This window comes from Humulus lupulus, chromosome 8, assembly GCF_963169125.1.
Source record: "Humulus lupulus chromosome 8, drHumLupu1.1, whole genome shotgun sequence".
NCBI classification, from domain to species: domain Eukaryota; kingdom Viridiplantae; phylum Streptophyta; class Magnoliopsida; order Rosales; family Cannabaceae; genus Humulus; species Humulus lupulus.
In genome coordinates, this window is record NC_084800.1 from 72,732,258 (window position 1) to 72,867,396 (window position 135,139).

The window sequence follows — 135,139 nt, forward strand, 5'->3', positions numbered from 1 at the left end:
CAGGAATATTCTCTTCGTTAATCTTCAATTGATGATAGTCTGACCTCAAATCAATTTTGGAAAAACACTTGAATCTCTGAGCAGATCAAACAACTCATCTATCCTTGGCAAAGGATATTTTTTCTTAATTGTCATCTGATTCAATTTCTGATAATCGACGCACAGTTGCAATGATCCATCAGCTTTCTTGGCAAACAAAACTGGAGCTCCCCATGGGGAAGTACTGTTCCTGATGTACCTTATCCATTAGCTCACCCAATTTCTTGTTCAATTCATCCAACTCTGCAGGTGCCATACGATAAGGGGTAGTAGAAACTAGTTGAGTCCCGGGAATCAAATCAATGCAAAACTCGATCTCTCTATCGGGTGGTAGTCCTGGCAAATCCTCAGGAAACACATCTGGAAAGCCACTAACCACTGATATCCAAGGAAACTTGTCTAGTACCCTAGACTCATCCTCAATTACAAACATACTCCCATAACACTCTACGTTTCTTTTCCCACCTAAACATGCCTTAAGGATAGGATTCTACCTTATTGCATTCATGTTGGCTCGATATACAATGAAATCTCCACTTGGAGTTAAAAGAGTCAACATTTTGCGTGAGCAATCAACAATGGTTTGGTACTTTACCAGCCCTCCCATAGGTACACTCAACTGCAATGTAGGACTAAAAGTTTCCCAACTCAAACCTAACATGCTAGCAAGCATTAATGATATACAAGAATGAGATGCACCAGTATCAAATAATACATGAGCCCAAGAGTGTGAGATAAGAACCACACCATCCACAACTCCCTGGCATGCTCCTCCTTGCACATCATCACTACTAAGAGCATAGGCTTGACCAGAGGATTTTCCCTTTGCTTTCCCTTTTCCTTGACCATATGGCTTGTGCTTGCACTAGAGCCTCTTCCGGGATTGAATCCTCTCTGACTTCCAGCAGAAATAGGAGTTTGAAAACTCTGCGAGTATCCCTGGTTGAATCCTGAACCTTGGGGCTAGAACTGATGTTGATATTGGGATTGTTGCCCTGGTGTGGGTGTGAAACCATAGGATGAAGTCTCAGACTGGTTACTCTTAGGTTGTCTTGTGAAAGGAGTAGACCGAGCATAACTCCCTATGGGTCCTCCAGGTGATGGTTGGAACCTCTATTATCGTGTGGGAAATTTTTTTTTTTCTTATGACCCTGCTGGCCACAACTAAAACACCCATACGACCAAATTCGAGTCTTTCCTAAAGATCCACTACTATTGCTACCCCCACTAAGTTATTGTCGTTGGGGTAACCATCGCCCTTGGTTCTTCTTGTTCATTTTCCTCTCTTTAGGGCTGGATTCTTTCTTTCAATTCCTTCTTGATGAGCCTCAGTCCGTAAGGCTGCTGTCACACACTAATTCAAATTTCCAAAGGTCATAGGGGCAAGTGGGCCCAATATCTAAGGGTTTAAATGACGGAGGAACTGCTCAATCAAAAGAGGTTGATCGACTTTACCGACATAAGCATAGGAAGATAACACTACAAACTTCATGTAGAACTCATTCAATCACATCCATCATTACCTAGTAATTCTGTGATTTCATCCACCTATCATTGATCTTGAGCAATCAAATGATCCAATCAAGTCCTCCTATGAGATGGGTTAAATTGTTGTTCCTTGAAAACCCTTCTCAAAATTTCCTCAAGTCATCCCATCAATTCCTCTTATTCTACTAAAGGCTCTCTACCAAATCCAGTGCGCTCCTTTCCAACTTGGACACATTAACCTTACCATGATACTCTTTAGGTGTTCCCACAATGTTTAAACTCTTCTTTATCTGCCTCGACCATCTTTCAGCAACCATGGAATCTTTTCCACCTTTAGACTTAGGCATTTGAATCCGATGGAAGATCTGGAAGTGATTGCTCTGTCGGGCAGTTGGATCCATCTGCTGGGCAGGAATGCCTCTTAAAGCCTCAAGAATGGCGTTCAAAGGAATGCAACTGGCGAAGAAGGAACCTCAACCTCAAGGACATCATTTGCAGGCCTTCTCCTTGTTGTCCTTCAATTCGGAGGCATTTGCTTAGGTCAGTAAATCAAAAGCTAACTAGTTAGTGAGGAATGGATGCTAGCTATATACATACGCCTTTTATAGATCAAAATACTTTATTTTAAAATAAATTTAATCTATTTGGTGACACACTCCGAGGTATTTGAACCCGGTGCTCTGATACCATTTTTCTGTCACGACCCGAGCCCTAGGCCGTGGCAAATTTGTAATATCCATAACTTGGGTGGTCAAAGGTCAAACTTTGACCCTCGTTGTAAAATAGTCTTTATAAATGATCATTTAATTTATATTAAATCATACTATAATTATAAGTCAAAATAATGAAATAACTCCTATAATTATATATAGAAAATATTAGTAATAAAAGTATGATCATTTATCATTATAGATAAAACAATAATATTCCCACAGTTATGTAATCACCAAATAGTTAAATTTAATAAGTCATAAACACCCAAAATAATACTTAGCATCCATCATTCCTCATCCCTAACTATTTCATAGCTCATTCAGATATATCGATTATTTGATTCGAAGTCGAATACATAAAAATGCTCAAAAGATAAGACAATGACACAAAATAGAAATAGAAATAGGCTAAACACATTGGCTCCATCGATAATTCATCATTTCCACGTTCGCGTCACTAGGCTCCTGGAATGGGAGAGATAGGGGTGAGCTTATATAGCCCAGTAGGAAAACAACTAATAACATAGGACCCAAAAGTTTAATACAACCCCTGCATGGTTAGCTTTGAAAACAAAACATACATCAACATGTATAGACCAAAATAGAGAAACCACAAATAATCATAAGAGCATAGCTACAAGTGCACATCACACCGTCCACTAGATCCCTAGTTCCCGTTACCCACCATAGAAAAACCGACATCCTAAACCGGGTAGTCGGGCCTGATAACCACCACAAGGGGAGGCTCAGAACACTTCCTGTATACAGATGCTAGGTCTTTACACCTATAGGTGAGTAGACACCTGATCTACCTATGATGACACAGAGACTAGGTCGTGAAACAACAACGTGCACCAATCATGATCACTATGGCTCTCATCGGTATAACCAAATGCAGGTAAACATGAAAAGAAAGAAACATATTCCTTTTATATTTTAGAAAATTGGGCAGCATAACAGCTGTATTTGAATAAACCCAAAAATCATAACCTGCATAAATAAGTGTACAAAAATATATATTTGGCACTCAGTGCCCTCAGAACAGATCAGAAAACATGCAGGTTAAGTTTTCAATTTTTCGAAAATTTTATAAATATCGAAATTGGAATATGTTGAATGCAATTTAATACGAGTAAAATAAGTCCAATAGCCTAGTTGAGTCCCTACCTCTTTAGAATTTTCAATCCAAGCCCAAAGCGACGCTCCTAAGTTTAACGATGATCTTAGTCCGATTTTAATATCACGTTTTTCCTACATGCACCAAATGAGCAAACGATTATCATCATTGCATTCCTTATTCAAAATCGTGTCCAATGACATATAATATGACCATATTTAAAATTTCAAGTTCCGGAACCTTACCCAAGCGGTGCACAATAGCGATTGGTGGCGGTACCGGAAACGTCGACGAATATATGCATGACATATATCAAAATGATCATCTTGATGATTACATCACGAAAGTACAGCTCCTTCGCCCAAATGACCTCCGGTGTCGCCGGAAAATGCTTCCAAAGGGGCGAAGATACCCAAAATCTCGCCGGAGAAAAATGGCGAGTTGACCGGAATGACTTAGTGGGCGACGATCCTTTCACGATGCTGATTCCAACGGTACCACCCACTCACTGAACGGTGGTCGGAGTTCGCCGGAAACTCACCTCAAAGTTTCGACGGCGAAACTTCGGAGTGATCGCACGAGCACGTCCTTGATCTGATGGTCACCAAACTTTGGGGTTGTCATCGTCGTCGGCCGGGAAAGCTGCGGCACTGGCGCGTGTCGGAAATGGAGCTCCGACAAGGTCTGTTTGGGTTGTGGTCGTGTCTGGTTTTGAAGAAAACGAAAGAAAGAAAGAAAAAAAATGAAGAAGAAGAATAAGAAGAGGAAGAAAAAGAATAAGCTCGGCATGTGGGAGGGAGAAGAAGAAAATAATTTGAATATATATACATTTGTTTTTTGACCGAGTCAAACCCCTTTTATTTAAAAAAATATATTATAAAAAAAATATGGGTTTTTACATTCAGTCTCCGCCTCCAAATCTTCAAGAGGAACTTCAGGAATTGGCTCGGTCAAGGAAGGGTCCAACTCGGGCAGTGAGTCTTCCATTTCGGGATAAACATCATCCGAGGAGGTGAAAGGAGGTGGGTTGATTTTTGCCTTCAATTTGAATCTAGATAAAGGAGATGAATCAGAGATGGAGCTGGTACCTTTTGTTGGAGCCACTTTGGTCTTCTTGGTTCTCTTTGTTTCAGCGCACTACAAGAAATTCAGCCTTTACCTACCAATTTTATTAGTGGGTAAAAATGGTGCATTGGTAGGTAAATCCCTTTACCTACCAATTTTAACCAATAACCTATTGGTAGGTAATAGTTAGCGAAGAAATGTATTATTACCTACGATTAGTATATTGGTAGGTAAAAATCGTGTGGACCCCACAAAAAATGAGTCAACGTCATTGACCTAGTGTTTGACGTGGCATTATACGTGGTAAGTGATGTGGCACTCCACGTGGCACATGACATGGCACTAAATGATTGGGTTACTTGTCCCTTTTATTGGTTACGTGGCACTAAATAATTGGTCCACATGGCATGAGCTGGTATATCTATTTTTACCTACACTTATTTATTTGTAAGTAAAGATAATGTCTATATGTAGGTAATTTTAATTATATCTTTAAATTTAATTTAATATAAAGAATAAATGAAAGTAATTAATTTTAAAAATATTTGGCATTATTCCTTAGATAAATTATTTAACATGAATAACAAAATAAACAAACATATATTATAAAATATTAATTGCTTATTAAATGATGAGTGTTACACTAATTACATTTCATAAAATAAAATATCAACAATTCTATACAATTCTCTTTTCTCTAACTACATTTTTCTTGATATTCTTCACTTTGGAATTATTGCACGAGCCTCCTTCCTCTAACTGAACTTTGAGAATGTCGATGATGGCTTTGAGAGGTGAGGTTTGGGTTGGCGATAGTGGAAATGACTATAATTAACTTCAACATAAAAAAATATCCCCAATTTAATCATCATAAGGATTTCAGATTATATATGACTTATTATTATGGGCATTTATGACACTTGACATACCAGCATATGTTAAAAACAATTATATGAGCACATCAAGTCTCATAATCACCAACATAGAATAAGTACACTTATTCTTGAACATCATAGGCAAAATAAATTCAAAGTAACAATGGCGAAAATCCACAAACTATAAAAATCAGATTATAGACACAGAACCAGACCCTACAGCCAACGAGCAACACTAAATCTTAATACAAATATCAGAAACAAAATATCAAACAAAATATACTAAAATATATCCTAGCTCAAAATAGATCCATTCATATATAGGCATTAAAACAGATTCCTTCCTCAAAACAGAACCACACCCTACACTCAAATAGCAACACCAAAGCTAAATACAAATATCAGAAACAAAGTACTAAACAACATATATTAAATCAAATCCTTACTCAAAACAGACCCCTTCATATATAGACATATTAAAACAGATTGTTTGCTCAAAACAGAACCAAACCCTACGATCAAAGAGCAACACTAAAGCTAAATACAAATATCATAAACAAGAGCAAATATAACTTGTAAGATGACACATTTAAAAACATTAGCATGTGTACCCAAAAGAACCAGTGCTTAACTATTAAAAAAACTTTGGAAACATAACAACAAATAAATAAATAGAATCAGTGCTTAACTATTAAAAAAACTCATCCTTTGTCAATTTCATCAGCTATAATACATAAAAGAAAGCTTGATCAATCAGATTTAGGACAGTGAAACACATTAATACTTGAAACATATTAGTTACTCTATAAAGAAGATACATTTAAGAATTGCCAAAAGTTTTGGTTATCTCTTAGCTCTGCTAGGGTTGTGCTATGGCGGGGAGACCTAAACTACGGAAGAATGCGACTAAGGCGCCGAAGAAGAAACAATCTGGTCCGAGCTCCTCGGATCCTGTCAAGAAAACGAAAATGATGGATGAGGTTTTGGGCATCGAAGAGTTTCTTTGTTCAGATTCGGAGCAGGAGGTTGAATCTACTGCTGATATTCCTCTAATTGTTATGAAATCAAAGCTGGATGAGGTTGATGAAGGGATCTTTGTATCTCCTCGCTCAACGGAACTAGAATTGAAGAAGCAATCAGAAATTCGAAAAACTTTTGCATTTGTTATGGGGGCTCGATCAGAGAACTGTCAAACAGGTATTAATATTTTGAAATCCCCTGTTCTGAGCTTTGAAAAGGAGGTAATGGGAGAGGTCGGGGGTTGTGCTAAAATTAGTGCAGAGGATATAATGGATGAGGTGCAGTTTTGGAATTCGGCTGTTGTTTGCTATGTTTTAGGAGCTAATCCTCCAATTCATGTGATTGAAGGATTTCTGAGGAGAGTTTGGAAGAATCAAAATTTGGATAGGGTGAGTTTACTTACTCATGGTATTTTCTTGGTCAGGTTTCATTCGATAGAGGATAGAGACAGAATTCTCAAAGGGGGATATATGTTCTTTGATAAGAAGCCTTTAATCTTGAAGGCTTGGGATCCTGATGTGAGATTTACCAAAGAGGATGTTTGGAAAGTACCTGTTTGGATTCAGTTACATAATCTTGAATTAAAGTATTGGGGAGAAAGATCAATGGCAAAAATTGTCAGCTCTTTAGGGAAAATGCTCAAACAAGATCAGGCGACACTGAATAGAGATAAACTTCAATTTGCCAGAGTGTTAGTAGAAATGGAAGTTACAACAGGGTTCCCTAATCAGATAAGCTTTGAAGATGAAAAAGGGAAATTGGTCTATCTTGAGGTTTTGTACGAATGGAAGCCTGAAAAATGTGATATATGTAAAGGAATAGGCCATACAAGATCTATGTGCAAGAAAGGGAAGATGATGGAGCACATCAAGAAGGTTTGGAAACCTAAAGAAATAACAGGGAATCGCCTTAATTTGGTTAATTCAACTGGTGTAGAGGATAACCAAGAGTTTCAGCAGGTTAAAGGAAAGAGAGTGATGATAGTTAGTCCATCTCAAGTGAACACTAAAATACCTTTGATGTGTTAGAAAATTCCACTGTTAAAGAGGTGTAGGTGGGAGAGGTTCTTTGTGAGATGAGGTCCATTATTGATGGAGGGGGTGACCCTCCACCAATAGATGGATAAAATATTCATATGGAATGTCAGGGGCATCAACAAACCTTCTAAACAATTGGATGTCATGAAAATGATTCATAATAAGCAAATAGGTTTTGTTGGACTCCTGGAGACTAAGGTTAAGGCTAGTAAGTTGGGAGCCTTATACCTTAAAAATTTTCGAGGTTGGTGTTTTTCTCATTATCTGACGCATCATTATAATGGGAGAATTATTATTACTTGGAACCCTGTGAGTTTTGAGGTTAATATTAAAGGGAGTTCTAGTCAGTTTATGCATTGTGAGTTAAAACCAAAAGGTGGGGATTGGTTTGCTTTAACTGTTGTTTATGCTGTCAATGATAGTAAAGGAATGGAGCAATTGTGGCATTACCTTGTTCAATTAGCGAGTGGAATGCATCTTCCGTGGCTAGTTGGAGGAGATTTTAATGCAGTTCTGAGTGCTGAAGATAGACTTGACTACAGGGGTAATACTAAAGAGATGGTTCATTTCCAGCAATGTGTAGCAGAATGTGATCTAGAAGACATCAAATACAACGAAAATTTCTTCACTTGGAACAATAAACAGGAAGGCAAGGATATGGTGTTTGCAAAGTTAGACAGATTCTTAGCTACTCGGCTTTGGAGGGACAAATATAGTTCTGTTGAGGTGAATTTTCTTCCTGAAGGTGAGTTTGATCACTCTTCTGGTCTTCTCACCATTTATCCTAATATGCAGAATATCAAAAAACCTTTTAGGTATTTTAATTTTTGGAAATACTTGAGAGGTTTTATTGAGTTAGTGAAGCAGGTGTGGTTGATTAAAATAGTTGGTACACCCATGTTTTGTTTGGTTTCTCGGCTGAAGTATCTCAAATCTGGGTTAAAAGAGTTGAATAGACAAGACAGAGGAAATGTAGAGGTTAGAGACCATGAGACCTATCAAAATATGATTCAACTTCAGCAGAGTTTACAGCAGCAGCCTGGTAATATCCAGCTGATTGAGGAGGAGAGCAAGGCGCGGCAGTTGTATAAAGAGGCTCATAGGAATTATCTGGCTTTTCTAAGCCAAAAAGCCAAGCTAGATTGGTTAAAAAGTGGAGATGACAATACAAAAATATTTCATTCTAGCCTGAAGAAGAGAAGGCAGCAAAACACAATTTATTCCATTCAAGATCAGGCTGGGAGATGGATAGATAATCAGGAGGGGGGTTGTTGCTGCATTTCTGAACTTTTATCAGTCTCTTTTGGGAACTTCTTTTCCTAATAGATCTAGAATTCACAAGCAGCTGGTGCAAGAAGGGCCTGTGGTTTCTCAATCCCAGGCAGATTGGTTGGTGCGAGATTATTCTAAAGAAGAGGTGAAAGATGCTCTATACTCTATCCCTGATGATAAAGCTTCGGGGCCGGATGGATATAGTAGTGCATTTTTTAAAGACACTTGGGAAATAATAGGGACTGGTTTGACAGAAGCTATTTTATCATTCTTGAACTCTGGAAGACTGTTGAAGCAGATAAATGCTACTACTGTGACTCTGATTCCGAAAGTGGTATGTCCTAAATCCGTGAGTGATTATAGACCAATTGCTTGCTGCAATGTGGTTTATAAAATTGCAGCTAAAATGATTTGTAAGAGGTTAAGAGAGGTTCTTCCTGACATCATTTCAGAAAATCAAAGTGGTTTTGTTAAAGGTTGTCACATTGCTCATAATATTATGCTTTGTCAAGACATGGTTCGAGGCTATGACAGAAGAAGTGCAAAATTTGCTTGTTTGTTCAAAATCAATCTCCAAAAAGCTTATGATTCTCTAGACTGAGATTTTCTTAGAGAAATGCTTGAAGCTTTAAAGTTTCCTCAGAAATTTGTTGATCTTATTATGGATTGTGTTGCCACTCCTCGATTTTCTTTTTTCATTAATGGTGCTCTTCATGGATACATTCAAGCTCACAGAGGTTTACGTCAAGGTGACCCTATATCACCTCTCCTTTTTGTGATTGGCATGGAGTACTTGTCTAGAATCATGTCCGAGGTGGCTAAGGAGGCTGACTTTAAGTTTTACCCTAGATGCAAGAGTATACAGCTCACTCATCTATGTTTTCCGGATGACCTCCTTTTGTTCTGTAAAGGAGATTACAAAGCAGCTACCTTGTTGCTAAGGGGTTTTAAGCAATTTTCTAATCCGTCTGGGCTCCAAGCGAATATCGGTAAATCTGCGGTTTATGGGGCAGGTATGGATACTAACTCTATTGATAGGCTTGTGGATTTATCTGGTTTTCTGAAATGTAGTTTGCCTTGTAAGTATCTTGGTATGACAATATGTGCCAAAAGAATATCTAAATCTGATTGTGTTTGTTTGGTGGAGAAGATGGTTAGTAGGATTCGAGTTTGGAGTAGTAGAAATCTTTCTTATGCGGGTAGAATTGTCTTAATTAATTCAGTTCTCCTTACTATTAATTCCTACTGGTCTCAATTGGTAATCTTACCAAAATCAGTTTTGCACAGTATTGTCCAAGTGTGTAGAGCGTTTCTCTGGAAAGGTGTTGACAGGATTAGTGGCCCGGGCTATGTTTCTTGGTCTGATGTTTGTCGCTCTAAATAAGAGGGTGGTTTGGGTTTTAAAGACATTGAGTTATGGAATTTTTGTGCCATGGGTAAACATGTTTAGGACATTGCTTCTAAGAAGGACAATTTATGGGTGAAGTGGGTAAACTCTATCTATATCAAGCAAGGTGATTGGTGGGATCATGAAGCTCCTATTGATGCTAGCTGGTATTGGAAGAGGATAGTGCAAGTGAAAAATAAACTTAAAGCTGTGTACTCATTCAATGAATTTCAGAGTTTCAATTTTACTATAGCAGGGCTGGTTTCTAAAATGCATTTGATTGCTGGCAGATGGAAGTTTAATATGATTTGGGATAGATTTTCTATTTCTAAACATAGATTTATCATTTGGCTTGCTCTTCTTGAAAGATTACCAACACTTGACAGGATTCAGAGATTCAAATCGCTTCAGAGTATAAATTGTGTGCTGTGTGGGAATTTTGCTGAATGCCATGCTCATTTGTTTTTCTCCTGTAGTGTGAGTGCAAAAATTCTGGTTGAAATTCTTCAGTGGAGTGATCTTCCTTACCATGGTCATGACCTCAAGAACCTTTTGAAGTGGATTGGAAAAAAGAAGCTCTCGCAAGGCAGAAGGAAGATAGTTTACAGTATTGTTTCGACTATGGTCTACTTCATTTGGCATAGTAGGAATAGTATGGTTTGGGACCAAAAGTTTGCCTCCATTGATGTTATTGTTAGAAATATAATTCATTGTGTGAGTAAGAGACTTCAGAATATGAATTTAAGTAAGCTCAATAGGGTAGATATTATATGGGTGGATACTCTGTTAAGAGTTTGTAATTAATTTGTAGGTTGTTTTAATTTCTTTGTAATTGTTGAGTTGGAATACAAATCTTTCTGATTTACCAAAAAAAAAAAGATACATTTTCTAAGTTTCCCATTAAAGTTTATACATGAATAAATAAAAGTTAAAAACTGCATTCAAGTATAATCAATCAGATTTATATAGAACTACATGTAAAACTAACTTTTCATCAAAATAAAACTAATGAAAGCATAGGGAAAACAATATCAGATATGACAAACTCCCTGAACATGAAAAAAACCCCAAAACCATGAATCACAACTCAAAGCTTAAGGACAATCAAACAAATAAACTAGAATATAGCAATGAAACACATAAACCAGATTACAACAATGAAACATAACTGAAAAACTCTACACAACTCAAAGCCAAAACACACTAATCATCAAAACATAAATTTGTCAAACCTTATCTCAATAAAACAATAAATAAAGTTTAAATATGCAAAAGAATCATAAAAACTAGTTTCTTATATACATATATAGATAGCAAGCATATAAGTTAGTTCAAACAAATCCAGAATTATGTCAAATTTAGCAAGCATAAAGATTATGATGTTACAATCAAAGAATCTCACCAAAATCAGTTTTTCACCCATACTCAAAATCTCATATTTCATTCAAGTCAATTAGTCAACAACATACAATATAATTTGGCATAAATCATTTAATAGATTTGAATAACCACATAAAAAACTAAAAAAAAATCATAGAGAACCAATAATGAATGAGCTGCTCTCATTAGAAACAAACATCATAAGCAAGCATGAGAAAAGAGTAAGACAATAATGAACTAAACCCCCTTTGGATGAGTAGATTTGCATTTCCCTACAGAGGAAACAATTAATCTACATAATAGTGGAATGAGCATTTAATTCGAAAACTTTTAATTTCAAAATCACACAAAATGCAAAGAACTGATAAATGTTCACCATCACAGTCGGCAATATTACACAAATAAAAACTCATCAAAATATCTAGATTATAAAAACTCATCAATATTAATAACTATTGCTTTCAAACAAGATAAAAATGAAGATATACAAGACATTCTAGAGCCACAAACAGTGACATTTAAAGCTTTTCAGAGACACAAAACAGATTAGAAACACACAAAAAAAACTAAATCTAAAACTAATATCAACATAACAAATAATCTTAAAATCTCAAATCCAAAAAAATTTCAATAAACAAAACAGAGTAGAAACATAAATTTCCTAACTCTAAATCTGTCGATATAAAAAATATATAAACAATATACTATGCAATTCGAAAACCTAAAATCCAAAACACATGGCAGTATACAAACATGGAAAAATATGCCTCAGATTAATGAAACATCACTAATCCTTCAGATTATTGGGGATTTAGTCATTGTGATCTCATACAAAATACCTCAATCCGAAAATCTCAAATCCACCAGCCAGTCCAAAAAATTCATAGCTTCCAAGCAATCCAAAACCCTCCATGCATCCAAGCAATCCAAAATCCTAAATCCAAACAAAGCAATCCAAAATAGATATTACTAACTACACATATTCTAAACAATAAACAGAAAAAAAAATTACTTACAGAGAACAGAGGGCCTCAAGATCAAAGATGTACGGACAGAACAAAGGGTCACAAGCATATACAACACATGATAGAGGCTTAGTCATGGACGCAGTGGCTTAGGTTGAAAGACGACAATCTAGGTTCAAGATTGGAGATGAGGCGCCTGAGTTCAAGACTATAAATGAATACATTTAGGTTCAATAACAGAAACAAGGCATCTGGGTTCAAGAAAACAGGTGAAGACATCTTGGTTCAACAATGGAGAAGAAGGCATTTGGATTCATCCATGGAGATGAAGGGTCTCAGCTATTCTCAGCCATGGGCTCAGAGAAGAGAGAAGAGAGAGGCGGGGCTTGGGGTGGGACTTGGGGCAGGGCTCGGAGAAGAGAGAAGAGAGAGGTAGTGCTCAAAGAAGAGAGAAGAGAGGTGACTGAGTGTTTGGAAGAATGGAGATGAGTTGAGAGATAAGTTAGGTTTAGGGTTATAAGTATATAATGATATTAAGTAATAAATTTATTTATGTTTTTATTATATTATATATGTATTGATAAAATGTGTAAATTATAAAATAACTATGGTCACACACTAGGATAATGTTGTACATGTCATCATTAAATTTTAATAAAATTTTAAAAATTAAAATAAAGTTGGAGGGAAAAATAAGCTCCAAAAGCTGAAAATTTTCCCTCCAATATACACGTAGGTAAAACTCTTTACCTACCAATTTTATTGGTAGCAAAAAATAAATTTGATATAGTTTATATATTTTGCAATATTTACCTACGAATAGTTCGTACCATTAAATATTGGTAGGTAAAACTCATCTTTACCTACAAATAAATATAAGTAGGTAAACAATTGGTAGGTAAATGCCAGATTTCTCGTAGTGGCGGCTTTGGATTTGCGTTTGCCCTTTGCCTTGGGGGTCAACACATCAGGGGATAACGAAGATTCAGAATCATGTTTAGATGGATCAGGCACAGCTTCAGTGGAGACTGATTGGGAACGACTTGTATTCAAGGTAGGATTGGATTTTACTTGACCTTTGGATAAGGCAAGTGGAACCACCGAGGCTAGGTTTTGTTGAACGTCAAGGTTGGGAAAGGTAACTCCTTTACTCGTAGCCCCAATCAAAGTAGCTCATTCAGGACCCGAAAGAGCAAGAACCTTCTTTCTTGCTGTGGTCTTGGGTCGACGGCCTGTAGGTGGTGAGATAGTAGGAATAGACGCTGGAGCAGTCGGAGTGGCAGTGGGAACTGTCTCAAGAATTGTCTCCTTTTGAGACTTCATAGATTTGGAGGTAGAACCACGGCCTCGGGTCTTCATGGCTGCTAAGAATGAAACAAATGAAACACACAAAGAACAAAACCCTAAACACTTTGATTATAAGTGAGAGAGAAAAAACAAGAAAACACTGAGAATGAAACAATCAAAGTGAATCTGAATATATAGAGTATTTGGTGCATTAATGAGGCAAGTTCGAAAATGGGTAACCAAAAATGGATAACCAGATTTAATGTGATAAATGCCAAAATATCTCAATTTTAAAGGCAAGCATATTTGAAGATATTCTTGATTGATGAAGAATTTCCTTTTTTAGAAGATGCGGATCCGACAGATACGATGTTGGTGGAGATAGCTCAGACCTATGTCGGATCAAAATGTTCAAGATAGAAATAATACTTAATGACATCAAAGATTCAGTTTCTTGATTTTTATTATCTTGAGCTACACGAAAATTTAAAGTCAAATATTTCATAAACGATTTTGAGTAAGTACTGAATATTTGCTTTAAATAAACAAGATATATCTTCCATTTATAATCAAATTGTGATAAAATTAAGCTAAATAATCCGAAAATCACAAGAAATGGAAAGTGAATTCCGAAAATTACAATAAAGGGAAACACATGTGGATCTTTTAAGTAAAAAAATATTTCTATAAAATATGTCAATTTTAGGATTTGCAATATATATATATATGTAGGGGAATTCTCTTATAGGTGCTTCACTTTAAGCCCTATCGGTAGGGCTCTCAGTATTTCTTGACCCTTGAACAGTTTTCAGCGCGATTTTTTTATGATCGTGTATATTGTAGCTATTTAGAGCATCCTCAAGATTTTCAGAAAATTCCGAATAGTTTACAGTACCGAAAACTTGGTTCAAACATGTTGATTTCCACGCGCATAAAAAAAATTAGTCACGCGTGCAACATCATGTTTGAACCAAGTTTTTGGTACTGTAAACTATTCAGAATTTTCTGAAAATCGCGTTGATGCTCTAAATAGCTACAATATACACGGTCATAAAACAAAATCGCGCTGAAAACTGTTCAAAGATCGAGAACACTAAAAGCCCTACCGGTAAAGCTTAAAATGAAGCCCCTATATAAGAATTGTCTTATATATATACACATCAAAGAATCATAATTAATTAATTACCTAAAAAAACCGTTATATTATAATTATATGTAAGAGGAAAAAAGAGTTGATGTGACTAACAATAGTTACATATCCAGCGTTGCCAAAATGTGAGTTGAGTTCTACTAAGAAATGCAGCGGATGTGCATGCCAATTCGAAGTGAGGGCACCTGTCCCTATGGTTTGATGCAAAAGCCAATCTTGGGCAACAATCCAGCAAATGATAAGCAATGTCTGTACGTACGTACGTATAGTACTTGTTATTCCACATAAACAAAAACATAATTAATTCTAGCTAATAATAATATTTGAAGGCATTTGAATTAAGAATAGGATGATTGATGGATATGGATCTCTTACCATATTGTTTCATTCTTATAGCATAGGTTAAGAGACTTGCCCCATTTGTACCTTTCTCCGGTAACAAGTCTTCCAATGATGTAACGGGGTAGAGATAGCGAGCCATGCTCTTGTTACCATATGCAAGAGCAAGCACAACGAGAATCATTCCAGTCTGGGTGGGGATACTCACAATTTTAGGGTTCTTTTCAACCATACACTTGGCTATATTTGCTTTTCCATTCATTGTAGCATCAGCAAGAGCTGTGAAGCCATCCAAGATTCCTCTTCGTTCTAATTCTTTTTCTTCCATTAACTCAACTAACACTTCAACAATATGGGCGTATCCCGCTACGCAAGCAATATGAAGAGCTGACTTGCCAAAATTTAGACTGGTTGCCCTCAATATGCCAGGATTTTTATTATAAATTTTCTTTGCCTTATTCCATTTACCTTCCTGGACTGCGTTGAAGAAACTGTTCTCATTGCTATGGTCTCCTGCCAAATAAATAGTAATAATCAAAGAATAAGTATTAATTTAGAAATTCTATTAATATAAATACAAATATTATAAAATATAGTTATTATAATAATAATAATAATATTTAATACCAAATATCTAATAATTATATTAGTATAACTTTAAATGTCATAAAATATCATTATTGTAAATATAGTATATAATATATATAATCTTAACTTTTATTAAAATATTTATCATTTATATTTAAAAAGAAAAATTTACTTAATCTAATTTATAAAAATATATATTTCTTCTATATAATAAGTATGTAAATAACCGAAATTCTTGGTTTTAATGATTTTTCATTTTTTTTAATGTTAAATTTAACGGAATATTCTTATATTTAGCATAATATCATTATATTTAACAATAGTTTGTAAACACTGAAACTTAAATAAAATAAAATAAATAATTAAAAAAATAGGTTATTTTTGAGATATTTTACAATGATAGTTATTTAAAAATTGTAAATAATTATGTTGACACCGTTTTTCGTCAACTTAAAATGTAGAGCGAATAAACAATAGGAGTTATGGCACAGATAAATAATATAGTCAAACAACAGGAATTTTACGTGGTTCAGCAGTTAACTCTGCCTAGTCTACGAGTCAATTTTATTTAGACTTGGGAGATTTCTGATTGCTTCTCAGATAATAATTGCTCAGAAATCCTTTCCAGAAAATCCCATTTTTCTCTAGAATCCAATCCTACACGTTTCAGGAAGTTATTCTGTAAATTAATAAATTTAATTACATTAAATTTTGTAACTCCTATATACAAGAAAACCCCCCTCTGAAGGTCAGGAAACGGATAACGACATCCCTTTAATGTGGAGGAGTAAATTACAACAATAAATATCTTTAATTGTGGGAGACACGTTACTTTAGATGACTCATCAAGTCTTTGAGGTCAACAACCAGCATTCTATCAACCAAGGTCTACAGGCAGGTTGCAAAGTGGCCTTCTTATTCCGAGACTTACGCGGAGCAAATAAATGCCACCAAGGCTGTCATATTTCGAACTCGTATCTCTTTTAGCTCGGACCGCCTAATGCGAAGGCACTCGACAACGGATGTATCCTGATGCTTGATTCCTTCGAGCTTAGAAACAATTTCGAACTTACATGTCTTCGAGCTTATAAAAGGAATTCGAGGCTACCTATCTTCGAGGTTGCCACCTGTTTTCGAGGGTTTGCATCTAGGTCATGAGGATGAACTTTAGCTATCGCAAGCTCACTCCTGACGAATCCAGCTTTCGAGGTCACAATCTCAGGTCTTGAAATCTGGGTGTAACATTTTTCCCCCTCAAAAGTATTAGTTCGAATCCCATGAGAAGGAAGCTTTTGAACTACTTTCTTCGGGAACCGTTCCATCGTACACTTGAGTCTGGACACGCGTCAGCCGGGGGTTGCTTACTCAAGGTACTTAAGTGCCTTGAAACTCTGCCCATGTCCATCCGCCTGCCCTCCTTTTGGGTGCCATCATTCCATTGTTCCCTGACCGTCAAATTTGATACAGAATCTGGCCAATTGCCCAGATTGGTTCTCTTTTCGTCCCCGTGGGCCTATAAATAAGTCTCCGGTTGTCTTCTCCATTTTCCCTTTACATTCAAAGTTTTAGAGAGAAAAGAATGCGACTAAGGCGCCAATGGGGGACCATTGCTTTCAAGCCAGGTGATCTTAAAGAATCCATTTTCCCTTCGCTTAAAGTGACCATTGCTTTCAAGCCAGGTGATCTTCAGTTTTCACTGATGGGGGAACCCTCCACCTCGCAGTCGATGAGGGAATTTTTTGAGGCCGAGCATTATTGGAGCTCGGTTACGTCACTGGGCCAGATATCTGATATCCTGGCCCTTCATGGTATAGGACTATCAGGCTCGCTAAGGTGCCGAGCCCCGACCTCCCATGAGTGAAGCTGCCACGCTCCAGGGGATGGAAATCCTGACAGCAAGCTGAGATACGCATCTTGGAGCCAGAAGCATATGAATAAAGGAGCGATACTGCCCTTGAAGTGTTTTTTCAAGGACTTCACAGATTTTGTTGGGTTGGCCTCTTTCCAGCTCAACACTAACTCTTACAGGGTTCTGTCTGCCCTGAGGTCGCTGTACCACGAGCTAAAGTGGGAAGGACCATCGCCAAATGAGATCTTATATCTCTTTTGTTTGAAAAGCAATCCCTCCCGAGCTCGGGGAGGGGCGGCTTCTACTATCTTTCGAGCTACCCGAAGGAGAAAAAGATGTTTGAAGATCTTCCCAATCATCCTCCCGACTTCAAGAAGGCCTTCTTCTGGACAGATGGCTTAGCCCCATCTCGATTCTATTCATTCAGACGGATTCGTAAGTATTTCAACCTCCTTCTTTAGTGCTCTAATATTTGCTTTAGGCTCGTGCTTAGCTAAAATGCGTTTAACTTTCCAGCCAACTACCATCGCCCTACTCCCACTGATGAAATGAACGAGCACAGAGAGACTCTGCTCCAGCTTCCTTACGGCAAGAGATCTCTTTCCTATCTCCTGCATGAAGACAAGCTCCGGGCATGTGGCCCTTAGGGGAGGATCAGTTTACATCACACTGGTCCAATAAGAAATATGACCGGTGGAGCTCGTTCCTCTGCCAACCGGCAACCTCCCCCCAAGGAGAGAGGCGAGGCCTCCACCTCCAGTTCGTCATAGGAGTCCACAATTGGGGAACGAGGCCAATGACGAGGCCTCAAGCTCGGGCTCGGATGATCAAGGTACAATCATCCTTAGCTCTAATATGTGGTCTCCCTCCCTATTAAAGCATAAACCCGATAGGTTAATATTATATAAGGACGATATGAACCATTTCTATGTATGGTCTTGGGTAGATGATAAGGTACATAGGTTCGATAGCTGGCTCGGGAAATACGACACCATGTATAGTCTGAACGAGGTATGGAACGTAATAGCCGTCCGATATGGGACCAATGACTATAGGGACCTTTCGATGCTGACATCCACCTATAGGGAAGGTACTCCCCCCGCCTCTTCTGAAGATGGGGGAATTTCGTGGTCGCCGAGCACAAGCTCGGGGGAGAGTTCCAGTTAGGGTTCTCTCCACTTGTCTTTTTATCCCATGTATGTTTGTATTATGCTGAGTTACTTTATTTTTAGATAACTCATATTGTGGTGTAACTGTGCATGCGAGATGGACTCCGATCTCGACAACATCCTTGAGAGTGGTAGAGCCCAGAGGAATAAGCATTCCAGGGGGTCACGAAAAATCGACCGGCCCCCCAAGGATTTTAAGAGGACCGAAAAAACTCCACCTCCCCCAGCTCCGGTTGCTCCGAACTCGGTCGAGACTTCCTCGTCGATCCTACCTCCTGCTCCTCACGCACCCCAAGTTAATCCCCCAGTTGGGCCGCCTCCGAAGAAACCCTCGTCCTTAAGGACACCACTGCTTTCGATCTCTACTCATGTTGATGAGTATGTGATCGATAATGCTGCTGGATCCCACTGGGCAACACTAGGCTCGGATATCCTGTCTCTGGTGGGCCAAAGCTTTGGGAGCTTCAACGCTCCTTATTGGCAGTTCCTCAACAATGCCAAAGACTGCAACACTCTTTACGAGAAGAGTGTTGAGCTCCACGATGCGGTAATCTTTCTTCACCCACCAGTTAGTTGCATTTACACTTAGTCCATATACTAAATTTGTGTGTTTTTTCGTATGTCAGGCTCTTGCTGTCGATGCTCAGCTTAATTATAGGCTGAACAATGAAGTTCACTCGAGCATGGCTCTTGCTTAGGAGCCAAAGGACCTTCAGCTTAAACTGAGTGACGAGCTTAAGTCCACAAAAGCAAAGGCAGAGGCAGGTGCCGAGGAGCTTAAGGCCAAGATATCCGAGCTTGAAAAGGAGAATGCTCGGCTCCAGGAGGTCAATGCCAAGCTTGAAGAAGAGAAGGCCGCCACGTTCGAGATCATGGAGGGTGAAAATGATTGTCTTCTCAAGGAGTTTAGGGAGAAGAAGGACCGGGCAGTCGACATGGCCATGTACAGAATCTGGGCCAACAACGTCGACCTCGACACCAGCTTCCTAGGCCCTCTTGAAGCGAAGCTCGTGGCCCAATGGCAGGCTCGGCTGGATGATGATGAGGCTGCTCGAGAGGCTCAAGAGGATAGTCATGCTATTCGTCCTGGTGAGTCTAGTGTTGCTGATGCTGAGAAGGCTAAGGAGACTGCTCCTTCTTAAATCTTACCTTGGGGCTACGTCCCTTAGAATTTTTTGTAATAGCCTTTTATGTAGTATCATTTTTTATACCCATAGGGCTGATACAATTTTATAGCTCGTGAAAGAGCTGGTATTTTTTTTTTTTTTAACTTTAATACATTTGCTTTATATTTCTTAAGTCGAAATATTTTGCACATTTCATATTAAAGTGTCATATATGCCTGTTTAATCACACAAACATAGTTTGGATTTAAGCTCGAGGTTCAATGCATTCGTGCACAGTTTACTCGAATTATCCGCTTTCGATCTCGTTATTTGTCAAGGTCGGATATTACTTTTACCATGCACCCGAAAGTACTTGTATGGAGTGTAATGCAAATGGTTTAGTTATACCTTACTTTTTAGTTACTTTTTCTCATCCTCGGTCAGCTCTCCGAGGTTATGAGGTTGAAACAATTGTTTTGTAAGATACTCCAGCCTTGACCTCGGCTTATACGAAGCGGGTTATGCTCCAACTTACTGCCGATTAGTTTTAGCTGGTTTGTTCAAAACCTATTAAGGTCGTCTTAGGTTTGTAGTCCATACACTTACATTTTAATCTAGTTTGCATGTTTGGTTATATCCAAACATTTTTATCTTTTTGCTAGTTTGGTTATATCCAGACTTATCTTTATTTCGCGCACTTGGTTATTTCTAAATACTTGTATGTTTTTCGTATATGCTATTTTATTTTTTCAAGTTGATGGTATATGTACCACTGATGCCCCCTTAATATCCTATGAGTGTGACCATAGGTTATTAAATTAAGAGAGATTGTAAAAAATACAGCATATTAAACGAAATCAAACTTTATCCAAAAAAAAAAAAAATAGTACAAATAAACAAGCATGGTTATAGGCAACATCCTTCCTACACTATTGATAGTAAGGTCGTAGGTGTTCGCCATTCCATGCTCATGGTACTAGACTTCCATCCAATCTTGCCAACTTGTAAACGCCGGGTCGGATGACTGACTCTATCTGATAGGGTCCCTCCCAATTTGGCCCGAGCACGCCGGTTGTTGGATCCTATGTCGCCAGAAATACACGTCTTAGCACCACATCTCCCATGCCGAACTTTCGACCCCGAACTCTTTTGTTGAAGTACTGGGTAGCTCGCTGTTGGTATGTAACATTTTTTAATTGAGCTTCGTTCCTTCTTTCTTCGATCAGGTCAAGAGTTTCTTCGAGCTGAGAGTGGTTCGAGGCTTGATCATAAGCGAGGGCTCGAATTGTGGGAATTTCGACCTCGATTGGCAACATTGCCTCGCAACCATACGCCAGAGAGAATGGGGTGTGTCATGTCGATGTACGGGTTGTGGTCCAATATCCCCATAGGACTTAGGGTAATTCTTCGGGCCATCTTACTTTAGCTTTTTCCAACTTTTTCTTCAGTGAACTTTTTAGAGTTTTGTTTACAGCTTCGACCTGGCCATTCGTCTGGGGATGGGTCACCGACGAGAAGCTCTTTATTATTCCATTTTTTTTGCAAAAGTTGGTAAACAGATCGCTGTCGAACTGGGTTCCATTATCAGATACAATCTTCCTTGGCATCCCATATCGGCATATGATGTTTTTTACTACGAAGTCGAGGACTTTCTTCGAGGTTATCATTGCCAAAGGCTCGGCTTCAGTCCAATTTGTGAAGTAATCGACGGCGACTATTGGATATTTCACTCCACCTTTGCCGGTCAGTAATGAGCCTATGAGGTCAATTCCCCAAACCGCAAAGGGTCAGGGGGAGGTCATCATGGTTAGCTCGGAGGGTGGTGCTCGAGGAATTGTGGCGAAATGTTGGCACTTATCACATCTTTTGACGTAGTTGAATGAATCTGACTTGATGGTAGACCAGAAGTAGCTCTGGCGTATGATCTTCTTGGACAGGCTATACCCCCCAGTATGGTCTCCACAAAACCCTTCATGGATTTCTTCCATGATTTTCTTAGCTTCGGGATGAGTCACACACCGGAGTAGTGGCATGGAATACCCTCTTCTATACAGACTTCCATCTATAATGGTGTAACGAGGGATTTGATACATCAACTTTCAAGCCTTGGTCCGTCCTTCAGGGAAGATACCGGTCTCGAGATATTCGATTATTGGAGTCATCCAGGTAGACTCAAAATCGATCATACACACGTCCTCTTGATCTAGCTCGTCAATACTAGGTGCCGAGAGATGTTCAATTGGTACGACATTCAGTTCGTCATTCTCGGTAGAGGTAGCAAGCCTTGACAGGGCGTCCGCATTCGAGTTCTGTTCTCAGGGGACCTGTTCGATTGCATAAAACTCGAAATGATCCAATGCTGACCTTGCCTTTTCTAAGTAAGCTGCCATTCTCATACCACGAGCTTGGTACTCTCCCAAAATTTGATTAACCACCAGCTGGGAGTCGCTGTAGCAATGTATTGCTTTAGCATTGAGCTCTTTGGCTATACGAAGTCCCGCCAGTAAAGCCTCATACTCAGCCTCATTATTTGATGCGCTGTAGTCAAATCTCAAGGCAGAGTGAAATCTGCTTCCTGCAGGAGTGATCAAAATTACTCCTGCCCCCAATCCATTTTCATTAGATGACCCATCGACGTAAAGTTTCCACAGCTCATGGGCTGGGGTTATAACTTCATCGTTGGTCATGCCAGTACACTCCACTATGAAGTCTGCCAAGGCTTGCCCCCTGATGGCCATCCTTGGATGATAAGTGATCTCGAATTGTCCGAGTTTGACAGCCCACTTAAGCAGCCGACCTAAGGCTTCTAGCTTGGACAAAACTTGCCTGAGTGGTTGATCAGTTAGTACATGGATGGGGTGCGCTTGAAAATAGGGTCGATGTTTTCGAGATGAGTGAATTAGGCTAAGAGCTAGCTTCTTATCAAGGGATATCTTGATTCTGCCCCCAGTAACTTTTTACTGTTGTAATACATGGGCTTTTGCACTTTTTCTTCCTCTCGTACGAGTACTGCACTTATGGCGTGCTCGGTCGTAGCAAGATACAAGTACAGAACTTCTCCCGTAATAGGTTTCGACAAGATAGGGGGCTCGGCGAGGTGTTTCTTGAGTTCCTGAAAAGCCAACTTGCATTCCTCTGTCCATTAAAATTTCTTGCCTCCCCTCAACAGGTTGAAAAATGGAAGACAATAGTCTGTAGATTTCGAGATAAACCTACTTAGTGCTGCCATCCTGCCAGTCAAACTCTGGACATCTTTGTGTTTTTGAGGTGAGGGCATATCGATCAAGGCCTGGATCTTGTCTGGATTAGCTTCTATTCCTCGAGCATTTACAATGTAACCCAGGAATTTTCCTGAAGATACTCCAAAAGAGCACTTCTAAGGGTTAAGCTTCGTGTTATATTTCCGGAGCACGGCAAATCATTCTTTGAGATCATCAACATGGTTATTGTTAAGTTGAGACTTGACTAGCATATCATCAACATAAACTTCCATGTTGTTCCCTATTTGCTCGGAGAACATCATGTTCACGAGCCGCTGGTAAGTGGCTCCAGCATTTTTGAGCCCGAATGGCATGACGTTATAACAATATAACCCTTTATCTGTTATGAAGCTCGTATGTTCCTGGTCAGGGGCATGCATGGCAATCTGGTTATATCCAGAATAGGCATCCATGAATGACATTAGTTTATGCCCTACCATGGCATCCACGAGCTGGTCAATTCGTGGTAAAGGAAAGCAGTCCTTAGAACAGGCCTTGTTGAGGTCCGAGTAGTCAATGCAAGTTCGCCATGTCCCATTAGGCTTCGAGACCAATACCGGATTGGGTACCCAATCGGGGTAAAAAGCGTCACTAATTAATCGGTTTGCCTTCAACCTGTCGACTTCCTCTTTTAGGGCCTTTTTCCTATCGTCATCCAGTTGTCTTCGCTTTTGTTGCTTCAGTGGGAAGCTTTTATCGATATTCAACGCGTGGCTCACTATATTTGGACTTATTCCTACCATGTCCGAATGTGACCATGCGAAGACATCCTGGTTTTTCTTCAAAAAGAAAATTAATTGCTATTTAGTTTCTTCATGGAGGTTTTTCCCGACCTTTACTATTTTCGGGGTGTCTGATTCTTCGAGCTTGATTTCTTCGGGCTCTTCCAATGGTTCGAGATCAACTATTTCCTCCACTCTTTGGTCGATTTCTTCATCTATCTCCAAGATGGTCCCGTCTTTATTCTGAATAACGATGAGCGCTTGGGCGCTCGCCTGCTTCTTTCCTCTTATGGAAATGATATAGCATTCCCTCCCTGCCATCTGGTCTCCCTTCAATGTTCCGATGCCACTAGAAGTTGGGAACTTGATGGCCAAATTGCTTACAGACGAGACTGCCCCCAGCCCTACTAGGGCGGGTATGCCGAGCAGCACGTTGTAAGCTGATGGCAGGTCCACTACTACAAACTCCATCATCTTGGTTGTCGAGACTGGGTAGTCTCCCAAGGTTACCGGGAGTTCAATGGACCCCATACAGGCAATCCCCTCTCCTAAAAAACCGTACAATGTTGTTGCACAAGCTTTTAGGTCTCGAAGCGTGAATCCCATCTTTTCTAAGGTGGCTTTATAGAGAATGTTTACTGAGCTCCCATTATCAATGAGAACTTGGTGAACTCTCTTATTCGTGAGCTGGAGAGTGATGACCAGTGGATCATTGTGGGGAAACTGAACATGGGACACATCATCCTCAGTAAAGGTTATCGGCTGAGATTCAATCTTTTGGCATTTCGGAGCTCTAGGTTCAGGTTCATAAGGGGACCCGTCCCCAGTTTTTAGCTCGTTCACGTATCGCTTTTGGGCATTCTTGCCCGTCCCTGCGAGATGAGGCCCGCCCGAGTTGGTTATTACATTTTCTCCATCAATCGGAGGGGGCCTATCTTCTTCTCTAGCTCGGGAATTATTGTTCTGAGCAAGCTGTGGCGCAGCTGCCCTCTAGCTAGTAGAAGCCTGATTAGTATTCTGGTTCCTGACATACTGTTTGAAGTATCCTCTCGAGATCAGTCCTTCAATCTCGTCCTTCAATTGCCTGCATTCATCAGTAGTGTGCCCAGTATCTCTGTGAAATCGACAGTACTTGTTGGAGTCTCTCTTAGACTTCTGATTTCTCATGGGGTCTGGGCGCCTGAAAGGGACATGGTTTTCATTAGCCAGGTATATATTCTCCCGAGACTCATTGAGCTCGGTGTACACTTTTGTACACAGAGAAATATCTTTCCCTTTTTTTCTTCTTTCCCCCTTCCGCCTCGGGGTTACTTCATTCGTTCTTCTTCCTTTTAGAAGGGTTTTCTGCAGGGGGTTTTGAGGCTGAGGGTCCGCCGAGGCTGAGGTAGAGTTTACGTTTATCGTTGTAGTTGTGGGATGAGAGGTCATATTCAGTGTTGACCTCGCCTCTTCTACATTGACAAACCTTTGAGCTCGCCTATTAAACTCAGTTATGGACCTCACAGGCTTTCGCTGCATATCATCCCAGAGGGGACTTCCCGGCATTACCCCAGCTTGGACGGCAATCGGATGACCGCTGTCGTCCACATCCCGAGCTCGGGCGACCTCCAGATTAAACCTTGTAAGGTAGCTCTTCAAAGTTTCACCTGGCTGTTGCCGAACGTTGGTCAGGGTTGATGCCTCGGGTCTTACCCTGATCATGGCTCTAAACTGTTTTTTGAAATCCTTTGATAGTTGATCTTAAGAAGTGATAGAATGTCTCTTATATTTCTCGAACAAGTTTTTTGCTAGTCCTGTAAGTGATGTTGGAAATAACATGCATCTGAGCTTGTAACCTACACTCCTTGCTCTCATTATGGTGTTAAATGTACTCAGATGACTGTACGGGTCAGACTTCCCTTCAAAAGGCGGGACATGAGGAATCCAAAACCCTTGAGGAAAGGGAGTGTTGGAAATATGGGGAGCGAATGGTTCGAGCTCTTCGTCAGAATCCTCATCTCGACTTCGACCTCACTCATTCTGCAGGAGCTAAATGCCCTTTCCAGCTGATCAATTCTATCCTGAACTGGGTCTACTGGGGCTCTCGCCTGAAATTGTCTATCATTGATCACAATTCCAGGCTCGCGTCTTTGCAGGGGATCTTTACGCCTATTTAGGTGATCTCTCAGGTCTGGGTTCGATGGATTACCACTACCCCGATTCTGATTCAGGTACTCCCGCAGGTCGGATCAGTTCTTATGGTTTCCGGTGTTTCTCCATCCTTGATCATACACGCTGACTGATATGGTGTCCCCTGAGCCGTCGCTAGCGAGGCTCGTCGCATGATTGTTCCGAGATGGATTTCTATCATGTTTCCTCGTCTCTACCATGCGAGACCGAGACATTTGGCTTCTCGTAGGCTGGGCGCCTCTCCGCTCGCTGACAACTTCTCTATTTCCTTGTTTCCGTCCTACTCGTCTTTCCTCATCACCTCGAGCTGGTTGAGCGTTCCTGCGAGGTGGTGAGGGGTATCTTATAAACGACAGAGGGAATCATATAGGTGATGGTGGCTGCCACCCATTTCGGGGTTTGGATGGTCCTGAGTTTGCCCGTGCTGACTCGGTAACATTCTGCGTGTTACTAGGAATCTGAGTCCGAGCCTTTGCAGGGGCTCGGTTATTCCCAGTTTCTGCTGGTAACTCTACAGTTGAGTTAACCGGAGCCCTAGCCCGATTACTTCTTCGAGGTTTCGAGGGAGCAGGTTGTTTTTCCGGTGGCGGAGGTCGTTCCGTTCTTGTGGCAGTATTTTTCCGAGGTCGTCCACGAGGTCTGCTGGGAGGAACATGAGCGTCCCGCAGAGGTGGGCCTTGGTTCTCCTGTGGAGGTTAAGGCTGAGTCGCCTGTGCCTCCGCAACTAACCTAGAAAACTCTTCGTTTTTTTTCTTGGCCTCAGCCAACTGTTTCCTTAACTAACGATTTTCAAGTTCTACAATGGGGACGTACCGTTCGGGATTATAATACATATCCTCATCGTCCCTGGGGGCTGGAGGTCCTCTAGAATCGGAGGATTCACTTCTCTCTTCAAGTTCAAGGTTTGTCATCGGCTCCTTCCCAGGGCGTCGTGGATAGTTTTCTTCAGAAATATTCTGATTATTCGCGGCCATAGCTAATCGAGGATTGTATTGCTTAATGCTCTCAATGAAAGCACCAAACTGTTGACACCATTTTTCGTCAACTTAAAATGTAGAGCGAATAAACAATAAGAGCTATGGCACAGATGAATAATATAGTCAAACAACAGGAATTTTACGTGGTTCAACAGTTAACTCTACCTAGTCCACGAGTCAATTTTATTTAGACTTGGGAGAATTCCGATTGCTTCTTAGAGAATAATTGCTTAGAGATCCTTTCCAGAAATCCCTTTTTTCTCTACTTATAGAGGAGATCTCAGAATCCAGTCTCACACGTTTCGGGAAGTTATTCTGTAAATTAATAAATTTAATTACATTAAATTTTGTAACTCCTATATACAAGGAAACCCCCCCTGAAGGTCAGGTTACGGATAACGACATCCCTTTAATGTGGAGGAGTAAGTTACAACAATAAATATCTTTAATTGTGGGAGACACGTTACTTCAAATGACTCATCAAGTCTTCGAGGTTAGCAACCAGCATTCTATCAACCAAGGTCTACAGGCAGGTTGCGAAGTGGCCTTCTTATTCCGAGACTTACTCGGAGCAAACAAATGCCACCGAGGCTGTCATATTTCGAACTCGTATCTCTTTTAGCTCGAACCACCTAATGCGAAGGCACTCGACAACAGATGTATCCTGATGCTTGATTCCTTCGAGCTTAGAAACTATTTCGAACTTACATGTCTTCGAGCTTATAAAAGGAATTCTAGGCTACCGATCTTCGAGGTTGCCACCTGTTTTCGAGGGTTTGCATCTAGGTGACTCCTGACGAATCCAGCTTTCGAGGTCACAACCTCAGGTCTCGAAATCTGAGTGTAACAAATTAAACAAATTAAAATAGGATATTTTTTAGATAATTTACAATGACAATTATTTAAAAATAATAAATAATTAAACAAATTAAAATATGATATTTTAAAGATATTTTACAATAATAATTATTTTAAAATAATAAAATCATACGTTTTATAACTTAAATAAAATTCAATTAAACTTAAATTCACTTATTAGAATAATATCATATTAAACATATAATATAATCTACTATGAATTAGCAACAAATTACTTTTGAAAAAAAACTAGCAAGAAACTTATATTTAAAATCCACATATAATATTTAATATTACACTAAATATATAATATATAATATCTTATTGTCACTCTCAAATTCAAAAACTAAAATATAAACATAATTAAACTTAAACAAAAATAAATAAATTATTTAATTAAAATAGAAAATTTATTTCAAAATTTATATAACATTAATATAAATTTAATAAAAATAATTTATAAATGTTATAAATAATACTACTTATATGTAGTATACAAACTAAATATTTACCTTAAATAATAATATTTATTAAAAAAAAAACATTTACAATATTTTTTGTTTATATTAGAGCACTCACATTGGATGAGCTAAAATGTGTTATTCTTTATAATATATAGAGAAAATAGTTAAGTAGTCTTCCATTGGATGATGTAAAGTTATATTTTTTTACCTAAATAAATAGTATTTCTTTATATGTAGTGAAATACTATTCATCAAGCTATAAATATTTTATTATTTTTTTTATAAACTTTTGTATATATATGAGTGTGATACTATTATTTTAATTATTTTATTTATTAAAATAAATAAAATATTTTTAAAAATATAATATATAAATAATGTAAAGAAGCAGATGTATGATATAATGTAAAAGTTTTGAGGTAAATTATAAAAATGTATGTTTTTGTGATATATTTTATACTACACTTTCTTTATAATATTTAGCTAAAACTCATAAAAACATCTTCCATCAGCTCATTTATACATATATTTATAATAGCTATGCACAAACTCCAATTAATTCATATCTACATTTACATAACATTTACATATCCTTTATATAATATTTTAATATTTTTTTTATAACTTTTCTCTCTCTATTTAGTATATATTTATTTTTTTTCTTTTTCAATTATATTATTTTACTTTAAGTAATAAAATATGTTTAAAGATATAATATTTAAATGATGTAAAGAAATATATAGATAAGCTGCTATATGGTATAATGAAAAACTTAGAGGTAAAATAGAAAAATGTGTGTTTTGATGAGGTATTTTAAAAGATGGAGTAGAGCACCCAATGTGAGTACTCTTAGCGAGATGTCCTTTACCTATTACTCTTACAAAAATTTATAATAATGAATATGAATATGAGTAGTTGACTTAATCTTTCAAGTAGTTGGCGTTATTATTAGTATACTTCAATAATGAGAAAAATATATATTTATACATAATGTTATTTTTTTTATAGGTACTTCACTTTAAGTTTTATTAGTGGGGTTCTTCACTGTTCTCGACTCGTGAATAGTTTTTTGCGTGAGTTTTTTTATGACCGTGTATATTCTAGTTATTTAGAGGATCCTGCAAATTTTTAGAAAATTCTGAATAATTTATAGCACCAAAAACTAAGTTCAAACATGTTGCTTTTTACACGTATAAAAAAAATTAGTCACGCGTGCAACAACATGTTTGAACCTAGTTTTCGATACTGTAAACTATTCAGAATTTTCTAAAAATCGCACTATGCTCTAAATAGCTACAATATACATGGTCATAAAAAAATTACGTCGAAAATTGTTCAAAGGTCGAGAACACTAAGAGACCCCTACAAGACAATTCCCCTTTATATATATGGAATTTGTTTTAGCAAAAAATAAAATTAATTGTTTAATTGTGACTTTATAATTTTTTATATATTTCATTGTTGGGATGCATAAAATATACATAAGTAAAAAGAAAATAGTGAGTCTGGGGTCACACTTGAAGCCAAGACCTCTTCGAAAGCCAGTGCTAGAATATGGTACGTAAATAATAATTGTTAATATATGAGTATGAGGTTTTTTCACCTCCGTACTCATTATTTATACTTTGCAACACTTGTGTCATAAAAGATGATTTTGTATTAGTTAAGTCTCTAATATTTTTAAATCGTACCATTTAGGTTTCTAATTGCTATTATTGTTTCTTTTTTCTTTGAAAATACATAAAAAAATACAAAATAAATAGTGAATCATTCTTAAAATATTTTGACATTTAATTTATGACAATAACAAATATGATATGAGAAAAAAATATTTTAATAGCATTTTTAAAAAGATATAATATTTTTATAAATTAAAATAATGTCTTATTAAAAAAAATATTATTGTGGATGCTCAAATGTCCACGCTTGTGACAGACCCGAAATACGTGCTAAGGTCCTATAAACGCCTAAGTACATACATGTACCATGCGAAGCCCTCGGGTCACCACCTTCTCGCGAGGCCACCGCGCCATCGCTTCGCATGCATGGGTCTGCTCCACAAAGAGGCCAGCACCTCGTGGACCCCCTCGGCGCCCCAAGGCGCCTCGCATGAACGGCCCTTCGCGAGGCCAGGCCCCGCGCCCATGCGCCCCGCTCATCGAGCCCCCGCGCACACCACACCTTGTGCCCGTGCTCCATGCACCTCGCACCCCTGCGCCTCGCCCCTGCACGCCTCGCGCCCGTGCGCCCGTGCGCCTCACGCCTGCGAGGTCATCAGCGAACCCTCCTTGAGGCCATCAGCAAGGCCCCTCCTTGAGGCCATCAGCGAGGCGTATCCGCAAGCCCCTCTGCGAGGCCATCCATGAGGCCCCTCCGCGAGGCCATCCACGAGGTCCCTCCATGAGGCCGTCCGTGAGGCCTCGCCTCGCCATGCTATGTCCCCGCTCCAACACAAGCATAGGCCCTGCTGATGAGGCCCTTCTTTACTTTCTTAGGAAGGTGTCACCAGCGGGGTACAACACCCTTCTGCTTAGCATACTCAAGGCTACAAGTGAACTTATATTTCGCGAAGTGAAAGGGGGTTGGAGCACGGGCATATCTTGAACACACGGGAGAGACCTCCAAATACGAAGCACGTGTATGGGAGCGGGTCGTACGACAAGGGGAGTGGAAGGACGTGATTTTGGGGACCATACTAGACCGACACTACAACAAAATAGAGATTTTACGACTTTAATTGGGAGACATTGGAAGTCTACAATGTCTCCCAATTGGGGAGACGTTGCTGCTAGGGTCATTGTAGGTATATTTCCCACGTCTCCCTCCAATGTCTCCCAATTGGGGAGACGTTGCTGCTAGGGTCATTGTAGGTATATTTCCCACGTCTCCCATTGGGAGACGTGCATCACTTCCCACGTCTCCCATTGGGAGAGGTTGAAAGTCAAACGTTGACTTTCCACCTCTCCCATTGGGAGATGTGGGAAGTGACTCACCTCTCCCAATGGGAGACGTGGGAAGTCCCTAGGAGACATCCAACGTCTCCCATTGGGAGAGGTGAGTCACTTCCCACGTCTCCCACCTCTCCCAGTGGGAGACATTGAAAGTCTACCCCATTTAAAAAAAAAAATTAAATAAATTTATAATTAATATTATTTTAATTTTATTTAATAATTAATTAAATTGAAATTATATTAATTTAAATTGAAATTATTTTAATTTAAATTGAAATGATTTTAAAGTCTCCCCTATTTAAAAAAATAAATTAAATAAATTTATAATTAATATTATTTTAATTTGATTTAATAATTAATTAAATTTAATTTATTTTAATTTAAATTGAAATGATTTTAATCTAAATTTAAATTGATTTAATAATCAATTAAATTGAAAGAAAAAAATATATTTGTTAGACATATACAAGAAATACAATATTTGTTAGACATATTCAAAATGAACAAATATTACATTGTGTATGAAGAAAGAGTTAAAAAAAAAAAAAACATATCAACGAGGTCGGTAACTTTGGATTATCGGCAACATATATGTCGCCCATTCTTGTCGCAACTCATCAATTTGTGCCTCTGTATATGATGTGTTTGTTAGCTGCAAGAAATATAAAGTAAAATATATTAATTAATTATTTGATTACATTTATAGTTTCAAAAATAATTTGTAAATTTTAATTAATAATACCGTTCTCAAGTAATGCCCGGGACTCGCATGTTCAATCAAATCCTTCAACATCCTCATTAAGTAGTATCCACATGCCACATTGTCCGGTTGGTGTGGACACTAATTATTTAAAAATATGAGTAATTTATTATTAAATTGAAACTTTTTAAAAAATTCATACATATTATTCTACTTAATTATTATAAATGTTCAAAAATTTCTGCTGAAGTTACTTACCTGAGGTTGCTTAATGCGTAGAGTATCAGGGATCTCGACATCAGGAAGATTCATAGAGAAAAAAAGATTGAAAGCGCTGACGATCACTGATACAATCTCCTCACGGTTATTTAGCTCTGAATTCACCGAATTACAACAATAAACATGATATGCATATGGTGCCAAAATAAGCAACATCCAATGTTCACTATATAAGAAAAACAAAAAAAATAAAGCTCAAATGTTAAACAAAGAAATTATTGATATGGGTCGAAAAAATGACAACTTTTTAAACTTACCCATGGTTCCAAGGGACAAGCATAACTTGTTCTTTTGATTTTACGTCATTGCAACGTCTGAACAAATTCTGAACACGATCCTTGAATGAACTCCCTTGAGTGGCGACGATATTAGGATTGACAAATAAAAACTTATTTTGGCGACCTTGTTGTACCACATATCTGTAAATGAACCTAATACAAAAATATGAAAAATTGTTATATGAATGAATAAATCAAATTAGAAAATTAAATGAACAAACTTATTTGTGAGATATATACCTCATGAAGCTGACAACTACTGCTTGTCTAATTTTCTCCTTTCGAGCAAACTGAAGTATGTCATCCTTAAATATATAACAGTGAGACATATCCTGATCAAAAACTTCAGACTCTATGCCTAGATTGACACACTCGCCATCATCCCAATGAGATATGATATTCTGTAATCGTTCCAATGGAGTGTGGGCCAATTGTGTTGGAGGAGTTTGTTGTCGTCTTCTTTCTCGAGGTTGTTGTGTTGTTGGAGCTCTTGGTCGTTGGGATTTGGTCCTACTTGTAGAGGGAGTCTGTATACAATTATATCAACAATTAAAAAAATTGCAAACAAATATAGAATTGTAAAGATAATTATGTAAAAATATGGCATCACCTCATGATATACATCTTCATATATAATGACAAAATCCTTAGGCCACGCTATTGGCGTCCCAATGGCCTAAGCAACTATGTACATGTCCAAATCAGGATATGCAAAAGGGAGAGGACAGGTTGGCTTAATAACACTCGTAATCATAACTTGGAAGTTGTTGCCTACCTCTCTTTCAATGAGTGTACCCGATGCAACAATGTTTGAAACTGAACCAATTGCTAATTGGCATGCTCGGCCCTGCGTAAGAAACATATTATATACAAATAACCATGTTGAAGCAGTAAAGAAATTTATTTGGTTTCAGAATATTCAAGAAAGTTTAATTACCTCTTGCAAAAGCGGTTGTAGTGCAATAATGTGGTGTTCTGCTTGAGGCACTACTGGGTCTGGAGTATAGTAGGACACCTGCGCTGGTGGCACTGGTGGGTCGGGCACATAGTATGATGATGGCGCTGGTGGGACTCCAACGTTAGATCCTGACCCACTCTGTTGGGCCAATAATTTTCTCAAGAGCTCATCTTGTTGTTGAAGGCGCTCTTCTAGGCGTTGTGCTTGTTGACGATGCTCTTCTTCTTGTTTTCGAAATCTTTCTTCAAATTCATTTCTAATGTCGTCATTCGAAGAAGACGCTTTTGATTTATTTTTCGTTTAGGTAGGTGTTGGAGTATTCCAGTATACTGAGCGGGACACACCGTGTCCTCCAGCCCTAACACGTCCTCGAGGCTCAAGAGTGCCCAATGCCCTCGTCAGCACATCATCAGGGCCATCAGGTGCCCATTTACCCTCAGCTTGGAGTTGCCGGTAATGATCCTGTGAAACAATATTCACAGAAAGTTATATATATAAGCTAATAATTTGATATATCAACATTATTAAATATGAGCACTTACAATATTTTTGTGAATCTCAGAGGCCTCTCCAATGAGCTCTCCTTTTGCATTCCGACGACCCATGCTCCATAAGTCTGTCCTATCAAGTTCAGTCAGACTTTTCCCACTTTGTTCCATTAACATCTCTTCAATACGCACATAGCCTCCTCTAGAGAGGTTGTGATTGTATTTATTCAGTGCTCAATAATTTTGCATCTCCTCTCTCTTTCTTTGCCACTCGGGAGTTAATCTTGAGTTCACAAACTTTAACCATTCATTCGGAGTTATGACATTCTCAAATCCAAATGGCAAAGCTGGCGGGAACTCATTTAAGTATTTTTTCAAAGCGCCGTAAACGTGTACCCTTGTAAGATTAGTCTTCTAATTTCAGAAGTACTTTCCCGCATCCTTCAACATCTGTTGCTTTTGTTTGGGGTCCAAATCATAAGTTTTCTGCAAGTTTGAAAGTAATAAGAAGCATATTATCAAAACAATATATATTTTAAAAACATTAAATGAAATATAATTAATAAAAATATACCTTCATTGTGTCCCATATTTTATTTTTATCCACCACACTAACATCTTTTCAACTGTCAATGTTGATGGACACAGTTGCTCGAATAGTTGATCCAAGCTGTGATGAAACATTACTTCTAGAGTCACCCACTAGTTGACCATACTCATTGTATTCAACAGGAGTAAGGTGTCCTTCACTCATTTTTTTGGTGTTTCTAGACATCCATGTACGTCATCTCACAGATTTATTTTCTTGTTCCACTGACTGGGAATGAGGGCGTTGCTCCCCCTCATCAGAACTACCACCAAAAGGATCAGCCTCCATCTGTGAAACATAAATATCATTATTATAACAATTTTGGACACTCATAATCAAAAGATGAAACAAATTGACAAAACCAAAAGATGAAACTAAGAATTTTACATATCATAAACATATGAAACCTATTCAATGGTACCTCAAGACCCATTATCATCAACCCATAATCCTTCACCGTTTTCACGGAAACAAATACAATCATCATCAACTTCGTCATTATCTTCTATTGCGGTGAATGTGACAAGTTCTTCTTCGAGAGGTATATCATGTAAATCACCATCTTTAATGTTCCATTCTCTTGTTTGCGTTGGAAGAACAATTGACCATTGGCTGTCTGAAGGATCATTCACATAAAATACTTGTTTCGCTTGTGAAGCTAATATAAATCGATAAGATTTGTGCCCAATTCGATTTAGATTAACTAATGTGAAACCAAAATCTTCATATATTATGCCGCTGTCCCTTTTCACCCAATCACAAAAGAAAACAGGCACTCGAGTTGTGATATAATATAACTCCCAAATTTCATTAACTACTCCATAAAAAGTCATATCACATTGAACTGGATTTTTATCTTTTGCACTAGAGACTTGCACAATTTTAGCAATAAGGCTAACACCACTGTTTTGTGTGTTTCTGTTGTTATCGCGTTCCCTAGTGTTAAATAAAGTACCGTTAATCATGTATGATGAAAACTTGATGACACTAACCGAAGGTCCTCGAGAAATCCACTTAACAATGTCTGAAACCTTATTTGATGTGTTTTGTAATTCTGACACAACCTATCAAATCAACATACCAAAAACAACTAAAAATGTCATCTTGTAATTAAGTACTAATTAATGACAACTTTCAATAATCAACACAATTTACCTTTTGTTCAATCCAACTACTAAAAGTTCGATAATGTTCGTCTTGTAACCATTTTGAGTTCCTTGACTTGGATGGAAATTTGGTCTTTATCCAATTAAAATGTTCCCTTCAATTATAAATATGCTGTTAAACAATTGAATATACGAAATTACACAACTTAAACTTAATGTATTATATGAATATAACTCACTCGATATAAGGTTGAATTTCATTTATATTCTGCAACACAAGACGATGCGCTTCATCTAGAAGATCTCGACTTACTGTGCATACAACGCTACCACGACGACTCTGAATCTCAACATTTTCAACATCATTTAACCCAATTTTCTGTACACCAGTCATGTTGTAGAGTCCAAGAACTTTACTTAGCTAATTGTTTAGTAGTATTATAGTATGTTTAGTGTTATCTTTGTTACTATGGATTTTTGGTTCAGACCGGGAATTATTTGGACACTCATAGTAGTACTTATAGATTTTCTAAGTTTAATCTATAGTTTAAGAATATTAAGTATAACCTAAGGTTTGATTAATGTGACTGATATTAAGGATTATATTTATTATATTATAAGGTTTAGACATCAACCAATAGGATTTTAAGCACATGTTATGAATGGTAATTAAGGATTAAGTATTTTGGAGGATTAAATTAAATAAGGGTAAAGTTTGAATGTTATAGGGTCAGTCAGCAGCTTTGAATACGTTGAGGGCTTAGTCAAGGCTGTTTACTCCATTCAAACTTAGCTAAAAATGTGTAATTTCGTGTTTAAATATTCAGCGAGTGCCGATATATCGCAGCTATAGGGGGCGATATGTCGCAGCACGTAGATACGGAAAACACGAAATGATGCACGGTCGCCTCGGGCATACTGGCCCAGGCGATATATCGCCTACAGGGGGTGATATATCGCCTCCTTCAGCATATGTTCAATTGTTTTTGAATTCTTTTCCTTTCAGCCATTCAAACTTCTTCATAAGTCCAGCATCTTTTGAACGAGTCTTCAGCCTCTGCTGAACGATTATTCAAATGATTTTCACCTAAAAAGCCATTATTTTTATTCAAGTAAAATCAAGATCTTTTCATCTCCAAACTCTATAAATAGGACCTAGTACCCAGCCATTATTCACCATTTGCTCTAAGTTCAGAAGCTGCTAGTGTTAAGTGAGTGTGAGAGTGTAAACACCTGGTTTGGGGAAAAACTATAAGCTTAAACATCATAAGCTTATCAAACACTTTGGGAAGTGAGTTCTATAGTATTTCGGTGGAGGTTAGATTGATCTTGCAAATCTTTGAGGTAACCAAAACTCTAGTTCCTTTCTGTATTATGTTTCCTTTCTCTTAGTCTTCTACTCAATTTCCTAACCTCATTCTTATTTTGGTTAGGGAATCCAAGTTCTTAAGCACTTAAGTTGTGGTAAGCATATTTTCTTTTAATGGTTTAGTCTTCCTATTCTCTTTCATTTCATCTCCTTTCTTTAGACTCACTCTTGTTCATTATGGTTTTAGGAGTGTTCCAAAAAGTCCCAACTCAGTCCATTTTATCCCGGTAACTTTGGTAAGGAAAATAGGCTAGAATATATATGTTTATGTTTATGTTATCTTTTGTGTTATGATATGATATGGGTATGTTATGAATATGTTGTGCATGTGTATGTTGTAGGCTTGGGCATATGCCCTATTTGACTAACAAGACCCCAAAAAGATTGTGGGCATAAGCCTATTTAGCTGGTAGGACCCCACTAATCTCATGGGCATAAGCTTGTTTAGTCTATGGGACCCCAAGTAATAATGGCCATTATAATAAGTGAATTATGTGTTATGATATGTCTTTACGTTATTATGAAATTATGTTTATGTTTATGACTATGTGTTAGATTTTCCTTGCTGGGCATTAGGCTCACTCCTTTCTGTTTATGTGCAGGAAAATAAGCTTTAGAGGCGGTAAGATTCGTGACGCTTGGAGGATGTGTATCGATGGTGAATGGAGTCAAGGGGCCGAGTGTTATTCGATTCGAGGATGTAGTCTTATTTATGTTTTTATGGTTTTAGATGTATTTTCCGCATTTTCTATGTAACTCTTTTTACTTTAAGTTATTTTTGTTTTAAAGACAATGGGTACCCATATCCTACTTATTTTTATGAAAGTAACATTTGTTTCTACAAGTTTATAATAAATTATGGTATTTTCGCAAATGTATGTTTTAGTAAGACTTTGTATGTATAGTTCGATAATGGTCCAAGAGTCTAGATTAGTGGGTCATTACACATGTATTCAGAACAAAATTCAACTATCTCTTCTGCAATATAGCATTCGACGATGCATCCTTCTGGCCGACTTCTATTCCTAACATACCCCTTAAGAATCTTCATATATCGCTCAAATGGATACATCCATCTTAAATAAACTGGACCACAATATCTTAGTTCTCTAACCAAGTGAACTGTCAAATGGATCATTATATCAAAAAATGCCGGCGGGAAATATTTCTCCAACTCACACAATACCTCAACAATTTCATCTCTTAACTTAGGTAACTTTAGCGGATCAATCACCTTACAACACAGTGACTTGAAAAACAAGCATAACCTTGTGATTACATCTCGAACTCTCCTAGGCAACACAGATCGAATGGCCACTGGTAGCAAATGTTGCATTAGAATATGACAATCGTGAGATTTCATGCCAGTCAGAATACAACTTTTCATGTCTACCAATGTCCTTATATTTGAGGAATATCCGTCTGGAACTTTTATATTAAACAAACATCTGCAAATTTCCATTCTTTCCTCTTTAGTAAGAGTGTAAGCTGCAGGAGGTAAATATGTTCGTCTCTTATCTGGTTTTGGAGTTAATTCATCCCTTATACCCATTGCAACCAAGTCTTGTCTAGCCTTAATTCCATCCTTAGTTTTCCCAGGAATATTCAACAAAGTGCCAATCAAACTATCACATACATTTTTTCTCTATGGGCATAACATCTAAATTATGACGTATAAGTAAGAAAGACCAATATTCAAGTTCGAATAAAATAGATTTCTTTTTATAACACCCTTTTGGCTCCTCCACAACCTTGGCCTTGCGACTACGTTTCATCTTTGTAGGTGTACGAACTTTGGGCTTCCCTAACTTGAACACAATTTTAGACATCTTCTCAAGTACTTGGATCCCATTCAATGGCTCAGGAGCCTCCTCAAACTCTTGTTTACCATTGAATGCCTTCTTCCAAGTCCGAAGTTTATGCGTATTAGGCAAGAACTTCCTATGTCCCATATAACATATTTTCCGAGAGTGTTTCAAGTATTTAGAACATGTTTTTTCTTGACAAACGGGGCAAGCTTTATATCCTTTCACACTAAACCCAGATAAATTTCCATAAGCAAGAAAGTCATTAATTGTCCACAATAAGACTGCTCTAAGATTAAATTCTTCCTGCCTATACGCATCATAAACCTTAACCCCTTCATCCCACAAAGTTTTCAAGTCATCTATAAGAGGAGCTAGATAGACGTCAATATCATTACCATGTTGTTTAGGTCCTGATATCAACAAGGTCAAAATCGTAAGCTTTCTCTTCATACACAACCATGGGGGTAGATTGTAAATAACAAGCATAACAGGCCAACAACTATACTTACTGCTAAGGGATGCGTGTGGATTAAACCCGTCAGTTGAAAGACCTAGACGAATATTACGAGATTCATTTCCAAAAGAAGGCCACTTCAAATCAACTCTCTTCCAAGCAAGGGTGTCAGCTGGATGTCTTAATTTACCATCCTTTATTCTTTCATTATCATGCCACGACAAACTTTTAGCATGTTCGGCATTTCTAAACAATCGGATGAAACGAGGAATTGGCGGAAGGTACCACAAAACTTTGGCAGGTACTCCTTCCTTGACATCGTCACCATTTCTTTTCTTTTGCCATCGTGACTCACCACAAGTAAGACACGATTTTGCGTCTGCAAAACTATTTCGATATAATATGCAATCATTAGGACATGCATGAATTTTTTCGTACTGCATGCCTAATGAGCATAACGTCTTCTTTGCCTCATAAAATGAAATCGGAATTTCATTATTTTCAGTCAATAACTCCTTCAAAAAACCAAATAAATCAGTAATGCTTTTATCACTCCGGCCATGTTTAGCTTTTAGATTGTACAACCTAAGAAGCGCAGATAATTTTGTAAATCTTGTACAACCAGGGTAAATTGGTTTCTCGGCATCATTAAGGAGTGCCTCAAACTTATTTGGGTCTACTCCTGATCCATAACGTGCGTCGTCAATCATTTCATCTAATGGATCCCAGTTCTCCTCCACTATATTCCTCCTCACTCCTTTTGGTCTACTTGGCAGAGTTGGAGCAATCGAAGCTATCTCCCCATGGTAATACCAAATTGTGTAACTCTTGTCGATCCCATTGAAATATAAGTGTTCTTTAATCTTTTTAAGATCCATCTTTTTAACATTTCCACACTTAAGACATGGACAATAAGTAAAATTTGGGTCTTTCACATTGTCCGAACCAAACCTTAAGAACAAATCGACCCCGTTCCTATATTCCGCAGATAACCTATTCGCTGACATCCACTGTTTATCCATATATTCTCCTATGTCTATGGAAAAGAAAAGAAACAATACTAAATAAGCACGTGATAAAGTTGTATGTCTATACAAAACTAATTTTTTATTATCCTAGATAAAATCAAGCAGCATTTCCCCTATAATAGTGACCTAACCATCTGCATGTGTATAACAAAACAAACAATTCAAACAACATAAAATAAGTCTCTTCCTTATAGGATGTCTATATTAAACTAATTATTTATTATCCTAGATAAAATCGGGCAGCATTTCCCCTATAATAGTAACCTAACCATCTGCATGTGAATAGCAAAACAAACAATTCAAACAACATACAATAAGTTTCTTCCTTATAGCTCCGCAGCACACAACCAAATTTCTCAGAACCTACTTCACTAAAACACACAAGTTCTCAACCTTCCGTTATCATCGCAGCACACAATTTTAATCTCAGAACCTACTTCACTATGGATGAATATTTAAGATATTCAAACTCCTCTAACATTTGTTTAATAATATTAAAAGTAGAAGTAAGAGAATATATATGTACTTCTTGCAATCAATAATCCAAAAGCTAACAAAATTACTTCACTTAGTAATCAAATTCGCTATTAAATCCACAAACCAATAAAATAAAATTAATAAATAATAAATAAAACATCACTAAATATCTAGCAATATATAACGTATTATTGTAATTTTAGAAACTTAATTACCTCAAATGTGTGATTGATATAGGAATTTTGATGCAAAATACTCTCTAAAATCTCACCACAAAAATCACAACCTATAAAATTAAATTAATTAATATGTTAAACATTACTAAACAAATATCACTAAATATCTAATAATAGTAAATGATATTGGTAAACAAATAAAAAAAATCCCAATGTGCCACTAATTATAACCTCAACAAAAAATCAATATAAAATTTCATAACCTAAAAGCTTAATAATAAACAAAAACATAAAAATTTTCATATATTTATATTTTATAAATTATTTAATAATTTTATTTTAACATAACTATATATATAACAAAATAGTTACAATTTTAAAAAAAATTCAAATATACAAAAATATATCTAAATTTCGAAATAAAAAATGATAAAAATTTAAAAAAATCATGAACATATATACTCTAATGAAATCTATACAATGTGATAGGTTAAATTAAAAAAAAACTAAAAAATCATAAATCCCTAAAAACTTTCATGGAAAAACCACAAAATCCTACAATGTATATAAAAAAATGCATAAAAATGTAAAACTAACACAAAATCATGTATATTACTCATCCTAATGCAAAACCTATGATTTTTTTTGTAAAATAATTAACTAAAAATCAAGAAAAAAAAAAAAAACTTACCTTAGAACCCTAAAAACGCAGCCCAATTCGTCTCTCCTCTCTCTGGTTTGTGCTCTCAGGTTCGTGTATGTGTGATGAGGAAGAAGGGTATTATAAAAGGGAGACATCCAACGTCTCCCACTGGGAGACGTGCCACGTTTCCCACGTCTCCCAGTGGGAGACGTTGGATGTACCCATGAACACTTCCCCAGCCTATTTCTAACGTCTTCCACCATTTTTAATGTTTATCAATTGTAGCCATTAATATAAACTTTCAATGTCTTACACCATTAGACATTTAAAACCCCTGATAAGTTTTAATGTCTTACAACATTGGTGTAAGACATTGTAGGGAGTCATTGTATATCAAATTTGTTGTAGTGCGATATTGGTAGTACAAGTTCGTACCAATAGCAAAGGCACTACCTGTACGTTGGTGACCATGTGTCAGGGTCGACACCACAACCACCTGCACCATTACGTCTGGTGCCACTTCTTCTGACACCGGTATTGGGCAAGTAGTGGAGGTACGATCAGGTACCAAAGTGGAAGTGCTCCCACCAACCCTGGTCATGTATGGGAGCCGACACCACTACATCTGAAACTACTCTCCTGCTGGGGTACTCATGTACCTTCTGGTCTCCTGGACCACCATGTATCTGGGGCCATTAGAGCCCCCTATAAAGGGAACCCCTCTTCAACATTGAAGGGAGTTGGAAAAATTACTGTAGCAGTATACCATAATCAATAAAAACTGATTTCACTATTTTTCTTCTGCAATTGTTCTTGGAGTTTATACTTAAATTTCTAAAGCTTTCCTTTTGATAATCTCTAGTTTGCAATTTTTCTAACTTAATTTAGTTGACGAGTTCTCAGCGTCAACAATTATTATCTACATTGCTGTTTTATAATTAATATTAATAATTATATTATCTCAATTATTATTGTATTATCAATTTTTATCCTCCTGGCAAATTAATTGGCCTGTTCTTAATAATCTTTTATCTACATGCAAATTAATGAGCATTGAGTTTGTTGGTTGGGAAACTTCCATGCAATACAATCCAAAACATGTGCTACATATAATATATTGCAAGTTGGGTTGTCACTGTTTTCGTTTAGTCAACCGTTAGATGATAGAAATTCTCTTATTATTATTTATTTAACTCTTTCCTCACATGGATCAATTTAAATATATATATTTATACAGTTATCACCTGTAGGTCTAGTCACTTTTATATTGCTGTTTAATTCTCTTAATTTTTTAAAATGACGGGAGGGACAGCTGAAAACCTAGCTAGCTAGTAGTTTGTGAACATGCTGAGCAAGGTCAATTCGGCTGCAAGTGCCAAGCAAGGTTTCAAATTAACAGATCGAATTGGGCAAGTTTAAGTGGGAATCAGAAGAAGATCAAAGAGTGGTGAAATGATAGCAGCAGTAAGAGCACTCACATTTGGTGTTCTACTCCATCTTTTAAAATACCTCATCAAAACACACATTTTTTTATTTTACCTTTACTTTTATCATTATACCATATATGAGCTTCTATATATATATTTTTACATAATTTAAATATTATATCTTTTAAATATATTTTATTACTTAAAGTAAAATAAAATAATTAAAAAAAATAATAATAAATATATACTAAATAGAGAGAGAAAAGTTATAAAAAAAATATTAAAATATTATATAAATGATATGTAAATATAAATATGAATTAATTGGAGTTTGTGCATAGCTATTATAAATATATGTATAAATGAGCTAATGGAAGATGTTTTTATGAGTTTTAGATAAATATTATAAAGAAAGTGTAGTATAAAATATATCACAAAAATATACATTTTTATAATTTACCTCAAATCAATGGAAGACTACTTAATTATTTTTTCTCTATATTATAAAGAATAACACATTTTAACTCATTATTAATGAGATCGATAGGTGAAAGCAAAATTATTAATGTTTTATCTATTTATTAGAGGCCCTCTATTCTAACATTTACATCTTCGGTTTCCCATACGGCAAGATAACATATAATAGCGACGGATTCATATGTAGAAATAATGGAAAGGAAAAAAAATCTATATATATTTTTTGTTGGAATTCTATTTAACACATACACAAGTAAATGAATAAACAGATATAGTACAACACTTAAACATGTCAAATTGTGAATGAAATGGAATAAAAAGCTCATCTCTTGTTATTAGGATATATGAATTTTTTCGCCGGCGCGGTGAATAATATAGTTGACGATGAGATGAACAGTGATGATGAGAAGAAAAGTAAATTAGATCTGTAAGGACCGTTGGACACCATCTACTTTCTCATTGGTATGATATTGTCCGCTTTGGGCCTAAGCCCTCACGGATTTGTTTTTGGGCACCTTCCCAAAAGGCCTCATTCCAATGGAGATGGTGTCCAACTTTATATACCCAAGATCCTTCCCATTTCTAGCCAATGTGGGACTTTGGTTGTACACCCAACAATCCTCCCCTCAAACAAAGGACCACCTTGCCTCCCCTCAGACGATTACAGATCTAAACCTGAATCCCTCGATTCCAACACTCAAGATCCCCTTGAGTAAGCTAGATGAATCCCTTCACCAGCTAGATTCGAAATCCCTTCGAATACCTGAATCGCTCGATTCCAACACTCAAGATCCCCTTGAGTAAGCTAGATGAATCCCTTCATCAGCTAGATTCGAAATCCCTTCGAATCAGATCTGAACCTCTGATGGCTCTAGCAGCAAGCTTCACCTCCTTTGTTTGGCAATTCGAGGATACATTCACATGGCTAATTTTGGGAACCTGGCTCTGATACCACGATGAAGGTGATATACTACCTAAGAATCTACAATCTTGACGAATTAAAAACAAGATTTAAAGAAATAACTAAGAACAAGTAAAATTCACACCAAGAAATTTTTACAAGGTTCACCACTACACAAAGTAATGGCTAATCCTTGGGACCTAGTCTAGAAAGAAATCCACTAAGATATGAATTGCAAGTTTTACACAGTATCTCTCAATTTACAATCAACACAGTAAATCATCTATACTTGTCTCTCTTGCAACAATCCTTAGCTTGAACTAGTTGAATCTTCTCACTTGAATTCTTGCAGATCCAGCTTTCTTCCAATACTCAGCTTGATGAACAATCACAGCTAGCCATGGATGAACAACCTCTCAAGATTCAGTTCTTTATCCTGTAAAAGAAAGAAAACCAAAAAACAAACTATACGACAAACATACACCTCTAAATCCACGACTGAGAAAAGAAATTAACCCATATATTTATAGAATTAAGATCTAACTAACTCAAAAACCCAGCCATGCTCAAAACAGAAAATCGTTAGAGAAACTAATTAATTCAGCTACCACTGAAAAACTCGAAACCTAATGATACAGTCAAACTCAAACAAAGCCACGTAAGCAAACAGTCAATTAAAACAAAGTCCAACAGCCAGATGCAACTGGCAAAACAGAAGATGAACCAAAATACTGTCAAGATACACAAAACAGATGGAACAGAGAAACTAACAGATGAGTCATGAAATTGCCAAAATACAGAATAAACAAAGTAGGACACTTACAAAATTTAATCATGACAAACACTAACAGCTACTTTGGATAAAAAAAATTAGTGCCAAATTGATATTAGTTTAGTGTTTTCCTTCTTGCAAGTTGGGTTATCACTGTTTTCGTTTAGTCAACCGTTAGATGATAGAAATTCTCTTATTGTTATTATTTATTTAACTCTTTCCTCACATGGATCAATTTAAATATATATATTTATACAGTTATCACCTGTAGGTCTGGTCACTTTTATATTGCTGTTTAATTCTATTAATTTTTTAAAATGATGGGAGGGACAGCTGTAAACCTAGCTAGCTAGTAGTGTGTGAACATGCTGAGCAAGGTCAATTCAACTTTTTTTATTTTTTTATTTTTTTATTTTGTTAAGGTTCGGCTGCCAAGTGCCAAGCAAGGTCTCAAATGAAAAGATCGAATTGGGCAAAGTTTAAGTGGGAATTAGAAGAAGATCAAAGAGTGGTGAAATGATGAGCAGCTGCAGTAGTAGTACCAGCTGCACATCCAACAGGGGCAAGGCACGAAGTTCCTTATATTATAATTCTATACATCTTAATTTCTCAATGAAACACTAAAACAAGAAGAAGTTGTGTTGATCTTGAAGGTGATATACTACCTAAGAATCTACAATCTTGACGAATTAAAAACAAGATTTAAAGAAATAACTAAGAACAAGTAAAATTCACACCAAGAAATTTTTACAAGGTTCACCACTACACAAAGTAATGGCTAATCCTTGGGACCTAATCCAGAAAAAAATCCACTAAGATATGAATTGCAAGTTTTACACAGTATCTCTCAATTTACAATCAACACAGTAAATCATCTATACTTGTCTCTCTTGCAACAATCCTTAGCTTGAACTAGTTGAATCTTCTCACTTGAATTCTTGCAGATCCAGCTTTCTTCCAATACTCAGCTTGATGAACAATCACAGCTAGCCATGGATGAACAACCTCTCAAGATTCAGTTCTTTAACCTGTAAAAGAAAGAAAACCAAAAAACAAACTATACGACAAACATACACCTCTAAATCCACGACTGAGAAAAGCAATTAACCCATATATTTATAGAATTAAGATCTAACTAACTCAAAAACCCAGCCATGCTCAAAACAGAAAATCGTTAGAGAAACTAATTAATTCAGCTACCACTGAAAAACTCGAAACCTAATGATACAGTCAAACTCAAACAAAGCCACGTAAGCAAACAGTCAATTAAAACAAAGTCCAACAGCCAGATGCAACTGGCAAAACAGAAGATGAACCAAAATACTGTCAAGATACACAAAACAGATGGAACAGAGAAACTAACAGATGAGTCATGAAATTGCCAAAATACAGAATAAACAAAGTAGGACACTTACAATCTCCCCCTTGGCAATTTTATGACCAGTGCAAAAAAAAATAAGAACATCAAAATAAACGAAACAACAAAACACTCAAAAACCACCCAAATCTCCCCCTCAATGATCATAAACGAGCCGACCGACGAAGTCTGCCACGCATAAGCTTTCGCGGAGGAGACGAGGATTGAGCAGGAACAGAGACAGAAGGACCAGCAGAAGCAGGAGCAAACTCCCCCTGGACAGGACCCGGAGCCTTATTAGATGCAGTAGGAGACAACTCCCCCTGGGAATTAGCCGGAGAATGAACAGACTGAGGCACTGAACCAGCCCCCTGAACAACAGAAGGAGAAATAGTCTGAACAACCTGACAAAGACCAGCCAATTGAGCCAAAACCCTTCGTTCAAAAGCCTTGGAACGCTGTTGAGATTGCAGCAAAGAACTCTGAAGACTGTCTAACTGTGATTGCTGAGAGTAAAGCAGTTCAAACAACTTGTATTTCCAAGAGGCAGGAGGTAAACCCTTCAAAAGAGGATATTTCAGAGGCTGAGGAGGAGGAACAGGCTTTGAGGACAGATGCTGAAACGACTTGTCAAGAACCGGAAGAGGTAAGAACACATCTTGTGAGGTAAACTTAGGATGAGCAGCCAATGTAACCTTGTGAACCAAGCAGGGATACGGAAGAAACAACCGACGACTCTTGGTCAGAAAAGCTTGATACACCCTGTCAAAGATTAGCACAAACAAATCTATGGTAACACCAGTGCTCACAGCATAAAGAAAACACCCAATATCAGCAGTAACTGTAGAAGTATGAGAATTCGAAATCCAATTTGTTAGAGCAACCTTATGCAACACACGATAGAAGCTAGTTAAAGATGGAGTAGGAAAATCATTAGAAACCTCATTGGCTACTAGCTAGCTAGGTTTACAGCTGTCCCTCCCATCATTTTAAAAAATTAATAGAATTAAACAGCAATATAAAAGTGACCAGACCTACAGGTGATAACTGTATAAATATATATATATATATGTATATATATATAAATTGATCCATGTGAGGAAAGAGTTAAATAAATAATAACAATAAGAGAATTTCTATCATCTAACGGTTGACTAAACGAAAACAGTGATAACCCAACTTGCAAGAAGGAAAACACTAAACTAATATCAATTTGGCACTAATTTTTTTTATCCAAAGTAGCTGTTAGTGTTTGTCATGATTAAATTTAATGGAGATTCAAGAGGATCAAAGTAATGTTAATTACAAATCGTGGTCGGAGACCGGAAGCACCAGCGGCGCCGGGAGTTTCGAGGACGAAGACAAATGCGTGGAAATCACGCTCGATGTCGTAGACGACTCGGCTGTGGTTCAAAACAGAAGAAAACGCGACTCGGCCGAGTCCACTCTGACAGATCATCAGATTCAGAGCATGTCCTCCGACATCGCCCGCGGCTTCAAGGGACTCAAATTCGTGAACGTGAGGAAAATCTCCGAGTCAGAAGAAGGCTGGCCTCAGATCGAGGAGCGCTTCGATCTGTTGGCCAACAACTTTGGAATCCTTCCCAAATCGGAATTTGGCCATTGCATAGGTACGTAATTCTCTGTTTGGCGATGATCGAGAAAACGTACGGGCAAGAAAATCGAAATGAAATTCATGTAATGATTTTGACCTTTTTCGATTCTTATTTAAATGATCGAGTAGGGATGGAGGTGGGGTCGAGTGACTTTGCAGACAAACTGTTTGATGCATTGGCTCGGCCGAGAGGTATAACGTCAGCTTCAGTGCTCAAAGATGAGTTATACGAGTTTTGGGAACAGATCACAAATCAGAGCTTCGATGTCAGGCTGGAAACTTTCTTTGACTTGTAAGTGTAAGACTCAATATATATATATATATATAAATTGTGGTTAATTCTTCGATTCTATTGTGTTTTTGAGTATCATACATGCAATCTGGTGCAGGGTGGACAAAGATGGAGACGGTCGAATCACTAATGAAGAAGTGATAGAGGTAAGTTGTTTAAGTTTTTTTTTTTTAATTTTTTTTAGGAATTGAAATATGTATAAATATATATATATATTTATGTATATACGCAGATCACAATGTTAAGTGCTGGTGCAAACAAATTGCCTAGGATTAAAGACCGTGTTGAAGAATATGCGGCTCTCATCATGGAAGAGTTGGACACAGATAACCTTGGATATATTCAGGTCTACATCCTCTTCCCTATAGCTAGCTCGATCTCTGAAATAAATAATTATTTTTTGTTAATAGATCTACAATTAAATTTCAGAATATATAGTGAGATTTACACATGTAATATGTTGGTACATATGTTTGAATTTTTTTTAAGCACAATATATTTTGAAAAGATAACAAAAATGTTGAGAATAACTTTGTCTAATTAATTACTTATTGTAAACAAAAAGAAAATTATATTGGATATATAGAGTTCAATATTTATTTTTTGTTTTAGCGTTTATACTATTTTGAGTAAATGAGTTTTCAGACCTGTTTTAAAAAAATATTTTTTTTTACTCTATGTTTTTTGAGATGGTTAAAATAGCTCCCTGGATCTGAACTTAATCGAAATATTTTTGTCTTCGCACTTTATTTATAAAGTCATTGACTTGGGAAATATTTGGATCTTTGTGGGGCATCAATTTGTATTCAAAATATTAACTAAATTTGGGTTTATGGGATTATTTTTAACCATTTTATAAAATAAAGTTAAAAAATTATGGTACAAACCTTGTTTGGGCTCTACCCATTTTTAAATGTAGCCCATTTCTCGTCTACTAAATGGAATTATGATTTTGTTTGTTATTTAATTATTTCATTGGGAATTTCAATTTATTAATATTTTTTATGATTTTTTTAAATTTTTAAATCATGCTTTGTAGATTCCTATATAAATGTATAAGTTAATAAATAAATCATAATTTTTTATATAATTAATTAAGTTGTGTAATCCAAAACTTAATTATTTAAAATGTCATATATTATACGATTTTTTTTAAGCTTTAATTTAAGAAAATTAGTAATAAGGTAAGGTCACATTTTTATCAATTAGCTTTTAAAACAATATCATATTTATAAAAATAATTTCCTATAGATAAACGACTTGGAAAGACTACTTCTTCTAGGCTCGGCCAAACCAAGTAACAATAAAATGGGCTTGAACAATTTTGTCCTTAGAAAGTCAATAAGCATGAAAGTTGGAAAAATAGACTACAACCCCATCTACAGGCGGCTCAAATATTTCGTAGAGGAGAACTGGAGGCAGATTTGGGTGGTGGGGCTTTGGCTTGCAATGTGTACGTGCCTTTTTACTTGGAAATTCTTTCAGTACAAGAATCGGACCATTTTCAAAGTTATGGGCAATTGTGTTACCACAGCCATGGGTGCAGCCGAGACCCTCAAGTTCAACATGGCCTTAATTCTTCTACCGGTGTGTAGAAATACCCTTACTTGGCTAAGGAGCAACACCAAGTTGGGAGTGGTTGTTCCCTTTGATGACAATATTAATTTCCACAAGGTAAAACTATATCAGACTGTCATTTTCATAATCATATGATAAAACTGAAACTAATTAATAATTTCATTATCTCACGTGACAAGTACTAATGTCATTAATTAGTTGACCAATGGTGCATTTGTTACCCTATCTTATTTTTTTATATAATAATATGTTTGGTACTAATTTTTACTAAAATATTATATATTTATATGTAAATACAAGTCAATACAAAAACATAGTACTATATAAAAATATACTATAAAATATAATTTATTGTAATAAAATAAAATACTCAATGTTTTCAAAATGTTGAACTTTTATACTCAATTTTTTTTTGGCCATTTTTTTTTCCTGATCCTTCGTTAAAAAGATTCATTTTCTATACTTAATGTCTTCAAAATGTTATCCTGTTATACAAAAAAAATAAAATTGGCGATAAATATACTTAATGTTTTAAAAATGTTGCACTTTCATACTTATTTTTTAAAATTATTTTGAGAAATAATAAGAAAGTGAAGGAAAAATATAGGATTTTAATTATTTTTCAAATTTTAAATTATTTTCACTTTTAAAATAATAAAAAAAATTAAGATTAGTAAAGTTAATCAAAATAATTATACTTATATTTTTTCTTTACTTTTTTTAAAAAAAAAACTTATATTTTAAATTGATGAAAATATAAAAGTTTTTAATTATTTTAATAAAATATTTATTAATGTTTAATTTAAAATAGTTATTTTGAGAAAGAGTAAGAAATAAAATAATTTAAAATTTAAAAAATAATTAAAATCTTATATTTTTTCTTTACTTTTTTATTGTTTATCAAAATAATAAAAAATAGATTTAAAAGTACAATATTTTAAAAATATTGAATATATTTACCGCAAAAAAATATTTTGGTTATAAAAATGTAATATTTTAAAAACATTAAGTATATTTATTGTAAAAAAAAATTGTGTATAAAAGTGCAACCTTTTAATTAAAAATATTGGATATTATAGCTACCATTTACTCTATAATATAATACGACATCATACGGGTTATCAAACGAAGCACAAATTTTGCTATTAATACTAATTCTAGCCTTCTAACACTTGCTAAAACTTTGTTATAATAATAAGCTAAATTAAATTGAGAAATTATAGGAAATGACCCAAAATAAAGCTATGAAGAAGCAAATATCCTCATTTTTTAAATTGTAGATAAATGACCATTTTATATTGTTGATTACCTAAATTGCCATTTTTTATAATTTATTTATTTATTTAGGACTGTATGACTTTAATATAGTGGTATATGTATATTAGTTTTGTTTAATTAGTTTTTATTTTAAAATCATATTGATTTTTTAAGTTTTTTATAGGTTGTTGGTATATTATTTTCCAATTAGTGTATATGTTTTTTGTGGTATGGTATATAATTTTTTTTTGTGATATTTTGATTTCTATTTTATTATACATAGTGGTAGTTTATAATTTTGTATCATGGTATATACATTGTAATGGTAATATATAACTTTGTTAGCATAATATATATATTTTTGAGTAATAATTTTGTAAGTTTTGATAGTATATTATTTTTCAACTCAGTATATATATTTTGTGGTATATATTTTGTGGTATAGTATATCATTTAACAACCCATAAAAAACGAAAAAAAAATCAAAATAACTTTAAAATAAAAACTAATTAAACAAAACTAATATACATATACCATAATATTAAAATATTTAGAATAAAATAGTAATTTGTTAAATGGTGTATTTGGTAATATGTGATATTAAATAGATGATTTGGCTATTTTACTACAAAATTAAAAATATGGACATTTACTTACTTTCACACAACATTAAGGGTCATTTTGCACCATGTCCCAAATTAAATTCTGCTCTCCACGTGTTTATATATATATATATGTGAGAATTTTTTTATAGGGGTTTCACTTTAAGCCCTATCAGTGAGACTTTCAGTGTTCTTGACCCGTGAAGAGTTTTCGCCGCGAATTTTTTTTATGACCATGTATATTGTAGCTATTTAGAGCATCTTGAAAATTTTCAGAAAATTATGAATAGTTTACAGTACCGAAAACTAAGTTTAAACATGTTGTTGCATGCGTGACTAATTTTTTGTATGCGCGTGGAAAGCAACATGTTTGAATCTAGTTTTCGATACTGCAAACTATTTGGAATTTTCTAAAAATTTGCAGGATGCTCTAAATAGCTACAATATATACGATCATAAAAAAAATTCGCGCCGAAAATTATTCATGGGTCGAGAATACTGAGAGCCTCATCGGTAGGGGCTCTCAGTGTTCTCGACCCGTGAACAGTTTTCAGCGCGAATTTTTTTATGACCGTGTATATTGTGGCTATTTAGAGCATCCTGCAAATTTTCTGAAAATTCTGAATAGTTTACAGTACCGAAAACTAAGTTCAAATATGTTGTTGCACGCTTGACTAATTTTTTTTATGCGCGTGGAAAACATGTTTGAACCTAGTTTTTGGTACTGCAAACTATTCAGAATTTTCTGAAAATTTGTAGGATGCTCTAAACAATTACAATATACACAGTCATAAAAAAAAATCCCGCCGAAAACTGTTTACGGGTCGAGAACACTGAGAGCTCCACCGATAGGGCTTAAAGAAGAATTGTCCTCTCTCTCTAAATATATATATGTATATATATATGACAATTCTTCTATAGGGGCTTCACTTTAAGCCCTATTGATAGGGCTCTCAGTGTTTCTCGACTCATGAACTTTTTTTGGCACAATTTTTTTTGACCATGTATATTGTAGCTGTTTGGAGCATCCGGCAAATTTTTAGAAAATTCTGAATAGTTTACAGTACCGAAAAACTAGATTCAAACATGTTGCTTTCCACGCGCATAAAAAAAATTAGTCACGCGTGCAACAACATGTTTGAACCTAGTTTTCGGTACTGTAACTATTCATAATTTTCAAAAATCGCATCGATGCTCTAAATAACTACAATATACACGGTCATAAAAGAAAATCGCGCCGAATACTTTTCAAAGGTCAAGAACACTGAGAGCCCTACTGGTAGGGCTTAAAGTGAAGCCCTTATAAGAGAATTCCCATATATATTTTATTGATGGGGGCTTAAAAGTAAACAAAAATTAAGTTTAAGTATTTTTAGTATATAAAAAAACAAAAGATATTATTTTTTCAACTATTTATATTGAAGAAAATGGTAATAATATATATCTTTTGTAAATTCAAACCAAGAGTTTATATCTTAATTATTTGTATTTGGAAATCATTTGTAATTATCTTTTCAAAAGTGTTATTTCATTTAATATTAAGTATAATTTATTAAAAATAAATTATCATACTTAAAAAAAATTATAAATAACAAGCATTTTTCTATATAAGAATTTAGGAGCAGAAAAATATTTTTTATACATAAAGAATATAGTTACTCTTTTTAGTTTGGTTGTATAATATGGCGAAAATAAGCACTTTTTTTCTACATTTATAAAAGTATATATTTTTTACAAAATAATACTTATGTAACCAAAATAGAATAGAAAAAACCAACGTTAACTTACCTTTGAAAGGATTTTTTTTTTCTTTCTTCATTTTCAGATCATCGCTACGGGGATTGCAATTGGAGTGGGTATACATGTAGGAGCACATTTAACATGTGATTTTCCAAGGTTACTCCATGCTACAGCTGAGGAATACAAGCCAATGAAGCCAATATTTGGTGAAGAACGACCCAATAATTATTGGTGGTTCTTAAAAGGCATAAAGGGGTGGACAGGATTGGTCATGCTAGTCCTAATGGCTATACTTTTCACCTTAGCACATGGTGGGTTCCGAAGAAATAGGTTAAACCTTCCTAGAACCCTAAGGAGACTTTATGGGTTCAATGCTTTTTGGTACTCTCACCACTTGTTTGTTATCGTTTACGTTCTTTTTGTCGTTCATGGATCTCATCTCTACCTCTCTAACAAATGGTACAATAAGACTGTAAGTATTTCTTTGCATACTATGGACATCATCATCATCATCATCTGATTTTGTTTTAAAAATTATTCTCGTAGACATGGATGTATTTAGCTGTACCAATCCTTCTTTATGTGTGTGAACGCATGATTCGTGCATTTAGGTCTAGCTACAAAACGGTGAAAACATTAAAGGTACATTTTTTCCCCATATATTTGTATTGAGTAGTTACTAGTAATAATAATGAATAAGGCTTCAATTTGTTTTGAGGAGAAATTATATGTTAAATTTAACACTTATTTAAAAAATTTCAGGTTGGATTGCATCCTGCAAATGTTTTGGTAATACATATCTCTAAACCGCATGGATTCAAATATATTAGTGGGCAATATATATACATAAAATGTCCGGCTATTTCCCGGTTTGAATGGTATGTTTGATACATAGAATTTTTTTTATCTTAATTTTGTCATTCTTCAATGTGTGATAGTTATGTTGTGTAGTTGTTATCAATGTGTATTGATCTAATATCAGGCATCCATTTTCACTTACTTCGACTCCTAAGGATGATTATTTAAGTGTCCACATTCGCACATTGGGTGACTGGACAATGCAACTGAATTCTATTTTTTCTGAGGTACGTACTTGCTTTTGCATATTATTGCTCAATTAGGGCTTATGGAACTTTTAATCGGATTTATATTATTTTATACTTCTGAATTTTAATATAAAATAGGTCTCATTTAAAAAAAAGTGACTTTTCATTGAGAATTAAACATCGGCCACAAAAGAGGCTCAATACAAGAGGATAGCCAGATCTCACAAAATATGATGTGATTCCATAGAAAGAGATAGTTTTGTTAAAGAAAATGAGCAACCCCGTTAGCAATTCTAGCTAGGACAATGTTGAAAAGTAATTTTACAAAAGTCATTACAAACAAGAATAATATCTTTGATGGCAATGCCGAAAGAGTGTTGGCTGATCTAATATAGGGCTCTGATTAGCTAAAAAAAAAATTACATTTTATACGAGTTTTTTTAATAAAGTTTACAAAAATTTGGCTTTTTTAAAAAAAATATTATTCTATGGCTTTTTTTTAAGTATTTTCACTTTTATGGGTTTAGTTTCTCATATTTTTGTTTAAAAGTTGATTTATGCCATAGTTTTACTCTTAATCAAGTTTTATTAAGTTAGACATGTATTTTTTAATTTGATTATTTTTTTAGCTTAATTGATTTTTTTATATTAATTTTATATAACTATTTTTATATTAAATTTTTCTTTGATTGTTTTGCAATTTTTTTTTGTAATATGAATTATGTTTTTTTTTTGTATTTATTATAATTTTTTTTTAGATAATACGTTTTTTTTTTCAAAGGCTGAGTAAGGTAACCATTACTTTATAGATCTTTCACAGTTGTGTAAAAAAAATTCCTAGATCTTTCACCTCTGACCACGAACCACCCTCCTTCCTCGCCTCCGAACACCATCACCAGAACCCCCTATCCCCTGGGAACAGAACCCCATCGCAACGCTAGCCATCCCTATCATTTTGTGCAGCTCCCAGCAACCCGAGAGCCCAGAATTTGAGCACCCATCCCCGCCTAGGTCTGTGTCTAGGCTGCGTCAGCCTCTTTGCTGCCTGGGTTCAGATCAAACAAAAAATTCAGATTTGAAAATGGCAGAAACAATCTCACCGTGGAGCTGAGAGGTGGTTCGTCGTGGAGCTAGGTGCGCATTGACACCACAGTCGGAGGTGGAGGTGGTTTGTCGTGGAGATGGTGGTGTCGCGTCTGGGCCCACGCTCAGATGGGGCTCTCGAACGGAGCTGGGGTCTTGAATGGATGGGGCCCTTGAACGGAGGGTCTTTGATTCAGTGGAGCAAGGTTTGCTTTGAGGTCGCGGATTCACCAGAGCAAGGTTTGCTTTGAGGTCACAGATTCGACAAAGCTGGAGGGGATGGTGCGGCTTGGTTTGGAGAGAGAAAGGGTTTGTGCTACTGGGATTGGAGAGAAAAAGGGTTTGAGAGAGAGAAGAGTGAAATGTTAATTTATAATATTACCCATGTGTTGACTAATGTGTTTTTGTTTTAAATTTCGCTTCCATATTTAGTTAGTCAGTAATTGTGTTTCTTATACTTTGTTTTTTTTCTTTAATAAGTTTTCTCATACGAATTAGGAAAAGAATGATCCTTATATTTTTGCACAATATTGGCATAAAAGCCCTATTTATGAACAATCCCAAAAAAAAAGTTGCTTTATAGTTTTTTAAAAAATACTTTTAAAAATGTGTGGGCCATTAAAAAAACAAAAAAAGTCATTTTTTTAATTAAAAAATTTCCATTTTCTAAATTAAAATAATTTTTATAATTCTTAAGTTATTACTCATAAAAATCTTTATTATTATTGTTGTTATTATTATAATCCAAATATATATATTTTTTAAATCATTAAAAAATATTTTTATAGGGACGACTACAACGTATCACCTTTTTTTGCAACACAAGTGCATCCTTTTTTTATTTCAGATGCATTGTAGTCGCTCCCTATATATATATAAATAATATATTAAAATTTCATTGGGAGTTCTTTGATTCCTAAACACCTCATGAATATATAAATGGATGAATGGGTGTGCCTCTTCACCTTGAAGTTGGTTTAACATACATTAGTGATTACTTATATCATGTACACTGATATTAAAGATAGATTTTAAGCATGCAAAAATAAAGAATAAGATAATTTTTACATGCTTCAACACTTATAAAAAACACCTATTTCGTGAGACCTTATCCACATAGAGATTAATTTAATAAGAAACTAAATTCACTTTCTAAGTTAAATCAAATGCAGAAAGTAAACATTATACTTCTGAAAATCCAAATCTCTTAGACTTCTCTCGTTGAGCATCCTATACTCAATTTCTACGCTTTGAAATCCCTTCAAAAGTTTATCTGAAATCCCTTTAGACTGGATGATATATAAGTCATCTTATCTCCTTTCTAAATCTTGTCTGAAATCCCTTTAGATCGAATAAGAATAAGTCATTATCTCAAGTTCAAAAACAACATCGTTGCTCAACTATAACACCACAAGCAATCTTCAATCCAAAGTCTAATCTTTTCAATATTAAAAAGAGAGCAAAATAAACAGTCAACAGAGAAATATGAAATTTTATGTCTAAACTCATTCTAGATAAACTTATTCATAATATTTTAATAAAAATTCCTAAAATACCCTAATATAAATTAACTAAATAATATTATGTATTTATATTTTGTTTTATTTAATTAAAAAATTAATTAATATAACTTAAATAAAATAATTGACACTACAAAAAACAAGGCCTATACCGAGAACAAATGTCATCAGTATAAGTCTAAATGTTCTCGGTATAGCCTCTACTGAGAACATGTGGTCGGCAGTAAGTCCTCGGTACAGTCGCGTCGGTAGAGGTAAACTTCTACCGATGACAATCAACATGTTCTCGGTATAGGTTCTACCGAGGACAATGTCATCGGTATAGAGTGGAAAATTTCCTCGGCATAACCAGCTTAAATTTGTCATATTAATGGCATATACTGAGGATAATGTCCTCGGTATAGACTAAACCGGATTTTTTTTTTTATATTTGTAATGTTTATTCACTTATTTTTTTAATTAGAATAAAATTAAAACACTTATATTAAACAAATAAATAAAAACATAAGAGTGTGTTTGCTGAATCAAAATAAAGAGTTGTCCTAAACATGATAATGTAATAGTCCATAGTAATAAAATGCATACATAATTCCTACTGAATCGGTGCTCCAACATTAGGATCATCGGGTGGTGGTGAGGCACATTGAGATCCCGGGGTGATACAATGAGTCCGAATGTGCTCCTCTAATTGTCGAACACGCTCTCTCATATCAGACATCTCTTCATCTCTAGTTTGTGAAGGATGAAAATCAAATGGAGTTCGGTCCCTTATGTTAAGGATACGTTCATATCCTTTCTGGTGGCCCCGTCGTTTTTCGAAGACAGTTTGTACCAAAGATATGTCTTCATCTTCAGGCGCACTCGAAACTGGTGTGAAACTCTCAGTATCAGTTGTCTGTGTCTGCTGTGTGTCGCGATATGCACGCAATTCCTCCTATGATACAATGTATAATGTGATTATGTATTGTAAACAAACAATTAAAATTTTGAAAAATGTTTAAAAAAACTTAACATACCCAAGTATTTTTGGCTGTCTCTGTCACCCACCCTGTGCCTGATTTATGGTGAGTATCCATCCAGCTATCCGGGATGGGCTCAAGTTGCCCAGTCTCTAAATTGCGCTGTCACGTACATATATTTTTATAAAATTAATAATTAAACGTAAATAAGAAAAACAAACTAAAAATAATTAATTTACTAACTTTTTTATAGCGCAGTGCTGAGATTAACTGAGAACATCCATAGCTAAGCTCTTTCAGTTTCTTCCTATTTTCCTTCTTGTCCACCCATCGATCCTCCCCACAAACAGGACATTTGCTTTTTCCAGCATGTTCTTTCCAAAACAGTGCGCAATCAAGCTTGCAGACATGGATTGACTCGTAGCCCAATCCAAGTTTCCGCAACAACCTTTTCGCTGCATAATGCGATTTTGGAAGCTTATTTGGGGTTGGAAATGCATCATGTAACAACTCCAACATTCCATCAAATATTTTGTTGTGAATTTGCCCAACACTTTGAAATGCATTAACTTCACTAGGAAATTCAATGATGTGTAATTTTGACACCCGGGGAATAATGGAGCCTCGATCTCAGGAAACAAATCGTTATAATGTTGCCCACCCCTGTAGTTTGTTATATGTATCTCTTGATCGCGCTCATTCTCTTCATATTTGTCATTGTCATTTTGCATAACATCATTGAGAACATCCATCATTTCATCTTCATCATTTTGATCTATCACTTTCCTCATTGGTATTATTTCATCCTCTCCATGCCAATGCCAATTGGTATATTTCCGTAGAAAACCATTTACAAAGAGATGATTTTCTAATACATCAATCGTCTGAAATTCAACGTTGACACACCTCCTACACGGACATTTCACCAATCCCCTTGAGTCAACACACTGTCGAGCTCTCTGGAGAAAATCCATCACACCAGCCTCATACTCATCGGATAATCGATCTGTCAAATTAATCCAGCTTTTGTCGATCGACATTGTATGAATGTAGCACTGCACGGAACACTAATCATCAAACTTACAATCAATTTGTGTGTGTGTCCTAATTCAGAGAGAGGCAAATTTAAGAGTCTTCAATGACTCACCCTCTCTGAACGGGTCTAAGATATCTAATTATGTTGTTTTATGATATCTAACTGTAATATATATTTGAGTGTAAATATTTTTAAAATTATTTAATTTTGACATATTTTTTTCTAACTTAAAATATTAATTTTAATTTTAATTACAAAAAATAGTGAAAATTATAAATGTTAATTAATGATTTATTAAATTAAATTTTATGCTTTTACTTTATTGAATAATTTAATTAATTTTCACATAATTTTTAGGATTTGGTTAAAAGTTATTTAATTACTTTATGATTCTTTTTACTAAACCTATTAAAAATTTTATTCAGTACTTTTATTAATATTAAAAAAATCTCTAAATTTTATAATTCTATGTAAAATTCGGCAGCATAACGACTGTATTGTCATATATCCTAAAATTTAAAAACCTGCAAATAACACATAAAAAATATCAAGTCACAGATCATGCAGAAAGCAATACAAATACATTTTAAACGACTGTATAATTTATAATTATTAGTCTAAATTTTATTAATTATTCAATTTTCTAATCAAAATATCAAAATTCTACTAAAAATTAACAACAAATTATCAATATTTATAAAATCTGATTTTTTATTACTAACATAACCAAAAAAATTTTTAAATTAACAACAACAACATACTAAACATTAGCACCAAAAATTTCAAATTAACACTCAAATATTTAATATGTTTACTAATATGTTTAATACACATAATTTTCACCAAAACAACATAGAATCTATTTTAATAAAAAAAAATGACTAATTAATCATATAACAATTTTCTAATTACTAATCTCATTTTTACTAATAAATATTTTTAAAACCTAAAAATAAATACATTCTCCTTAATATAATTTCAGATTTTTATTAAATCTAATATTATTTTATTTATATAAAAAACATAAATTAGAAAAATTAAAAACAACTTACCAACACCTTCAATTCCTTGCAATCTTTCTCCGTAGTTCAACAAAAACCACACCCACACCTTCAAACAAAAATTACAAAAATACGTTACAATTTCATAAATATATATATATATAAATGAAGAAATATACCTTACCTTTAATAAATAGAGAGAAACCCCTTCACTTTTGGAGATTTTTGGACTTAAAACCGAAATTTTTGGGAAGAAAATGGGGGATTTCGGCGGAGAGAGGCAGAAGGCACGGTCTGAACCAGAGGGAAAAACCAGAGGGAAAGAGAGGAAGAAGAAGGGAGTTCGCACAGCTGGGTATCGGTATAGGAACTTACCTTATTCCGGAACTGCGAAAAAGTCCCGCGCATCTGAAATTTCTATACCGAGAACATGTGTTCTCGGTATAGCACATTTATTTTGTAGTGTGAAGTATTTGTTAAAATCTTATCATTAGCTTTGTTTTTTCAGGTCTCTCTAACTCACGTACGTAGTTTGTATTTCTTAATTTGATATGTTGTATTCTTACTTCGATGATCTTTTTTTCTTTTTCCGTTAAGTTTTGTTTTCAATATATTTTGTGTGTATTGCTGTAGTTAAGTGAGGTCATTTCACAAAAAAAAAAAAAAAAACTATTTCTAGCCTTCAAGGTTAGTTTTCTAGCATATTTATTATTGTAAATTTTTCTTGATTATTGTAGGCATGTGAACCTACATATATTAATGAAGGTGGAATTCGAAGATTTGTTGTTGAGCAAGCCAGTCACAAGCACCTGCACAGGTGTATATAAATATACTAGAGTACAAACACGTTTGCTTAATTTTATTAGAAAATTTAATAATTATTTTTATCATATTTTTGTGATTGTCACAAAAATTTTAAATAAAAATATTATATATATATAAAAGAAGGACATGTATATATTAAAAAAAATTAAATAAAAACATTGTTTGTGGTTATTTAAAAAAATATGATAATTTTTTACACCACAAACTATCTCATTCAAGGTACAAAACAAACCTTAATGGTTGGAGAAGAATCTTATTCTTGATGGAAGAGAAATATTATTATTATTATAATTTCTTATGTAGTTACATAATTATTTTATTTATACACACCACACACATATATATATAATATATTTATAATGTTTGTTTTATTTAATATGAATATATATTTATATAAGTTATAGTAAATAATAAAAAAATATATGTTTTCTTTTTAAATATAAATGATAAAAAATTCAATAAAAATTAAGATTATGTATTATATATTATTATTATAATAATAATATTTTATAACAATTTGAATTTATATTAATATAATTATTAAATATGTAGTCTTGTATGAAACATTATTATAATAATGACATTTTATAATATTTAAATTTATATTAATATAATTACTAAATATTTATTCTACCATATTTATATAAAAATAGAATTATGTGTTATATATTATTATAATAATAATATTTTATAACATTTAAATTTATATTAATAAAATCATTAAATATCTAGTCTTAGTCTTGTATTATATATTATAATAATAATAATAATTCATAACATTTAAATTTAAATTAATATAGTTATTAAATATCTAATTTTATATTCAATACTATTATAATAGTGATATTTTATAATATTTGAATTTATATTAATATAATTATTAAATATTTATTTTATTATATTTTTTAATTAATTTAAAAGTTATATCTCGTTAAATATTTATAATATTTAATTAAAGTTAACAAAACAAAATTAGAAAAAAAACAGATAAATACATCTTTTTTATATAGAATATATATATTTGTATGCATCCATCTTTCTCAATAGTCACTCATTTTTAACTAGGCAATTTGTTGAATTGTGTGGTTATGTTAATCCCCTCTTTTCGGCTCTTGTTTATTTGTTAGTTATTACTGAATTGCATATTCTTGGTACCTTTATATCAATATTGCTATAAAGTATGATATAGTAATACTACTTGAATTGTTATATTATATATGAAATTTTTTTAAATCAAAGTCATCATTTTATAATTTAAAATATTAAAATTAATAAATTTAACTAAAAATAAGATACCGTCTCAAATACGTTGTCAAACTAGAGCAATTTTATATGGAAACTTGATCAATTCACTTTGACCCATCTAACAAATATATTGAACGATCTTTTCAAACTATCAGGATGCCAAGGCTCCTCATCGACGGTCCATACAGTGCAGCTTCACAAGAATACAAAGATTATGAGGTTGTGCTCCTCATAGGCCTTGGAATTGGTGTGAGTCCTATGATAAGCATTCTCAAGGATGTTCTAAACGGCGTGAAACAACACAAGGAAACAGAAGATAGAAGAGTAGAGAATGGGGTTAATAAGAGAAACAAGAGAAAGCCTATTACCCTCAAAAAAGCATATTTCTACTGGGTCACTAGGGAGCAAGCCTCGTTCGAGTGGTTCTTAGGTTTATTGAATGAAGTGTCTGAGAACGATAGTGATGGGTTTATTGAGATCCACAGTTACTGTACTACTATATATGAAGAAGGAGATGCTCGCTCTGCTTGGATCACTATGCTTCAATCTATTAATTATGCTAAGAGGGGGTTTGATATTGTGTCTGGGACAAAGGTCAAGACCCATTTTTTCAGACCAAATTGGCGGGATGTCTTCAAGGGCTTAGCAATGAATCATGTCGATCAAAGAATTGGTTAGTATCCTAACTTTATATTGCTCAATATTTACATCGCAAATCACAATATTACATGATACAATAATTGATGTAATTTGTTGTAGGTCTCACATATTTAAATTTAAAATAAAATATATGTGTGGGTTGATATCAAATTATCATAATCATTTTGTGTTGCATTATAATTAGTGGTGGGCATAGTATCCGTAGCAATATTCTATATTATTATGTATGTTTTGTTTTTAGTTTTTATATTTAGAGTTGTGCTTTATGTACTAGGTAAAGTCAACGTGCAATACATTTTTATTTAATTTTATTTAAAAAATTAATTCTTTTATTTTAATTGTCTTATAAATTTTAAATAAATAAAAAAATATCATATATTACAAAAGAATAATATAAGCATATTAAAAAAATTAAAATTAATTAATTAATTTTTATTTTATTTTTTAATTGTCATATAAATTTTAAATAAATAAACTATATCATATATTACAAAAAGAATGACATAAGCATATTAAAATAAAATTAAACTAAAATATTATCTATAGTTTTACAAAATAAAAAACCACTAAACCAAGAATATGATAGATATGCACTTTTTATATATAAAGATATGGTGATTCATGTTTTAAAATTAAATAATTTTTTTTCTAATTTTATTTTAGAAAAAATAGTGCTATTAATTTCAATATAACAAAATATTAAAAAATCTAAATTAAAATTGTTGTCCGTGTTTTCAACCAGAAGACACGTGACATTCATTAGAGGGGTAATTAAGATCCTCGGGTGCTAGTAAGGTTTCGTACTATGATCTGGCCAGGCGCGGATGTCTCCAAGTGAGGTTATGCCCCGAGGTCTGTCCTCGAGACCCAGATGTCTCAAGGTGAGGCCATGTTCTGTGACCCATCTCAAAGGTGTGGATGTCTCCTAGTGAAGTCACGCCCCGAGGACCATTCAAATGGTCCTCGCTCTCTTGATTCGCTAGTCTCCCAGGTCTAGGATTCTTGTCCTCAGATCTGGATTGGTTGTCAGGTGTGAGTCGCAGTAGCTGTGACCCACCAGATTGTCTGACAACTGTTGGCGAGCCTTGATTAGTGGTGTCGAGTTTGTACCCTCGACAATCGACATTTCCCACAACGCTTCCTGACATGGGCGAACGTGCGTTGTATCCTGATACGGTCAGATACATGTTCCTCATAAAGGTTGTAGGCAACTTTCTACAAATGGGTCCTGTGCGATCTGCCTTGGCCCATGGTCTTTGTTAGTGCATCCCTATGTAATTAGTTAGCAGTTTACTCCCCAAATAATTAGGAATGCTGTATTAATTGTTCATTGAGGGCATTAATGACCTAGACATCTATAAATAGGGTTGGAGTATCTCCTTGTAAAGGGTTTAGAACTTTGGCTAGTTAAGCATTATAAACTCATAGCAATATATACGCTGTCTGAAACTCCATTCAAGATTGCTCAAACAAGCTTCAAACTCACTAATACCAAAGACTCGTGGACTAGGGCTCTTTTATAGCCTGGACCACGTAAAACCTCTATGTTATTTTCTTCTAGTTTCTAACAAGTTTTTAGATTATATTGATAGGGAAAAAGGCAGTCAACATTTATGTGCTTTCGTTGAGAGCCAGAAGAAAGCTTGAAGAAAAAAGGACCATGGTGACCACTAGACAAAATGCACCAGACAACGTAGCTCCTCCCACCGGAGCTGAGGGAGGAGAAACTAGTCATCCACCTCCACAAGACCTCCCGGAGATGGTCCAGGAGGATTATGACGGAAGTGATGAAGAATATTATGAGGAGGATTATCCTCAGCCTATGAACGCTCCACCAGAGGTGATGGTGCTCCGCAACCAGGTGGCTACCTTGCAACAAAAACTCAATGTCCAGGAGGGGAATATTGCCGCCCTATAGAAGATGGTTAACACCATGAGGGCCACTCTGGTGGCTCAAGGGCTACGATTGGACCTGCATGGAGAATTACCATCTTGGAAGCCATTTGGTGCACCACCCATGCACCTAGTTGGAGCGTCGCCTGTTAACGCAGCAGGTGTGCCTCCCAAGCACCCTGCTGATGTGGTGCAAGATCTAGCAGTTGGCATGTCACCTGCGCACCTAGCTAGAGCTGGCACCCCATCTGCGCTATAAGAGCGTGGCAAGGGAAGAGTCGATGACAACCCTGCTCTAGGGTAGAAGAGGTTCATCGAGCTCTCAAACAGAACAAGTCCACAGGGTCCACAGTGTTCTGAGGTTTTGGTTTGATGCTTCCAACAATGAGGCTGGGTATGAAGCACTTATTGCTAGGCTCCGGGTAGTCCTAGGCCTCAAGATCTTCAGTGACTCGCAGTTGGTAGTCAATTGGTGCTCGGAGAGTACCAGGCCCAGGGGACAAAGATAGCCGCTTATCTAGCGAAAGCCCAAGAAATTCTACATAGCTTCAAGAAATTTATCATATGACAAGTGCCACGGGAACATAATTCTAATGCTGATGCCCTAGCTAAGCTTTCTACCGCCAAGGACTTTAAGTTAATCAACATAGTCCATATTAATTACTTGGCTGCTCCGAGCATCTCAGTCCTCGAGGTAGAAGCGGTCCAACCCCAAGAAGGACGGATGGAACCCGTTGTGAAGTATCTTGTATCCAGGGAATTGCTGCAAGACAAGAAAACAACTTGGAAGCTACTTTACCAGGCGCCTGGGTACGTCATCATGGAAAATAAGTTGTACAGGTGAGGGTATTCGTTTCCCTTACTCTGATGTGTGTCCAAGCAAGAAGCTAGTCTTATACTCCCGGAAGTACACAAAGGCTTTTGCGGGAACCACATCGGGGGGCAAAGCCTCACCAAGAAAATCCAGAGACAAGGATACTTCTAGCCCACTATGAATGGTGATGTCATGAATTACATCAAGAAGTGTGACAAGTGCCAACACTTTGCCAACATACCTCGATCTTCTCTGAATGAGCTCACTTAGATGACGAGCCCATGGTCATTTGTAGTTTGGGGCATTGATCTTATCGGGTCCTTGCCTATAGGGAAAGGAGGAGTAAAATGTGCAATTGTAGCGGTCGAGGCCGAACCCCTTGCTACAATCACTTCCAAGAAGGCGTTGTACTTTTTCATTAAGAATATCATTTGCCGCTACAACCCCCCGAGGAAGATAGTCTCCGAAAATGGCCTACAGTTCGACAGTGAGTTGTTCATGGATTTTTGTCGAACCATGGGGTGGTGAAAAGCTTCTCCTTCGTAGCTCACCTGTAGGAAATGGACAGGTGGAAGCAGTCAACAAGACGTTTAAAACCACCTTGAAGAAATGACTGGAGCAGGCGAAAGGCGCTTGGCTTGAGGAGCTGCGTAAGGCATTGTGGAGTTACCACACCACTGCCAAGATCATGGATTTTTGTCGAACCATGGGGTGGTGAAAAGCTTCTCCTTGGTAGCTCACCTGCAGGAAATGGATAGGTGGAAGCAGTCAACAAGACGCTTAAAGCCACCTTGAAGAAATGACTGGAGCAGGCGAAAGGCCCTTGGCTTGAGGAGCTGCCTAAGGCATTGTGGAGTTACCACACCACTGCCAGGACCTCCACCGGCCACTCGCCATTCTCCATGGCCTACAGGTACGAAGCCATGCCCACAGTTGAGGCAATAACCTCTACGAACCAAAGAGATACGTATGATCCGACCACAACTCAGACTTTACTCTGGGAGTATCTGGACCTCGTGGAGGAGCATCGCGAAGCTTCTCAGCTTCGAGTAGCTTCCTGCCAACAGAAAGTAGCTAGATATTTTAATTCCAAAAGTGAAGAATAGAAAATTTGGGGTCGGAGATTTGGTGTTGCGAAGAGTTTTCTTAGCCACCTGGGATCCTGGTGCTGGAGTGTTGGGCCCTAACTGGGAAGTCTGTACCAAGTCGAGAGCGCTATATGTCCCAGAACTTACAAGCTTGCCCAACTGGGTGGGGAGTTAGTACCCCATGCAAGGAATGCTGAGCATCTCTGTCGGTATTACCAGTGATGTAAGCATTGTATTTTTGTTAAATTTTGTAATCATTTTGTAGCCTCTGCGCACAAGTAATGGAAACTGTGTAGACAAAACTTGGTAGAAAATTTATAAGAATATGCTTATATTTTAGTTTTCTTTTTTATTCTATCCGTACTACTCATAGAGCACCTGTTCACTGGCCTGGACAAGTGAACACAGACTAGTCTCCGATCACTTGGGGGCATGGGGTTAGGGCAGCCTCGCAGAGTATAGTGTCTCACAGAGGATGACCTAGGAAACTAAGCTTGCCATGAGCAGAGCAATCCTAGTGTCAATACCCAGTAATAGAAAAATCCAGGGAACCAAGAAATGTATGGGGAAGTCCATGATTACTAGTAGTGCGAGAACAAACTTAGGGTTACCTCCCAAGTACATTGAGCCCAAGCAGCCTTAACCAAAGTCCTTAGATCTCGAGATGTGAATGGAACCTGAGTCACCTGTACTCGAGCCTAAAGACCTAGGAAACTAAGCTTGTCATGAGCAGAGTAGGCTTAGTGCAACGAGACTTGGGTTACCTCTCGAGGAGCTGGTCATATGCAGTTTGGCCCGAAGCCTCGAGTTGCCAAAACTTGAGCATCGTAAGGTTAATCCTAGCACTAGGATTCAACAATCTGGGAAGATAAGCTAGCCGATGAGCAAAGCAACCTAAGTGTCACGGGACCCCTAAGCTAAGACTTGCGAAAATTCCTAGCATCGGAAAAGTCCAAGTAATGCGAGGTTGGACCTAAGGTATTCTCTCAGGGACGACGCGCGCTCAAGGAATGTAGAACAGGTCCCAATCTTCGAGATGTGAATGAAGTCCAGAGTCATTTGTACTTGAGCACAACCCAAAAACAATTACCCCGACGATGAGAAATCTAAGTATCGCGAGTGCTGATTCGAGGTGTGAATGAAAATCTAACATCGCGAGGCCTGGCCTAAGGACGTGAGACTCAGTTGCATGCTCCGAGGACTTAGAGCCCATGGACAACGAGTTCAATTCTTCCACGTGGCAAAGCCCAGGATATCATCTCGAGGACAGTGCACCTCTGGGGAGTGATTATCTCAGTACATTTGACCTCCCAAAGCCTGAGTGATTAATACTAAAGGATACCAAATAGTGTAAAGTTACCCCCGATGTAACGCCCTAACTCCAGGGACCGTTACGGTGTGCAATTTAAACAGTGCTAAACTCGCTAATCGAGATATTTGGCCATAATCGTGTAACTAAGTATGATTAGCAGTTTAGGATTAAAATTTTTGGTTAAGATATAACGTTTCACTAAAACGTTTACTGTATACATTGGGATCCCAAAAATATAATTTAAAGGTTTATTACAAGAAAATATTTACAACCAGCCGATCTAAGTGGCAAAATTGGGTTTAACCCTAGTTCCTCTTTCAACCCTCGGCCATAGTAGACGAGTAGCCGCATATGTACACATCGTCACCTAAGTTCGCCAACTTAAGGATGGTCCAGCTTTCTTTTGCCTTTACTTGTACCACATAGCACCCGTGAGCTGAAGCCCATCAAGAAAACTCAATATGCTCATGAACAGTAATAACGTGTCATCAAATCGTAATGTGGATGCCTAGTAGTAATAACCCTACTCATGTATGCAAGCAGGTACAAATACATGTTTGTGAAGTCCTGCGCTCTAAGTAGATGACTGATAAGTCTCTTGCTCTGAGGTAGATGACTAATAAGTCTCTCTGAGGTAGATGAATAATAAGTCATTCCTTGATCAGTTGACTAATAAGTCACTCTCTAAATAGATAACTGATAAGTCCATCTTGATTAGATGACTGATAAGTCCATCCCGGTCAGATGACTGATAAGTCCATCCTAGTCAGATGACTAATAAGTCCATCCCGGTCAGATGACTAATAAGTCCATCTCGGTCAGATGACTAATAAGTCTATCTCGATTAGATGACTAATAAGTCTATCTCGATTAGATGTCTAATAAGTCTATCTCGGAGGTCCCATACCCTCCTAGCCATGTGACGTGTAGGTCACCTTAGCCTTTCCGGCTTTGGCTCTAAGTAACTAGCCCTTAGACTAGACAAGCACTTTTAGTTTTCATCGAACTTAAGGTCGGTCCGGCATTAATGCTTATGATGAATCACTCAATGCAGATGTCGATTAGATCTAATCTTCATCAGCTTGCGTTAAACACGCTACAACCGTCATTGACTCATAAGTCAATACCATACGACCAGTGCTCGGTACCACTATCGAACTTGACTAGTAAGTCATAGCTTCACAGTCAATACTGACACCAATGTTGATCCCTGACTAATTAGTCAATGCTTTCCTCAATGAGGTAATGCAAACAGACATATATCATATGTTAAATATTCAGATATAAGGCATTTAGCATGCTTAATCAATAATCAGAAGCATAATTATAATCATGCACAAATACAGAGACTCAAGCTCTGATCAATCTCAATTTCAACATTCATGCCATGCCCTAACCTCATGTATCTTATGCATCACATGCATCACATACTGGGTGCAATTTTCTTACCTTTGGTCCAAGCACAAGTTACCAATAAATGAGCCACAAGCACGATCCTGATTCCAAGCCCCTAGTGATAACCTAGTCATAACCATAATATAAAACCTCATTAAAATGAGAAATAAAAGGTTCCCGGACCAAGACCTAGCCTCCGAGACATCGAATCCTACTAACCCGGGTAGTAGGAACGATCCCGAGGCCTAAGGTTGAGTTCCCATGATCAAAATATCATTTTTGCCACAAATGGCATTAATCGCTGCAGCCCCACTATCCAAGCGTCGTGGCCCCTAAGCCTTTCAGAAACCTCCACCTTCTTCATCGAGCCTGGGTCGCGACCCAACCACGAACCAGCCATTTTTCCTCGATTTTACCATTTTAAAACCTTTCAAAAACCTATCCAAAAATCTCCAAACTCAAAAATCAAAGTTCCTAAACATCCCCATGATCCAAAACCAATAAAACCCAAGCTTCAATTCATTCAAAAACTCATCAAAACACAAACTCCAATTCAAGCTTAAAAACTTTAAAAACTTAGAACTTAAAACTTGAATTACCTCCGATTATGTCATTTCCCAACTAAATCCTCCAGCTAATAAGCTTCTAATATTTCCTAGAATCGCTATGCCTCGATCCTCGCTTGAATCTGAGTCCTAGAACTCAAGTTTTCTTCGAAAATGCAATCGGGTGTCGAAAATGGAACTTTGAGAGAGAGAGAACTTAATGAACGTTCTTTTCATTTTTTAACAGGTTACTTCAAGCTTAAGTATCCTCAAACAAATCCTAATGCTTGGGGTCCTGAAAACGTCCCCGGGGGCAAAATAGTCAAAACCTCCAGAATTTCCCCTGATCTTACTAACTCCCAATTAATCATCAAATACTTATTCCCATTACCCAATAACCCGGTAATGTGCTAAATACCCCTTGACTCAATCCGAGTCAAGAATAAATCCCGTTGTGACTAATCCACTAGCTTACCTCCTAGGATCGTCTCGTGCTGAGTAACCCTAGCATAACCAAATAATAATAAAGCACCACACATATATCACATATATGCCAAATATGCCTGAAATGGCCAAAATATGAAAATATCCCAATTAATCATAAATGGGTTCACATGCATATTTAATACACCCAAACATGCATATTATTATTTAATCACATAATAAATCAATTATGGCCCTCCCGGCCTCCTAATCAAGGTCCTAAACCTTATTAGAAAATCTGGGGCATTACACCCAAGGACAACACAACACAAAATTCCCAAAGCATCAGTTCCAAGATAAGAGCCTTAGAACCCTGTAGTGTAATAAGACCTCCTAATGCCTGAGTTGTTAAGACTCGAGATCATAGGACCGGCAGGTGTCCCACTTGATAAGGCATTCAAGTTAATCCCGAGGACTACGCGCCTGGGAGACAACACTAAACACCCAAAGTTTCTAAACACTAAAAAAAAGATCTTCGAGCTCTAAGTACAACAGATAGCCTAGGCCCTGAGTCCTTGGGACTCGGGGACATAGGACTGCGGTAAGTGTTCCTACTTGACATCGTGTTAAAAGTTAATCCCGAGAACTATGGGCCTGGAGGAAAACATTAGGTGCCTAAGACTATCCAAACACTAAGAGAATTGATAGACTCGAGTCACCAGGATTCGAGCGGAAGACCTAAGTCTCTAAGACTTGAGGCCCACAAAGGGTGGACTGGTTGAGGTTTCAGACACTCGTGGCGTTATGCTATGTGAAAATCCAGCCAAATTAATAAGACCAAATTGCATAATTATTAAGTGTTAACATCTTAATAAAAACGGGCAATAATGGCAAGAAAAGTAGTGCAAGCTAGATAGATGTTGAAAGGTATTTACAAATGAGCTCAGGGGTTCGAGCATTTAATTGTTTACCCTCCAATAAACAAAAAGGCATGCATGCTTACTTAATCAAACAAAGAAAGGTTAAATCACCTCGGGCCCTCGCCCAGAGGAACTTCCGCCACCACCTCAATTACAGGATCTGCCTTCGGAGCACGACCAACCACCACAGCTTTCTTTTCCTGGGCTGCCTCGACCCGAAGGTGCTCCTCGAGCATCATCCGCATGTTCTGCTCCTTAGTGAATGACAGATCCATGTCCCTTTTGCTCTGCCATGCCACAAACAGGGTGTCATTTTCCATCATATCAAGATCCCTCTCTAACTCCTCTACTCAAAGTCGAAGGCTCTCATTCTCCTAAGCGAAAGTCTAGCATGAGAGGCGACCTCCTCCTGGACTCTGGCCAGTTTGGCGGCACGAGCTGAGGACTCATCGTGGCTTATACGAACTTCCTCCCGAACAGTTGTGAGCTCCGCCGACAACTTGTCTTTGGCCTCTTCCGCAGACCAGGTCTAACCCGCGACATCTTCTAGCAGCTTTATGGAAGTGTCCTTGAGAGATGACGACTTCGACTGGTTTATGGTCAGTTGAGTCTCCAACTCTAACACACGGGCCTTGAGATCCTCCAAGTCCTTCTGGAGTAGTGAGTGCTCCACCTATGGGACCACAGTCTCCTCGAGTTGTGCCATATCCTCCTAAATGTCATTCAGCTAGAAGGACCTGTTGGTCACGATGTCCCCAAGCTGTTGGTTGAAGGCCGCATTCTGCACCAAAACAATACTTGTTAGCTCGATAAAGAAATGAGACAAATAAAAAATGGGAGTTAAATAATTTTGAGACTTCGCTTAGGGTGATGTGGCGATCGACAACTATTAGCAAGATCTCATTGTCACTTCCACAACGAGCGAAGCTGCAGAAGGGCATGTTGGACAGGGACCCCGCCAATCCCTCGATCAGCTCCGTAGCGAGGGGGTCATCCTTTCTCCGACTTTCCTGGCGAGGAGAGAATCCAGCTTCTCGCAGCTAGGAGGAGCAACAGGACCTTGTGGTCTACCTTCCCTCGCTGCTTTGAGTTCGTCCGCAAGCTTTAGTTGGGCATCTTTGGCCTCTTGTGCCAGTGCCCTGCTCGTCGTCACCTCGTTGTTCAGCATGAAGTTATGCTGAACAAAGGATCCAAATGCCTATACATGAAAATAAATACAAGTTATTGAAGGCACAATATAAGTTAGTACAGTACAAGAGGGTCAAAATAAAAGTGTTTAACTGAGGAGATGAGCTTGCCACCCTTGTCAAAGATGGTGGTGGAATCGCGACAGGAGGTTAAGAACTCCCATTATGGGGCACCGTGGCTATTGAGACTTTGACCCACGCGGGTCAAGACGCCCGAGCCCAAATTGACTACATGCGACCCTGCAACATTGTTGAGCACGAAATCAGGAACGTGGGTTGAAATTTTCCACAAACGTTCCCACACAGGAGCTTGTTTCACCCAGGATGTAGGGGCTTGCTGGACCGGTGAGATAGCAGAAGAAGGTAGGGTGGTGGTAGGCACCACTGACTTAATCTCAGTATTTGCTCCAACCTCGAGAGTGGGCTCAGCAACCTGGCTCGGATTCTGAGCAACCGAGGTTGGAGGGGCCACCTTGGGCCTTTTGGGCATCTTTGAGGGGTGACCTCCTCTCTGGGACGCCCATTGGCCTTTGCTTGCCTTCGTGGCCAGAGGTCGGTTGAGAGCGTTGTCTAGATTGGAGTCCATTTCACCTTAAAAACATAAATATTATACTTTAGTAATCGACCATAAGTTACTAAAAGAAGCAAGACTAAGGATAATAAAAACCTAACTCGTAGTCTCGATAGAGCTTGAGCTCGGGGACCAAGAAATTCCCCTATTTTCTAAAGATGCTGGGGGGGTCCCATCTCTATAGGTGGGAGATAGCCTCGAAAGGTCTCTATATATATTAGTTCCGTATTGAACGACAATCTCATCCTAGACTTCGTTTAAACTATACATGGTTTGATACTACCCTAACCAGCTATCGAACCTACGAACTCTAAAATCTACCCATGACCATACAAGGAAGCTATTCTTGGGATCCTCGAAGAGGATCATTACGCCGGGTTTGTGCTTAAGCAAGGAAGGAAACCACATGGAGGTATCGAGCATAACTTTACCTCCATCACCCGAGCTCGGGGAGGCTTCATCATGAACTTCGTTGCCCGAGACAGGCCGATCGTGTTAGCGGGAAGTAGGGGCATGAAACTGCGAGCTGGAAGATCTCCTCCTGAGGGGAAGTTTGTCAGTAGGAAGTGGCACATATTCCCACCTCGAGTATTTGTGGTATGCCGAGTCATCTGTGGAATGGCCTTCTTTTAAAAGGTCGCAGGCGTGGAGCCAGTCTTCATGAAGGAGACAGGATAAGGACCTTCAACTATAAGGCAGTTGGAGCATGGTTGCCCTATGTTCTACCATCATTTTTTATGGGGTGGGGTGGTGGTAATTGGCTACAGGAATAACTAAGTATGAATATTTCGAGCCTAACTATTTAATGGAAAAAGGGACAAGTATAAGGAATTACTTACGGATGCGTTGGAAAGAATAAAATCTGGAAGGAGCGAGACCGTCTGTCCAGAATAAGGCGAGTTTGAAATTCGGAGGGTGATTTGGCATGTCCTCAAAAATTCGTTTCTCCTTCGAGTAGCTCGATAAATAGTAAAAGCCATCCCCTCCACGAGCTCGAGAAGGGTTAGTCTTGAGACAAAAGAGATAGAGTATCTCTTGTGGTGAAGGCCCTTTCCACTTGAGCTTGTGGTATAGCAACCTAAGGGCTGTCAAAACCCTGAAAGAGTTAGTATGGAGTTGGAATGGGGCGAGCCCAAAAAAATCCAGGAAGTTCTTGAAATATGACTTCAGGGGTAACAGATCCCCCGCCCTCATGTACTCGTGACTCAATGTGTCGAGATTGATTTTACAGTCGAGAATTCCATCTCCCAGGGAGAAGCAACTCTGTTCGTTTGAGGTCGTTGGCTGGCACATTAGGGTGCCAAAGAGCTTAAGGTCGTGATACGCCAACAATTCAGATATTTGGCTGGTAGATGTGACTGAGCTCCAGTAGTGCTCAGTCTCAAAAAACTCCTCTTTCGAGGTGGGGACTGAAAGGGCTTGGGAGGTGGAAGGATGTGTTGAAAAGTCTTCCTTTAGAGAGAATGAGAGTACACTAGGCTTGAAGGCGATGGTGACTTTGAGCTTAGGGTCTAATGGAACTGGCTTGATCTCAAGGTCTGGGTCAGGGTAAACCACCACTCAGAGGATCCTTCTCTTTTTCTCCTCGGCCTCGTCTATTTGGCGTTGAAAGCAGTCTCGAATATCTTCTTGCTCACACCTTTCTTTGTGCTCGCGTATCAATCACTGGTTTCGGGTGAAAGGCGATTCAGGACTGAGAGTTGATGGGAGGTACGGGATAGCGAGCTTGGGCCCCCACCAATTCTCAGAGTACTGCAACATCTAACAAGAAAGAAAAGGGTAAGGGCCCAGTATATTGGAAATCATAAGGAATAATTTTAATAACTCGAGCTTGAAAGCTTGAGATAACGAGATTGCCTCAATCAAGACTGAAGCCTCAAAAGGGCGAGATTAACTTGAATGTGATCCTTGAACTATTGTAAAGTTCGAGCTTCGATCTTGTATTCACGTGAGAGTCGGGAGGTGGATACCAGTTTCAAGGAATCTCGGATTTTCAGGAAAAAGCTGGTAGTTACCCAAAAAGGTGATATTTTTGGGATTTGCACATTTAAAACCCTAAATAAAAACCCATATTTCTTAGGTTACACAAAACCCTATCTGACTAGAAAAAAACCCCATTTTTACATTTCTACACTAGAGAATTTGGGTCTAAAACCGTTATTTTGATCACATTACAATTTTTCGGATCGTAAGTTTGCCTAATATCAATCAAACAACCTTATAAGACTAGTGAAAAACTAGTAAATATACTCACAGAATAGAGGAAACACGTAAAAATATATATGTATATACCAAAAAAAAGAGGATCAAGAACATAAAATTACGCAAAGTTGTTTGTGGATATAATGAGATCGTCGACTGAAGAGGCGGTTGCAGGAAAGACTTCACGGAGTCGAAAGTGCTAGAGTTAGTTTCTTTCTTCGGTTTGGAGAACATGTAAAGAAGGAGAGAAAATGGGAAAGCTTTGGTTTGCTCTGGTTCGGTTTTTTCTTTTCTTTAAATAGTGAAATAAAAGTGAAGATGAAGAAGAAAATGGGTATATATCTATATCTCAGAGGGATGTCAAAGATCGGACAAATTTGGGCCTTTGGTTTGATTTGGAGTTTGATTCGACAGATGGGGTATGAATTTGACATTGCCAGCAAAAAGTGAGATATGAAAAGACGTGGGTAGATGAAGGGAGTACTCAAGTACTTTGAGTGTGCAATCCTTGACTGACGCGTGTCCATACTCGAGTATGGCGGGTGACACGATTTTCAAAAGTTTCTTTCTCATAGGATTCGAACCAACACTTTTGAGGAGGAAAGTGTCCCACGTCATCAGATTGGGTTTGACTCGTGAAATGTAAGCTCGAAATAAGCAAGTGTGCCACATCATCAGCATTTATGCAGATTGGGTTTGACAGTCTCGACTCGACATTAAGATGACGACGATGGAATTGGTGAGCTCGGAACTACGTGTGGTTTCGAAGATGTTTCGAGGTTACAAGTTAAGTTCGAAGCTACAACTACAAGGGTTCAACACTTGTATAAATTTCATGGTTTATTCTTATTGGTTATTAAGCACCAATTAGCAAGGTTCGAGCCTGGGCATTGCGAGCTTGAAGAGGATGATCTCAATAACGTTACTTGCTAAGGATGATGTTAACTGAAATGATGAGCTCGCGATGTTGGTCGATCTCGAAGGTATACGAGTTATATGTTCGAGTTCGATAATCTAGTTTTAATACGGTTACTGTTTGAAAATCCCTATTCCTTGTGTTATACCCAGATTTCGAGCTATGTTAAATGTAACCTCGAAAGTTGGATTCACAAACGAATGGACTCGTAAGGTTTAGAGTATGCTCCAGGACTAAATATCGAGCCTACAAGACTGAGACGACCTCGAATATGGTGACCTCGAAGTATTCACGATCTCGGAAGGTAGCTCCGGAGACGCATCTATCCTCAAGGATGACTTCGGATCAGGGGTCCCGAGCTCGACGCACATACGATCTCGAAAGCCGTGTGACCTCAGGAGATGTCATTAGCTCGAAAGCTGACGAGAAACCTAGGAGGCTAAGGCCTTGGAGATATATGATAAAAACCGAGAATATCTATAAGTGTTGTCTATAAGAGATGCAATCTTCATTTATTACTGTAAATCCCCTAAAATCGTGGGATATTATTTGGTTAGTTATACGCCCCCTGGTCTTCAGGGGACGTTTCCTTTTATATCTGATTATAGGCATTTAAAGCCATTAATTTTATTTACACAAAAAGAGTAACTACCCAAAATGTGTGGGATAGTATTCTGCAACCTTCTCTATAAATAGAGAGGTCATGCACCATTGTAATGGAGGGAAATTCGAAACGGGGAGAGAAAACTCTGAAGAATTCATGCTTAAGAATTTTCAGAGATAATCTTGAGTTTAATAACAGAGATTCGTGGACTAGGCAGATTTAACTGCTGAACCACGTAAAAATCGTGTTTTGTGTTGTTATATTTTAATTGGTCATTGCTGTTTATTGTTTACGTGCTCTTCTTTTACTGATTGACGAAAAACGGCGTCAACAGTTTGGTGCTTTCATTGAGAGCCTTAAGCATTCATCCCTGAAAAATTCATGGCCACAAACAATCAGAACACACCTGAAGAAAATTACCCAAGACGTCCTGGAAAACAACCAATGGAGAACCCGGATGTTGAAGAGAGAAGTGGGTCTTCTGATTCCCGGGGACCACCTCCTCCACCAAGAGATGAGGATATGTACTACAATCCAGAGCGGTACGTTCCTATTGTGGAACTTGAAAACCGGCAATTGAAGCAGTTGTTGGCAGAGGCCAACAAACGGAATGAGAAGTTGACAAGGATAGCCGCAGAGGCGCAGGTGGTTCAGCCCCCGCCTCCGCGCGAAAACCAAGTCCCTCCTCCAAGTGACGTGCATGTCCCTCCGCGGAGACCCCGTGGGCGTCCATGAAAAGATGCTGCCACAAGGAGGCCGACTCAACCTCCGGCACCAGCAGAGCCATCCGCTCCACCTAGGCCCCAGAGGAGTACTCGGGCCCTGGCTAACCCGTCCGTGGAAGTGCCTGCGGGAGCTGAGAATAACCGAACCCCTGCAGAGGCTCGGACTCAGGTACCTGGGAGCGCACCAAATGCGACCGACCCATCTCGGGCGAATTCTGGACCCTCTAGGCCGCGACAAGGGTGGCAGCCACCGTCGCCTATACGGTTCCCTCCGTCACCCATAAGATATCCTTCGCCCCCCGCAGGAACGCTCAAACCGTTCGAGATCAGAATGAAGGGCGTGCGGGGGAAAGACAAGGAAACATGGAGACTTTCCAGGAGCGGAGAGGCGCCCCATCTGAGAAAAGTCAAACGTCTCGATCTCGCACAGCGGAAACGAGGCGACGTGGGAAGAATCCATCAAGAAATAACAGAGCAATGAGTTTCACCAGTGATGAGTCCGGAGATACCAGGTCTGTCAGTAAACATGACCGAGGTCGTAATAATACTGGAAGCCGCAAAAATCGTCCCGACCTGCGAAATCATCTGAACTAGAATCAGGGCAATGGAGATCAAACAAATCCGGACCTGAGGGATCGCCTGAATAGGCGTAGAGATCCCTCGCGGAGACGCGAGCCTGGAATCACGATCAATGACAATCAATTCCAGATAGTACCTCCAACTAACCCAGTCCAAGAAAGAATCGATCAGCTTGAAAAAGGCTTTAGGCTTTTGAAGAATGAACGAGGAAATGGTCGATATGAGGACTCTGATGAGGAGCTCGAGCCATTTGCTCCTCATATTTCCAGTACTCCATTTCCTCAAGGGTTGTAGATCCCTCACGTCCCAAAGTTTGAAGGAAAGACTGACCCGTGTAGTCATCTGAGCACGTTCAACACTATCATGAGAGCCAGTAACGTGGGTTACGAGCTCAGGTGTATGTTGTTCCCAACATCATTGGCAGGACCTTCTAAAAGTTGGTTCAAAAAATATAAGAGACCCTCAATAACTTCTTGGGAACAGTTGTCTAAAGACTTTAAGAAGCAGTTCAGAGCAATGATGGGGGTCAGACCAGAGGCATCCACCTTAACTAACGTCCGACAACAGCCGGGCGAAACACTAAAGAGTTACCTAACGAGATTTAATCTGGAAGTCGCCCGAGCTCGGGACGTGGATGACAGTGGGCACCTGATGGCTATCCGAGCTGGTGTATTGCCGGGAAGTGCCCTTTGGGACGATATGCAAGGGAAACCGGTAAGGTCGATAACCGAGTTTAACAGACGAGTGCAGAGATTTGTCAATGTACAGGAAGCGAGGTCGACGCTCAATGCGACTTCCCAGCTTGAAACTACAACGATAAACATCAACTCTGCCTCAACCTCGGTGGACCCAGCAGCTCCAAAGCCTGCCACGGAGAACTCCTCCAAGAGGAAAAAGAACGAAGGAAGTAACCCCGAAGCCGAAGGAGGAAAGAAGAAGAAAGGGGAGAGGTATTTCTCCGTGTATAGAGTATACACCAAGCTCAATGAGTCTCGGGAGAACATATACCTGGCTAATGAAAACCAGGTCCCCTTTAGGCGTCCGGACCCGATGAGAAATAAAAAATCCAAGAGGGATTCCAGTAAGTATTGCCGGTTCCACAGAGACACCGGGCATACAACCGATGAATGTCGACAATTGAAGGACGAGATCGAAGGGTTGATCTCGAGAGGTTACTTCCTACAGTATGTCAAAAACCAGAGTACAGGTCAGACGGCCGCGAGCCAGAGAGTAGCCGCACCCCCGACGTCGCAAAACAATAATTCCCGAGCTCGGGAAGAAGACAGACCCCCGCTGATAGATGGAGAGGATGTAATAACCATCTCGGGAGGGCCTCACTTCGTAGGAGTGGGTAGGAACGCCCAAAAGAGATATGTTAACGAACTAAAGACTGGGGATGGATCTCCTTATGAACCCGAACCTAGGGCTCCCAAAAGTCAGAGGATTGAGACACAACCAATAACCTTCACCGAGGAAGACGCCTCCCATGTCCAGTTCCCTCACCATGATCCGCTGGTCATTACTCTTCGGCTGGCCAACAGGAGGGTCCACTGAGTTCTCATAGATAATGGGAGCTCAGTCAACATACTTTACAAAGAAACCCTCGAGAAGATGGGACTCTCCCTTCGCGACCTGAAAGCTTGTGCAACTACGTTGTATGGTTTTTCAGGAGAAGGAACTGCCTGCATGGGATCCACCGAGCGCCCCATGACCTTGGGAGATTATCCAGTCTCGGTAACCAAGATAATGGAGTTCGTGGTAGTAGACTTACCATCTGCCTACAATGTGCTGCTCGGGAGACCCGCCCTGGCCGGGCTGGGGGAAGTTTCATCAGTAAGGCATCTGGCCCTTAAGTTCCCAACCCCTAGTGGAGTCAGGACATTGAAAGGAGCCCAGTTAGCAGGGAGGGAGTGCTACAGCATCTCCCTGAGAGGAAAGAAACAGACGAGCGCACAAGCACTCGTCATCGTACAAAACAAAGACGGAACGATCTTAGAGGTTGACGAAGAGATTGATCCAAGGATTGAGGAGAAAGTTGACCTCGAACCTTTAGAGGAGCTCGAAGAAGTTCAGCTCGAGGAAGTTGATCCCTCGAAGAAGGTGAAGGTCGGAAAACACCTCCAAGATGAGGCAAAATAGCAATTAATTTGCTTTCTGAAGAAAAACCAGGATGTCTTCGCATGGTCGCGCTCAGACATGGTGGGGATAAGCCCGAATGTAGCAAGCCACGCACTGAACTTAGACAAAATCTTCCCCCCGAAGCAGCAAAAGCGAAGGCAGCTGGACGAAAACAGAAAGAAAGCATTGAAGGAGGAGGTCGACAGGTTAAAGGCAAACAGATTCATTAGGGATGCCTTTTACCCTGACTGGGTAGCCAATCCGGTGTTGGTCCCAAAGCCCAATGGGACGTGGAGAACCTGTATTGACTATCAGATCTCAACAAAGCTTGCCCAAAAGACTGTTTTCCGCTACCGAGGATTGACCAACTCGTGGATGCCATGGCGGGGCACGACCTGATGTCATTCATGGATGCTTATTCTGGATATAACTAGATTCCCATGCACGCCCTCGACCATGAACATACGAGCTTTATAACGGATAAAGGACTATACTACTATAATGTCATGCCATTCGGGCTCAAGAATGCTGGAGCCACATACCAGCGGCTCGTAAACATGATGTTTTCAGAACAAATAGGGAACAACATGGAGGTTTATGTTGATGACATGCTTGTCAAGTCTCAACTTCACAAGAACCATGTTAATGACCTCGAAGAGTGCTTCGGCGTGCTCAGGAAGTATAACATGAAGCTAAATCCTCAAAAGTGCACTTTTGGGGTATCTTTAGGAAAATTTCAGGGATTTATTGTAAACTCTCGTGGAATCGAGGCTAATCCCGACAAGATCAAGGCCCTGATCGACATGCCTTCGCCTCGGAAGCACAAAGATGTCCAAAGCTTGACTGACAGGATGGCAGCCCTAAGCAGATTCATCTCGAAATCTACGGACCGTGGTCTTCCATTCTTCAACTTATTGAGATGAGGTAAGAAATTTGAATGGACGGAGGAATGCGAGCTGGCTTTTCAGGAGCTCAAAAAGAACCTTGCAGAACCACCCATCCTGTCGAAACCTGAAACGGGAGAAATACTGTACCTATACCTTTCAACCACCGAACACGCAATAAGCGCTGTGCTCCTTCGAGAAGAAGAGAAGGTGCAAAGACCCGTCTACTACATCAGTAAGAGATTACTGGGGGCAGAGTCAAGATACCCATTGATGGAGAAACTCGCGCTCAGTTTAATTCATTCATCTCGTAAACTCCGCCCCTATTTTCAAGCGCATCCCATCCATGTACTGACTGATCAACCGCTTAGGCAAGTCTTGTCTAAACCAGAAGCTTCAGGTTGACTTCTTAAATGGGTTGTTGAGCTCGGACAGTTCGAGATCACCTACCACCCGAGAACGACCATTAAGGCACAGGCGTTGGCGGACTTCATAGTGGAATATGCTGGTATAGCCGACGATGAGGTAATAACCACGGCCCACGAGCTATGGAAACTTTACGTCGATGGCTCATCAAATGAAAATGGAGCGGGGGCAGGGGTCATTCTGGTTACCCCCGCAGGGAGTAGATTCCATTGTGCCTTAAGATTTGGCTTTAAAGCATCGAATAATGAGGCCGAGTACGAGGCTCTACTCGCGGGACTTCGTATAGCAAAGGAGCTTAAAGCTAAAGCTATACATTGCTACAGTGACTCCCAGCTCGTGGTTAATCAAATCCTAGGAGAATACCAGGCTCGTGGCACAAGAATGGCAGCTTATCTGGAGAAGGCAAAATCCGCATTGGAGTATTTCGAGTTTTATGCAATCGAACAGGTTCCCCGAAAACAGAACTCAAATGCAGATGCCTTAGCTCGACTCGCCACATCCACCGAAAATGAAGAGCTGAATGTTGTACCCATAGAACACCTACCAGCACCGAGCATTAATGAGCCAGACGAGGAAGATGTGTGTATGATCGAAACAGAGCCGGCCTGGATGACCCCGATAGTTGATTATCTCGAAAATGGAGTTCTTCCAAAAGATCGGAACCAGGCTCGAAAGTTGATGTATCAACTTCCCCGTTACACCATTTTGGACGGAAAGCTATACAGAAGGGGATATTCCATGCCGTTACTTAGGTGCGTAACCCCTCCCGAAGCTAAAAAAATCATTGAAGAAATTCATGAAGGCTTCTACGGAGATTACACCGGGGGGCATAACTTGTCCAAGAAGATCATACGCCAAGGATACTTCTGGCCAACCATCAAAACGGATTCTTTCGAATACGTGAAAAAATGCGATAAATGCCAGAGATTCGCCACAATACCCCGAGCACCGCCATCCGAACTGACCATGTTGACTTCCCCATGGCCTTTCGCGGTATGGGGCATCGACCTCATAGGCTCTCTCCCGACTGGTAAGGGCAGAGTAAAATATGCTGTGGTCGTCGTGGATTACTTCACAAAGTGGACGGAGGCTGAACCGTTGGCGACTATAACTTCAAAAAAGATCCTTGATTTCGTAGTAAAAAGCATCGTGTGCCGCTATGGGGTACCAAGGACGATCGTATCCGACAATGGAACCCAGTTCGATTGCGACTTGTTCACCGACTTTTGTCAAAAGAACGGCATAATAAAGAGTTTTTTGTCAGTGACCCACCCTTAAGCGAATGGCCAGGTCGAAGCCGTAAACAAAACTCTCAAAAGTTCTCTGAAGAAAAGGTTGGAGGAAGCCAAGGGACGATGGCCTGAAGAATTTCCCCAAGTCCTTTGGGGATACAGGACCACAGCTCGAACCTCCACAGGGCATACCGCGTTTTCTCTAGCATACGGCTGCAAGGCAATGTTGCCCATTGAGGTCGAAATCCCAACGATCCGAACTCAGATTTACAATCAAAGTGCAAACCATACTCAGCTCGAGGAAACCTTAGACTTGATTGAAGAAAAGAGAGAAGAGGCTCAGCTGAGAAACGCTGCTTACCAGCAACGAACTACCAGGCATTTCAACAAGAGGGTCCGAGATCGAAAGTTCGGAATGGGAGATCTGGTGTTAAGACGCGTATTCTTGGCAACGCGAGATCCAGCAGCTGGGGTGCTCGGGCCGAATTGGGAAGGACCATACCAGATAGAGTCAGTCATCCGTCCTGGTGTGTATAAACTTGCGAGATTGGACGGGAGCCTGGTGCCACGAGCATGGAATGGCGAACACCTTAGACCTTACTATCAGTAGTGTAGGAAGAGTGTTGCCTATAACCATGAGTTTCTATTTGTATTAGTTTGTTTGCTCTTTGATTTCCATCAAATAAAGATTTATTTCATTCAGTATATTATCTCTTTTTATTTTTTATTTTTGCAATCTCTCTTAATTTAATAACCTATGGTCACACTCATAGGATATTAAGGGGGCATCATTGGTATATATACCATCAGCTTAAAAAATAAAAAAAAACATGAAGTATTTGGATATAACCAAATACGCGAGCTTAGATAGTTCAGACATAACCGAGTTATCAAAAATATATAAAGTATTTGGATATAACCAGATACGCGAGCTTAGATAGTTCGGACATAACCGAGTTATCAAAAACATGAAGTATTTGGATATAACCAGATACGCGAGCTTAGATAGTTCGGACATAACCGAGTTATCAAAAATATATAAAGTATTTGGATATAACCAGATACGCGAGCTTAGATAGTTCAGACATAACCGAGTTATCAAAAATATATAAAGTATTTGGATATAACCAGATACGCGAGCTTAGATAGTTCGGACATAACTGAGTTATAAAAAATATATAAAGTATTTGGATATAACTAGATACGCGAGCTTAGATAGTTCGGACATAACCGAGTTATCAAAAACATGAAGTATTTGGATATAACCAGATACGCGAGCTTAGATAGTTCGGACATAACCAAATTATCAAAAACAGAATACGTTTGGAGCTGACCAGATGTGCAAACTTAACAGGTTTGGAACGAACCAGCCAAAAAACTAATCGACGATAAGTAGGAACCTAAACCTACTTCGAGATAAATCAAGATCGAGGCTGGAATGTCTTAAAGAAAAATAGTTTCGAACTCTTAACCTTGGAGCAAAGACCGAGGATGAGGAAAAGTGACTAAGCAAAAAAAGATATAACCAAATCATTCACATTACATACCATATAAGTACTTTCGGGTTCATGGTTAAAGTAATATCCGACTTTGAAAAATAACGAGGTCGGAAGCGGATAATTTGAACAAACTATGCATGAATGCATTGAGCTTCGAGCCTAAATCCACAATATGTTTGTATGAATAAATAAACATAAATGATTCATCCATATAAAGTGTGCAAAATATTTTGAGCCAAGAAATGTAAAGCATATATAAGTCAATATTTAAAGAAATTGTATCAGCCCCGTTGGCATAAATTAAAATAATTACAAAAATAAGGGGACGCAGCCCCAATAGATGGTTTCCCCGAGATCAAATTTAAGAAAGAGGAGTCTCCTTGGCCTTCTCAGCATCAGCAGCACCGGACTCCTCAGGACGAATAGCATGGCTATCCTCCTAAGCTCCCTCCGAAACGGCCTCCCGAGCAGCCTCTTCCTTCTCAAGCCGAGCATTCCACCTGTCAAGAAGTGTCACCTCGTGAGGACCTAAGAAGCTGGTATCCAGATCTTCATCGTTGGCCCACATTCGGTACATGGCCGAGTCAACCGCCTAATCCTTCTTCTCTTTGTACTCAGCAAGGAGACGAGCTTTTTCATCCTCCATGATATCAAAGGTGGCAGCCTTTTCCTCTTCAAGCATCTTGTTGGCCTCCTGGAGTTGCGTGACTTCCTTCTTAAGACCTGCGAGCTCGGCATTCTCCTTCTCAAGCTCCTCGAGCTTGGCTTTCAGCTTCCTGAGATCGGAGGCCATGCCCTCACGTTCCTTAGCTCCTGCATCAAGCTTTGCAGTGGCTGCCTTCAGTTCATCGCTTGCTTTGAGGTGGAGATCCTTCGCCTCCTGGGCATGAGACTTGCTCGAGTGGATCTTTTTGTTCAACTTATAGTTGAGCTGGGCAGTAAAGGCAAGAGACTGGCAAAAGAAGAAACAATCATTAGCCCCAGGTCAGTGTGATTATAACCAAGAAGAAGGACTGCAGAAGGACACTTACCGCGGCAGCGAGCTCGATACTCTTCTCATAGAGAACAGTGCAGTCTTGGGTATCGTTCAAGCATTGCCATTGGGGAGCTTCGAGACTGCCAAAGCTCTGGCCGATCCGGGACATAACATCCGAGACCAGCGTAGACCCATGGGACCCAGCGGCATTGTCGACCACATATGCATCCATGTGGGTGGAAACTGATAGCTTCTGAGCTCGAGAAGCAGAAGTCTTTCTAGAAGGCGGACCAAAGGATGACTGAACCACCACAGGAGGTTGGGGCTCAACCATAGTGGAGGGGTCGACCAGCGAAGTCGGTGCCACTAAATAGGGGACGACCTGCGAGGACGGCGCCGCTGTGGAAGCGCCGGCCTGGGAAGTTGCCGCAGGGATGGAGCTCGAAACCGGCGGAGCAGGAGGAGGGGTTTTCTTGGACCTCTTGGGGCCCTTGCTCGGCTAGACAGTTTCAGCGACCCCGCTCTGGGACGCTTGCTCCTCTTGGCGCCACCACTTTCGATGATGTTTTCAAGGTCGGAATCCATCTTGCCTGCACAAGTCACAACACAGTGTGAGTCAGTAAAAGAGAAAAGCATATAAGTTGTTTCAGTATCACACAGACTTATAAAGTGATGATAGAGGAAACCTAACTGGAACTCTCCCCCGAGCTAGAGCTTGGGGACCATGAAATTCCCCCGTCTTCAGAGGAGGCGGGGGGAGTGCCTTCCCTATATGTGGGTGATAACCTTGAAAGGTCCCTATAATCGTTGGTCCCGTACTGAACAGCTATCCCGTTCCATACCTCGTCCGTAGTATACATAGTGTCGTACTTTCCGAGCCCACTATCAAACCTATGGGCACAGTCGTCTACCCAACTCCATATGTAGAAGTGGTATCTATCCTGTGGGCATGAGACTAACCTATTGGGTTTATGTTTTAGTAAGGTGGGGGACCACATTCTCGAGGTAGGAAGGGCTTTACCTTCATCCGAATCTGAGGTCGAGGCTTTGTCATTAGCCTCATTCCCCGACAGCGGACTCCTTATGCGAACTGGAAGTGGCGACCTTGCTTCTCTCCTCGGAGGGAGGGCGCCTGTGGGCAAAGGCACTTGCTCCCAGTGTTCATACTTTTTATTGGACCAGTCAGAGGTGGACTGGCCCTCCCCCAAAAGTCCGCATTTTCGGAGCCTGTCCTTGTGTAAAAGGTATAAGAGAGACCTCCTGCCATGGGGGAGTTGGAGCAGGGTCTCTCTGTGCCCCTTCATTGTCTCGTCAGGGGTGGGACGCTGAAAATTGGCTGAAAGACAGAACATATTTAAACTAAGTACGGATCTAAGAGCTAAAGTCCCGAGCACAGAAACAAAAATAACGAGAATACTTACGAATCCGCCTGAACGAGTAGTGCCGAGACGGGGAAAAACCGTCTGTCCAGAAGAAGGCCCTTTTGAAATCAGGCGGATGATTGGGAAGATCTTCAAAGACCTTCTTCTCTTTGGGATAGCTCGAAAGATAATAAAAGCCATCTCCTCCCCGAGCTCGGGAGGGGTTTCTTTTCAGACAAAAGAGATATAAAATCTCTTGAGGCGAAGGTCCTTCCCACGTCAGCTCGTGGTATAGCAACCTCAGGGCAGACAACACCCTGTAAGAATTGGTGTTAAGTTGGAACGGAGCCAACCCAACGAAATCCGTGAAGTCCTTGAAAAAAGACTTCAAGGGCAACAGTGCTCCCGCCCTCATGTGTTCCTGGCTCCATGCCGCGTATTTCACCTTGGCGTCGCGGCCCCCAGGGGCGAAGCAGCTTCGTTCGTGGTCGGTCGGAGCCCGACACTTTAAAGAACCTGACAAGCCGAGGCCATGGAGGGCCAAGATGTCAGTTATCTGACTAGTCAAGGTAACCGAGATCCAATAGTGCTCGGCGTCGAACATTTCTTTCCTCGGCTGTGAGGAAGAAGGTTCCCCCATTAGTGAAAATTGGAGCTCTCCTAGATGGTATGCAATAGTGACCTTTAGTGCAGGGTCGAGGGGAATCGGCCTAGGTCCTGAATTGGATTTCGGATAAAGGGCCTCCCAAAGAATTCTCCTCTTCCCCTTTATGACCTCGTCTATCTGGCGGCGGTAGTGAGCTCGAATATCCTCCTGCTTGCGTGCAAGCTAGTACTCCCGAATCCGGCGTTGATTCCTAACGAACAACGATTCTGGGCTCGGGGATTTTGGCTCGTAAGGGATTGCCAGCAACGACCCCCACCGTCTTTCCAGATTCTGTGACATCTAGCGAGAAAGAAAAAATGGTGAGGGCCATGCATGCAAGAATTACGAGTTCGAAAAGACGAGCTCGGGGTTTAGGAACAAAACAAGCTATATATTAAGACCCTTATTAAAGAGTCAGGACGTGCGTTCCACGAGAAAGGAAGGAGAGTGGATAATTTTTTGAAAATCCCGAAAATCAGGGAAAAGAGAGTGGTGGTTAACCAGAAAAGGCAGCCTTGGGTTTCGTGCATTAGCCAAAGCCAAAGTTTTTTACCTGAAATCTTGGTGTACAAGAAACGTCTCTTAAAATTTTAAAACCCAGGAAACAAGAATCTTGCTCAAACATCAAAACTGGGTATGAACCAGTGATGTAAATTCTGTGTTGAAAATCTAAAAAGCATAAGAGCCTATCAGATAGAAATCTCCTATCGTATTATGCTAAGAATGTAAACTAGTACATACAAAGACACAGCAAGAACAACATGAACAAAAACTGACAAAATGGAAAACAAAGATTGCATACTTACACAATAATGGCGATTGCAGAGAGATTGTTGAATGAAGGAGAGGTTGCAAATAAGAACTCACGGACTCGAACAAACCAGGGTTTCTTTGTTTCTTTGGCTGAGAAAACATGCACGGGATAGAAGCTTTATAGGAAGGTCTCTGGTTTCGTTTTTCTTTCTTTCTCTTTTCTTGCTTCTGGTGAACGAAAATAAAAAAGAAGATGATGAGTGGGGTCTCGTATATATAGATGGAAAAAGGGAGATTAATCTGGGGCGTTGAATGAAATCCTTGCTAAATCCAACGGATGGGGATCAATGACAAGATGGCGCTGAAAAGGTGGCAGACGTATGATCGTGGGCATGTTTCCAAGGTACTCAAGTACCAAAAAATGAGCAATACCCAGCTGACGCGTGTCCATTTTCAAAAGTGTATGACGGTACGGTTTCCGAAGAAAGTAGTTCAAAAGTTTCCTTCTCTTAGAATTCGAACAAATACTTTTGAGGGGGCAAGATGTTATACCCAGATTTCGAGCTATGTTAAATGTAACCTCGAAAGTTGGATTCACAAACGAATGGACTCGTAAGGTTTAGAGTATGCTCCAGGACTAAATATCGAGCCTACAAGACTGAGACGACCTCGAATATGGTGACCTCGAAGTATTCACGATCTCGGAAGGTAGCTCCGGAGACGCATCTATCCTCAAGGATGACTTCGGATCAGGGGTCCCGAGCTCGACGCACATACGATCTCGAAAGCCGTGTGACCTCGGGAGATGTCATTAGCTCGAAATCTGACGAGAAACCTGGGAGGCTAAGGCCTTGGAGATATATGATAAAAACCAAGAATATCTATGAGTGTTGTCTATAAGAGATGCAATCTTCATTTATTACTGTAAATCCCCTAAAATCGTGGGATATTATTTGGTTAGTTATATGCCCCCTGGTCTTCAGGGGACGTTTCCTTTTATATCTGATTATAGGCATTTAAAGCCATTAATTTTATTTACACAAAAAGAGTAACTACCCAAAATGTGTGGGATAGTATTCTGCAACCTTCTCTATAAATAGAGAGGTCATGCACCATTGTAATGGAGGGAAATTCGGAACGGGGAGAGAAAACTCTGAAGAATTCATGCTTAAGAATTTTCAGAGATAATCTTGAGTTTAATAACAGAGACTCGTGGACTAGGCAGATTTAACTGCTGAACCACGTAAAAATCGTGTTTTGTGTTGTTATATTTTAATTGGTCATTGCTGTTTATTGTTTACGTGCTCTTCTTTTACTGATTGACGAAAAACGGCGTCAATACCTTGAGAATTTGTTGTAATCTGATAATGAATCTTGATTATCATGGGATATTATGTAATTAATGCATTTATTTGTATTTATTTAAAATTCTAATTATAACTTCCTGAAATAAGATGGAATGTATTTTGTAAACCAGTCTATAAATAGATTGGTGAAATTCATGTGTAAATACGCTGAAATTTGTACTGGGAATAATCTGCTAAAATTGCTTTCTAATAGTTTTGAGAGAATTCCTCCATTGAATAATATTGACTTGTGGACTAAGTAGATTTTAATCGCTGAACCACGTAGAATATCGTGTGATTTTTTTATTGATTTTTTTAATTCTGCGTTTAGTGTTCTTCTATTCTAAGTTGACGAAAAACGGCGTCAACATCTCCTTATGTAAAAATGTATAGATAATTGAAATTCCGTTTTAACAATCTTTTGTTTGTTTACTTCAACTGAATATTCTAAATATTTAACGAAATGTACATTTAAAACTAATTAAAAATAAATTTAAATATTATAAAATATCATTATTATAATAATATTTAATATAAGTCTACATATTTAATAATTATATTAATATAAATTTAAATTCAAATCTTATAAAATAATATAATAATAATAATAATAATATAAAACTAGATATTTGATAATTATATTAATAGAAATTCAAATGTTATATAATCCTAATATTTTATTAATATAATCAAATATTATAATATATTATTATTATAAAATTTAATACAAGATTAAATATTTATATTAATATAAGATAACAATAATATATAAGGAGCGACTACAACACATCTTTTTTTTTGCAACACCGGTGCATCTTTTTTCTATTTCGGCACCTAAATAGTTATAATACCATATTTTTTTATATGATGGTATACATTATAGCTATCTAGAACATTCTACAAATTTTCAAGAAATTCATAATAGATTATGGTACCTGTTATACCCAGATTTCGAGCCATGATAAATGTGGTCTCGAAAGCTGGATTCGCAGCGAATGAACTCGTAAAGTCTGAAGTATGTTCCAAGACTAGACATCGAGCCTGCAAAGCTGAGACGACTTCGAATATGGTGGCCTCGAAATCCACACGATCTCGAAGGGTAGCTCTCGAGATGCATCTGTCCTCAGGGATGACCTCGGATCATGGGTTCCGAGCCTGACGCGCGTACGATCTCGAAAACCATGTGACCTCGGGAGATGTTATTAGCTCAAAAATTGATGTGAGACCTGGGAGAATAAGGCCTTGGTGATATATGATAATAACCTTGAATATCTTTGTTGACGCGGTTCTTCGGCAACAGATAATTAAGAGAAGAAGAGAAAGAGATTAGTACTAAAAGTAGAACCGTCGCAGATATGAAATCTTTGTGCCCGAACTAGGTGACTCAAGACACGTTTTTAAGTGGTTCGAAGGTTAAAATCCTTCTACTCCACTAGTCAATATTATTGATATTCTCTGGGTATTTGGTTTACAAAGTATATAGTTCTTCAAAGACTATTTTTTTTCCAACCCCTATCAACTCCCAGGGTCTCCTTATTTATAGGAGAAGGCACCTGGAAGTTGGTAGGGAGGTCATCCCGTGACCTTACCATTTGTCATATCAAGTCTGTGACATTCATGATTAATTCCTAAACCTGACACACAAGTGTGGTCTAATCAGTATGGAAGGAGATAATGGGCCGCACGGCCCAACCCGTCCGTGGGTGTCTGAATACGCACGTTCCTGCTGCGTGTCCGAGAAGTCAGGGGGATATCGGACACGTGATGGCAGGAATATGCACGTTTATCTTGCGTGTTGACTTCCCATAGGGTCGGAGCTTCCTGAGAAGCTCGCGACTGAAGCAATTCATAACCCGAGCTTCTCCGTCCGTGGCCTTCGGATGTCATTCTCAGCTCCTGGGGCAACAAATGCGAGCTGGAAACAGGACCCCCTCGAGCTGACAAGGGCCCGTCCTGGAAATAGAGCCTCCGGCCTGCGGGAGCCTCGGACTAAATCAGGTTTAGTCCGAGGCTCGCCCTGCTAAACAGCCCTTGGGAAAACCAGGGCGTACATCTGCCCCCCAAGCTCCTGTTCGTGGTCTATGACGTCAGATACAGGAGACCACAGTAGGGGCTTCTAGACTTCCCCCACAACCCTTCGCATTCCATTCTTTTCGCAGGCGTCTGATACGTGGAACGCCGTGGGTGGCGATGGTACACTCTACGAGAACCGCATTAAATGGCCTAGCCTACTGTCCAGCCGTCGTTTCACATTTCGAGTGGAGGGTCTCCCAAGAGCCTTTTACACGTACGGGCCACCTTATCATCCTTCCCTTGTAAAAAAGGGGGTGGTCATCCCATGCACGGGCCACCTTATCATTCAAAAAATTCCCAAATTTCCTTCTTCTTTTTCTGACCTTCCAAAGAAGGAAACCCTCATCTCTGCTATTCTCATCTTCTTCGTTCACGAAGCTTAAGCGTACGAGTTCCTTCAAAGCCTTGGAGGCCACTGTACCAACGAAGCTCCTATCAGCGCAGCAACCTCGCTCACCATCCAACCATATACTGTAAGTTCTTCTGACCCTGTTCACTTTGAAAGCATGCAACTGCAGCTTAGGTAAAAAATATTACTGTAGCCACATGCAGGGGTTTTCTGAGCTGCGTGAACACAGAGGGTGACAGCCCTTCTTAGGTTAGGGCACGCCTGCCATGGGACGCCGTCTTAGAGTATGGGTTCATGGTGCTCCTTCAGGGATGATTTTTGGGTAAGACCTTTAGGAATTTTGGGTGCAAAACTGGGTAGCTTAGGGAATACGCATCAAAAGCGGTTTTGCACGTTTTGCCTGTTGACACTTTCCCCCCAAGGGAAATTTTTACTCTGAGCCCCCTGACACACGAATTCCGAGTAATCTGGGATCTGTTGGGGGCCTAGGCGCGTGTTCATTGAACCGCGTGGTTCTACTCTCCACGGGCTGGGCTTACCCCAGCCCGTGTAATTAACATTTGTTTCATCCTTCTGCTTGGGTCGCCTTTTCTAAAGTGTTTTCTTTTGTTCGATAGGCGACCAGATGGCCTCGAAGAAGAACCTGCCCCAGAAGAACGTGGGAAGCTCGGCCTCCCAACAAGATAAAGGAAACGCGGTGATGCCCAGCTCGCCGATTCCCCACTTTGGCCCGGCCGTGGAGAAACAGGCCGAGGTGGCCCCTGACGCGTTTTTCGAGGCGGAGAGAATCGTCTCGAAGTTAACCGAGAAGGCCAAGATCACCAAACTCTTTATCACCCACAACATTCCCTTGGGGAAAGCCTCAGTGATTGCCCGACCTGCTGCGGAGGGTGAGCGGAGCTGCACGCCGCTCGACGAGTCGTTCGCGGCCTGGAGCGGCGAACACTTCAAGGCAGGGGCCTTCCTCCCCCTGGACCAGTATTTTGCTGACTTCCTGAATTATGTGGGGTTGGCCCCATTTCAGCTCCCCCCCAACTCGTACCGTCTGTTGGCGGGGTTGAGGTATTTGTTTCAAAAGCATGAGTGGGAGGTCCCCACTCCTGCTGACATTCTATACTTCTTTTGCCTCAAAGCCAGCCCGGACCAGCGGGGGTGAGGTGACGAGTTCTATTACTTAACCCGTTTCCCTAATACAACAGCGATCATTGAGCTGCCGAGCCATCCGAACGACTTCAAGGACCAGTTTTTTATGTCAACTGGGTTCCGCAACTGCGATCATCACTACTTCAACCGTCCTCGTAAGTGATCCTTGATCTAGCCCGCCTTCTAAAGGTTATCTTATTTTAGCTCTTCCCTTATTCCACCTCTGACTTCAACCATCCTTGTAGCCATCTACGCGAGGACCGAAAAGTCTGTGACCCTCGGGGGTCAATACGACACACTGGCGAACTTGCCCCCCAGTGAGAAAGACTACCGCGTGCTCGTGACGGACGAGACGATGGTATTCTGCAAGCTGATTTTCCCAAATCAAACTTTGAATTTGAAGAGGCCTCGGGGGCCTCCCCCAGCCCGCGACAACAGACCGATCATCGCGGAGGGGATTGCCGACGACGAAGGCGAAGAGGAGGAGGGTGACGAAGTCCCTCTCGTGATGAACAGGAAGAGGACCTTGGAGGTCGCCCAGGGTATGGGCGAGGAGAGGGTCCGATCTGGAGCAGCCGCGGTTCCCTTCGGCCAAGGTAATCCTTACTTATTTAAGAATGTAGATAGGGCCACTGCAGACCCCCGGCTGGTTAGGTTCAACCCTAGGCAGCTCGTCCATCGTCACCCGAGGAATCCGGACCTGGACACGCTCTTGCTCCATTGCGTTGACCAGCTCGTGCTGGACAACCAAGAGAGTCGGCCTAGGGGTACCGTAGTAGTAGATAACACCCTAGCTTTTAGGTCGATCCTTTTTGAGGAGTATGGGACCAACTAACGCACGTGGCCGGCGCTCCAGAGGGGCATCTATGCCCCGGGGACCAGGCAGTATGTAGAAGAGTCCAGCCCCGAGTTGGAACCGGACCTAGAACCTGCACCAGTTCGTGAGACAATCATTTTAGACTCTTCCAGCTCGGGGGGTAGGGCTCCCTTAGTATTCGCTTACTCATTGCCTTTAAACCTTTTCTCTATTTCTGCATGATTGCTACCTTGTAATAACCATGTTTTTTGTTCTTAGCAGAAGAGATGTCTCAGCCCGGAGGTAGTCTGCGGGGTGTGGTCTTCGGGGGGAACCCCCCAGCAGGGCCGAGGTTAAAAAGGCTCCGCGAGTCCAAGAGCTCGGCAGGGACCTCCACCAAATCCCCGGCTAAGGAGAAGGAGAAGGCCCCGCCATCCCAGGTCGCGGGGGCGATCCTTCCTGCTGCCAGGACAGGGCCCATGCCACCGCCACCCCAACGATCTCCATTAGCCACCCAGGACGGGGTAATAGAGGTCGGGAATCGGGCCGCGACGGCCCCGGATGTGCGTATCCCGGTCGACCCCCGGGCTCTGGAGAAGATGCCCAAAGCATTCCGGGGTACGGTGTATGAGTCGGCTAGCTATGCCGTCAGCCATTTCTACAATCTCAACGAGAGGGAGCTCCGGGCCATCGAAACAACGAGCCCGGTCCGAGTTATGGAGTCTTCGATGGACATGACCCTAACGGTAAATTGCCCCATCTTTTAGAGCTTCAACATTCACACGCCGCCTCCCCCCCCCCCGCCCCCCTTTTTTTTCTTCTTCTTTCAGTTAGTTAATTTATCCTTCCTTTCTTGCAGGGCATTGCTGCCGCGTACAGAGGCATTGCTAGGACCAAGGTCCAGCTCGAGGGTTTGGAAGCTGAGCGCCAGACCGCCCTCCAGGAGGCTCAGGAAGCGAGAGACGCGCTGGCGGCCTCTAAAGCCGAGCTAGAGAAGATCCGCTCCGAGAACCGAGAGCTTAAAAACTCCCTGGCCGTATCGCGGACAGACCTCGAGGTGGCCAAAACCGAGGCCCAGGCCGCCTTGGAAGCCGAGCGGGCCGTCTCGGAGCAGTCCATGCAGGACCTGTTCTATCACTGCTGGGCCCATAATCCAGATGCGGACTTTTCTTTCATGCCGCCGGACCTCTGGGCATTCTTGCTACCGAAACTCCAAGCCCGCCTAAATAAAGAGGTACCTCCCTCTGAGACTGGAGAGACCTCTGCCGCGGCGGAGCAGGACGAGACCGCGACCTCCAAAGGGCCAACTGATGGGGCTTAGGAAACTTCTCTTCTAAGTATTTTTGAACTCTTACTTTCTATTGTAAACATTTTTTTTTATGAGGTGTTTCCACCTCGAGACAATTTTCTCAGCAATTTTAACATATATTTTTATGCATTTGGCTACAATTCATCCCTTTGTTTTTATGAACTTAGTTCGGGTTAACCGTTATTTATATCCCGGGCTTTTAAAGAAGAGCCACGATCTATAAATTTTTAGTTAAACTTCTAAGTTTTACGACCTGGTTAAGACCAGGAGCTTATTTTGAAAACTTAGTTCGCGTCAACTTTTATCCACATCCCGGGCTCCTTAAGGAAGAACCGCGGTCAATAAATTTTAGTTAACTTCCAAGTTTTGTGACCTGGTTAAAACCAGGAACTTATTTTAAAAAACTTAGTTCGCGTCAACTTTTATCCATATCCCGGGCTCTTTAATGAAGAACCACGGTCAACAAATTTTAGTTAACTTCTAAGTTTTGTGATACGACCTGGTTAAGACCAGGAGCTTATTTTGAAAACTTAGTTCGCGTCAACTTTTATCCACATCCCGGGCTCCTTAAGGAAGAACCGCGATCAATAAATTTTAGTTAACTTCCAAGTTTTGTGACCTGGTTAAAACCAGGAACTTATTTTAAAAAACTTAGTTCGCGTTAACTTTTATCCATATCCCGGGCTCTTTAATGAAGAACCACGGTCAACAAATTTTAGTTAACTTCTAAGTTTTGTGACCTGGTTAAAACCAGGAACTTATTTTAAAAAACTTAGTTCGCGTCAACTTTTATCCATATCCCGGGCTCTTTAATGAAGAACCACGGTCAACAAATTTTAGTTAACTTCTAAGTTTTGTGACCTGGTTAAAACCAGGATAGGACTTAGTTTGTGATAACTCTTATCCATAGATAAAAATTAACACCTAAGTCGTTAAGGAGACCTGGTTATATCCAGGTACCATATGCCCCCCAGTAACTGGGAAAGGGTCTTTCGTGGTTACTTTAAAATTACACTTGCAAATAAAGAGAAACATTTGATTTTTATTTATACATGGAAGGTGACCTTCTAGGCCTTACAAATGGATCATTGATAGTATTTCTTTAGGTGGATAGCATTCCAAGTCCGCGGGACCGCCCCTCCACCAAGTCGAGCTAACTTATAAGTTCCCTCTTTGATGACTTCGATGACCTGGTATGGTCCTTCCCAGCTTGGTCCCAAAACCCCATCTTTGGGATCCTTCCCGGCCAGGAAAACTCTCCTCAAGACCAAATCACCGACGCCAAAGGCACGTCTTTTGACCTTAGTGTTGAAGTAGCGAGTGATCTTCTGTTGATAATGGGCGAGCTTGAGTTGTGAATCCTCTCGCCTTTCATCCACTAAGTCTAAGGAATGGCATAGGAGTTCGTGGTTCCCGTCTTGGTCGTAGGACTGGACCCTATGTGACAGGACCTTCACCTCCACGGGGAGGACTGCTTCACTCCCAAAGGTTAGGGAGAAAGGAGTGTGACCCGTGGGAGTCCGATGTGAGGTCCTATAGGCCCACAGAACTTGGGGGAGCTGTTCTGGCCAGATCCCCTTTGCCTCATCTAGCCTTTTCTTGAGGCTCACCTTCAGAGTTTTATTGACAGCCTCGACCTGGCCGTTCGCCTGGGGATAGGCCACGGACGAGAAGCTTTTCACAATTCCGTGCCTTTCGCAAAATTCGGTGAACAGATCGCTGTCAAATTGAGTACCATTGTCGGAGACGATCTTTTTAGGTAGGCCAAATCGACATATGATGCTTTTAACCACGAAATCTAGCACCTTTTTTGATGTTATTGTCGCCAACGGTTCTGCTTCGGCCCACTTGGTGAAGTAGTCAATGGCTACCACGGCGTAACGGACCTCGCCCTTTCCGGTGGGCAGGGCGCCTATTAGATCTATCCCCCAAACGGCAAATGGCCAGGGAGATGAAATCATTCTTAGCTCGGTCGGAGGAGCTCGGGCAACCACAGCGAACCGCTGACACTTGTCGCACTTTTTTACATATGAGATCGAGTCTTTGGACAGAGTCGGCCAGTAATAACCTTGCCGGAGGATCTTCAAGGCCAGGCTTTGCCCCCCAGTGTGATCTCCGCAGAATCCTTCATGAACTTCTTGCAGGATGGCCTTCGCTTCGCTTGGAAGAACGCACCGGAGGAGAGGTAATGAATGCCCACGTCGTTACAGCACCCCTTCGACTAGCGTATACCTCGGAGCTTGATAAAGGACTCGTCGTGCGTTGTTGCGCCCTTCGGGTAACTTGCCCTCGACGAGGTACTCAATAATGGGAGTCATCCAGGTCGGCTTGATGTCAATCATTTCAATATCTGCCTGACCTCCGTCTATGCTAGGTTTCTTCAAGAACTCAACTGGCACCAACCCCAGGGTTTCTGTCTCTCCCGAGGTGGCGAGCTTGGCGAGAGCATCTGCGTTGGCGTTCTGCTCCCGAGGTATCTGCTCGATCGACCCTCGCCCAAACGCAGACAATTCGGACTTTACCTTTGCCAAATAGGCGGCCATCTTGGGACCCCGCGCCTGATACTCGCCTAGAACCTGATTCACCACGAGCTGGGAGTCGCTGAAGCATTGGACAGAGCTCGCCTTTAGCTCGCTAGCTATCCTAAGTCCAGCTAATAAGGCCTCATACTCTGCCTCGTTGTTAGATGCCTTGAACCCAAACCTTAGCGCCGAGTGGAATCTATGCCCCTCTGGGGATATCAGAATGATTCCGGCCCCGAAGCCGTTCTCGTTAGATGAGCCATCAACGAAGATCTTCCACGATGAACTTGAGGAGGCGACCTGAGGTGAGTCTTCTGATGGAATCTCATGGAATCCCACGCATTCTGCCACGAAGTCGGCCAAGGCTTGACTTTTTATGGCAGTTCGGGGAGTATAGAAAATCTCGAACTGACTGAGTTCGACTGCCCACTTTAGCAAGCATCCCGAGGCTTCAGGCTTTTGCAAAACCTGCCTTAGAGGCTGATCGGTCATGACGTGTACAGAGTGGGACTGGAAGTATGGCCTGAGTTTTCGCGAGGCCGTGATTAGGCAGAACGCTAGTTTTTCCATCAATGGGTACCTTGACTCAGCTCCGAGGAGTCTCTTGCTGATGTAATAAACCGGTTTCTGAGCCTGGTCCTCTTCTCGCACCAGAACGGCACTAGCTGCGTCCTCAGTTACGGCCATGTAGAGGAAAAGAGGTTCTCCTACCTTGGGCTTTGATAGCACAGGCGGTTCAGCCAGGTGCGCTTTTAGGTCGAGGAATGCGCTTTCGCATTCTACTGTCCATTCGAACTTCTTGTTTCCCCAGAGCAGGTTGTAGAAGGGCAAGCACTTATCGGTCGATTTGGAAATGAACCGGTTCAGTGCTGCCACTCTTCCTGTGAGGCCTTGGAAATCTTTCCGCGACCGGGGGGAAGGAAGCTCGAGCAGTGACTTGATCTTGTCGGGGTTTGCCTCGATTCCTCGGGTATTGACTATGAAACCCAAGAATTTCCCCGATGCGACGCCGAAAGTGCACTTCTGAGGATTGAGCCTCATGCCATATTCTCGCAGTATGTTAAAGCATTCTTCCAGATCGGCGACGTGGTTGCTGGCAATATTTGACTTGACAAGCATATCATCAACGTACACTTCCATGTTTTTCCCGATCTGGTCCGCGAACATTCTATTTACCAGCCTTTGGTAGGTAGCCCCGGCATTCTTAAGACCGAACGACATGACCTTATAGCAATAGACATTAGTCGGGGTCATGAAGCTGGTATGTTCCTGGTCTGCTGGATTCATCGCGATTTGATTGTAGCCTGAGTACGCGTCCATGAAGGACATGAGCTCGTGCCCCGCCGTGGCATCCACCAGTTGATCGATCCTCGGTAATGGAAAGCAATCCTTGGGGCAGGCTTTATTCAGGTCGGAAAAGTCGATACAGGTCCGCCACTTCCCATTGGGCTTTGGAACTAACACGGGATTGGCAACCCAAATGGGAAATTTGGCTTCGCGGATAAAGCCACACTTTTTGAGCCGGGCCACTTCTTCTTCAAGGGCTTCGGCTCGGGTTGTCCCTAAACGCCTCTGCTTTTGAGACTTGGCAGGGACGCTTTTGTCTAGGTGGAGCGTGTGCATGATTACGCTCGGACTGATCCCTATCATGTCCTCGTGCGACCATGCGAATACGTCCAGGTTTTTCTTCAGAAACGTAGTTAGCTCCGCCTTTCTTCTATCGCAGAGGTTCTTTCCGAGCTTAACCGTCCGTGACGGGTTTTGCTCATCGATGCTTACCTCCTCGAGCTCTTCAATAGCTCGGAGCTCGGACTTGTCCTCGCCTACTCGGGGGTCAATGTCCTCGCTTAGGATGAGCTTTTCGCCTTCGGAAATCTGAGGTTTTTCAATCTCGGGAGCCGCCTTGGGTCCCCGAGATTCCTCTTCGTCCTGAACGGCCATCGTCACCTGCCCGGGTTTAGATTTTCCCTTCATGGAAATGCTGTAGCATTCCCTGGCAGCGAGCTGATCGCCCTTGATAGTGCAGATCCCTGTCGAAGTAGGAAATTTCATGGCGAGGTGCCGGACGGAAGTGATAGCCTCGAAAGCAATGAGCGTAGGTCGGCCCAAAATGGCGTTGTAAGCAGCGGAGCAATCAATGACTACGAATTCGAGTAGTTTGGACACTGCTCAGGACTCGTCTCCTAGGGTGATCACCAGCTCAATCATCCCTATCGCTGCTGATCCTTCTCCTGAAAAACCATACACCATCATCGAGGTTGCCTTCAGCTCGGAGACGGTCAGACCCATTTTTTCTAAGGTGGACCGGAATAGGAGGTTCACCGAGCTTCCATTGTCCACTAACACTCTCCTTACTCTCCGGTTGGCGAGCTGGACTGCTACGACCAAGGGATCGTTATGAGGGAATTGGACATGGCTTGCGTCTTCCTCCACGAAGATAATCAGTTGTTTCTCTAATCTTTGTTGTTTTGATTGACGCTGTTCTGGGACGAACTCCGCTCCATTGTGGGCCTTCAACTCATTCACATACCTCTTCTGGGCGCCTCTACTCGTGCCAGCCATGTGTGGTCCTCCAGAGATGGTGGAGATCTCCCCCTCGACCGCGGGGGGAAGGACATCCTGATCTACCCGAGGTCTGGACTGATTGGCTGGGACCTCCGGAGCGGGTCGACTTGCCGGGACCCTGTTTCGCGAGTATTGCGCCAATGGACCTGCTCGGATTAGAGTCTCAATTTCATCTTTGAGGTGCCTGCAATCGTCGGTATTGTGCCCGACGTCGTTATGAAAACGGCAGAATTTGGAAGCGTCTCTCTTTCCCTTAGGGTGTTTTAATGGCTCCAGCCTCTTCCAGGGGACTCGCGTAGCGTTGGCCAGGAAAATATTCTCTCTGGTCTGGGTGAGCTCGGTATACGCTGTGAACACGGGCTTGAATTTATCCACAGACTTATTCTTCTTTTGACCGTGCTGGCTGTTTTCACCATTTCCTTTTCTTTTGCCGCCACCGGGCTGGTTATTCTGCGCGACGTCGGGAGTCGCCACTACGATCTCTGTTCCCGTCCCAACGGGCTTTTCGGGGACCTGGCTGGCCCCTGCGGCTGAAGCTTCCGCTTTTTCCAAGTTTATCCACTCTTGGGCTCTGTTAAGGAATTCACTAATCGAGCTGACCCCCCTCCTTTGAATATCCTTCCACAGATCTCCGCCGACTAGGATCCCGGTCCTCATGGCCATGAGTTTGGAGCTATCGTCAGCGTCTCTGGCTCGAGCAGCGACATTTGCAAATCTGCTCAAGTAGGCTTTCAGCGTCTCACCAGGTTGCTGTCTCACGTTAGCTAGGGAGTCGGCCTGGACTCGGGCGGCCTGAGAGGCGCGGAATGCCCTCTTGAAGTCAGCCGAAAAGGTCTTCCAGGAGCTGATTGACTGCCTTTTACTTTGCTTGAACCACTGCCTGGCAGGTCCAGTTAGGGTGGAAGGAAAGATCAAGCAACGAAGCTCCGGTCCGATGTTATGGGCCATCATTAGGGTGTTGAACATCCCTAAGTGGTCAGACGGGTCTCCATCCTCGTTGAACTTTGACAAGTGGGGCATACGAAAGCCAGAAGGGTATGCCGTTGCTGCTATATTGGGGGCGAAGAGTTCCATCTCATCCCCTGAGTCATATTCGTCTTTTTCCTTTTCCGATAGGAGCTTCTTCATCAGCTCCTCCATCTGAGTTAAACGCTCTAGGGTTTTGTCCTGAGATCCTGGGTTATTCCGGGGCTGTTCAACAGCTCCAGACCCGTTGTACATATTAGGTGGGTTGTTGCCCCTCCTATCTTGAGATAGGTCATTTGGGGCATTCCCGCCGTTACGTACTTCGGATCGGACCCCAACTGAGCGGGCCTGGCTACCATCCCTAACTTGATTCTCTCTGTGAGAGTTGAGGCGATCTCGAAGGTCGCCTCCCTGGGTAGTATGGTGACTTTGTGCTGAACTTAGTCGCTGGCGCAGATCTCCTCCCGAGAGATCACTCCGTGTACTACCGGTCCAGTGACTCCTGCTGGACAGGCTCGGGGTGCGTCTTTGGCGACCCCGACCTGATCCCTCCCCCGGCATCCTGCTGCGCCGGGAGGGCCCGGCTGATGGCGGGTCTCTTCTACTATTTCCGTAGGTCGGGATGTCTCTGACGGGTTGAGGAGACGGATATCTGATGGGAGAAGGAGGATGCCTGACCGGGGAGGCGATCCTGGTACCGTCTGGTCGGAATAAATTTGGTGGGGGCCTCTCGGCCCTGCCAGCTTGCTGGTCCCGCGCTGGGCGAGCTGGACGAGGAACTGGATGTCCTTCGGGGACGGACTGACGTCTCTGGCTCTCCTTGGCCCTTCTCCGGGAATTTCCTCGATCTCTTCTGGGCGCCCTCGAGGAAGGCTGAGAACTAGGGGTTGACGCCCTTACCGAGCGGCTGTACTGCTGCTGTCTGGCCCGAGGCATTTCCCTGAGGCTTGCCTCCTGATGGTGTGATGAAGGGGTGGAGTTGGCTGTAGGAAGTCTACCCGAACGGCTATGCCTGGATCGATTACTCCGGCGAGACTTAGGAGCCTCGCCTTGCCTCTCTCCAACGTTACCGTTGGTTGTGAGAGGGGGTAGTCGGCTCAGAATATCCTGGATTTGCTGACCAGCTGCTGCTAACTGGTTCCTCAGCTGAGCATTCTCCATCTCCACCGCAGTGTAATAACATGGATTCGGATTAGGCGGCCGGGGCGCTGAACTACCAGTGTCGTCTTGGCCCGCCGGATGCTTCCCTGGCCTCTGCTGGACTTCGGGATCTTGCTCATCAGGGAGGGCAACCTGGTGGGCCTCCTGCCCATCATGCTGTTCTGTCTCGTTGCCATGCCTGGATCGAGTGGTCACCATAGTTGGATGTTTGTGGTAGTACTAATCGGACTTGCTCTCAATGAAAGCACCAAACTGTTGACGCGGTTCTTCGGCAACAGATAATTAAGAGACGAAGAGAAAGAGATTAGTACTAAAAGTAGAACCGTCGCAGATATGAAATCTTTGTGCCCGAACTAGGTGACTCAAGACACGTTTTTAAGTGGTTCGAAGGTTAAAATCCTTCTACTCCACTAGTCAATATTATTGATATTCTCTGGGTATTTGGTTTACAAAGTATATAGTTCTTCAAAGACTATTTTTTTTCCAACCCCTATCAACTCCCAGGGTCTCCTTATTTATAGGAGAAGGCACCTGGAAGTTGGTAGGGAGGTCATCCCGTGACCTTACCATTTGTCATATCAAGTCTGTGACATTCATGATTAATTCCTAAACCTGACACACAAGTGTGGTCTAATCAGTATGGAAGGAGATAATGGGCCGCACGGCCCAACCCGTCCGTGGGTGTCTGAATACGCACGTTCCTGCTGCGTGTCCGAGAAGTCAGGGGGATATCGGACACGTGATGGCAGGAATATGCACGTTTATCTTGCGTGTTGACTTCCCATAGGGTCGGAGCTTCCTGAGAAGCTCGCGACTGGAGCAATTCATAACCCGAGCTTCTCCGTCCGTGGCCTTCGGATGTCATTCTCAGCTCCTGGGGCAACAAATGCGAGCTGGAAACAGGACCCCCTCGAGCTGACAAGGGCCTGTCCTGGAAATAGAGCCTCCGGCCTGCAGGAGCCTCGGACTAAATCAGGTTTAGTCCGAGGCTCGCCCTGCTAAACAGCCCTTGGGAAAACCAGGGCGTACAATCTTAAAGTGTTGTGTATAAGGGACGTGATCTACATTTATTACTGTAAATCCCCTAAAATCATGGGATATTATTTGATTAGTTATACACCCCCTAGTCTTCAGGGGACGTTTCCTTTTATATCGGATTACAGGCATTTAAGGCCATTTGATTTATTTGCATAAAAAGAGTAACTACCCAAAATATGTGAGATAGTATTCTGCAATCTTCTCTATAAATAGAGAGGTCATGCACCATTGTAAAATGCCGAATCTCTGAATCTGGAGAGAAAACTCTGAAGAATTCATACTTGAAGAATTTTTAGAGATCTTCTTGAGTTTAATAACAAAGACTCGTGGACTAGGCAGATTTAACTGCTGAACCACGTAAAATTTGTGTTTTGTATTATCATATTTATATTGGCCATCACTGTTTGTTGTTTACGTGCTCTTCTTTCACGGTTGACGAAAAACGGCGTCAACAGTACCGAAACAAGGTCTAAACTGTTGTTGCACTCGTGCCTATTTTTTTGTGTATGCGTGTAAAATTTGACAATTTGAACTCTGTTTTCGACTTCGTAACTATTCAGAATTTCTTGAAAATTTGTAGGATATTCTAAATACCTACAATGTACATCATCATATAAAAAAAAGTTGGGATTATATCTATCTAGGTGCCAAAATAGAAAAATGATGCATCGGTGTTGCAAAAACAAAGGATGCAGTGTAGTTGTTCCCTAATATATAATATATAATACATAATTTTAATTTTTTAATTAAAAATATTATCATTTATATTTGAAAAGTTATCATATTATATATATTTTAAAATAATAAAAAATATTTTATTTTAATTTTTCTTTTAAAATGTTTATATCATTTTTTATATATAATATTGTTTATATCATTTTTTTAATAATAAACAATATTTTAGTTTAATTTTTTTATATATAATATTGTTTATTTATTTAAAATTTATATGACAATAATAAAAATTTAATAAAAAATAATTAATAAATTTTATAATAAAATTAAGCAAACATACACGTTACTTATTTATATATTCTATATATAAAAAGTGTGTAAAATAACGGAAATTATTGGTTTTAACTATTTTTTATTATTTTCCGTTAACTTTAATCGAATATTCTTATATTTAATAAGAGATTGTAAACATGACTTAAACTTAAACAAAATAAAATAAATAAACAAATTAAATTAAGATATTTTTTTAGATGTTTTACAATGATAATTATTTAAAAATAATAAAAATTTGTATTTTTTTAACTTAATTAAAATTTAATTAAACTCAAACTTAACATTATATTAAATAGATAATATATAACATTTTGCTGTCATTGCCAAATTCAAAAACTAGAATAGACATAAACTTAAACAAAAATAAATAAATAAATTAATTAATAAAAATATGATATTTTTAAGATATTTTATGATAATTTAAATAATTAAATCATATTTATTTAAAAATAATAAAGACATACATATTATTATTTTTTATCTTATAAATTTGTGAGGTAGTTTGTTTTTTTTTTAAGTGATTGAAGTTTTTTTTCTTCATCAAATTCACCAAAGGACATTGAGAGATACATTAGAAACTAAAAAATAGTGGATGCATATATACTACTGTCTACACTATGACTTTTTTTGTTATTATTTTATTTCTATTATTGATTTATTTTTAAATATTATTGTATTTTATATATATGTGTCATATAAATATATATTTTTGTCAACGTTGTGCATAGATGTCATATATGTAGAAATTATTGATATAAATATTTATATATACTATATAACTATAATTTATTATATTATATATATTTAAAAAATAGTGAAACCGTTTTTATTAAAATTAGAAACAATGTTAACAACTTTGTTTCTATTATATATCTTCTATATAATAAGTGTGTAGATAACAAAACTTATTGGTTTTAACAGTTTTTTATTTTTTTAGTGTTAACTTTAATAGAATATTCTTATATTTAACATAATATTATTATATTCAAACACTTAAACTTAAATAAAATAAATAATTAAAATAGTATTTTTTGAGATATTTTACAATTATAATTATTTAAAAATAATAAATAATTAAACAAATTAAAATAGGATATTTTTAAGATATTTTACAATGATAATTATTTTAAAATAATAAATAATCAAACAAATTAAAATATAATATTTTTGAGATATTTTACATTGATAATTATTTAAAAATAATAAATTCATATGTTTTATAACTTAAATAAAATTTAATAAAACTTAAACTCACTTATTATAATTATATCATATTAAACATATAATATAATATACTGTGAATTAGCCACAAATTGTTTTTAAAAAAATAGTAAGAAACTTAAATTTAAAATCTACTTATAATATCATATAATATATAATTTCTTGTTGTGACTCTCAAATTCAAAAATTCAAAAAACATAAACTTAAACAAAAATAAATAAATTATTTAATTAAAACATAATATTTATTTCAAAATTTATATAAAATTAATATAAATTTGATAAAAATAATTAATAATTATATAAATTATTAATAAAAATTTAATTATTGCATGTTATTTTTAGTTAGTGTATATTTATATCAAGGTGGATTTCCAAATCGTTCTAACCAGGATATATATGACAATTCTTTTATAGGGGCTTCACTTTAAGCTCTACCGGTAAGACTCTCAGTGTTTCTCGACCCGTGAACAGTTTTCAGCGCGATTTTTTTTATGACCGTGTATATTGTAGCTATTTAGAGTATCCTGCAAATTTTCAGAAAATTTCGAATAGTTTACAGTACCGAAAACTAGGTTCAAACATATTGCTTTCCACGCGCATAAAAAAAATTAGTCACGCGTGCAACATATTTCAACAAAGTTTTCGGTACTGTAAACTATTCAGAATTTTCTGAAAATCACGCTGATGCTCTAAATAGCTACAATATACACGGTCATAAAAAAAATCATGCTGAAAACTGTTCAAAGGTCGAGAACACTGAGAGCCCTACCAGTAGAGCTTAAAGTGAAGCCCCTATAAAACTATTTACGGGTCGAGAAACACTGAAAGCCCTATCGGTAGGACTTAAAGAGAAGCCCTATAAAATAATTATCATATATATATATATACAGTCTCAATTCACAAACTTCAATATATTATATATTTTGTTTAAGGGTGCATCAGCCATCAATCATATGATTTTATTTTATTGGCCGGGTTTTTTTTTTTTTTTTGTTGTAGTCGTTTGTTTTAGTTTTAGGTTTTTTTATATTATGAAATTTTATTAGACTTTTTGTAAATTAAACAAAATTTTATATAATATTATCCTTCGAATTAGTTGTTCAAGAATCGATCGACCAATACTTTTTAAAGGGTATTTAATAACCCAACTGATCATAAACAGTCAAACTCTTGAAACAGTTTCAAAACAACTATAAAAGTAAGAATGTCAATCAACATTTTGATAAAATATAGAACTTCAGTATATGTGTGATGTGAGAACTCACATGTGGGAGAAATAGAAACTAATAATGTTTATTTTGCTATTGTTTTGTCAATGTATAATTACGGTGCTTTTGGTTTTTATTTTGTCGCAGGTGTATTTTATTGTGGTGCACCTGCATTGGGCCACGACATAAAAAGGCTATCCCAAGAGATGTCACGGAAATTTACCACCAAATTTGACTTCCACAAAGAAAACTATTAGAAAAAAACTACCATGTAGATGAAGGGAAATAAATTATGAATAATGTTTTTTAAATTAATGACTAGTTCCATATTACAAGGATGGGACATTTTTTATATACCACTCACAATCTCAAAATTATTGTTGAAATCTTAAACAATATCAAAATATCAACGTTTTTTTTTTAATTAAAATAGACTTTTTTTTAAAAAAAAAATTAATTGTTTTTAAAGTGAGATGTAAAATAGACTTAAGCTTTTATTATAAATCTTCAAAAAATTATTAGAATTAATGTAAATGTTGCAGCGATTGAAATGAGAAAAACTTACTAAAAATCTCAAATATATCTCAATCGAAGGAAGAAAATGAGAAGACATTTTGGGATTTATGATGTCTCATGTAGTTTAAAATCTTGGGATAGTATGGTTCCATATACACATCGTTGCCCACACTCTTAGGTAACATAGATGAGCACATTGACATCAATAACTCTCATCAGACAAGTCCTCATTATCCAAACAGTTGTGATCTTCTTCTGAAGGAAAATAATATGGCTGGTGAATAGCATAATTTTCTTCTCACAAAATATACCTAGCCCCATTCAGAGTTCGAAATTTAGCAGGAACTCCACAATAGTTGCTCAAATGAGGGGAATTCTCAATAAGACCCCGACACTATTAAAAATATAGGCTTTTACTTCATTTTTTACCTATAGAATATATAAAAAACTGAAGTAAAAGTCTTTCAATGAGTTTTTACTTCGCTTTTGGGAATGGTAGTATATAAAAATAGGCTATTACTTCGGTTTCTTAAAAAAAACGATGTTAAAATAGAAAATAGACAAGAGTTATGTTTAGTTTGCACACTATATTGGGGTTTTTCACTTCGGTTTTTATGAAAAAACCGAATTGAAAAGTGGAGCAAACCAAACACGGTCGTGAAGACTTTTACTTCGGTTCTTATATAAAAGTCGAAGTAGAAAGGGTACTTTCCCTTAATATATAGCTCCCGCGCCTCATTCGTCTCTCTAAAGCAAAAATCTCAAACGCCAAACCCAGAAAACCTTCATTGTTGTCGTACTCCCATAAGGGTTTCACTAAATATACTCATTTTTATGTTTTTCTTTTACCATTTGAAAGCACTTTTCTTATTACTTAAAAACAGAAATATTAGTTCTATTTTTATTTTTGAGGGAGAAAATAAAGACTTTGGGTGTGGGTATTTTTATGGTTCGAAAATGGGTATTGTTATTGAACTTTGACTGATTTTCTTACATTAAAATGTGTTCTTGAGCTTCAAAAAATGTATGAATTACTAAATCTTTGTTTATATGATTTTTTTTATTTTCTATATTATTTGCAGAATTTTTTCTTATAGATATAATGTGTTTATTATATATAGGCTTTAGAGTTACTAATATTGATTTAGAGGTTATTTTGAGCATCAAAGAAGGTTTGTTACCTTAAAACTTTGTTTTTGTTACTTTTTTTATATTATTCTGAATTTGATACTTATTTTTTAGTATATTTGTGTTATATTTTTTTATTTATTTTGTTATTTTATATAATGTTATTAATTACATATATATTAGTAAAATTTAAAAATTGTTGTGACTTGCTATTTAAATTTCTAAACATAGCTTCAATAGGTAACGTTGTTGCCAATGTTAGAACTTGAAATGTTTGGATTATTAGTGACATTTGTTTTTTATTTTCTATAACTAGCTAGCTTGATATGTTGTTTGATGATTATGTAACTAGTTTAATTAATTATGTAATTGGTTTTTATTTGTTTTTGTTTAACCTTTTTAATAGGGTTGTTGATTTAGTTGCCAATTTGATATTGATTTTGGGTGAGTTCAAGAGTAATATTGGATGTGAGTAATCTTTAAATTTTATTTATTATTATTGCAATATTTATTTATAAAATTAGTGTTAAATCATGCATGTTTTACTTTAGTGAAGTAGGTTATGGGATATTTGTTGTTGGCGGTGATATAAGGATGGAATTATGTGTGTTGATTTTGTGTTGAATTTATATATAATTATAAAATTGGGATATGCTACAAAAACAAAGGAAACTCTGCCAATTTTTTTTATAGATTTTATTAATTGTTTTCCTTTTTCAATTCGCACACTATGTCAAGATATTTTGTGTGTTATTTATAGGTTTTAAAATTTTTGGAGATGTTAAAATGCAGTTGTTATGCTGCCGAAATTTTGTTAGACTTAGAAAAATTTAATAATTAAACTTCAATTATGTTGGATGTCCTAGAAAAAAGAACTAGGAGTGGGAGATGTAGAGGGATATGAAATTTGGATAAGAGCGCGAGAAATGAAGAAGATTCTTGTCGAAGATAATTTGGACAAAAAAATTGAAGAATGAGTTGTAAGTGTTTTAAAGCAAAGTAGGAAATTTTTTTAAGTGTTGTTACAAGTTACTAATTTAATCTATCATTTGTTTGTTTCGTAGAATGAACTAAATGACAAAGTTACTAGTAGCCAAATTGTCGCCAAAGGTCGGGAAGACATCTTGCCAATCCAACAAGAATAGTTAAGCCGATTGATGACTTAAATTTATTAGTAAGGCTATTTTGTTTATACATACCTTTAGTTTTATGTGAATGTATATATAAATGTTTATGCTATTTTACTTAACTACAATTATGTGAATGTATATATGAATGATTATGTTATTCTACTTAACAATTATGTGAATGTATAAATATTTAATTTTATAAGAATTTTAATTTTAAGTGCATATATTTTGTGATTTTATTTCTGTTATAAATTAAATGAAAATAAACCAATTGAAATTGTAAATATATATAACTATAAATTCATATAATTAGACTATTTAAAAAAAAAAGGGAAAAAATAAAAATAGAATTGAGCCATTTAAAAATAATTAGAAATAATTATTAAAAAAAGAGGGGGGGGGGGGGGGGGGCTTTCTACTTTGGTTTTTACATAATAACCGAAGTAGAAAGTGCCCAGCAAGTAAGCGTACCCCACTTTCAACTTCAGTTATTATGTAAAAACCGAAGTAGAATCCCAACTTTCTACTTCGGTTTTTACATAATAACCGAAGTAGAAAGCCTATTTTTCACTTCAGTTTTTAACTACTTTTTACTTCACTCCAAACTACTACAGTTGTGAATTTTAGCAAAAACCGAAGTAAATCCAGCTTAAAAATCGAAGTAAAAGCCCTTTTTTTCTTGTTGTGCGACCGCTATAAAAGATCACGAAAATGCTCGGCCAACCAACCTATCAGATAATGTATAGGAGAAAAACACCGGCCTTGTTCATGAAAATGTATGGCGAATTATATGAAGTGCGATAAATGTAACCAAGAATAGAGGGTGCAAGGGATACTCTGGTTCCATGTGCCATAAGTGAAGCCATATAAAATGCTTCGGGTCTAATGTTAAAACCTTGATAAGGAGATACAAAACGACTTAGCCATAAGGACAAAAATGTTGCAAGACCACATTCTTTCGAGGTTTCCAAGGGAATAGAATGAATGTCAAAACGTTTGATAGTTTTGCTTTGGCTAAACTTTTTTGAGGTCCTAGAAGAGGAGACTTCTTTTACGCCTTCGAAAATCTTTGGCCCTCTATAGAAAAACTCGACCCATTGCTCCCAAGACACATCAATGCTCTTTAAATAATCACAGATTCGAGCATGGATTCTCAAAAGTTTGACAGTGGTAGAACAATATGAAACGTCGCATATTAGCTTCTTGTTGAGAGGAGGAATGAACTCTACATAGGGAATTCCTAAAATGGGCAAACCACCAATGAACTTTAAGCCATACAAAGAAATCCCCATCTCACCGCTAATATGATGGAAGGTGTTATACAAAGGACCCTAAATCTCTGACAAAGCTCGCAACACATTAAAAACCAAGAAGAAAGGATATATTGATATAGAAATGCCACCATAAATTCCTGCTTTGTTTAAAACACCTTGATGTTGGCGCAATATAACTTTTGTCCACTCATTGAGACACTGCATAAAATTAGCTCAACATCGAAAGAAAAAATCAACGCATGCCTTTTTCTCCATCAAAACACGATGAAGACTTGGAAAGAAATCACTTGTCTTGTAAGTTAGATCACCATTTTCTTTATTGTCAACATCCCGAGGACCTTCGCTCGAAAAATAGGTCCAAAACATCGAGTATGTTGAATATCATTATCATCATAAATTAATTATTTTTTTTCTTCGTAAAACTCATAACACTTCCAAAGGAAATAATTTATTTATAAAAGAAAAAAAAATAAGAGCTAGTTAAAAGGAGAGAAAAGTGAGGAAATATTCTCTCCACTTTCCACTTATCCTCACTTTTACGTAGTTTAAGTGACTAAAAAAATTATAAATAAATAAACAAATCAGGTTAAAAAAAGGCAAAGAAGAAGAATAGGGAAAACGATTGATTTTTGGCAACAAAAGAAAATAAAATACAGATGTTTAGCGCCCAAAATGTGACTACTACTAAGCGGTAGTTGTAGAAAAATCGAGCGGTCGATCCACAAGGAGGTAACCTAAAACCAAAAGGTTAGTAGAAAATAACACAAAAAGTTAGTAACATGAAATACATAAAAATGGAAATGAAAAGAGATTTGACATTTTGTTGTTGTCTTTTTGATAAAATGATAAAATGAGATAAGTGAAATAAAAGTAAGGTGTAATCAAGAATTTGAGAAATAGAAAGGTTTTAAGAAGCATCCATATGCTTGTTTGATTACTTAGTTACTTGATTTACAAAAATACACAAGTAAATAGTTCACATCCCAACATTTACTTGGAAAATCTAACATTAAAGTCCATATTCTTTTCTAACAAAAGTTCATTTGAGTTATAAAGTTCTTTACTGTAGGAGCACAATGTTAATCTTATGAAAAAACTAAAAATGACAAAATACCCAAGGGCAATAATGCAATAAAAGATTGGACATAAAATTATGTATCAATATTACTTTTACTAATTAGAAGCACATAGAAAGAGCATGACTAATCATATATACTATAAGTGCAAGTGAATAAAGAAAACAAAATAGAGATGAAGATGAAAGAACATAAATAACTCAAATACATTATATTAAGAACATAGTAAATCAAAGTAGCAAAATAACATCACTAGCATATGGAATCATCCCTAACCTTCCTAGGAAGATTAGGCCATTATGCTCATGATTTTCACAAAATTCTAAGAAGAAAATATGAGAAAAAAGTGAGTAGAAATTTTGCTATAGTTTCTTTACACTAAAAATTACATATATATGTGAAAGAAAGAGTGCCTAACAACAAATGGGGGTTACACAATAAATCTGAAATATTAATAATAAAATATGATTTTGAAAAATCAAATCTTATTATTACTATTAACCTAGCTATTTTGGTGAATGGTCATTTTTTCCGTTTTCTAAAATACCACAAAACATGAGCATTAAAGCTCAAAAAGGAAGGTGCAAGGTCCAAAATGCATAGGGGAGTGGGCTGGTGGCACTATAGCAGCTGGCGCGTTTGACCCATTCCCAGCCAATGGGAGTGCGCCACGTGGGCGCTGGTTGGGGAAGAGAAGACCAAACCGGGTCGGGTCACCCGAGTTGCTAATGGGCTCGTGGGTCTGGATGATGAAGGAGGCAAGGGCTACTGGGCTGGTTGGCGTGGGGTGGGCTTGGAGGCTCGCAGGTCAAGGGGCCGATTCACCAAGTGGGGCATGGGCTAGGCTTGGTTGCTGGCTGGGACGCATGGCATGAGGAGGGCATGCAACCTGGAAATGGGAGTGAGGAAGGAGGAGGCTGGGCCTGGGCCTGGGGGATTCGGATTAGGCCCGATATTTCAAGAAAAATGCCATATTTTAGATTTAATTGTTTCATTTTCTCTTCATTTCAAAGTGCCAAAATACAACTTTAATTCCTACAAAATAACAATAAATTAAATCACAATCAATTATTTTCATTTATAAAATAAATCATATTAATTCCATGATAATACTAATTATAACTTTATTTTGACTATTAAAATCAATAAATATGTTTTTTCACCATTAATCACAACCTCCAACTAGCTTATTGCTAATCCCTAACAATTCAAGCGAAAAATAAAATTATCAAATTGAATAATCAAGTCAAACCAAGCAAAATCATCTAAGCATTTTCAAAGTATCAGCAAGAAGTCAGAAATTACTATCTAAGCTACTTCAGTTGCGATTTCAGAGTTCTGTGTATGTGCACCAAACCATATTCTTTTTATGGCAAGTCATAACACAAATAGTATCGAAAAATCTCAAAAGTATAAAGGTCTCAACTCCAAATTCCTCACGAGCATTGAAAGTATTTGTATGGGAATGATTACACTCTTGGAGTTTGAAGTGTAACAGTTTAAGCTCAAATGAGAAAAGATAAACTTTTTAGGACAAGCAATTTAAACAAGTATTGATCACACAATAGACATATCAACTTATTTGATTTCAAATGACAAACAACCTTTGGGATTTACATGAGAAAGCTCAAAAATAAAATGACAACTAACTAGAAATGATAAATAAGAAAATTAAACTATTAATAATACATATATATTTTATTATTATTATATATTTTTTACAATTGCACGAAAAAAAAAATAATACTAAAAAGATTTTTTTTTCAACAACTACAAAAATAATAAAGGAAAGTGTTGCTTTTGTTCTTTTATTTTTTTTTCATTTTTTGTCAACATTTTTTTCTTTTTTCATCATTCTTTTCCTTTTTTTTGACAAGAGGCAACACAAAAATGAAAGGAAATTACAAAAAAAATAAAATAAATTGATCATAAATTTACAAATTATTACAAAGACTCATTCTTAAATGCAAAACATCCCTCTAGTAAATGTCATGTTTTAAACTCCAAAGATATGACTTTACCAACTCAAATGATCAATAAAAGTTAAAAAAGTTGTTTTCTCAACTCTCACAACTCACCAAGAAATGAAAAACTTTAAACTCGAAATTTCTCTCAACTATTTGTGTTAACAACCAATTTATCACATGTTTGGAAAGTGCACAAAAGAACTGTGAAAATCACTTCTTAATAGCTAAACATAGTAAAAACTGACTTAAACCAACAAGTTGTACTCGTGCTTGGATAATTTTGAAAATTTTGACTAAAAAAAAATTCAACTCGACAATAAGATTTTCCAAATGAATGCTAATGAATGCTCACCACTCCCAACCAAAAATCAGACAGTGTCCTCAATGTCAAAATGAGTAAGCAATGAAAAAGGTAGGGAAAGAGAACACCTGGATGATGATCATGTCCATGAGGCGAGAGCGTAAATAGCCTGATAACAATACCCCACAACAAAAAAAATACAAAAACAAGAAACATACAAAAATAATAGAAGGATAGAAACTAAAGATAAGAATAAAAAAATAAAAATAAAAAGAACAAACAAACAAACTATTCAAAAATTCAGAGTGTATAAATTGGGTCCTTAAGAAGGACCTCTTCAACATGACTCACACTCTCAATGTAATGCTTCAGTTTTTGGCCATTAACTCGAAAAATTCTCCCATCGGTTGGGTCCTCGACCTCAACAGAACTGTTGGGAAATACTTTCTTCACTACAAATGGACCAGTCCATCGTGATCGCAGTTTACTGGGGTGCAAGTGCAAGCGAGAATCATACAAATGCACTTTCTGATTTGGCTCAAAGTGTTTTCACAAGATTTGTTTATTGTGAGCGATTTTCAATTTTGCTTTATAAATCCTGGAATTGTCATATGCATCGTTTCTCAACTCCTCAATTTCGGACAATTGGAGTTTGCGATTTATACCTGCGGCATTCAGATCAAAGTTTAGGGATTTGATAGCCCAGTACACTTTATGCTCGAGTCGATAGGGAGACATCCCAAGAGGGGATTTGAAAGCAGTGCAGTATGCCCAAAGAGCGTCTAAAGCAGTGACGTGTAGACTAATATTTGCGGTCGGGATTTACTGTCTTTTCTAGAATGTGTTCACTACTACAAAATACCCTTTATGGGACACTTTTTTAGGACACGCACCTAAATGCAAGTCCTTAAAAAATTTTATGGAGTTCTTAGGACACTCATTGAAAGTCCTGAAAAAATACAATTTAAGACTCGCAATGAGTGTCCTAAAAAAAATATGTGAGTCCTAAAAAAATCTGAGCTGAAAAATTAGGAATGGTGACTTTTAAGGGCTCGCTTTGTGAGTCCTAAAAGAGTATTAAGGGCTCCCAAAGCAAGCCCTTAAAATTGTTAAGTAAAAGAGACATAAAACACTTCACTTTTTCGAAAATTATAAGGGTTACAAATTTTTCGAGCACAAACACAAGAGAGAAACACTACAACAATTTTTCTTAAATATTACATTAAAATACTATGGATTTTAAGAAGTGCTATTAATAAATCATAGTAAAGAAATAACTCGGTAGTTAGTCTAAAACAAAGAGGCGGCAAATAAAATTACTCAATTATATTAGGCACCAAATGAAAATGAGATTAGAAAAAGTCAAATGAAAAAATCACACTCAGTTTCTACCTAGCCCTAATCTCTCAAATCCAAATCCCTAATCACGCCTCTGCTTTTTTCTCTCACACCCAGTTTCTCAGTTACCTCTCCATCGATCTCTCTCTCTCCATCCATCACGTGAGTTGCTGGAGCACTCTTTCCATTCCGTTGGGGCGCTGGAGCACGCCGGTCTGCGTCACGCCAATATGAGTCACGGTGCTCTGTCTCCCTCACATGAGTCACGGTGGTGTCTTCCCCGCTGGAAGCAAGAACCTAGGCAAGAACATCTCTGTGAGGTAGTATGCTTGACCTAGTCTATTTTGCAGATCTTCTTTGGGCACTTTTAGATCTCGCATTCTTTATGCAAATGTATCTTATGATCGTATCCTATTTAATATCATTCTATGTAAATAATCATAATACCTTTCATTTATCATGCATTCTTCACTGTTTTCAAGGTCAAGGTGTTATTTCTATGCTTAAGGTCTTTATTATAGATGTCTTGTTTTCAAGTACATTTATTGCTGTAGAGTTATTAACTAGCTGGAAAAGTATATACAAAAATCCAATTGTCAATATATATTATTCCACAGTTTTTTATTGATAAGTTTTAATAGGAAACATAGAAAATAACAATCACTATAAAAATAGCTATGTAATATGCTTATTTTAGATTTAAAAAAGGCATGTGCATTTGAAGAGGAAAAAAGATCAATTGCATTCTTCAAGTTTTTACAATAAATTTGTCAGAATTGGAAATGGTTTTTACCTACAACTTTTAAACTGAGAGTGCATTAATAAAATGTAAGGTGTGAAGTAATGACATTGACCAATAGATTTATTTAGTCTATAATTCAAATAGTATGGTTTATGTTTTCCGTTATGCTTATTGTTGTTAGCTAGTTTAAGGATTTGGTTGAGATATAGATAGGAAAGGATCAGGTCTTTCAGAGGTTGTTGGGAAAATTTTAGAGTTGATTAGAGAGACAGACTTTCAAAAACTTGGGGGTTCTTTGGCTGATTATGAGTAATTCTAATAAAAACATAGACTATACTTCTCAATTCTCCATCTGTCTTATAGATGTTGAACAACCATTTTCATAAGAAGATTCATGATTAAATTACAATGCCCATGATTGATGTCTTCTGTAGTTGATTCAATATATTTCATTCAACTTTTTCCCTTTCTAAAATTAAGTTTTGCAACTAATTTTCATTGATGGCCAGTTGTAATAAACTTATGTGAAATTTTCTTTTGCCAGAGGGTGCAACCATTATATTATTATTAAATATTTCCCCATATCTTTTTTATACATGAATTTTTAACATTTATTCAATGTTTTTGTTGTAGCCGCCTCACCTATCTTTGGATTGTTATAAGCATGTAGTAGATGTTGACTATTGCCCCCCAATATCCTCTGAAGGCCCACATTTTCCTCCAGAAGCAGCTTAAGCAAAGGAGGCAATACAGAAAGAGTCTAGGACAAAAAATATTGTAGAATATCACAAAATTATGGAAGGTAAAATAATCATATGGTGAAATATATTTCTTTATGAAATCTCATCTTTTTGTCATAATGGATTTGATGGTGTGTATGGTATATTTACAGAGGAAAGAAGACATGAATAAGGAAATAAAAGACTCGATGTCAACAAATGAATAAGTTTACAAGGTCAGCACTTGGGAAGAAGTCAATGAATACTGTAAGGTCACGTCTTTCACAAATCCTTTTTAGTTTCACAATGTTTTAGCAATGCGTATGACCTACATGATCACTGAACTTATCAGTAGCAAAGTTTAGTGATATGTTTAGATGATCATTTGTATAACATTGTTACGAGTGAATATATCAGGGCTTCCTATCATCCTAATTATTTTTCTCAGGCTTTATTTCATTTTTTGGCTCTGATAGTATAATAATATAATTTGCATATATTAGCATGTAATCTAATTTATTGGTTTTTTCCAAAATTTATGATATATATGCTATCTATATTAAAAATGATAGCTAGTTAGGAGAAAGAGCTGTCAATTTTCAATTTCAAATTCCAAAAGCACATTAATTATAGTGCCTCTTTTTATTTGGAAGATTGAGGAAGGTAATACCACCCCCAGTCTTCCAAATACAATAAAAAAGATAGAACTAATGGAAAAGGTGTTGACATCGTTTTTCGTTAACTTAAAAAGGAGAGCAATTAAACAAGAATATATCAGAGGAAATGAAATAAGAAGATGAAAACATGATCTTTTTACGTGGTTTAGTAGTTAAATCTGCCTAGTCCATGAGTCTGTGTTATAAGCATTTGGGAGTCTTCTGGAAACTTTTCAGAGAATAGTCGTCCAGAGTTTTCTCTCTAGATCTCAAGATTTCGGTCCCTTACAAATGGAGTGTACTTCTCTATTTATAGAGAAGGTTTCAGAATTCGTTCCCACATATTTCGGGAAGATATTCTGTAAATCAAATAATATAATGCCATTTAATGCATTATTTTCTACATGCATGATAATATCCCATAGAATGTGGGATTGGATAACTAATTACATCATATCCCTTAAATATAGGGATTTTACAACAATAAATACATTCACACGTAACCGACTAGCTTAGATATTGGGCTTATTGTGCCTTTGAGATTATTCATTGATCACGAGCTTGTCATTCTTGCTTCGCCTTTTCTCTCAACAAGTCATTAACGGAGTCATCATATTCGAGCTTGTGCTTCTTGAGCTCGGATCATCTCGCCTGAGGGCAAGAGATACACTAGGAAATGTATACAAGTGTTGAACCCTTTGTTGTTTCGAGCTTACCTCGTAAGCTCGAAGCATCTTCGAAGCTACATACCGCTTGAGCTCACGAGATCGTCATTTACAGCTAGACTGTCTAACTGGAGGATCATATGAGGACTGTGCATATTTCGAGCTTACCCCTAACGAGCCTAAATTTTGGGATCATAATTCCCCATGCTTGAAATTTGAATGTAACATTTGGCCCTCAAAAGTATCAGTTTGAATCCTATAAGAAGGAAAATTTTGAACTGCCCTCCTTAGACACTGTACCGTCTAAAGTGTTCAAGAGTGGACATGCGTTAGCCAGGGGTTGCTCAACCGGAGTACTCGAGTGCTTTCAGTATCATGCCCACGTCTATTCGCCTGCCAACTTTATGCCGCCATCATCACGTTTGTACCCGTCTGTCAGATCAGATACCGAATTTGGCCAATGGCTCAGATTAGCCTGACCTTTGACCTTCTTTTGGGATTTACATATATATAGCCTCATCTCCTCTCCTTCTTCACTTTCATTTTCAAGCTTTCAAAGAGAAAAAAGAAAAACTAGAACCCAAACATTGTCTTGTTCTTGCATGTATTCCAAACCGAAAAAAACAAAATAACCTTGGCTTGTACAACTCCGTGAGATCATTCTTGCAACCACTCCTCCGGTCATCTATCTCTCTGTATCCGGAAGTCACCGTGTGTAAGTTTCTATTCTTGATCCCGTATGTTTATATATATTCTGCTTTTATATTTTTGTGTTCTCGTTGCATCGTAGGCATATTTACTAGTTTTATAAGAATTTAGCAACCCCAATCTCATTGTTTAGCTGATATTGTGTAGACTTTGGGTTCAAAAAATTCCTGATATCATGGGTTTCTAACCCAGATTTAGTGTAGAGGATGCAAGTGTAGATGTTTTTTATTATTTTTAAACTACGGGTGACGTACCGTGTAGACCAAGAAATGGGGTACTGAACTAGGGTTTTAAATTGCACGTTTCCCAAAATTAGCACCTTTTTGAGTAACCGTTAAATTTTTCCCTGAAAAATCCAGGATTCTTTAAAACAAATCCACTTCCCCTCCTTTGCATCAAATACACGCTCAAAGTCTGACCCTTTCAATAGCTCAGGTTTCTCCCGAGTTTGACCCGTTCTTTCGAGATTTCGATCTTAATCGAGCCTATCCCATAATTTTTGAGCTTTCGAACTCGAATCACCTTGGATTTTATTCTTCATTTCTTGTGTTCCTGGCCCTCACCCTTTTCTTTCTTGTTAGATGTCGCAAAATCTTGAAAAACGGTGGGGGCTAGTGCTCACAATTCCCTATTCTCCGACAACTCCAAGCCCTGAATCACCCTTCACTTGAAATCAGTGGCTAATTCGCGAGCACAAAGTGAGGTGTGAGCAAGAAGATATTCGAGCTCACTTCCGGCGTCAAATCGACGAGGTAGAGGAGAGGAAAAGGAAAAAGCTTTGGGTCCCAATCTATCCAGACCCAGACCCCGAGCTTAGAACGATCCCTCTCGGCCCCAAGCTCAAAGTAACAGTTGCCTTAAAGCTAGGTGATCTCATTTTCTCACTGATGGAAACATCAAATCGCCCGTCCACCTCACAACCAGCTGCCATTCCTACCTCGAGGGAGGAATTTTTTGAGGCCGAGCATTATTGGAGCTCGGTTTCTTCGTTAGGACAAATCACCGACATCCTGGCTCGTCACGGCCTGGGATTGTCAAGCTCGCTGAGGTGTTGATCTCCTACCTCCAATGAGCGAAGATGCTACGCCCCGAGAGATGGCTGCCCCGACAATAAACTGAAGCTCACAGCCTGGAGTCACGAGCATATGAAGGCAGGGGCTCTACTTCCTTTGAAGTCCTTTTTGGATTTTTTCGGGCTCGCACCCTTCCATCTCCAGACCAATTCATACAGGGTCTTGTCAGCCCTAAGGTCGCTATACCATGAACTGAAGGGGAAGGACCTTTGCCAAGCAACCCCTCCAGAGCTCAGGTAGGGGATGGCTTCTATTACCTGTCGAGCTATCCCAAGGAGAAGAAGAACTTTGAGGACATGCCCTGTAACGCCCCAACTCCAGGGACCGCTACAGTGCACATTACAAACAGTGCTAAAGTCGCTAATCGAGTCGTTTGGCCATAAACGTGTAACTAAGCATGATTAACAGTTTAGGGGTTAAAAACTTTGGTTAAGGTATAACGTTTCACTAGAACGTTTAATATATACATTGGGATCCCAAAAATATAATTTCAGAGTTTATTACAAGAAAGTGTTTACAACAAGCCGTTCTAAGCGGAAAAACAGGGTTCAGCCCTAGTTCCACTTTCAAACCTCGCCTAAGTATTGGTCGAGCAGCTGCATATGTACACGTCATCACCTAAGCTCTCCAACTCAAGGATGGTCCAGCTTTCTTTTGCCTTTACCTGCACCACAAAGCACCCGTGAGCCGAAGCCCAGCAAGAAAACTCATATGCATAAACAGTCATATCATGATATCAAATCATATCTGGCATGCCTAGCAATCGTAGCTCTATTCAGCATGCAAATGAATTCCAACAAATGATTCGGTATCTAGGATAAGAAATCTTGGCCTTCTGACTGGAGGACTATCAAGTCAATCCTAATCAGATGAGTGTCGCAACACTTGACGTTCCGATAAATCATGCTGAGTGACCGACAAGCGAGTCACTAATTCAAGTGGAAGGGTGGATGTTGGGTAAGCCTCTAACCTTCAACAGGTTCTGGTAAACCATACTGAGTGACTAACAAGCAAGTCACTAATTCAAATGGAAGACTGGCTGTTGGGTAAGCCTTTATCCTTCAACAGGTTCTGGTAAACCATGCTGAGTGACCAACAAGCAAGTCACTGGGGCCTCAGTGCCCAAAGCCATGTATATGATGATCAAGATGATCATACAGAGCTCATAGCTCTGATCATATGAGTGAATATCACTTTGAGGTCCTGGTAAACCATACTGAGTGACTGACAACCAAGTCACTAGGGGCCCAGTGCCCATAGCCGTGTAACAACACCGTTACCTAGGCTTTCCTGCAATGACTCTTATCAAATGAGTGACTGACAAGCATGTCACTAAGGGGCCGGTACCCATAGCCATGTGACCTAACAGTCACGGGGCTCGCTGGCCCTGGCTCTAAATGACTAGCCTTCGGCTAGATAAACGCTTGTTTATATTCATCGAACTTGAGGTCGGTCCTGCATTAATGCTCTTTGAGTCATTCAATGCAGAGGGTCGATTAGGTCTAATCGACATTGCTTGCACTAAACACACTAGGGTTGTCATGACTAGTGAGTTAGCACAATGTGACCAGTGCCCAGTACCACTGCCGAACCTGACTAGTGAGTCACAGCTTCACAGTTGATACTAACACCTTTGCCAAATCTGACTAATTAGTCAATACCATGCACAAGTAAGCAATGCTATCAATGTGTATCATATGCCAATTATCCAAAGTAGGGCATTCAGCATGCTTACCTAATAGTTGCCAACATAACCATGATTGTGCACAAACACAGAGACTCAAGCTCTGACCAATCCCATATTCATCATTCATGGCATGCCCTAACCACATGTTTCTCGTGCATCACATACATCACACTTAATCATCCAGCATGCCTCAATAATAATCATATACAAATGGGCAAGATTGCCAAGCATTCATTATGCTATCAATGTTTACATTTAAACATCCAACATGCATCAGTCATAGCCATGCATGTCACACATGGGGTGCAGTTTTCTTACCTCGGGTTCGAGCAAGAATTAGTAAAAGAACGACCCTTGAGAAAGATCAATCCTTTGGTCCTTTAGTGGTCACCTAGTCATAACCAAATATGGAATCCCATCAATAAAATAAATCATAGAAAGGTTTATAATCTAAAAACTCACTCCCGGGATCCATCCCACACTCTCGGGACTCTCAATCTACCCAAACGGGGTAAAGGAACTAACCCCCGAGCCTTAAAAGTCCTCCCGAGCCCTAAAATATGCTTGCTGGAAAGTGCACTAGCGCTAGGGTGCTGCCTAATGGCGCTGGGGCACTGCCCCAAAGTCAGAGAGCTCCAGAAACAGCTCTACCTAGCGCTGGGGCGCCAGGAATGGCGCTGGGGCGCCATCAGCAGACCAGAAACTTTTCTGGTCTTCTCCCCTGCGATAACCCTTGAAAAACAAACCTCCAAATCAACCCCAAACATCATCAAAAAATCAAACTCAACCCCCAAACCTCATCTACATCACACCCTCAACAAAACCCAAGCAACCACACTCAAGAACTTCCATTAATTCTCATAACTAACATCTCAAATTCCCAACTGAAAACTAACTTGAAAAACAGAGTAAAGATTAAGTTCTTGGATGAAACCTTACCTCAAGTTGGATTTGAGTCCTCTTCAATGATTGAACTAAGTTCCTAAGCTCCCACCTTTGATCTCCTAGCTTGGTTCCTCAAATTGGCTTCAAAAATTCCAAAGGATGGAAGAGGAGAAATGGTGTACGGGAAGGAGAAATGGACTGAAGATGAGGATGCTCTGTTTTACACTTTTCCACAGCCTTCTAAACTAAATGGGCTGATTTTTATCTTAGGGGTGAAAAGACCATTTTTCCCCTAGGTCAAATAAAGCTTCTAAACACTCCCAAGGGTAAAACCGTCCTTTCCCGCCTATCTCGTTAATTATAATTAACACCCTCCATTTCCCGTTATTCTCAAAATTATCAAATACCAATAAATCACATCCCATTACCCTTTAATTCCCAGTAATGTTCTAATCATCAAAATAACCCCGAGACTCACCCCAAGCCTCGAACTTAATCCCGTTATGACCAGACCGAAAACTTGCATTCCCATGATCATCTCATGTCGAATGGCTCGAACCAATCCACATATGATGTGGTAAAATTATAATTCACCCATATGCATAAAATTACTCAATCACGCCCCCAATGGCCAAAATGCCCTTGCAATTAAAATATGAGCCCATATGCATGCATTCACCATCATATAATAATATAATTCACATAAACATGCATATAATCATTAAATGCCATAATAAATTAATTATGGCCCTCCCGGCCTCCTAATCAAGGTCCTAAACCTTATTAGGAAATTTGGGCATTACAACTATCCCCTCCTTACAGAAATTTCGTCCTCGAAATTTATCTGAATAGCCCGGAATATGAATTCCGCACAACTGATTCCAATTTCCCAGGTCGTTCTCTTGACCTCACTGTTTCTGTAACATACCTTAAATCAAGGTATACTTTATTCCTGAGAGTCTCACAACTCAATTCATGAGTTCTTTCAACCCATGTCCGCTGCATAGAAGTACATAACACAATGTACAGCCGACAAAGCCAAAGCTATGGCCCAACAAAAGATAGTCTGACCAGCCCTATTCAGGACTCAAACTGCCATACCACTTTAGGCTCAACTTGCCTTTACTCATCACCCCTTCCACGGTGATTCTTTAGGAAGACATAACTTCCTACTCGGAACTCCATGTTTTTACTTTTCAATTCAGTAATACTTTTCCCATTTACTCTGGGAAGTGAGCATCCAAGCTCCAACCTCTGCTAATCTCAATGGTCCCCTGAACCATCGCATGATCCAGATATAACATCTCACCCATCTTACTTCCAATGAACGGGTGACGAACATGTTCTACCATACCTTATCTCATAAGGTACCTTTTCAACTCTGGATAATTCTCCCTCTGATTACCATCAGCCTGAGAACAATTAACTGTACTAAATTCCATCTATATATTCATCGCCTTCCCCTCACCCTTCCATAACCTGGAAGTAACAATAAAGTCTTTATCCAATAAGATAGACCTTTAATTCTCAAGAAGGCACATTATCTCTTTCACATAGAGATCTAAATACTGGTCCACAATAGCCCAAATCAATAATGCTGACCCACTTTCCTGGGTAGCCCCACCGCGAAACCCATCACAATGCTTTCTTATTTCCATTACAAAATACTCAAAGGCTGCAATAACCTTACTAATTCTTGACACCCTGTTTTGACCTGCTAACAGATTAGGAACTTTATCACGCATTCCATTATGCCCCTCTCCATCTCAGGCCATCACCATAAAGCTCTCATACACTAGTACATTGACATGATGCCTGACTGAAGAGAAAAGAAAGTAACATGAGATTCATCCAGAATCTCCCATTTAATCTCAGTGCCCATCAGACCCCAAGTCTGATCTTTATGACCCTTACATCACAACAGATTCATACCTGACACTGTATCACCCTTAGCTAATCCAACTAAGACTTCCATTCAATCTTTCCTATCTGAGATTCACTTAGTCATCTTTCCTTTTTAGCTCCTCTAAGATAATAATCTCAAGCACAGAACTGGCCATTGTCCCACCAGAAACTTTACTCTAGTTCTGGTCAAGTTCTTTCACCAACGTGTTACATAAGTAATATTTTCTTTGTATCACTGAGGTGTCATAACAACCTACCAATTGATTCTGATCTGTAAACAGAAACTCAGAACTCTTTCCACAAAACACATATAATACCATGCCCATCCAAGGACACTCCCACCTTCTAAGGTATCCCTTGACCTTAGAGAATTCCACAGAGAATACATCACGATACCATCGTCCCAGACGATCACAAATTCCCATTCAAATAATCCCTTTAACACTCTGTTCATCTGATCCATAAACACTTATCATTAAACAAATCCTCAAAATACAATCCAGCACTTCCTAGTGCTCTTTATCTATTAAAAAAACAGCCTTTTGCATATCCTTTTCCCCTGATCCCTAACTGGTACTAACCAGATCGAAGATCAACTCTTGAGAATTCCTTCTCACTCAGCATCTAAGCCTCGAGTTCTTACAAATCTACTAAGCCATTCAATACAATGCCCTCAATTCAACTCTATCCTTGGCACTAATCAAACCACCATTTTATCTCTTCGTATTACAGAAATCCCGACTAATCCCCTGAAAACACATCCAAGAACTCACAGACTAGTCCAGCCTGTCCTGATCCCACTGACACAATCTAAGTGGTATCCACCACACTAGCTAAGAGTTCTATGCATTTCTCTACCATAAAACTCTAGCTCTCCATACAGATGTCATCATCATGTCCACTTTATGCCTCTATATATGCAATAAACAAAGGAACAGCATGGTACCAAAACCAATCAGCACAACTCAGAAATAAAAACTAGAAAACTGACTTGCCACTCCTGAGGAACTAGTCTTAGTTCCAGACTCTGTCTGCTCTGGAATAAACACTCGAGCTGGAGTCGAGCTGTCTATCCTCCTTTGCTCAAGCTCCCTTAGCCTTGGGCAGTCCTTCTTGAGATGTCCAACCATGCCACAAGCAAAGCATGACCTTGCTCGGCATTCTCCCAGATGATGCCTCTTGCACCGAGCACACTCTGGGTTAGGCTTCCAGCTTTTCTTCTTGCTTGCTCCAACAAGTGGAGGTACCACTATCTGGGCTCCATGCCTCGTGGCACTCTTTTCCTCATCTCTGATGCTCTCAACAGCAAGAGCCTTCTCTACCACCTGAGCATAGGTAGAGACTTCATGCACTGGGGCAACACTGATGCCCTGAGCTATTCCAGGATTCAATCCTTGAACAAACTTTTCCTTCCTAGCTACATCTGTGGGTACCATGTCTAAAGCAAACTTGGTCAACCCATTAAATTTATTAACATACTCGGTTACTGATGCCTTTCCCTGAACGAGATTCCGAAACTCATTCATCTTAGCAGTCTTGGCCACATCACAGTAATACTTTTCATTAAACAGCTGCCTAAATTCTTTCCAATCCATCACAGTTGTGTCTCATGTCTGGGATATCACTTCCCACCATGTCTGGGCATCATCCCGCAGTACAAATATAGCACAGGCCTATTCTCTCCCTGGAAAATAAAGAACCAATTCTCAGGCCTATTCTCTTGATCTCATGTTCTGAGTACATCAAGTAGAATCACAAATAAACTATCCTTCATTATTTAAGTGCCCACACACTTCTTGAGGTGTAGAGAACGCTTTGGAAGATCTTGGTGTGAGTACCTGGGAGCGGCTTGGCTAGGAAGGTCGTTTCAAATACGAAAAGATAACAATAACACTTGATAGGCTTCAAGAGGTATGAATTCTATTCTTAACTTGCTTATGATTAATCTATGTATATTAATGGATCCGTGTATGTAGAGTCCAAGAACTTTACTTAGCTAGTTAGGTAGTAGTATAATAGTAATAGTAGTATTATTGTTATGATTGTGGATTTTGGTTCAGATCGGGATTTATTTGGACACTCGTAGTAACACTTGTAGATTTTCTAAGTTTAACCTACAGTTTAAGAATATTAATTTTAACCTAAGGTTTGATTAATATGACTGATATTGATAATAATATTTATTATATTATAAGGTTTAGATAGACCCAATAAGATAATAGCACATGTCATGTGTATGTTTAATGATGATTAAGTATTTTTTTTAGGAATACATTTATTAAGGTCAATATCTGAATATCCTAGGGTCTTTCAGCAGCTTTGAAAATGTTAGGGGACTTAGTCAAGGCTGTTTACTCAATTCAAATTAAGCTAAAAATGTGCAATTTCGTGATTAAATATTTAGCGTATGCCGATATATCGCAGCTATAGGGGGCGATATATCGCAGTACGAGGATACGAAAAACACGAAACTTCGCACGATTGCCTCGGGCATGCTGGCCTAGGAGATATATCGCCTACAGGGGTGATATATCGCCTCCTTCAGTGCATTTTGAAAGTTTTTGAAAATGTTCTCAATTCAAATCTTTAACCTCTTGATAAGTCCAGCATCTTTCTGAACGAGTCTTCAGCCTCTGCTGAACGATAATTCAAATATTTTTCACTTAAAAGGCCATTATTTTTATTCAAGTTAAATGAAGATCTTTTCATCCTTAAACTCTATAAATAGGACCTAGTACCCAGCCATTTATTCATTCGTTAAGCTAAGTTCAGAGGCTGCAAGTTGCTAGGTTATTGTGAGAGTGTAAACACTTGGGTTGGGGATTATAAGCTTATCAAACACTTGGGAAGTAAGGATTATATCACATTCGGTTCAAGGTTTAGATTGGCTATAGTAGCATTCAAGGTATTCCATACTCTAGTTCATTTGGTATTATTTTCTTTAAAATTCTTATAGTTTTCTACTCAACATCCTAACTCTATTCTTTATTCTTGGTTAGGAAATCTAAGATCTTGCACATAAGTTTTTGGTAAGTATATTCTTGATGGTATAGTTCTTTCATCACTTTCATCTCATTCTCTTTAGCATCCTCACCCTTCCATTTATGGTTTTTAGGAGTGTTCCAAAGTCCCAAAACTGTTCTCATATCCCGGGAATTTTGGTAAGGAAAATAGGATAGGATTTATGTGTTATATTATATGATTTTATATGTAATGATAAATGTTATCTTATGATTATATGTTATGTAATATGCTATGTTAAGTATGTTTGTAGACTTGGGCATATGACTTGCTTAGCTAGCAAGCCCCACAAATTTAATGGGCATATGACTTGTTTAGTTTATGGGACCCCAAGTAATAATGGCCATTATAGTATGTAGGTGACATTATGATATGTTTTATGTTACATTATGAAATTTATGAATATGGTTTATATGTTAGATTTTCCTTGCTGGGCATTAGGCTCACTCCTTTTATGTTTATATGTGTAGGAAAATAACTTTGGTGGCGGGAAAGGTTCTTGGTAGTTTGGGCATGTGTATTGAGGCGGAATGGAATCGAAGGGCCGAGAGTTCGATTCGAGGATGAAGTTTCTTTACTTATGGTTTATATGTATTTTTCCACATTTTACTATGTAATCAATTACGTTATGTTTTTCTTTTAATACAATGGGATCCCATATCCTACTCTAAATTTTATGTAAGTTTAACATTTGTTTTTACAAGTTTTAATGAAGTAATGAGTATTTCACTTGTAAGTTTTATTAAAGATTAGTGTCTAGGTATAGTTTTCATTAATGGTCCAAAGTTTAGAGTAGTTGGGTCATTACAGTATATTTAATGGTAGTTTAAATATGTTACAAAAATTTTGTTGTACACTGGGCCAACCCCACCACCATTCCGCTGCGTATTAGGAAACTCGTTCCTAACAATTGGTACCAGAGCTTTCATTAATCTCTGCATACATTAATTACTTTGTGGGCATAATATGAATTCTTATGTTATTGTAATATATGTGAATGGATGGATGTATGTATGATTATAGTTTATTCTTAAGGATCGTTAATTATATGGTGTTTTGGGTTTAGGATATGTTCTTAAAATTCTAGATGAAAAATGTAAGCCATTTTGGGGCATAGGAATTTTTGTAATTTTAATTTTCCGCGTTAAAATTATTTGACTACACTTGGTATTTAATATTTTTGCCTTACATTTCTCAGATCGAAATATTTTAAGCAATTTCACTTTTATGCTTTTGAGGCAGAAACAACTTACAGCTCGTAAAAGAGCTCTTTGTGTTTATTCAAGCTTACACTTGGTATTTAATATTTTTGCCTTACATTTCTCAGATCGAAATATTTTAAGCAATTTCACTTTTATGCTTTCGAGGTAGAAACAACATACAACTCTTAAAAGAGCTATTTTTGTTTATTCAAGCTTGCACTGGGTATTTAATATTTTTGCCTTACATTTCTCAGATCGAAATATTTTAAGCAATTTCAATTTTATGCTTTCGAGGTAGAAACAACATACAACTCGTAAAAGAGCTATTTTTGTTTATTCAAGCTTACACTGGGTATTTAATATTTTTGCCTTACATTTCGCAGATCGAAATATTTTAAGCAATTTATATTAAACTTTTTCCTTTTATGTTTGTTTATTCATACAAACATATGTTGGATTTCAACTCGAGTTTCGATGCATTCATGCATAGTTTGCTCGATGTATCTATATCCGTTCTTGTTTTGTGTCAAGGTCGGATCTTACTTTTACCACGCACTCGAAAGTACTTAAGTTGTATGTAAGCTAGCTAGTTTAGTCATATCTTGCTTTTTATAGTCACTTTTCCTCTTCCTCAGACAGTTCCTTGAGGTTATGAGGTCGAAAATTTTGTTGCAAAATACTCCAGTCTCGGTATTGACTTAGCTCAAAGTAGGTTTATCTTTTTCCCACTTATGTCGATCAGTTTTAGTTGGTTTGTTCCAAACCTATTTAGGTCGTGTTTGGTTCATAATCCCTACACTTACATATTTTTTATCTAGTTATATCCAGATCACATTAGTTCGAGTATCTAGTCGTATCCAGACACTTATTTTTTAATAATCTGGTTACGACCAAATTATCTTAGCTTACGCATCTGGTTATATCCAGACACTTTATTTTTTAATAATCTGGTTACGTCCAAATTATCTTAGCTCGCACATCTGGTTATATCCAGACACTTTATTTTTTAATAATCTGGTTACGTCCAAATTATCATAGCTCCCGCATATGGTTATATCCAGGTCCTTTATTTTTTAATAATCTGGTTACGTCCAAATTATCTTAGGTCGCACATCTGGTAATATCCAGACACTTATTTCGAGCATACATTTTTAACTTCTATGTCGGGTTAATGGTCTACACACTTCTTTTATGTTGCTTATTTTTTCAAACTTATGGTATGTATACCACCGATGCCCCCTTAATATCCTATGAGTGTGACCATAGGTTATTAAATTAAGAGAGTTTGCAAAAAATACAACATATAGAAACAAGAATGACTTTTGATCAAAATCGAACACTTTATTAATAATTTTTTGTAAAAACAAACATGCTTGGTTACAATGAGACATCATTCCTACACTATTGATAGTAAGGTCGTAGATGTTCGCCATTCCAAGCTCACGGTACCAATTCTCCGTTTAATCTTGCCAATTTATAGACTTTGGGTCAGATAAATGACTCAATTTGGTAAGGTCCTTCCCAATTAGGCCCAAGTACGCCAGCAACCGAGTCCCTTGTAGCTAGGAACATACGTCTTAACAATAAGTCTCACAATCCGAACTTCCTGTCATGAACCTTTTTATTAAAATATCAAGTAGCTCGCTGCTGATATGCTGCATTTCTCAGTTGAGCTTCATCTCGCCTTTCTTCAATAAGGTCTAGACTTACTTCGAGTTGGGATTGGTTTGAGGCTTGATCATATGCATGGCTACAAATAGTGGGTATATCGACCTCGATTGGTAACATGGCCTCACACCCATATGCCAGGAAAAAAGGGGTATGCCCTGTTGAAGTGCGAGTTGTAGTTTGACATACCCACAAAACTTGGCGTAACTCTTTGGGCCATTTACCCTTAGCTTCTTCTAACTTCTTCGTCATAGAACTCTTGAGAGTCTTATTTACTGCTTCGACTTGGAAATTAGCTTGGGGATGGGAAATGGAGGAGAAGCTTTTTTATTATTTTGTTTGTTTTTTTACAAAAATGGGTGAATAATTCACTGTCGAATTGTGTACCATTATCTGATACTATTTTCCTTGGCATTCCATATTGGCAGATGATGATTTTTTACCACAAAGTCCAGAACTTTTTTCGAGGTAATCGTTGCCAGAGGTTCAACCTTGGTCCATTTTGTAAAATAATCAACTGCGACCACTGCATACTTTACTCCACTTTTGCTGGTTGGCAACAAACCTATGATATTGATTCCCTACACCGCAAATGGCCATGGGGAGGTCATCATGGTTAGCTCGGATGGAGGAGCTCGCAGAATTGTAGCGAATCGCTGGCATTTATCACATTTCTTGACATACTCGAATGCATCTGCTTTGATAGTGGGCCAGAAGTATCCTTGTCTTATAATTTTCTTTGATAGGCTATCCCCCTAGTGTGGTCTCCACAAAATCCTTCATGAATTTCTTCTAGGATTTTGTTTCCCTTGAGTGGAGTCACACATCGGAGTAATGGCATAGAATATCCTCTCCGATATAACCTTCCTTCCACAAAATTGTATCTCGGAATCTGATACATCAGTTTCCGAGCCTTGTTCCATTCTGCTTGGAGAATGTCAGTTTCGAGGTAATCAATTATTGGGGTCATCCAGGTTGGTTCGGAGTCAATCATGAATACATCTTCCTTTTCAGGCTCGCTAATACTGGGAGTCGACAAGTGCTATATTGTTACTACGTTTAGCGTTTTGACTTCGCTGGATGTGGCGAGCCTGGCCAGAGCGTCTGCATTTGAATTATATTCTTGGGGAACCTACTTTATGGCATAGAACTCGAAATGTTCGAGCGCCGCTTTAGCTTTTTCTAAATATGCGACCATCCTTATGCCATAGGCCTAATATTCCCCTAGGATTTGGTTGATCACTAACTGTGAGTCACTATAGTAGTGTATTGCTTTGGCCTTGAGCTCTTTGGCTATCCAGAGTCCCGCCAATAAAGCTTCGTACTCAGCTTCGTTATTAGATGCTTCGAAGCTAAACCTAAAGGCGGAGTGAAATTGATTTCCTGTTGGGGTGATCAATATGACTCCTGCCCCCGATCCATTTTCATTTGAAGATCCATCGACATAAAGTTTCCACAACTCATAGGTTGGAGTTGTAACTTCGTCATCAGATACTCCAGCACATTCCACGATGAAGTCTGCCAGGGCTTGCCCCTTTGTGGTCGTTCTTGGATGATAAGTGATCTCGAATTGTCCGAGTTCAACATCCCATTTCAATAATCTGCCTGAGGCCTCTGGCTAGGACAAGACTTGTCGCAGTGGTTGGTCTGTCAGCACGTGGATAGGCTGCGCTTGGAAGTAAGGTCGGAGCTTTCGAGATGAATGGACAAGGCTAAATGCTAGTTTTTCCATTAATGGGTATCTCGATTCTTCCCCAAGTAACCTCTTGCTAACATAGTACACTGGTTTTTGTACCTTCTTCTCTTCTCAGACAAGCACAACACTTATAGCGTGCTCGGTTGTAGTAAGATACAGGTGTAAGACTTCTCCTGTGATAGGTTTTGACAAGATCAGAGGTTCCGTGAGGTGTTTCTTTAGGTCTTGGAATGCAAGCTCGCATTCCTCCGTCCACTCGAATTTTTTGCCTCCTCTCAAAAGGTTGAAGAATGGAAGACATCAGCCTGTAGAGTTAGAAACAAACCTACGTAGTGCCTCCATCCGTCTAGTTAAACTCTGAACATCTTTATGCTTTAGAGGCAAAGGCATATCGATTAATGCCTAGATTTTGTCAGGATTAACCTCTATTTCTCGCACGTTTACGATGAAGCCCAGAAACTTCCCTGCGACACTCCAAAAGAGCATTTTTTGGGGTTGAGTTTCATGTTGTGCTTCTGCAATACAGCAAAGCATTTTTTGAGGTCGTCTACATGGTTATTATTATGTTTAGATTTGACAAACATATCATCAACATAAACTTCCATGTTATTACCTATCTACTCGGAGAACATTCTGTTCACCAGCCTTTGGTACATTGCTCCAGTATTTTTAAGTCTGAATGGCATAACATTATACAGTACAGCCCTTTATCGATTACAAAGCTCGTATGCCTTGGTCTAGTGCGTTCATGGCGATTTGGTTATATCCAGAATAAGCATCCATAAATGACATAAGACCATGCCCAGTTGTGGCATCTACGAGCTGATCGATCTGAGGTAGGGGGAAACAATCATTTGGGCATGCCATGTTCAGGTCGGAGTAATCGATGCAAGCTCGCCACGTTTTGTTGGTTTTCGAGACCAACACCGGGTTGGCTATCCAATCAGGATAGAAGGTGTCTCATATGAACCGATTTGCCTTTAATCTGTTGACCTCTTCCATTAAGGCTTTCTTTCTATGATTATCCAACATTCTACATTTCTCCTGCTTAAGGGGGAAGCTCTTGTCAATATTAGGTGCATGTCTTATTACATTTGGACTTATCCCTACCATGTCCGAATGTGACCATGCGAAAACATCCTGGTTTTTCTTTAAGAAGCAAATTAATTGCTATTTTGTTGTCTCAGAAAGATTTTCCCCCACATTCACGGTCTTTGGGGGATCGACTTCTCCAATGGCTCAAGGTCAGCTCTTTCCTCTACTCTAGGGTCAATTTCTTCGTTGATTTCAAAGATCATCCCGTACTCATTCCGAATTATGACAAGTGCCTTTGCACTTGTTTTCTTTTTCCCTTTAACAGAAATTCTATAACATTCCCTCCTCGCAAGTTGGTCCCCTTTTAGAGTCCGGATGCCACTAGAAGTTGGGAACTTGATGGCTAGATGCCTAACGAACGAAACTGCCCCCAGCCCTACTAGGGCGGGTCTCCCAAGTAGTACGTTATAGGCTGATGGAAGGTCCACCACCACGAACTCCATCATCTTGGTTATAGAAACCAGGTAGTCTCCCAAGGTCACAGAGAGTTCGATGCATCCCATGCAGGCAATCCCTTCTCCTGAAAAGTTTTACAACGTAGTTGCATAGGCTTTTAGGTCACAAAGTTCGAGTCCCATCTTTTCTAAAGTAGCCTTATCGAGGATATTTACTGAGGTCCCATTGTCAATTAGGACTCGGTGTACCCTCTTGTTTACGAGTTGAAGGGTGATGACTAGAAGGTCATTGTGAGGGAACTATACATGAGACGCGTCGTCTTTAGTGAAAGTTATGGGTTGAGTTTCAACTGTTTGTTGTTTCAGAGCTCTGGGTTCGAGTTCGTAGAGAGATCCGTCACCGGTCTTTAACTCATTCACATATCTTTTCTGGGCATTCCTTCCCAATCCTGCGTTATGGGGTCCCCCCGAGATGGTTATAACATCTTTTCCATCAATCAGAGGGGGTCGTTCATCTTCCCAAGCTCGGGAGTTATTATTCTGGGCAGGTGGTGTAGCTGCTACCCTCTGGCTGGTGGAAGCCTGGTTGGGGTTTCGATTTCTTACATATTGACTGAAATACCCCCTCAAGATCCATCCTTCGATCTCATCCTTTAGTTGTCTACACTCATCGGTTGTATGTCCGATATCTCTGTGGAATCTACAATATTTGCTAGAATTTCTTTTCGCCTTTTGGTTCCTCATGGGATCAGGTCTTCTGAAAGGGACCTGGTTTTCATTAGCCAAGTAGATATTATCCCGAGACTCATTGAACTTGGTATACACCTTGTATTTGGAGAAGTATCTTTCCCTTTTTTTCTTCTTTCCCCCATCTGCCTCGAGATTATTCCTTTCATTTTTCTTTCTGTTGGAAGGGTTGTCCCCGGGGGGTTTCAAAGTTGTAGGATCCACCGAGGTTAAGGCAGAGTTAGCGTTCGTTGTTGTAGTTATGGGCTGAGAGGTCATATTCAATGATGACCTCACCTCCTCTACATTAACAAACCTCAGAGGTCTTCGATTGAGCTCGGTTGAGGACCTTACAGGCTTTCTTTGCAAGTCTTCCAAGAGAGGACTCCCAGGCATTACTTCGGCTCGAACGACCATTAAATGGCCACTATCATCAACATATCGAGCTCAAGCAACTTCTAAGTTAAACCTTGTGAGGTATCCTTTTAGTGAATCATTTGGTTGTTGCCGAACATTGGTCAAGGTTAAAGCCTCGAGTCTAATGCCGACCATGGCTTTGAATTGTTTCTTAAAATCTATCGAAAATTGATACCAGGAGGAAATTAAATGCCTCTTATATTTTTCAAACCAGATTTTTGCTGGTCTTGTGAGAGAGGCGGGGAACAACATACACCTAAGCTCGTAGCCCACATTGCTGGCTCGCATAATTGTGTTGAATGTGCTCAAGTGGCTGTATGGATCCAAATTTCCATTGAATGGCGGGACATGAGGAATTCTAAATCCTTGAGGAAACGGGG

The 135,139-nt window shown here is 38.6% G+C and overlaps 1 protein-coding gene across 1 annotated transcript; it reads left to right on the forward strand.

Annotated features, from left to right (window-relative positions):
- Window positions 1–47,646: 47,646 nt before the first annotated feature.
- Window positions 47,647–107,173, forward strand: LOC133797786 (respiratory burst oxidase homolog protein B-like). Its single transcript, XM_062235835.1, has 12 exons — window positions 47,647–48,165; window positions 48,279–48,441; window positions 48,539–48,587; window positions 48,674–48,787; window positions 49,693–50,115; window positions 53,704–54,090; window positions 54,165–54,260; window positions 54,381–54,496; window positions 54,601–54,703; window positions 61,001–61,080; window positions 62,489–63,006; window positions 106,917–107,173. Exons 1-12 carry the CDS (start codon window positions 47,805–47,807, stop codon window positions 107,024–107,026), a joined length of 2,520 nt encoding a protein of 839 aa, XP_062091819.1. The 5' UTR covers window positions 47,647–47,804; the 3' UTR covers window positions 107,027–107,173.
- Window positions 107,174–135,139: the final 27,966 nt, after the last annotated feature.

Bases quoted from the DNA above. Each gene is read 5' to 3' on its own strand.
- LOC133797786 (XM_062235835.1), top strand. From the start codon at position 47,805: ATGGAGATTCAAGAGGATCAAAGTAATGTTAATTACAAATCGTGGTCG. The intron at 54,704-61,000 runs GTACGTACTTGC...TGATTATTGTAG, and splicing joins TGAATTCTATTTTTTCTGAG to GCATGTGAACCTACATATAT. The intron at 63,007-106,916 runs GTTAGTATCCTA...ATTTTGTCGCAG, and splicing joins TCATGTCGATCAAAGAATTG to GTGTATTTTATTGTGGTGCA.